This window comes from Oryx dammah, unplaced genomic scaffold (assembly GCF_014754425.2).
Source record: "Oryx dammah isolate SB20612 unplaced genomic scaffold, SCBI_Odam_1.1 HiC_scaffold_3, whole genome shotgun sequence".
NCBI classification, from domain to species: domain Eukaryota; kingdom Metazoa; phylum Chordata; class Mammalia; order Artiodactyla; family Bovidae; genus Oryx; species Oryx dammah.
Window position 1 is genome coordinate 70739954 of NW_024070187.1, and position 137699 is coordinate 70877652.

At 39.3% G+C, this 137699-nt stretch overlaps 1 protein-coding gene across 2 annotated transcripts; it reads left to right on the forward strand.

Annotated features, from left to right (window-relative positions):
* The first annotated feature begins 30044 nt into the window (after positions 1-30044).
* Positions 30045-104479, forward strand: CEP135 (centrosomal protein 135). Of its 2 annotated transcripts, XM_040238250.1 has the most exons (26): positions 30045-30284; positions 33581-33737; positions 35240-35430; positions 36663-36830; positions 39757-39898; positions 41917-42001; positions 45276-45404; positions 47504-47719; positions 50559-50624; positions 53016-53154; positions 56904-57127; positions 62446-62598; positions 63473-63625; positions 68432-68509; positions 77928-78079; positions 81392-81507; positions 81581-81735; positions 82204-82259; positions 84303-84471; positions 85313-85423; positions 85692-85877; positions 93003-93212; positions 94060-94262; positions 95519-95623; positions 98573-98683; positions 102748-104479. In XM_040238250.1, exons 2-25 carry the CDS (start codon positions 33625-33627, stop codon positions 98670-98672), a joined length of 3420 nt encoding a protein of 1139 aa, XP_040094184.1. In that variant the 5' UTR covers positions 30045-30284; positions 33581-33624; the 3' UTR covers positions 98673-98683; positions 102748-104479. The 2 variants fall into 2 exon arrangements, with proteins under 2 accessions (XP_040094184.1, XP_040094186.1); XM_040238252.1 differs by lacking the exon at positions 68432-68509 and having other exon boundaries at positions 30055-30284.
* The last annotated feature ends 33220 nt before the right edge of the window (positions 104480-137699 follow it).

Consider the following 137699-nt stretch of genomic DNA (forward strand, 5'->3'; position numbering starts at 1 on the left):
TCTCTAAGCCTGCAGTCTTTATGACTAGAATTATTTTGTTTAACAGTATCTGTCTAGAACATGTACATACTTAACAAATACTGGGTTTAAAAAGTAGAAAGTGAACAGGCAGACTTGAATTGTTAATTCATGGAAGGAGGAAACCATCACATGTATTTCTTTACAATTCTTTTCAATGTTTAGAGCACAACCGTATTCTTGAAAGTAAGTTGCATTAGGGCAGAGGCTCTTGTTCTCTGCTTGAACCTAGCGCCTAATGTAACTAGATGTGGATCTCATTCTAGGTGCTGAGTGAAGGTTGTTACAAGGAAATTGGACTTACAAGATAAAGTGTGCTCTACTCCCAGTTTTTACCTTATACATATACAGGGTCTTCACAGTGGTATACATTCTATAAAGATTGACGAATTAAATTCATGGAGGGCCTAAATGAACAATGTCTTCTGTAGATTTCAGATATGCTGTCTTAGGGAGGTGGGTTTACTTAATCTACTGTCAGTTCCTCTGGCAGACACTGTGAGCTATGGGGTCTGCCTGCTCCTCCTTGCTAACAGAGCTCTGCTTTTTACAGAGTAGGAACAGGCGAGACAAAAGTGAAAAAGCTGGCATAGACCCTTGGATCCCAACCTGCTGCATATTAGAGTTGTTGGGAAATGTTTAAAAACCCTGATATCTGCACCCTACTCTAGACAAATAAATATGAATCTCTGAAGATGGGGCCCAGGTTTTTACAAGCCTCCCAAATCATAATGGGCACCATGCTTGCCCTGGTCTCAGCTGGCCATGACAGTCCAGCTCTCCTTTGCCTATGTTTGATTGAGGAGTACATATTTGTGTCAACCCAGCTCTAGTCAGTGAGATCTAGGAGGAAGTCTGCTAAGAGATCCCCAAAGAGATTGTCCATCCTGAAAAAAACAGAAAGTTACAAGGCATACAAGGTATTTAGCCTCTATATCTTCTTTCTTCTTGGTATGTTGTGATAGGAGATAATGAAAGCCATGGCTGCTGTGATCATGAAGTAGGAGGATTACCTAAGCCATCAAAGAAAAAAGTAAAACATGGAATGATATATGTATATTAAAACATGCAAACATGTCAGAAAAGAATATGTATATAAACAGAGTAGGTACAAGTGTAGGAAAATTTAGGGTATTGAATGTAATTTCTTTAATGATTATCCATATGTTACTATTAATCTTTAGAGGTTTCTATTTAATTTTCATTACACAATCATGATCATTATAGTTTTGTAGATGATTTAAAAATATGTGCAGAAAGGTCTGCGAGTTGCTTGGCAGAAATTTTATATTGTTTTGTTAGAATATAACATTTCCTGCTTTTGCTATAGTTTAAAAGAACCCTTTATTTTGGGTGGTTTTTCTGGACCAACAGCTCTTATCCTGCCTCTCAGTCTTTGCCAAGCTGTAACTAAGCCAACATCGATCCTCTGCAACTACTTTGAGGTCAGGTTGACCAGTCAATACTGTAGCACTTAGGGAAAGAGAACTTTCTAAAAGGATTTCTAAGTAGTGGAATAATACAAAATTTAATCCAAAACACCAACCTGCTTTCCTAAGACAGTTTGTAGGCCCTAAATTTAATTTGAAAAAAAAAATCTTGAAGTGGTATGTATTCAAATTCACTCATTATAATTTTACTTAGTTTTTTTAAAGCCAAGTTTATTTAACTATAGCTATAAATGAAATGAACTACATATAACTTGTGTTCATAAAAATTCATTTCCATATTTGTTTATTCAGGAGGAGTAATCTGCTGTAAGATTGTTCAAACCATAAAATTTATCACAGGGAACAGTTCTCTAAGTAGAAGAGAACAGAGGAACAGCTAAGAGAGTGCAAGAGATGAATACTTTAACTTTTACTGATGGAGGCTGAAATTATGTGCCTCTTCCTAGGGCATCATCATTCTAAGAATTGTGATTTCTCTGCTTATTCTCTGGGTCCCTTGTCTTAATAACTTACTGCCTCATAGGCTTGTCTTTTACCATAGATTGTCTTTTCTGCCTGAAAAATTATAGTATTGCATCAGGGGATATAAAATTAATCACAACAATCTAGACATGGATTGTGTCTCTTCCTATATCACAGTAGGATCATTTGGCTCCTGTAAAATTATCCATCACAGTCCCCATGCTCTACAAAGATTAGGCAGATGATTGGACTAGCTGGGCCAATCAGACTCTCCATCTCTGCCAGGAGTATGAATCTTGGGCAGGTGACACTGCTTGAGTGAAGGTACTTAGAGTTAAATCATTGCTGTTTCACACCAAAAGAGAACACCCATAAGTGTCTTCTATAAAGATCTCCAAAGTTGCCCTTGTTTTTGATCTTCCCAAGATCAAGTGGTTCTCTTCTAATTCTGTGAATCACCCAATATTCTTCCCATATTGCAGTCGGGGAGTAGTAGGGAGCCCTTAAGTTAGTTGAAGTTAGTTTCTATAGCTTGCCACTGAAGATCCCCAATTAATGCAGACAATAAACTGTGGAAAATTCTGAAAGAGATGGGAATACCAGACCACCTGACCTGCCTCTTGAGAAACCTCTATGCAGGTCAGGAAGCAACAGTTAGAACTGGACATGAAACAACAGACTGGTTCCAAATAGGAAACGGAGTATGTCAAGGCTGTATATTGTCACTGTGCTTATTTAACTTATATGCAGAGTACATCATGAGAAACACTGGGCTGGAAGAAGCACAAGCCAGAATCAAGATTGCTGCAAGAAATATCAATAACCTCAGATATGGAGATGACACTGCCCTTATGGCAGAAAGTGAAGAAGAACTGAAAAGCTTCTTGATGAAAGTGAAAGAGGAGAGTGAGAAAGTTGGCTTAAGCTCAGCATTCAGAAAACTAAGATCATGGCATCCGGTCCCATCACTTCATGGGAAATAGATGGGGAAACAGTGGAAACAGTGTCAGACTTTATTTTTGGGGGCTCCAAAATCACTGCAGATGGTGATTGCAGCAATGAAATTAAAAGATGCTTACTCCTTGGAAGAAAAGTTATGACCAACCTAGATAGCATATTCAAAAGCAGAGACATTACTTTGCCAACAAAGGTCTGTCTAGTCAAGGCCCTGGTTTTTCCAGTGGTCATGTATGGATGTGAGAGTTGGACTATAAAGAAAGCTGAGTGCTGAAGAACTGACGCTTTTGAACTGTGGTGTTGGAGAAGACTCTTGAGAGTCCCTTGGACTGCAAGGAGATCCAACCAGTCCATCCTAAAGGGGATAGGTCCTGGGTGTTCATTGGAAGGACTGATGCTGAAGCTAAAACTCCAATACTTTGGCCACCTCATGCAAAGAGTTGACTCATTGGAAAAGACCTGGATAGTAGAAGGGATTGGGGGCAGGAGGAGAAGGGGACGACAGAGGATGAGATGGCTGGATGGCATCACTAACTCAATGGACCTGAGTTTGGGTAAACTCCAGGAGTTGGTGATGGACAGGGTGGCATCATGTGCTGTGATTCATGGGGACACAAAGAGGAAGTCTATCAAGGCCTTTGTGAAGCCATTACCCACAAAGTCCTTAGTAACTTGCTAATGGTGTTTCATTAGCCTTTCATAATCCTATGAGGCGAAGCAGAGAAGAAGGCTTCTAGCCTCAACCAGCCTTCTAAGAAATGTTAATAAGGTTAATATCTTAGACATTATTAACAAATTCTGCTAAATGACCTGGGAAAGAACCTCATTCACTGATCCTGGAAACTAGATATGAACTGGGTCCTGTTTCTTACTCATAACACCAGTAATCTATTCACTAGATTGGTGTGTCTCTTCCTTCATTTTAATCAGACTGCCAAAGTTATGTCTTTTTTAATTTAGAATTGTATTACTACTTTTTAAAACATTGACAAATCCAAATGATCAATCACCACAGTTCATTTTACTTGAGCATATTAGATAACAGAGTATGTATTGGCTATGCTTTATAACACATCAAAAATAAAATAAGCCATGAAAGCTCGGGGCATTACTCCTACAAGATCAGATAGTCACATAAAAACATAAAAGCCTTAATGAAATGCCTTGTCATCATCCAAACTTCTCATTCTATTACTTAGTATAAGGTTCCTGAAGCATCATGGAAGCATTTAAAAGAATACTGTAAACAAAGCATCATAATTAAATCACTGTTGTATTTGATTCACATGTAATCCTATGAAGAAAGTCCAAAAAGTAACTAAGTACTTGTTAAGCAGCATCTTAACAAGTTTACATAACAATACATTTTAAAGATATTTCATTTACTTATATAATTTGATAATTCATTATTCAATCATTTATTCATTCATCAAACACTAAGGACCTGTAGGGCTACAAAGACAAGATAAAAAAACTCATAGTGTAATTGTAGAGATAGGCAAGTAAAAATATTCAACCAAAATCCTTACAGTCATTGTTTTTAGAGAAAAGTGTAAAATAGCAGAACAGAACAAATGAAATTTTAAAATTTTATTGGGACTTTAGATTTGTAATTTCCTATATATTTTGAATTCCTCTACAAGCATATACTAGTTGATAATTTTGAAATATGGTAAAATGAAACTAAAAAGCCTCTTGATGAAAGTGAAAGAGGAGAGTGAAAAAGTTGGCTTAAAGTGCAACATTCAGAAAACAAAGATCGTGGCATCCGGTTCCATCACTTCATGGGAAATAGATGGGGAAACAGTGGAAACAGTGTCAGACTTTATTTTGGGGGGCTCCAAAATCACTGCAGATGGTGACTGCAGCCATGAAATTAAAAGACGCTTACTCCTTGGAAGAAAAGTTATGACCAACCTAGACAGTATATTCAAAAGCAGAGACATTACTTTGCTGACTATTTTCCAGTAGTCATGTATGGATGTGAGAGTTGGACTGTGAAGAAGGCTGAGCACCAAAGAATTGATGCTTTTGAACTGTGGTGTTGGAGAAGACTCTCGAGAATCCCTTGGATTGCAAGGAGATCCAACCAGTCCATTTTGAAGGAGATCAGCCCTGGGATTTCTTTGGAAGGAATGATGCTAAAGCTGAAGCTCCAGTACTTTGTCTACCTCATGCGAAGAGTTGACTCATTGGAAAAGACTTTGATGCTGGGAGGGGTTGGGAGCAGGAGGAGAAGGGGACGACAGAGGATGAGATGGCTGGATGGCATCACTGACTCGATGGACATGAGTCTGAGTGAACTCCAGGGGTTGATGATGGACAGGGAGACCTGGCGTGCTGCGATTCATGGGGTTGCAAAGAGTCAGACACGACTGAGCGACTGAACTGAACTGAAAATGAAATGTTAATAAGGTTAATATCTTAGACATTATCAACATGATTTTTCTCTTTTGCTTTTCCTAGCATATATTCTTCTACGTGTTAGTCAAAGACATCAACCAGTCTCAGGATACTAAGAGATCTATTACAGAATGAGAATATTGATTGCTTACCAGGCACCAGGCACTGCTCTAAGCAATTTACATGTAATGCAAAGAGAAAGACATAATTAACACTCAGTTTCTGACCTTAAGGGGAGTCCCAGGTGGCACTAGTGATAAAGAACCCACCAGTCACTGCAGGAGACATAAGAGACGCACGTTCTATGCCTGCGTCGGGAAGATCCCCTGGAGAAGGATATGGCAACCCACTCCAATATTCTTGCCTGGAGAATCCCACGGACAGAGAAGCACAGGGTTGCAAAGAGTCGGACACAACTGAAGCTACTTAGCATGCATGCACAACCTTCAAAATAAGATTGTATAGCTAAACAATAGTTTAAAAGCCAGGCTACTATATTGGGAAGGGATTTTCTAAATTCTTCTATCTGCCTTCATCCTCCATTCATTTGATAGCCTAGATGACATGGCTCAGTCATTTCTCTCCTGCAGTGGAACTGAGGTGTGTTACAGAAGAACAGAGAGGGAAGCCATTACTCTTCAGCCCCAGGACTGTGGCAAGAAAAGAGCAACAGAGGAACAGAGCTGCCAGACACAGCCCGGGCACGTGATATGAAATTAGGGAAGACATCTAAGGTGGAAGGAAGTTCTTATCCCCACCCTCCATTTGAGACTCTGAGAAGAGGCCTCATTTCAGGCTGCTTCATATCAGCCCTGGAGGGTCCAGCATGACCAGACAGAGGGAGGTCATAAGGTTTAACTTTAGAATTGGCTATACTCTCTTCACTGGGTCCTGTGACTGAGACTCGCTGAGAATCTGGTGGGGATCCCCAGTGCCAGTGAGGTAGGTAAGGGCCTGCAGGATGGGCTGGGATGAGGTGGGAGTCACAGCCGGAAGTCAGAAGAAGAGGTTGTTTTGGGAGAAGCCCTGAGGAGGCAGAGAGAGTCAGAGAGGGCCAACTAGGAACAGAAAGAGACCCAGACATCACGCCTGACACAGGCATCAGCTGCAATGCCAGAGACACCAAGAACAACCAGGCAGACCTAGCAGAGGTTCCCATGGACCACAGTCTTCCTCAGCTGCAAGGTCAGGCAGCCTTCCACCCCGACATGCACACATCCTGTTCACATCTTAGAGCCCAGAGGGTGAGAAATCTGACTGACTGTGCTCTTATCTTCCTAGACATTCTAACATCCCTCATGAAATGTATTTCAATTACTCGGTTAGATTTTGTTAATTGTTTTTACTCCTTACCAGCAGGTAGGGATGGGGGAAGAAGGCTGGACTAATTAACAAAGGACCACACTTGCCCCAAACTTCTGAGATGTGATGTAAGTTAAATTCACAGTCCTGCTAAGTAAGTCTAAAAATCAATTATGATTCAGCTCCCTATGGGAGCTCTGTGCACAGAAATAATTAATGTATCAGATCAGACCCACAGAATATCCCCCCAGGATTTGGTCCTCCCAGTGAAATCAATGCACATGTGCTGAGGGGCTGAGAGAGCATGGTTGATTTTGAAATGACTGGGCATGTCATCAACTGGAAACTTAAGGGTATTCCTTAAAATATCACTGGTTTGGCCTCCAATGATTTCTAAAACTCTCCTTGAGCATTTTTCCCTTGAACATTTTTATACATGAAAAGAAATCTGAGCACTGAAGAACTGATGCTTTCGAACTGTGGTGCTAAAGAAGACTCTTGAGAGTCCCTTGGATGGCAAGGAGATTCAGTCAATCCTAAAGGAAATCAACCCTAAATATTCATTGGAAAGACCGATGCTGAAGCTGAAACTCCAATACTTTGGCCACCTAACATGAAGAACCAACTCACTGGAAAAGACCTTGATGCTGGGAAAGAATGAGGACAGGAGGAGAAGGGGGCAAAGAGGATGAGATGGTTGGATGGCATCGTTAACTCAATGGACATGAACATGAAAGTGAAAGTCGCTCAGTTGTGTCTGACTCTTTGTGACCCCATGGACTATACAGTCCACGGGATTCTCCAGGTCAGAGTACTGGAGTGGGTAGCCATTCTCCTCTCTAGGGGATCTTCCCAACCCAGGGCTCAAACCCAGATCTCCAGCATTGCAGGTGGATTCTTTTCCATCTGAGCCCCCAGGGAAGCCCAAGGTTACTGGAGCGGGTAGCCTATCCCTCTCCAGAGGATCTTCCCGACCCAAGAATTGAACTGCAGGCTCCTGCGTTGCAAGCGGATTCTTTATCATCTGAGCTACCAGGGAACCCATGAGTTTGAGTAAACTCCAAGAGGTAGTGAAGGACAGGAAAGCCTGGCATGCTGCAGTCCATGGGGCCGCAAAGGGTTGGACAGGACTTAGCGACTGAACAACAACTATAATGCTTCTTTGAGACCCTAAATCTCTGTAGAGGCTATTCCTGAAAATTCTGTTCTCTATCACCCAATTTCGGTGAGTTAGGAAGAGTGAGGTAAGGCAGGTTTTCTGTGTATCAGAAACTTCCTCTTCACATGATTTTTCCTGACTTTGAGAAAAAAAAAAAAGCCAAAAGAAGTCACCATGCTTATTTATATCAGAGGTTTAGATAAGAAGTATATAGTTTGCTCAGAAAGGCTCAAAATATAAGTTTTATTTCCTCACATCCAGTTCTTCTTCTTGGCCCTGGATAATAACTGGGGCAGAACCCATGATTCTTTTTGGTGTCTGTGAAGTGGAATAAGTCCTTAATCAGTCATTGAAATGCCTATGGCAGTTCCCTGTCATAAGCAGAACTTGAAACATGGCTCAGTAGTCAATATTCTCACCCTTTGCCAGCTTGGGCTCAACTTGGGCAGAGAAAGAAGTGGGAGTGACGCTTGCTTTCTCTTTCCCCAGGCCCACTTCAATTCCTCCTCTATCCAAACTGCTAAAGGAGGGAGAGGAGGGAAGAGGCTGGGAAGTTCTTACTTGACCAGCATTTCTGGGCACCAGCTTCTGCTCTCAGGTGTTTAAACCTGACTCTTTTCTTCATTGTTTTGAATGCTTTAGAGACACTCCTTCCTTCCCTGAGTGTCTGTCACCTGCAGCTCACCTGCCAGGAGTCAATGCATCTCATTGGTCTCTTACTCCTTCCTCTGGCCCCAGACTGGCAGCAGCCCCAGCTTTCCTCAGCACAAGACTCCTAGTCTTCCTGCAGACCTTCCTAGACAGGACCTTTTTCTGTTAGGGCTTAGTTGTAGGCCAGGGAAATCCCTCTAGATCCCATTTCAATGGAAATGGACTTAAAACCAGGTTGTAAGACACTTACAAAATTTTATGCAAAGGTTGGAAGAACAGGCTCTAGGAAATGCTTCTAGAAACAGCTCCCACTCCCAAGATCACACCTCCTTTGTGGTCAGGCAGTCCTAAAGGAAATCAATCCTGAATATGCGTTGGAAGGACTGATGCTGAAACTGAATCTCCAATACTTTGGCCACCTGATGCAAACAGCTGACTCATTGGTAAAGGCCCTGATGCTGGGAAAGATCAAAGACAGGAGGAGAAGGGGATGACATGGTTGGATGGCATCACCAACGCAATGGACATGAATGAGTTAGAGCAAACTCCAGGAGATGCTGAAGGGCAGGGAAGCCCGGAGTGCTGCAGTGCGTGGTGTTGCACAGAGTTGAACATGACTGAGCGACTGAACAACAGGGCTGCCAGCAGTGCCTGAAGCTGCCTGCTCCACCACCCAGGCAGCCAAGTGGATGCCTCCATCTCACGCTTTCCCTCCTTCATCTGGTTCCCAAGGTGAGTCTCACATAGCTGCAGGTGACGGTGGGACCCCGGCTGAAGGCAGTCTGGGAAACACAACCCTCAGCTTTCTAGCCTCTCAGACATGTCAGAAGCCTGGAGTGGATGCCAAGTGACCCAATCCACAGGATCTGGTACAGGAACCAAGATCTCACATCTTGTGTGGAAAAGGTACCACAAAGTCTGAAAGGGCACCCTTAACTGACAGTTCTCTCCTTTGTTCAGGGGGGCACAAATTTATGTCTCGGCTCTCTTGATTTGAGATGAGGAGAGAATTTCTCCAAAAATTCATGGATCACTTCTAACACTTGTTAATAGAACCCTAGCTTGGTGTGAGACCACGTCATAACCGATTCACGTTTCAGCGGCCAGTGACCACTCTAGGGTTGGGCCTGGAACCTGGTTCTGGCCCATAAAGGAAACTCCACCAGTTGCTGCTGGGAGACATTTCTCTTTGATGAGAAAGAGGCCTACGAGGAAAAAACCTTGTCATCAAATCCCTGTTGCCTGCCCTCACTTCTTGTTTTGGGTGCTGATACATGCAGACCCGTTTCTTAGACTTGTGGCAGCTATCTTGTGACCATGGGCAAAAGGTCCGAGGATGAAATTCACCTACTGAGAAGAAAGAGTGGAAGCAGGACAGCTGCCAGGTCCTTGATGGCTCCGCTGAACTGCAAACCAAAGCAGGACTGGCTACTGTATTAAACTGTACTCGCTACTGTACAAAGTACTGTAGGTATTTTGTCGAGTGGGCTTCCCTGGTGGCTCAGACAGTAAAGCATCTGCCTGCAATGCGGGAGACCTGGGTTTGATCCCTGGGTTGGGACGATCCCCTGGAGAAGGAAATGGCAACCCACTCCAATACTCGTGCCTGGAAAATTCCATGGACAGAGGAGCCTTGTAGGCTACAGTCCATGGGGTCGCAAAGAGTCGGGCATGACTGAGCAACTTCACTTCACTTCACTTCTTCATTTTGTCAAGTGAGACCATGAAATGCTTTTATTACCTAACCACTTCTTAGTCACGCATTCTGATGCTTAGTTAAATGCATGTTGACTGGTGAAAAGTAAAAGTGTTAGTCACACAGTTGTGTTTGACTCTTTGTGACCCTACAAACTAATAGCCCGCCAGTCTCCCCTTTCCATGGAATTTCCCAGGCAAGAATCCTAGAGTGGGTTGCCATTCCATTCTCCAGGAGATTTTCCTAACCCAGGGGTCAAACCCTGGTCCCCTGCACTGAAGGCAGATTCTTTACTGTCTGAGCCACCGGGGAAGCCCACTCGACAAAATACCTACAGTACTTCCCTGGAAGCCATGAGAAGTGAGAGAATGACAAAGAGACAGAGAGAGAGACAGACAGATTTGGAGCCCAAGTCAGCAAGTGAGTATTTTCACGTTTCTACACAATTAGGACTTTCCAAGCAAGTTTTATCAGAACCTGGCTTAACAAGCATTGGAAGTTAAATTATGACTATGACAGAATAGATAGTGAGACGACTCTGGAAAGATTTACCTCCCTGGAGGTATGTGTTTACATTTCAAATGGGGAAAAAATCTGGAATCAGGACCTGTAAACCAGAGAGGCTTCACTTATCTTCCTTCCCCCAGAGACATCTATTTATATTCCAGAAGGTAAGAGTACCAGACCTTTCCCTTATCTTCCCAAGGAAAATTAGTGTTAATTAGGCAGAAGAGCTTTCCCTCCCTTTCTCTCCCTTTCCTCTCATCCCTGAGATTCTTATTGGGGGTAGGGGGTTACTCTCCTGCAGTACAGAATCAAGCACATACAAGGGAGCATCTGACTCCATTCATCTTACCCTGGGCAAAGACAGTAATTGATGTAATAAAAACTGATCTCTGCTCCAGAAACCCAATATTTGCATTCAGGATAATATAAACAAATATAGATATTAAAAACCAATCAGCTGTAGAAAGAGGCTCATGCATGGTTCTTCACTGGAGAATGTGACTCAGTGATACTAGGACATGTTGGAATAGGTTGAGAGTACTGTGCAGATATAGCAAAGGAAACAGATATACCTCTGGCCTCAGTCCTAATCTGATTCAATCATTTCTGGGTACATTTCAACGAGAAAACCGAGAAACTAGAGTATTTCTAATCTAAAGGAGATAGCTGGAGAAGTGATAGGCTTGGAAACCATATCATGTGAGCAAAGGTGGAAGAATCTGAGTACTCTGGTAGGTCATCCCACAGATAAGGGGAAAGATTCACTTTCTTTTGATTTCTCACATACAAGAAGAGGCATATTTTAGCATTATATAAATAAGACTTTTTCTAACAGAGATTTCAGCAACACAATGAGCTGCTTTGAAAAGTAGTGAGTCCTCTTGTCATTGGAAATAGTCAGGTGGCAGCTGCGATGGCCATCTGTTGGAGGATTTGCAGAAGAAATTTGCATTTGATTTAGAAAGTTGGTCTGTTTGAGATTTTAACGGAAGAAAGGGAAAGTCGCTCAGTCGTGTCCGACTCTTTGCGACCCCATGGACTGTAGCTTACCAGACTTCTCAGTCCATGGGATTCTCCAGGCAAGAGTACTGGAGTGGGTTGCCATTTCCTTCTCCAGGGGATCTTCCCAACCCAGGGATTGAACACGGGTCTCCCGCATTGTAGGCAGATGCTTAACCCACTGAGCCACCAGGGAAGCCCTGACAATTCTAAATCTCCACCAAGTTTAATTGATCATCATCTGAATATTCTCTTTCTAACCATTACCCTGTAGAGTTCTCTTCCTTGATAGTCTGCCAAATTCAGAGTTCTTTTAACTTCTGGAGTTGAAGTCAAGACTTTATCACTTACATTGTGATTTCTAGTAAATTATTTAATCTTGTCTGTAAAAGGTGGATATCAATGCTTCCTATTTTATTGGGTTATTATAGTGATTAAATGAAATAATACCTGTAAAGCATGCATGCATAGCACTTAGAACAGAACCCAGCAAGCACTCAATACCCAATGGCTATTATTAGTTTATTAGCCTCTTCACTTGTCTTACTCCATCTTTCATTTGGCTACCTACTCACCCTTCACATGTCTATTGTTTAATTTATCTCTCTTACTTTCAGTGAGTTTCTCTTGTCACATGATTAAAGAACCACTTGAGCAATTGAATTTTCATACCTTTCCCATTTAAAAATTGTTTTCCTGATATATTCTGTCATGTTAGCCATTTTACTATCAATTTATAGGAATTTTTTATATATTAGATCTATGGAAATAGTTGTAACATTTCCCCCAGTTTATCCTTTGTCTTTTGGCCATAGAACTATTGAAGATTCTTTTGAAAGTTAGAGCATGTAGAATATTTTCAAAATATATAATGTTTATCAATTTTTTTATTCATGCAGAGCCCCGACTCTTATCTTTCCTCTTACTGACTCCAAAAGGGAATTTAAAAAATATATATTTTTTTTACTGAAGTATAGTTGACTTACAATGTTTCAGGTGCACAGCAAGGTGATTCAGTTATACAAATACACATTTAATATTTTTAAAATTATTTTTCATCATAGGTTATTATAAGATATTGACTATAGTTCCCTATGCTATACAGTAAACCTTTGTTGCTTGATGCATATCTGCAAAAGGGAATTAAGAGAAGTAGCTCCTTGCATTAACATTATGAAATGAGCAGTCTGATGTCTTACAAAATAAAGTATTCCATCATCAAGATGCTTTGGCATCGTGCTTTTAAAAGAGGCTCACCCTTTTTGACAGTTATTTTCCCAGTGTCTCTGCTGCTAAAGAATAGCTTTTCTTAACATTTTGTAGCTAAGTCACTACAGAGGCTCACTGCAAGTCTCCAGACAGACTGGAACTATTGTAACCATTATCCTTCAGTTCAGTTCAGTTGCTCAGTCATGTCTGACTCTTTATGATCCATCCCATGGACCACAGAACCCAAGGCCTCCCTGTCCATCACCAACTCCTGGAGTTTACTCAAACTCATATCCATCAAGTTGGTGATGCTATCCAACCATCTCATCCTCTGTTGCCCACTTCTCCTCCTGGCTTCAGTCTTTGCCAGCATTAGGATTTTTTCTAATGAGTCAGTTCTTTGCATCAGGTGGCCAAAGTATTGGAGCTTCAGCATCAGTCCTTCCAATGAATATTCAGGACTGATTTCCTTTAGGATGGACTGGTTTAATCTCCTTGCAGTCCAAGAAACTCTCAAGAGTCTTCTCCAACACCACAGTTCAAAAACATCAATTCTTCGGCACTCAGTTTTCTTTATGGTCCATCACTTACATCCATACATGTCTACTGGAAGAACCATAGCTTTGACTATATGGACCTTTGTCAGCAAAGTAATATCTCTGCTTTTTAATATGCTGTCTAAGATTGGTCCAGGGAGGCCTGGTGTGCTGATTCATGGGGTCACAAAGAGTCGGACACGACTGAGCGACTGAACTGAAGATTGGTCAAAGCTTTTCTCCCAAGGAGCAAGTGTCTTTTAATTTTATGGCTGCAATCACCATCTGCAGTTATTTTGGAGCCCAGAAAAATAAAATCTCTCACTCTTTCCATTGTTTCCCCATCTATGTGCCATGAAGTGATGGGACCAGATGCCATGATCTTTATTTTTTGAATGTTGAGTTGTAAGCCAGCTTTTTCACTCTCCTCTTTCACCTTCATTAGTTCCTCTTTGCTTTTTGCCATAAGGGTGGTATCATCTCCATATCTGAGGTTATTGACATTTCTTGTTAAGTACCATTATCCTTAACTGCCAGTAAATAATCAGATTGCCAGCCAAACCTACACTTGTGGCAACAGGAAATTAAGTCCCTGCTGCTTAAACAAAAGGACCTGAATTAGTTGGCAGTAATGCTGATATTTTTTAGGTCCATCTTCAGGCCAGTCACTGAAAGGAGGCAGCTGTGCTGTATGCTGGACTTGTATGGAGGCCAGGTTCACCCAGTTCCATTCAGTTCCATTCAATTCAACTCATACTTCCTGATATTTCATTAAGTGCCAGACACTCTGCCTGAGTTATGGACACAAAGAAGAACCCATTAGTCTTCTGTATACTGTCAGGAGCTCACAGTCTAAAAGGGGAAACAAAATAATCCGTGAGAACATTAGAGTCAGCAACATCCGGATAAATAGAATATGTTTCAAAAATATAGAGCAGAAACCTGAAAGAGAAGCCTCAGTTTACTTCTAGATTTCTCCTTAATGTTACCTGCATACAGCCAACTCTTTCCTGGTGAGTTGTCTTTACTCACAACATTTTAAACACCAAATGAGACTTTGTTTTTTGTTTTGTGTTTTTTTCTCCTCCTAACATCCAAATACATGGTATCTTTTCCAAAACCACATCTCCAACTCTCTGAATACCAATTGGTCCAAAACTCCATGTCAATTGTGACATTAACTACTTGGAGTTAGCACAGACCCCACAGGTTAAGGGCTCAGTCCCTACTTCTGATGCCTGTCACAAGTTCTGGGGCCCACATACCTCTCACTGACCAGCTATAAATTGGGGGTTCCCATAACCCCCTCTCAGGTTAGATAGTTTATTAGAACAGAACTCAGGAAGACACGTTCCTGCTATACGAGTTTATTAGCAAGGATACACTTCAGGAACAGCCAAAATGGGAAAGATGCACAGGGCGAGGAAGCAGGGAAGGGGCAGGGAGAGCCCAAGCCCTCTCCAGGAACTCCACCCTTCCTGTTCGGATGTGTTCAGCAACCTAGAAGCTTTCTGATTCCTGAAGTGTTGGGTTGTTATAGATTTCCAGTAGACAGGCATGATTGCTTAAATCATTGGCTCTTGGTGGTTAACTCACTCTCCAGCCCCTCTCTCACTTTTAGAGATTAGGGGTGGGGCTGAAAATTCTAAGCTTCTAATCAAGGCTTGGCCTTTCTGGTGGCCAGCCCCATCCTTCAGCGATGGAGAGTCCTCCTGGAGTCATTTCATTCGAACAAAGTTGCTCCTGTTACCCTGTCACTCAAGAAGTTCTAAGAACTTCAGATGCCTTGTTCCAGGACTGAGGAAAAAGACCGAACATCTTTCTTATTGTGCCATGCCAGGACTTTTTTTGCACTACATTGAGCCTCTTAGCTCCCAGACCACACTTACCATCCACCTCCTACCTCTTTCCTGCCCCAATACATTTCTTTTTCTTTTTCTAAAAGATTGATTGATATTATTATTATTATGGCTGTGGTAGGTCTTTGCTGCATGAGAACTTTCTCTAGTTGAGGTGAGTCAGGGCTACTCTTCATTGCGGTTTCTCATTGCAGCGCCTTCTCTTGTAGCAGCTCACGGGCTCAGTAGTTCTGGCGCACAGGCCTTGTTTGTTGCCCCACGACATTTGGGATCTTCCCAGACCAGGGAATCTAAACTGTGTCCCTTGCATTGCAAGGCAGATTCTTAACCACTAGACCACCAAAGAAGCCCCCCATCACATTTCAAGGTGGCCTCCTGACTCTATACCCAGGGGGCTGCATGACAGCACATTCTTCAGTTTCTGAAACTCAAAACCTTAACATTTGCCTGGATTCCTTCCACTACTTCTCTTCGAGAAGCTGACCCCTCACTGTGTCCTGCCCACTCTTTCTTTGTAGTATTTCTCACTTTTCCCTCAGGCCTTAATCTCATCATTAAAATAACCTCTTGTCCTAGATAATATTGTTCTCTGCACCATTCACCCTTCGATTCGTCTGCTACTCAGATTCACTTTCCCCAGGCTAATTTCATCTTGCAATTTTCAGTTTAAAACACGTTGAATAATTCTCCACTGTATATTGGATAAAATTCAAGCTCTGAAATCCATCCACAACAGTGAAATGGACAGGAAGGGTAGGGGAAATTCCATATGGATGGAGAGGAAGGGAAGCCTAAGAAAAGTACTGGCAGTCTCTGCTTTTCCACTCAGAATGGATGGAACTGGGCCACTGGTGGCACTAAGACAGGAAGGGGTGTTTAAAATATGTGTAATAGTGAAAAGATGCTTATAATGGACACCTGAATATGTATGTCCTCCAGGCTCTGTAGGACATCCTCATGGTTGATCCCTAGGGGAGCAGAGGATGGCCTCACCCAGGTGGGAAGAGATGGGCTCCACCTCAGGTAAAGAGCACTGAGCCCCAGTCCTCAGTGACCTGGTCACAGGTAGCTCACTGCACAGCTCACCCCTTATTCTCTACAGCATCCCACCACTCATCTGGTTTTACATGAAAATCACCCTTGGTGTGAGCTTCCAGTTTTTTGCTTTGCTTTGTTTTAACATTAAGATAGGGAGTATTTGGGGGTGCACTGGAGCAAGAATGGATATTCTGTGCTAAATTCACTGGATTCTCTAATTTTGAAGTGTCCAGGGATTTTGGTTTTAAGCACTGGCAAGCACTCTCTTTGGGCATTTCAGTGTGGCCAAATGACTATCCAGCATTACAGCAGCTCTCTGCCAGCCTCCCACTCAGAAAGGTGGTAGGGTGAGAGCTTTCACTTTGCTTTGTTTTAATGGAAATATAATTGATTTACAATATTTTGTTAGCTTCAGGTGTACACCAAAGTTATCTGTTTTTATATATATATGTGAATCCATATTTTCCTAATTCTTTTGCATTATAGTTTATTACAAGATATTGAATATAGTTCCCTGTGCTACACAATAAACCCTGCTGTTTATTTTATATATAGTAGTTAGCGTCTACCAATCCTATGCTCCCAATTTATCCCCCCTCCCCCACCTTTCCTCTTTGGTAACCATAAGTTTCCTTTCTATGTCTGTGAGTCTGTTTCTGTTTTGTAAATAAATTCATTTTTACTATTTTTTAGATTCTACACGTAAGTGATATTAGGTAGTGTTTGTCTCTGACTTACTTCACTTAGTATGATCATCTCTAGGTCCATCTATGTTGCTGAAAATGGCATTATTTCATTCTTTTTTATGGCTGAGTCAGGATGAGAGTTTAAATACGCCAGGAAATGTGTTTCAACTTGGTAACATTTTCCACGGGGCATTCATACAGAATAGTTTGGCAGGGCTGCACCACAGACTGTCTGAATCGAGACTCAAAAGACTCCTAAATCTAAGCTGTGTCAAAAGAGATCCATCTCCAAAACCAGCCCAGAGGAAGGAATTTAAACCCCTGAGTTTGGGGAAGTGACGTGAATGATTATTTGAAAAACCAAGAATGTGTCAGTCATCCTCAGAGTCTTCAGTAAGAAGTGTCTGTGAGAGAGACTGCTTCAAGGAACTCCGATACTAGATGGAGAAGCCGGAACTAGAACCGGAAATGCCCCCCAGGGTAGAAGCACTCTGAAGAACCATGACCCAACAGCTTCAAGATCTGATTTTATCTTTTATTAAAAAGTGAGAGGTAAAGGAGGGGGCGTATAATCACGCTCCCTTCAAAATCCAGATAGAAATGACCTCTTAAGAAACAATGCTTCTTTACAAAAATATATTTATTTATTTGTCTGTGCCAGGTCTTCACCACAGCATGCAGCATGTGAACTCTTAGTTTCAGCAGGAAGCCGCATGTGGAATCTAGTTCTCTGACCAGGAACTGAGCGCTGGCCCCTGCATTGGGAGTGCAAAGTCTTAGCCAATGGACCACCAGGGAAGTCCCTTAAATTTTGTGTTTTTCAATTTTTTGGCCTCAATGTGCAGCATATGGGATCTTTAGTTTCCTGACCAGGAATCCAACCCATACCCTCTGCGTTGGAAGGACAGAGTCTTAAACCACTGGATCATGAATGCTTCTTTTTTATACTTCATTTATTATCAAAGTATAGTTGAACCACAATATATTAATTACTGCTGTACAGCAAAGTAACTCAGTTACACACACACACACATATATATTCTTTTTCATATTTTTTTCCATTATGGTTTATCACAGAATATTGAATATAGTTCCCTGTGCTATACAGTAGGACTCTGTTGTCCATTCATTCTATATTTACCAGTTCTCATCTTCTAATCCCAAACTCCTACTTTTACCCTCTCCCGCCCACTTCCTCCTTGGAAACCACCAATCTATTCTCTATGTCTTTGACTCTGCTTCTGTTTCACAGACAGATTCATTTGGATCATATTTTAGATTTCTTATATAAGTGACATCCTAGGGTATTTGTCTTTCTCTTTCTGACTTACTTCAAAACAATGCTTCTTTAAAACAAATGCTAGCCTCTGCCAGTGGGTAAGTGATTAGGTTTCACAGATGAATAAGTAGCTATGCATATGCATGCAGCCCAGAAATGTGCCAGGAAGGGGAAGTTCCAAACCAGACAGGGAAAGGCAATGGACCTTTTCTCTAAAAGGAATGCAAACAGCCAAGACTCTTGATACCCCATGAAGCATCAGAGATGGGGAGAATGGAAAAAGATTTTCTTTCTGGGGTTCGCTGCCAACACAATGAGCCCCTGACACCAGCTGCTTTGATTCAAAGCAGACATTCATTCTGCACTAGCTGAGCTATGGACTTTGAGGGGAAGCCCCCAGAGCTAGCAGCCCGCTTTCTAATGGAAATGTTTGAACTGGGACAGTAAATTCTGAGAGTCCCCAAAAGCTGGTACCCAAAACAGCAAAAATAGAAAGACTATCTATTCATTTGAAACTGCTTAAAGATGAGTTCCTGACTTGTGGAAGTTACTCTTCTTTCTTCTTTTTTTTTTTAAAAAAAATAAGCTGCTTCAGCAGCAGTGTTTCTTATTCAATTAGTTTCTAAAGCAAGCAAGGATATACATAAGGCTATTATGGTAGAACAGGCAGACCATCAGTCCAAACAGAAGCGTACATCTTTGGGATGTCTCAAATCTCTAAAAACTTGGTTGGTCATGGGAACCAGAAATATAGGAGACATATACTAAGAATGTGTTGAAATGACAGGCCTCATCTAAGTTTCTCTTGAGAGTAAAGAACATATTTTCCACAGGAAGCCCAAGGCAAGGAGGACCCACAGAGTTAACCTGAATACTAGATTTAAAGAAGTAATCAAACACAGACAGTCATTTCTAATTCCCAGATGTTCCCTACTTTTTTGAGAAGTGGTTTCCCAGATGGGAGCACTGGCTCAAGATTGTTTAAGCTAGTGTGGCTGGAGGGACTAAGCACCCAGCATTGATTCTGGCGGGGATCTGAATTCCAGATACTCTCATCTATTTCACCCAGAATCTGAACTGTGAACTCTTCTTCAGCCCAGTAACCTAATATCAATTCACATTTTCTCCCTTTGCTTAACAATACTCAGTTCAATTCAGTCGCTCAGTCATATCCGACTCTTTGCAACCCCATGAATCGCAGCACGCCAGGCCTTCCTGTCCATCACCAACTCCCGGAGTTCACTCAGACTCACGTCCATCGAGTCAGTGATGCCATCCAGCCATCTCATCCTCTGTCGTCCCCTTCTCCTCCTGCCCCCAATCCCTCCCAGCATCAGAGTCTTTTCCAGTGAGTCACCTCTTTGTATGAGGTGGCCAAAGTACTGAAGTTTCAGCTTTAGCATCATTCCTTCCAAAGAAATCCCAGGGCTGATCTCCTTCAGAAAGGACTGGTTGGATCTCCTTGCAGTCCAAGGGACTCTCAAGAGTCTTCTCCAACACCACAGTTCAAAAGCATCAATTCTTTGGCACTCAGCCTTCTTCACAGTCCAACTCTCACATCCATACATGACCACAGGAAAAACCATAGCCTTGACTAGATGGACCTTAGTCGGCAAAGTAATGTCTCTGCTTTTGAATATACTATCTAGGTTGGTCATAACTTTTCTTCCAGAGTAAGCATCTTTTAATTTCATAGCTGCAGTCACCATTTGCAGTGATTTTGGAGCCCCCCAAAATAAAACTGTTTCCACTGTTTTCCCCATCTATTTCCCATTAAGTGATAGGACCAGATGCCATGATCTTCCTTTTCTGAATGTTGAGCTTTAAGCCAACTTTTTCACTCTCCTCTTTCACTTTCATCAAGAGGCTTTTTAGCTCCTCTTCACTTTCTGCCATAAGGGTGGTGTCATCTGCATATCTGAGGCTATTGATATTTCTCCGGGCAATCTTGATTCCAGCTTGTGTTTCTTCCAGCCCAGGGTTTCTCATGATGTACTCTGCATAGAAGTTAAATAAGCAGGGTGACAATATACAGCCTTGACGTCCTCCTTTTCCTATTTGGAACCAGTCTGTTGTTTCATGTCCAGTTCTAACTGTTGCTTCCTGACCTGCATACAGATTTCTCAAGAGGCAGATCAGGTGGTCTGGTATTCCCATTTCTTTCAGAATTTTCCACAGTTTATTGTGATCCACACAGTCAAAGGCTTTGTCATAGTCAATAAAGCAGAAATAGATGTTTTTCTGGAACTCTATTGCTTTTTCCATGATCCAGCAGATGTTGGCAATTTGATCTCTGGTTCCTCTGCCTTTTCTAAAACCAGCTTGAACATCAGGAAGTTCACGGTTCACGTATTGCTGAAGCCTGGCTTGGAGAATTTTGAGCATTACTTTACTAGCGTGTGAGATGGGTGCAATTGTGCAATAGTTTGAGCATTCTTTGGCATTGCCTTTTTTTTTGGGATTGGGATGAAAACTGACCTTTTCCAGTCCTGTGGCCACTGCTGAGTTTTCCAAATTTGCTGGCATATTGAGTGCAGCACTTTCACAGCATCATCTTTCAGGATTTGAAATAGCTCAACTGGAATTCCATCACCTCCACTAGCTTTGTTTGTCATTCCTGACTCCAGTTAAATCAGCTTTAGTGGTTCAGATGTGGTGGTGCTGGTGCTCAGTCACTCAGTCATGTCCCAATCTTTATAAACCCATTGACTGTAACCCACCAGGCTCCTCTGTCCACGGGATTTCCCAGGCAAGAATGCTGGAGTGGATTGCCATGCTCTTCTCCAGGGGATCTCCCTGACCCAGGGATTAAGCCCACGCCTCCAGAGTTTCCTGTATTGACAGGTGGATTCTTCATTCTTTTCTCTGCATGTGTCTATTTCTCTTCACATAGTGTGTTCTTTTTACCAGTACATCAGGCATACTGGATTAGGGGTCCATCCTATACCAGTGTGACTTGATCTTAATCAGTGACACCTGCAATGACTCTATTTCCAAATAAGATCACACTCTGAGGGGCTAGGACTTCAACATATGAATTTCAGGGAGGACATAATTCAACCCTTAACACTACATAGAGTTCTATCACAAAGCACTCACTTAAATTCATTGAAATGCTCTCAGCCAAGAACTATAAAAATAAGAAGAAAGGAAACACACAATTTGAATAATCTGGGCAGTTTTGCCCACTATTTTACAATACTTTATGCTATCCAGGGGAGACTGAGACGGAAGATGAGACTCTGCTGTTCACTCAGTTAGATGCAATTTCCTTTTACCTCTTGAGAACTCAGCATGAAGTCACTCAGAATATGATCTAGTGTTTAAAAATACGTATTTGATAATATGTGATATTTTCCCTAGAGGCTGGCTTTATTTCACTTTTGATGAGAGGCTATTTCGTATTTTGCTGGGTTGCTCTAGTTCGCTCTACAGGGATGGTAGGAAAATGCTTTTACACTTCATTGAATTCTTTCACTTTTGCCTAGACTGCCTCCTCCATCCCTCTCTCACCTCAGTCATAACTAAACAAATAAGCCAAGGTGGAAAGCTTTCAGCTTTTCAGTGAAACAAAGAGGGAGTGAAGGAGGAAATAAAAGAAGGAAACAAAAAATGAAAAACCTCTATGCAAGTGTGAGGCTCTATAGGCTATATGATACGGTCTTTTGTCTTCCTGCTCATCCAGACTAAATAAAAATCTCAAAAACTAGGGGGATATGATGGTGTGAACGGTAGCCACCCCAAGAGATAAGTCCATGTCCTAATCCCCAGAACAAGTAATTGTTACCTTATTTGGAAATAGGATCTTAGTAGATGTAATTAAGTTAAAGACCTTGAGGTGAAGAGATTACCTGGATTATCTGAGTGGGTCCTAAATCCAATGATAGTCAGTGAGTCAGTCAGTTCAGTCGCTGAGTCATGTCCGACTCTTTGCGACCTTATGAATCACAGCACGTCAGGCCTCCCTGTCCATCACCATTTCCCAGAGTTCACTCAGACTCACGTCCATCGAGTCAGTGATGCCATCCAGCCATCTCATCCTCTGTCATCCCCTTCTCCTCCTGCCCCCAATCCCTCCCAGCATCAGAGTCTTTTCCAATGACTCAACTCTTCGCATGAGGTGTCCGAAGTATTGGAGCTTCAGCTTTAGCATTATTCCTTCCAAAGAGATTCCAGGGTTGATCTCCTTCAGAATGGACTGGTTGGATCTCCTTGCAGTCCAAGGGACTCTCAAGAGTCTTCTCTAACACCACAGTTCAAAAGCATCAATTCTTCAGCGCTCAGCCTTCTTCACAGTCCAACTCTCACATCCATACATGACCACAGGAAAAACCATAGCCTTGACTAGACGGACCTTAGTCGGCAAAGTAATGTCTCTGCTTTTGAATATACTATCTAGGTCGTAACTTTCCTTCCAAGGAGTAAGCGTCTTTTAATTTCATGGCTGCAGTCACCATCTGCAGTGATTTTGGATCCCCCCCAAAATAAAATCTGACACTGTTTCCCATCTATTTGCCATGAAGTGATGGGACCGGATGCCATGATCTTCGTTTTCTGAATGTTGAGCTTTAAGCCAACTTTTTCACTCTCCTCTTTTTTCATCAAGAGGCTTTTCAGCTCCTCTTCACTTTCTGCCATAAGGGTGGTATCATCTGCATATCTGAGGTTATTGATATTTCTCCCAGCAATCTTGATTCCAGCTTGTGTTTCTTCCAGTACAGCGTTTCTCATGATGTACTCTACATAGAAGTTAAATAAGCAGGGTGACAATATACAGCCTTGACGTCCTCCTTTTCCTATTTGGAACCAGTCTGTTGTTCCATGTCCAGTTCTAACTGTTGCTTCCTGATCTGCACACAGATTTCTCAAGAGGCAGGTTAGGTGGTCTGGTATTCCCATCTCTCTCAGAATCTTCCACAGTTGATTGTGATCCACACAGTCAAAGGCTTTGGCATAGTCAATAAAACAGAAATAGATGTTTTCCTGGAACTCTATTGCTTTTTCCATGATCCAGCAGATGTTGGCAATTTGATCTCTGGTTCCTCTGCCTTTTCTAAAACCAGCTTGAACACCAGGAAGTTCACGGTTCACATATTGCTGAAGCCTGGCTTGGAGAATTTTGAGCATTACTTTACTAGCATGTGAGATGAGTGCAATTGTGTGGTAGTTTGAGCATTCTTTGGCATTGCCTTTCTTTGGAATTGGAACGAAAACTGACCTTTTCCAGTCCTGTGGCCACTGCTGAGTTTTCCAAATTTGCTGGCATATTGAGTGCAGCACTTTCACAGCATCAACTTTCAGGATTTGAAACAGCTCAACTGGAATTCCATCACCTCCACTAGCTTTGTTCGTAGTGATGCTTTCTAAGGCCCACTTGACTTCACTTTCCAAGATTTCTGGCTCTAGATTAGTGATCACATCATCATGATTATCTGGGTCGTGACCGGGAGGAGACTCCCAGCTTCCGAGGTCAGGGCGGCGGCCGGGAGGAGACACCTCGAACCAGAGGCCAAGGGCGATGACCCTGAGGAGCCATCCCGAGCCCGAGGCCAGGGGTGGCAGCTGGGAGGAGCCACCCACGCCCGAGGCCAGAGCCAGCGGCTGGGAGGAGCATCCTGAGGAGTGGTGGCTGCGCACTAGAGGCGCTATCCCAAGTTGAAGGTCAGGAACAGCAGCGGTAAGGAGATACCCCTCGTCCAAGGTAAGGAGCAGTGGCTGTGCTTTGCTGGAGCAGCCGTGAAGAGATACCCCACGCCCAAGGTAAGAGAAACCCAAGTAAGATGGTAGGTGTTGCAAGAGGGCATCAGAGGGCAGACACACTGAAACCATACTCACAGAAAGCTAGTCAATCTAATCACACTAGACCACAGCCTTGTCTAACTCAATGAAACCAAGCCATGCCTGCGGGGCAACCCAAGATGGGCAGGTCATGGTGGAGAGGCCTGACAGAATGTGGTCCACTGGAGAAGGGAATGGCAAGCCACTTCAGTATTCTTGCCTTGAGAACCCCATGAACAGTATGAAAAGGCAAAATGATAGGATACCAAAAGAGGAACTCCCCAGGTCATTAGGGGCCCAATTTGCTACTGGAGATCAATGGATAAATAACTCCAGAAAGAATGAAGGGATGGAGCCAAAGCAAACACAATACCCAGTTGTGGATGTGACTGGTGATAGAAGCAAGATCTGATGCTGTAAAGAGCAATCCAATGATAAGTGTCTTTATAAACACCACCCTTATGGCAGAAAGCAAAGAAGAACTAAAGAGCCTCTTGATGAAAGTGAAAGGTAAAAAAAACTGATTTAAAAGTCAACATTCAAAAAATGAAGATCATGGCATCTGGTCCCATCACTTCATGGCAAATAGATGGGGAAACAATGGAAACAGTGAGAAACTTTATTTTTCTGGGCCCCAAAATCACTGCAGATGGTGATTGCAGCCATGAAATTAAAAGACACTTGCCCCTTGGAAGAAAAGCTATGATCAACCTAGACAGCATATTAAAAAGCAGAGACACTACTTTGCCAACAAAGGTCCGTCTAGTCAAAGCTATGGTTTCTCCAGTAGTCATGTATGGAAGTGAGATTTGGACTGTAGAAAATTGATGCTTTTGGACTGTGGTGTTGGAGAAGACTCTTGAGAGTCCCTTGGACTGCAAGGAGATCCAACCAGTCAATCCTAAAAGAAATCAGTCCTGAATATTCATTGGAAGGACTGATGCTGAAGCTGAAACTCCAAAGCTGAAACTCTGGTCGCCTGATGCGAAGAACTGATCCATGGGAAAAGACCCTGATGCTGGGAAAGACTGAAGGCAGGAGGAGAAGGGGATGGCAGAGGATGAGATGGTTGGATGGCATCACTGACTTGACGGACATGAGTTTGAGCAAGCTCATGGGAGTTGGTGATGGACAGGGAAGCCTGTCCTGCTGCAGTCCATGGGGTCGCAAAGAGTTAGACACGACTGAGAGACTAAACAAACAGAGGATTTCTCTGATGGTCCAGTGATTAAAACTGAGCCTTCCAATGCAGAGAGTGCAGGTTCAAGCCCTGGTTGGGGAACTAAGATCCCACATGCCTCAGGGCCAAAAAACCAAAGCAGAAAACAGAAATAATATTGTAACAAATTCAATAAAGACTTTAAAAATGGTACCCATCAAAAATATTAACAAATCTTAAAAAAAAATAAATAAAGACGTGGGAGATTCAAAGATACACAGGAGAAGAAAAGGTGGAGGCAGAAATGGGAGTGATGTTGTCACAAACTAAGGAAGCCAGAGAATGCCAACAGCCACCATGAGCTGGACAAGGGAGGGAAGGACACCCCTCCAGAACTTCTAGAGGGAGCACAGCCATGACAACACTCTGATTTCAGACATCTGGTCTCCAGAGCCCTGAGAGGATACGTTTCTGTTGTGGTAAGCCACCTAGTTTGTGATCCTGTATAAGGGCAGCCATGGGCTTCCCAGGTGGTGCTGATGGTAAAGAACCCACCTGCCCATGCAGGAGACATAGGAGAGGTGGGTTCGCTCCCTGGCTAGGGAAGATCCCCTGGAGGAGAGCATGGCAACTCACCCAGTCTTCTTGTCTGGAGAATCCCATGGGCAGAGGAGCCTGGCGGGCTACAATCCACAGAGTTGCAGAAAGTCAGACACGACTGAAGTGACTTAGCACGCTCGATGCACATAACGGCAGCTGAGGAAGCTAAAACAGGGAGTAAAAGTATGCAAGGGACAAAATGGACTTAATAGAATCAGTGTCAAAGCCCAGAGTCTAGGAAATCCCTATCTTCCACACCCCACACACCAAGCAAGCAAGAGCCATACACACCAAGCGTGTGTACTACCATGTCTAGAAGCTTTCTCAGCCATCTTTCTCCTTACTATTTGGAGAGGCTCACACATTGACAGCAGTCAGTAAATAACTTGCTGATGTCCAGTATGAATAATGCCTGTTTGTTTTACCCACAGAGTTTGCTTAGCCTGCCACTGATCCATCCTGCTGGCGGACCTGTAATGAAGTAACAAAAGTCAGGAGGCAAAGCATCTACTCCTGGAGAAAGTGAAACCACACAAAACCAGCTCCAGACTGTCTACGGAGCAAGACAGTAGGAACATTCTACCAAAACCAGCTGTGAGGCTGTTGGCTCCAGCAGGGTTACCTGGTGCCACCAGTCCCCGGGCCTTTGAGGTCTCTGCAGAATAGTTAGGTGGCTTCTCCACTTTCCCCACTGCTGGTTGAGATTCAAATTTTTCAAGCCTGAGAAGTCAGTTTCCTGCTGACAAGTGCTTGCCAGCCCCGAAATTTTATTGATCTCGTCTCCACTGCTATCTCTTTGTTCTAAAGCCTTTTAAAACGTATCTTTAAAATTCCTTTATCATCATTCTAGAAGGATGAAGGAGAGAGGGATGAAAGAAGGAAGCAATGAGGGAGGGAGGAAGGGAGAGAGGCTAAAGTTAATGTATACGTTTAATCTGCCATCTTTAACTAGAATGATGCAAATTTTTCATCTGAAGATTTGTACCTTGATTCAGTTCTGGAAAATTCTTAGCTATTATCTCTCAAATCTTGCTTCTCTGCTGAGTCGTTTTTTCTTTTCCTACAGTAACAAGTCACCATAAACATAGCAGCTTAAGACAACACAAATTTATTATCTCATAGTTCTGTAGGTCAGAAGTCCAAGTGGGCTCTGCTGTCAAAATCAAGGTGTTAGCAGTCTGAGTTTTTACCTGGAGGTAAGAAAATAGAGGAAGGAATCTGCTTCCTCGTCCATTCCAGTTGTTGGCAGGCACTCAGCTCCCTGTTCCTGGGGCTGAGTCTCACGAGTCCCTGCGGGCTGTTAGCCTCCTTCAGCTCTCCTAGGGTCCCCGCACTCATCACATGCACCCACCATCTCCAGACCCCCAACATCTGTCAAATCCTGCTCACACTTGTTTGCTTTTAAGGGTTTGTGCAAATACATTGGGCCCACCTGAAAAATTCAGGACAATCTGCCTATTTTTAGGCCTTTAACAACCTCAATTACATCTGTAAAGTCCCTCTTGCCAAGTAATATAACATATTCATAGGTTCCAGAAATTTGGGTGTGGATATCTTTGGTGGGGAGGTCTGCTTGCCATAGCTGCTATTCCTTCAAGTGCCTCTTTTGAATCTCTCAAGCTAATATTTGTATTTCTTAATTGTGTTCTAAATATATTTGTCTGCAAAGAAATGGGTTCTAGGTAAATTCTCTGATTCTTTTAACTATAATCTACATTTCATCCCACTTAATAATGTAAAGTTTTTGATGACTATAATTTTAATTTCCAGATTTTCTGACCGGTTCCCTCTCATATGCATCTGTTCTTGTTTCATTTAACAATTCTTGTTCTTTCTAATGGCAGTTACTTCTTCCATCTATCTAGACCAGTAATTCTCAACCAGGAGTGGTTTTGCCTCCCAAGGGACAGTCGGCAATATCTGGAGAGATTTTTGGTTGTCACAACTTGGTGGATGGTACTGGCATCTAGTGGATAGAAGCCAGGAATGCTACTCGACATTCTACAATACACAGGACAGGCCCTCTGAAACAAAGAATTATTCAGCCCAAAATGTCCAAAATGCCAATGTTGAAAAACTTTGATCCAGATCACCTTAAATATATGCATTTTAAAAGTTTCATCAGCCTGTTTCATCTAGAGAGAATGCATGGGTTTTAAAATTTTTATTTATTTATTTATTTATTGTTGGCTGTGCTGGGTCTTTGTTGCTGTGCAGACTTTTCTCTAGTTGTGGCGAGCGAGGGCTGCTCTCTAGTTGCTGTTTGGGCTTCTCACTGAGGTGGCTTCTCCTGCTGGGGAGCACGGGCTTGAGGACACGAGGGCTTCAACAGCTGGGGCATACGGGCTCAGTAGTTGCATCTCCCAGGCTCTTGAGGATAGGCTCAGCAGTTGTCGTCGCACATGGACTTAGTTGCTCTGAGGTACGCGGAATCTTCCTGGATCAGGGATTAAACCACGTCTCCTGCACTGGTAGGCAGATTCTTTACCACTGAGCTACGAGGGAGCCCAAGAATTCATGTTTTGCTGTTTTATTTTGTTGGCTTTGTTAGCATCAGATTTCTTGATTGTTTTTGGTTTGCAAGCTCATTTTCAGAGAAAGGTTCTTTTTCTCTGGGGCTTCCCTGGTAGCTCAGCTGGTAAAGAATCTACCTGCAATGCAGGAAACCCCCTTTGGATTCCTGGGTCAGGAAGTTCCCCCAGAGAAGGGATAGGCTACCTACTCCAGTACTCACGGGCTTCCCTGGTGGCTCAGATGGTAAAGAATCTGCCTGCAATTCGGGAGACCTGGGTCTAATCTGGCTCTACCTCCTTCTGATTATCAACTTTGAGGGTAGGCCTACCAGGATTGACCCCCAATTCAGGACTCCTGTGCCCTGGTGATTTGGGGAGAGCCCAGAGCAAGCTCAGTTTCTACTTCTTTCTGCTTCCCTAGCCCTGATGCTCCCCTAAAGCCTAGGACCTGGGTGGTGAGGAGCAACAACTTTAGATGTGCACCAGGGACCCTGACCCCAGGCCTTGCAGTCCAACAGTGAACTTGCTCTGGTCTTCCGTGTTACCTGGAGCAAAACTGGTCTATAACTTCAGTATCCCACTTACCTTTCAAAATTTCTTTGACTTTGGTTCTTACATTTTCTAACTGCTATGCATTTGGGACAAAGAGTTATCTGGACTGGATGGCCACTGCGTAGTCATGTTGCTGTGATTTTAAAAAAGATATTTGTTGTTCAGGAAAAAAATGTATTTAAATATACATCTTCAAGATTACAAAAGCCATCTACAGAGATTAACTCACTTCCTCTTAGAAATTCCACAAAACAACTTTTTTTAAAGCATGCTGGAAGGCAGACAAGACACAACAGAAAGGGTTAAAACAATGGGTACAAAGTATTCACAACCCACAAAGCAGTTAGGTAACATGGGAAGAGCTGACTCATTGGAAAAGACTGATGCTGGGAGGGATTTGGGGCAGGAGGAGAAAAGAACGATAGAGGATGAGATGGCTGGATGGTATCACCGACTCGATGCACATGAGTTTGGGTGAACTCTGGGAGTTGGTGATGGACAGGGAGGCCTGGCGTGCTGCAGTTCATGGGGTTGCAAAGAGTCGGACACAATTGAGCAACTGAACTGAATATGCAAAGACAATACATTTTCAGAATGAAAGTCCTACTTGCCACAGCAATAATCAGAAAGGAGGAAATGAGCTGCTCTCTGATCATCTAGAAGTTTTCATGTGAGAAACAGAATTCTACAATTTGACCACATGTTTTCTGTTTATGAACAAGCTCTGTAAAACTAGTTGATTTGAATTTAATTCCATTCACAAATGTTTATTGCGGTTAGTGCTAGAGAAACATAGCTGAATAAAATAATCTCTTACTCCAGGAATTCACAATTGGGGACGGCAGGAAGAGACATACAAATAATTACGTTTTGAAGGGATGAGTTATAACTCACGGGATCAAAACATTATGATGTTATATCATCATAGTGGGTTACATCTGGGCATGGGTGTGGGAGCAACAGTTAATTGTGTTGGGTGGCTGACAGGGAAAGCTGCAATTGTGCCTGTCGTTGGAGTTTAGGTGAAGGCGTCCCCCTAACGGGTGAAGGCTGATCCGCGGTAGGGACCAGGGCCGGGCAGGATTTTAACCCCGCGCCAAGAAGGTCAAGCGAGGCACGCGATCGACTTGGAGGAGTCCTATCGCCGGCACCCGCCGAGGTTAGGGGTTCGCCGGCCGCCAGGGGGCGCCGCGGCCTCGCGCCGTGCGGGCCGTTGCGTTTCCGGGCACCGGGGCCTAGCGCCGCCATCCCGATCAGGCGCGTCCCCGCTGCGCGCGGCGAAACGTCGGCCGCTCCCGTTACCGAGGCAACCGCGGCACCTCCTCCGCGCCGTCCCTGATCGTCTCTCCGCGCCATTTTCAAACTGTCCTAACGCTGAAGCCGGTGTCTGGGCGGAAGGAGCCAGCGAGGGACGCGAGGCGCGAGGAAAGATGCGACCGCAGGCAGAGGGAGCGGCGGCCGGGGCTGCGGGTGAGCGCGGCGCGGGGCGGGAGGGCTGGGCTGGGCCCGGCGGCGCCTCCGCCTCCCGGGCGGTCCCCGCGGGCCGGGCTCGGGCGCTGCCGGGAGGGAGGCCGCGCGGCCTCGGGAGGAACTGGGCCCCGGGCGGGCGGGTGGGGCGCGGAGCCCGTGTCGCCTCGCTGCGGACACCTCCTTCCCTTCAACACCCGACAGCGGAACTGCGGCCCGGAGGTCGGCCTGGGGTTGCCCGGACTCCTGGTTCCTCCGGCCCCGATCGCCGCGGGTCTGTGCGGTTCTAGCAGATCCGCCTCCTACAGACTGATGGGTTGATTTAAAAGTTAAAATACCCTTTCGTATAAGAATCATACAGGCTCTTTGTAAAACAAAAGTGCCCCAAAGCCTAGGACGAGTCATCTATTAACCTTTGTCCAGCACCTTAGTAAACATCCCCTCTTCCACTCTCTACTGTTTTTAGTTTAGTGAGGGAGGACTCGCGAGATAACCTAGTTAATGTTGGTTTGGGGTGTTTTGTTTTTCTAGCCCTTGTGCATATATATTATATACATAGGAGATTACACACACACACACACACACACACACACACAGAGGATACTTTTGTAAAAATAAGGTGCACTGGCTTTCAGACGTAAACTCCCCAGAGTTAAGCAAGCGGGTAGTTCCAAGCACGTTTACTTGGAGGACCTCCAAACCTTACCTTTTACGTGGTTCTGCTGGAAACCTTTCAGTATGGCCGCAGTGTTTGGATGATGTAGACGGGCGTGTTGTGTTGGTGGTGAAGGACAGCAGCCCATGCATGGATGGGGAAAGCCTAATACATGTTTTTTTGTCCTTCCTGGGAGGATTTTAATCTTTTTCATCTGTCGTATGTGTTGATTTTTTTTTTTTTAAATACTTACTCATATTGTCTCTCAGAAGGATGTGAGGGTGTATTTTGGGTAACCAAAGTTGGTACCAGACAAAAAAAGAGACATGTTTGAATTGTGAGGCCCTGCTGGTTCTTCGGAGAAGGCAATGGCACCCCACTCCAGTACTCTTGCCTGGAAAATCCCATGGATGGAGGAGCCTGGAAGGCTGCAGTCCATGGGGTCTCGAAGAGTCAGACACGACTGAGCGGCTTCACTTTCACTTTTCACTTTCATGCATTGGAGAAGGAAATGGCAAGCCACTCCAGTGTTCTTTCCTGGAGAATCCCAGGGACAGGGGAGCCTGGCGGGCTGCCGTCTCTGGGGTCTCACAGAGTCGGACACGACTGAAGCGACTTAGCAGCAGCAGCAGCAGCAGCTAGTTCTTGGTCTGACAGGTGCACTTCTGACTTCTTCAGGACTTTTTCTAGAAAACCCTGCATCAGTCAGGTCCCTCTTGTGGAAGGAACCTAGAAAGAACCTAGTATAGAATGGGAACGTCATTCAGAGAAAAGGCTAACAAGAATGTGGAGGAGAGATTTGTAGGAAGGAGTTATCAAGGAGTGGTACTAAGTTGAGGCGGCATAATACAGAAACCTGAGTAGTGGGTCAGGACTCAGGAGACCTGACTGCCCAGCTACTTGGTGGCCTTGTGATTTGGAAAAAGTTACTCTCTCTAGGCAGCCTTTCCTCATCTCTGAATGTGGAGGGTGTCCTTGACCCTTTTCCCCTCATAAGTAGTTGTGAGGGTCAAATTTTGCATATATTCATATCCATGCATGTTTTATATAAATTGTGAAGAGCAATACCGATGTAAAACAAAGTTCTTGTTTGATTTAGAAATATGAGTACTAGGACCACACACATTTACCTGGCAAAGTTTAGAAAAGAGCATTTTTTTTTTAAAGAAGTGATCTTTGGATAACTCCATTTTAGGGTGGATTGATAGATGATATATTCATAGATATTTAAAAAGATGAGGATAAAAAGATGTCCAGAGACACTTACATGTTGGGGTCTTTCTTTTTTAATGTAAGTAAAATTTACATATGCTATTTGAAAAGCTTTGATAAATGTATATATTGATGTGGTGTCTGTCCCCATTACCACAATATTTTTATTACCCACGAAAGCTCCCTCATGCCCTTCCAGTCAGGCTCCAATTATCCCCATGGCCCTAGGTGACAGCTGTTCTAATTTCTATGTACATAGTTTAATTTTGCCTGTTCTTGAACTTCATATAATCATGGCTTCTATTGCTCAGATAGTGTTTTTAAATTCATCCATGCTGTTGACATGGGCCAGTTCTGTTTTATTCTTGAGTGATATTACATTGTTTAAGTATAGTGTACTTATCCTTCTTCTGTATAGTTTGTTTCCAGTTTGGAGCTATTATGAATAAAGATGCTTCACATATTCTTGTAGAGTCTCTTTGTAGATGTTTATTTTCATTTTCTTGAGTAAATACCTTGGAGTAGAATTACACAGTCATAGGCTAGAGGTATGTTTAACTCTATAAGAAAGTGCCACACTTTAAAATTTATTTTTAATTGGAGGATAATTGCTTTACAATGTTGTGTTGGCTTTTGCTGTACAACAACGTGAATCAGTTATGAGTACTTATATATCCTGTCACTCTTGAGCCTCCCTCCCACAGACTTTTTCCACAATGATTTCACACTCCTGTAGCAATGTGAAAATTCCTGTTACTCCAAGTCCTTGAAGACATTTAGTATTGTACCTTTAATTTTAGCCATTCTAGTATGGACAAAATTATATTTCATTGTGGTTTAATTTGTATTTCTCTGATGTCTAGTGGTATTAAGCACCTTTTCGTATGATTATTCTCATTCAGATATCTTTTGCAAATCTTAGCCTTGCATTTCTTATTGGGTTGTCTTTATTGTTGAATTTTAAGGGTTCTTTCTGTATTTTATATATAAATTCTTTGTTAGATATTATGAATATGTTTCTCCTACTCTTTTAAGTTTTTATTTTGTCAAATAAAAGGATATATTTTGATGAGCAGACATTTTTAATTTGAAGAAATCCAATTTATCAAGTTTCTCTTTTATATTTAAAAGAAAAACTTAAAAGAGGCTCCTCTAAGTATTCTCTGCCTGTCTCAGGCTTGGAAAAATATTCTTCTTTCTTTTTTCTAGAGGTTTTATTGTTTTAACTTCTGCATATTAAGTTTATGAGGGGATATTTATTTTAATGCAGCAACATGGATATCATTAGCATTGGATTTAAATCAATCTAAATATTCTAGAGGGCTGTCTGCCTGAAAAGAAACAAAAAATAATTGCTTCATATTAAAATAATCTTTTTAAAAAACATTAAATAATATGTATAATAGAATGATATTTCACTCTTTTCTTATAGGATTTTAATTTTTGGAAGTGAATAAACCTAGTTTGGAACACAAGATGACTACAGCTGCAGAAAGAAAGTATCTTAATATTAGGAAAAGATTGGATCAGTTGGGATACCGCCAGACTCTGACAGTAGACTGTATACCTTTGGTAGAAAAACTGTTCAGGTAAAGATGAAAAGACTGTTGCAAACCTGTGTGACCCTGAATCCCACTTATCTAGTTTCTGATTGAGCTTCATGCTTTAGTTACAGAAATGGGTAGACTTTTTAAAAGTCCTTAAATCATCTGAAGCTTCTCTCTTCTCCATGTTGCAAAACTCTAGGGTCACCATTCACACTATACTATTTAGAGTAAATGTTTCTGAGAGTTTTGTCTGTGAGTAAAAGTACAATTTTTAATGTGATTTTCTGATCTAGTTAGGAGTTCTGTAGCTGCTTTATTCACTGGTTTTTATTTTATTGAAATGCAGTTGACATGATACTATGTTAGTCACTGGTCTTTAATTGCTACTCATTTATAGTGCTTCTCTAAGGTGGTTGATGATGACTTTAGCTGTTAACATGTTAATTTAACTGAAAGATTCTTTGTTATTTTTATTCTTTTCCACATAAATGCTATTACTGTGATTTGAGACTAACTAGAGCAGAGAAATGGTCTAGGAAGTTTTTGCAGTAGGACTATAAGTGATAATGATGAAAAGAAGCAAATGGATGAGAGATACTTTGTGGTCTCTAGTATGGCCTCCAGAATCCTTCATGATCTAGTTCTTGGTCAGCAATTCAGAATTATAGGGTGGAAGTATGTTTAACTTTCCAAGAAACTGACAGGCATTTTCCCCAGTGATTTTACACTCCCTTCACCTTCCCTGTATGAACCACCTGAAGCTCCTGAACACGTGTTCACTCTCACCCTTGGTCTCTCCATATGCTGTTCTATCTGCCTATAAAGTCTCTTTCTCCTCTCCTTCCTGCTTTGTCTTTATGCTCAGTTAGCTGTATGGCCTGCAGCTCTCTGTCACATATGCTGCACGTTACCTTAGCTGTTATTATTGTTAGAAATTTGTTTTACCTTCCCCTTAGAATGCAAACTCCAAGAAACTAGAGACTGACTTTCACTGCCATACCTAGGACAGGCTGAACACATGGTCAGCACTAAAACATTTATTGAGTTTATCACATAGTACTGTAACTTTTGACAGATTGTTAGTAGGATATAAGCTCCATGTCAGTGGGTTCTTTACCATGTTCCCTGCCCAGTAAATGTTGCTGTAGTGAATAGTGTGTTCATCTGTGTTCTTAGAGGTAGGGAACTGATCCGTGTTTGTTGCATCCCTGACACTTAGCATGTAGCAGGCATTCAGTAAATGTTAAATGACCAAATAGGGGTCACAGATTCCACAGGTGACTGACTAAACATGGGAGATGAGTGAGACCAGGTTGAAAGATGATTCTGCCTATGTGTGTATGCTTTATAACTTAATTATGCCGGGAAAGTTTTGAGACCTTCCTAGTACCTTGAAAGACATCTCATGTTTGTTTTCGTATGTCTGATTTTTGATTTGATCTCACTTAGTATTAACATTTAACCCCTTTTAAAAATCTGTTTTTAGTTATTAAAAGTTAATAGAATGTTTTCTTGTATTTGCATTTTCCATTCTTTAATATTAGTGATCTAGTTCATACAACAGAAAGTCTTCGGAAATCAAAATTATCTGCTGTGAAAGCTGAAAAAGAGAGTGCCAATTTTGACTTTGTATTGGAACCTTATAAACTTGAAAATGCAAGGTTGAGTAAGGAAAATAATGAATTATACCTGGAATTAATGAAACTGAGAGAACAATCAGGTCAACATATTAAAGGTAAATTTTTGTGACTTGAAATTTTTGCCCTTTTCATTTTATATGTGGGAAATCCTAGTCTACCTTTGAAACTATTGGTTAGAAAATGTGATAGTCTTCCTACTGACAGTTTCTGAGATATTATAGGGTATGTTGTGGAGAAGGCAATGGCACCCCACTCCAGTACTCTTGCCTGGAAAATCCCATGGACGGAGAAGCCTGGAAGCCTGCAGTCCATGGTGTCGCTGAGGGTTGGACACAACTGAGCGACTTCACTTTCACTTTTCACTTTCACGCATTGGAGAAGGAAATGGCAACCTACTCCAGTGTTTTTGCCTGGAGAATCCCAGGGATGGGGGAGGCTGGTGGGCTGCCGTCTATGGGATTGCACAGAGTCAGACACGACTGAAGTGACTTAGCAGTAGCAGTAGCATAGGGTATGTTGAAGAGTTTCCAAAAGAAAAATAAATTTGCATTCCACAATTTATATTCATCTTCACTGAATGTGGATTAAATTTTTAGAATTAAAATTGCTGTAATGGTGGTGGCGTGTGCTCAGTTGTGTTCGACTCTTTGTGACCCTGTGGACTGCAGCCCACCAGTTTCCTCTGTCCATGGAATTTTCCAGGCAAGAATACTGGAGTGCGTTGCCTTTTACTTCACCAGGGGATCTTCCCAACCCAGGGATTGAACCCGTGTCTCTTGTGTCTTCTGCGTTGGCAGGCAGATTCTTTACCAACTGTGGCACCTGGGAAGCCCAAAAGTTGCTATAGAAAATATTAAATGCTGGTACTGAAGAAAAATGTTCTTGTAACAACTTCTGTGTTTCTGAGAAAAAGTCGTATATCTATTGTTCTGATTCTTTTATACCCTGTTTTTGATCTGGAAGATAGAATGATTTCAGAGGTAGTAGGCAAAGGCTAAATTATATGGCTAACTTATTATAAAATCTTCTTGTATTTAGTAGAAAGCCCTGGCTAATACTTGGCACGAATTGATAATCCCTTAGCTTCGTATCCAATTTACTGGATCAAAAGCTCATATTAGGCTCACCACAGAAGAAAAATATAATTCCTTTTTGTGCTTAGTGACTTATTTGCAATTTTGTTAATGGTGGTAGAAAAGTTGTAACCTTCTAACAAAGCATATAAGAATCAGGTGGAGCCTTTCAAATTATTGTGACTTTTTTTGTTTTATGGAATGGAAGAACTTCTTGCTGTATAAAATACTCTTTAAATCTTTTTCATTTTAAGAGTTGAAAACCACATTGAAAAAGTGTGCACGTGAAACAGCTGATCTGAAATTTCTAAATAATCAATATGTTCATAAACTCAAACTTATGGAGAAAGAAAGCAAAGCTAAGAATGAGAAAATTCAGCAGCTTCAAGAAAAGAATTTGCAAGCTGTAGTTCAAACTCCAGGTGAATCTGTTCCCTCTAAAAACAAATTATATACATCTAATGTTTTAAAGATGTTAAAACTGTTGACTGAAATGGGACTTTGGGTACTCATGCTTTAGACTTTAGTATTTGAAAAGATATATTTGGATAGTCACAAAACCTTTAAAATTTATTTCTTAAAACCCAGCTTATATTCTATACATGTGCTTAGAAACTTACATAACAGTAAACTTCTTAGGTATAAATTGTCTAACCTCAGTGCCTAGGGTTTTATTTCCTTTATTATTAGTTTGAATTCTTTTTTCTATTATTATCTTAATAATTTTCTATTATTATCTATTATTATCTTATTTCTATCATCATTATTAATTATAAAAATACTTCATACTCTAAAGACTTTGAAAATGATACACCTGTTATTTCTTAGTTTTACTCTTCTTAGCCTTATGCTCCTTAGCTCTCAAGGAAGAAAACAGAAATGATGGGTTATATGCAGAGTTAGTGGTTCTCCAGGCTCAGAGTTGATGGAAGAATCTCCCGATCATGGAGGTGTCTAAACCATGAGACTGAGGTTATGGAAGCAAAGGAGGTGAAGGCAGGTGCTGAATTATGAGACTTGGTAGAGACTGAGGGATTAAAGAACATGGTGAGGACCAGTAGTAATTTGGTCAGAAAGAAGATTGCCATCAGAAGAGAGTTGAAGATCTGGAAGCTGGCTCAGTTGTATCTGGTGACACAGTCCAGGCTTAATCATGTTACTGTGTGCCTGTAGCTGAGTGAAGAGGAGACTCTGAGAATTGAAGAATTGCAAGCTGGGAGGCCAGGATCAGGGAGGAATCCGTGGGACTTGAAATGGCAGAAAATAAGGTGGGAGAGGGAGGAGCGTGAGCCAACGGCAGAAAAGCTGGGGAAATGTGGGAGAAGATCTGAGAAGTAACTAGAAGATTAAGAAAACCAAAACAGGAGGATAATTAGATTTTCTGAGAAAAGAATGAGCCTAAATCAAGAGTGATTTAGGAGGTGTAATCTCTAAAATTTAGTGATGGATAAATTTAGTAAACTTGGGATGTAGAGGAATTTCCAAGTTTGTTTGAAGTGAATGAGTGGATGAATGAGGATATTAATACTATTTCTTTCTTTCTTTTTTTTGGCTGCACCATGGGGCATGTGGGATGTTAATTCCTTAACCAGGGATCAAACCTGAGCCCCTAGTCTTTTTATTTTTTTTTTTATTTTTGTTGTTGTTGTTTTTAAATTTATTTTTCTTACTTTACAATTCTGTATTGGTTTTGGCATACATTGACATGAATCCACCACGGGTGTACATGCGTTCCCAAACATGAACCCCCCTCCCACCCCCCTCCCCACAACATCTCTCTGGGTCATCCCCGTGTACCAGCCCCAAGCGTGCCATATCCTGCATCGGACATAGACTGGCAATTCGATTCTTACATGATATTATACATGTTTCAATGCCATTCTCCCAAATCATCTCACCCTCTCCCTCTCCCACTGAGTCCAAAAGTCCGCTATATACATCTGTGTCTTTTTTGCTGTCCTGCATACAGGGTCATCATTGCCATCTTTCTAAATTCCATATATATGTGTTAGTATACTGTATTGGTGTTTTTCTTTCTGGCTTACTTCACTCTGTATAATCAGCTCCAGCTTCATCCATCTCATCAGCACTGATTCAAATGTATTCTTTTTAGCGGCTGAGTAATACTCCATTGTGTATATGTACCACAGCCTGAGCCCCTAGTCTTAACCACGAGACCACCAAGGATGCCCTGCTACTATTTCTTAAGATAGGGAATATGGAAAACAGAACAAAAGTCCACCATTAACAAAGGGTTTGTTGAGGATGTTATATCCACAGGACATTCACATTGAAACTCCTAGTATGCAATGGAATATGTAATCTTTCCTCAGAAATATGGTCCTAGATGGATACTCACATTTGGAAATCATTGGAATATCCTGAGAACGGAAGCTCTGAATGTGGTAGGAGTTACTAGTGAGATTATGTAGATTGGAAAGAGAGGAGAACCAAAGACAGACCCTAGGAAATTGTCTTTTAAGGCACAGATGGAAGAAGAGGGTCTTTGAAAGAAACTGAGGAGGAGCAACCAAGGAGGAAAACCAGGAGATAAGGGAAGAAGAAAATGGTTTACCTTGTTCAGGTGTGTAACTACAAGCAGGTCATTTAAATACTTCTGACCTAGTTTCTGCATCCTCAAACAAGAGGTGAGGAGTATGAAAAAGCTTGTTAGGATTCTAAGGAAGACAGAGTGTGGGTTGTTTGTTCTTTGTGAGGGTCAGTTGGTTTTTCAAGTACATGTCTAATCTGGGCCAGGTACTGGAAAAGGCAAATTATCCTTGTGGTTTGGGCCAAGATGGGATATATCTAGCCATCAAAAGAAATTACACCTGCTAGTTTAAGGATAATTGAGAAAATTCAGGATACATATTCTGCTACATACTAATTTTGATTCTTAAAGTTTCAGTTATCTGCTCCTTTGGCCTTGCTTAATAAACATGTTTATTTTAGTTATCATTGCCTTCAGCTTCTCATTTGACAGTTTTCTGCTGGTGATGACTTCTTGAGCTCTGTTATGTACCACAAGGCGCACTCAGCTTTTAATCTTGCCAGAGTTTGGTCCCCATCTCATGAATGAACAGATTAAATCTGGGCATATATACCAAGCATGCAGAAAATGAAGCTTGCTTTCTAACCATGTCTTGTTGAGGTTTTCAGAAGTGAGTCATTTAGTTAAAGATCAAGTGGGTGTTTATATATAAGGGAGAAAACATTTGACCTGGCTCTTATGTAATAAGAGCTAGAGACATACTTTATAACAAAAGGGCTAGCCTTCTAAAGTATTCAATTCTAAGACAGTGTTTTGTTTTCAGTTTTTTGAAATACACATTTGCTTTTTTTTTTTAGGTGGCAAGAAAAGAAATATTGCTTTCAGGCGCCAGCGGATGCAGATTGATGAACCAGTCCCTCCCTCTGAAATCAGTTCATATCCAGTTCCTCAGCCAGATGACCCTTACATTGCAGATCTCCTGCATGTGGCTGATAACAGGTACATTAAAGAATTCTCTGTTGGCTTTAGTTAACCAATCACTTGGTTAGCCCTAAGTTTCTTGATGGTAGGGTTTTGTCTTCTTAACTAGCCTATCTCTGGTGTGTAGCACAGAACTTTGCACAAGCATTCAGTAAACACTTTCTGAATATATTCTGAATATAGAAAGTTTTCACTTGTTTTGAAATTTCATTTCAAGTAAATCATATCTGAGGTTTCTGTCTATATTTGCTTTAAAACAATTTAGTGCCACCTAGAGCCTATTTCAGTAGAGTTGCTTTGACAATCAGTTTTATCACTCAAGTAAATCTTCTACAGACTCTCTATTACTTCAGATTTTTCTCAAATGCCAGTAGCATGAGTAGACTTGTAACTGGCTTTGAAATTTTTGCTTCATGATTCTCTAGCTTTGTATGTTGGTGTTTCCTCAACTTGGAATCAGATGTAAATTCTATTTTAATTATAACTTCAATAAATTCTTTGGAAAAGGCTAGGTAAGTGTTCTCGGGATGTAAAGATGCAACTTTTGAGAAGCTTACAACCTGGTAAGAAGATGAGACAAGGGGAAATACACAGAATGCCACTGAGAACATCTTAAACGGTACAGAGGAGTGAAAGGGCACTAATGACAGCCTCTCTGGTCACGGCTGCAGAAACAGTGAAAAGTACAGAATACACTCGTGGAAATGGTTAGTGCAGCTAGCTTTTTACTTTGTAGATTATGTAGACAATATGAGAGAGTTTTCTACTTTATTTTTAATCTCTATAGCAATTAAAAAGAAAGACATTGGTTGGGGGACTAATTAAGGTCTTTAGCTCAGTTATTCTCACACAATATTTTGTATCTGTATTTATACACTTACTTGACTTTACCCATGAAATATTCTGTGTTTTGTTTTTCTGGTACTTATAAACTAGGACTTAGACAATATGTTAGTAGTATTTACCAAGTTTTAGAGGGCTCTGTATGTATTCGATTCAATGGACATGAACTTGGGGAAATTCTGGGAGATGGTGAGAAACAGTGAGGCCTGGGATGCTGCAATCCGTGGGGTCGCAAAGAGCTGCACACGACAGTGACTGAACAGCAACGTGTATCATTTTCTGCCTTTTTCTTTGCCTTAATATTCTTCTTTTCTATCAAGCCATCATAGGTGGCATTAGTCTCTTGATTATCTTATTTGTTGAATTTGCACATGCACATTTAACTGTGTTTAGAGTCATTCACGCATATATGAGTGTGGTTGCACACATACTGCTCTCCTACTCCTACATTAGTGGGTAATGTTGGTTCTAGTGATACTAATAGCAGGTACAAGCAGTGTTCAGCCATACTCTATCTACCCTATGGAAAAGCTCTCTTGAAATTAAACCTGGCTTCAGGCTTTATTTTTCTAGTACGAAAGTGATTGTGACTTGTTTTGTTAATGCTTGGCAAAGTGTGATGTAGTACAGTACATTTAGGATTCATATAATTCAGATGATTTAGACAAATCTTAATTCTCTTGGAATTAACAAGTTCCAGGGAAGAGTAGTTTTTTGTTTTTTGTTTTTTGCTGTAGTTACCTGGAAAATTGGTATTTCTCAGTATTTTTCTTCTCTCTAAGATTGTAAGATAGTTCATTAGAAAATACAGGGCCATGTGGGGTCAGAAAACATGTAGTCCCTTATTTCACTTAATAGTATTGTGAGTTTGGGACGCAATGCTTAGTTCCCTGAACCTAAGAATTGGCCACAGTACCCAGAAGAATTTGTCCTAAGGATCAGAATGCAGTAGGAGACATAATGTATCTGAGTTTCAGATTATTTACCACTCAGTTTTGTATCTGTTCTTATAGAATTAAATCTCTAAGATGATGCGCTCTGTGCTGTGGCCTGGGAACCCTTTGGCACAGCACCTCCTGCCTCACTGAGAAACAAAAAGTTGAGGGTTTTTAAAAGAAGGCATCTAATTTCACTTTTGTTATTTTGTATTTCTTATCAAAAATATATTGACATTACTTATAAATATGTTTCAGAATTCAAGAACTTCAACAAGAAGTCTGCCAGTTACAAGAGAAGTTAGCAATGATGGAAAGTGAACTGAGAGATTATAACAAGCAGGTAGGATTTTTTTATTTGCCTAGTTGGGATTGAGGTGAGTGTGCTGTGACTGTAAATAGAATTGGGTTATATTTAATATTTCTGATAACTGAGTTTTTAATACAGCTTTTCTTTTTAGTAAATTTGTTAATAGAATTTATAGATGGAATGGCTTAGATGGCTTCAGAACCTTAAGTCCTTTCCCTGCATTATGCATTGAGGTGAATAGTAGTGTGTTTTTTTTTTTTTTAAGGTGAATCATACATCTCCCCAAATATTATAACCATATTAACTGTTTCCATCTCAAGAGGTATTTTATTTGAAGTGTATTATGCTTTATAATAGTATTTTAAAAAACTTTTTTTACCCTTTCTGTAGATTTTATCGTTTTGAATATTTCTATGAAAGTTACTTTTCCGAGTTACCATGCTTGTTGAATGTTTTCTCTGTAAGCACTAGTACCCCATACGACAGTTTTCTAAAGAAGCAAGGGAATGAATAGATTCAGGGTTACATGAAAACTTTGAACAAGCTTTGTTCTTTTATACTTTTGGTGTCTTGGCTAAATTCTGATTTGGGTAATTACAGGCTTGCTTTCTTAATATGCTTACTGAAGTTTAAATCAGGTAACACGTTTTCCATATTCTGCACATAACTACGTTTTTTTTGGAGTAAAGAAATCTGCACAGGCCAATTTAGATGTAACCTATGTATTGGTATAAGTGCTAAGTTTATGAAGTACTTTGACGATCACTTGGATAAAATGGAGTTAAAAGGAATTGTAGTAGTGTCATCCAAAAAACTTACTTTATGGAGAGATGTTGAACATATCAAATATGCATATGAGATGAATATTAATTGATATTTTTCAATTTAGCTTCAGTCATCCTTTGATCACATTTTTTTCTAAGTACGTTATGATCATAAACTGACCAGTCTCTATTGTCTTCATGAGGTGGCTGAGGTGTTTGAAGAAAATAGCCTGACCATTCTGATTGAAATCACCAATTTAAGTGGTTATCAATCTTGATTGAGTCTACTCTGTTCTCTATCAGGTTTTTTTGTGTGGGGGAGTTTGTTCTGTTCTTCTCAGCATATATTCCAGATTTTACTGTTCTCTTCAAGCTCTTTGCATGGCCTGTAACACCCTCCTTCTCAGGATATCATCTTTTTCAGTTTCCTATCTCTGCTTTTCAAATGAGCAGTATTCACAGGTTCTCCTTAAGACTTAATGGGTAGGATGGTATTCTTCCTGTTTAAGGTTTTGTGCACTTGGCCCCGTTCCCTCTCTTCTCCTTAGGATATTGCTTTAATCAGTTATTCTTTAACAAACTTATTTGGCCATTTTAATGGCTATAAATTTTTTTCAGTCTTCATAACAGTACTGTGAGGAGATGCTTTTATCATCATCGCTAATACCCCTTAAAAAATCTTTGAATTACCTTTCCCCTCTTGCTGACTAAGGCCTTCTTCTCCCTCATGCATACTTCTCTTAAGGGTGTCTTACTCTTCTTTCTCTACTTCTTCACGTCCTGTTCACTTCTTAACCTTCTGTTGGCTTCTGTCCCCCACTATATAAGTTGGTCTAGTTACTGTTACCGTTGACATTAATTGCTGCATCCAGAAGGATACTTTTAAGTCTTCATTTTCCTGACTCACTCTGCAGTATTTGACATTATTGATCATTTCTCTTTGAAACTCTTCTGTGGCTTCATTTTCTTTCGGTTTTCCTTTTCTTGCCTTTTTTTTTTTAGCTCTTATAATATTGTCTTTGCTCTTTTGTCTGCCTGCTCCCTAAAATATCACCGATCCCCAAGGTTCTTTGACTTCTCTCCATGTTTTCTCAGATAGTCTCGTCTGCTCTCTTAGTTTATTACCTGAATGTTGATGACTCCCCAGTCTCTCAGGCTAACACTTCTCTGCTGAGTTCCATTCTGATATGCCCAGCTTGATACTGGCATTTCCACTTGGATGAATGGTGTCTGTACACATATGCCTAGTGCTGAACTTTCCAGCTTCTGTCTCACATTTGTTTCTCCTCCTGTATCCTCAGCTTTGATTGGAACCTTCAGTATCCACCCAAGCCAGCATTCTGTAGTCTTTATATATCTCAATCTCTACTCACCATGTTCTGTCAGTCCTTAAATGTACGTATTCTGTTCTGTCCCATCCCACTGTTTCTTAGGCTCTAATCATCTCTTGTACGTTCCTACAGTAGGTCTCCTTGCTTCTGGTCCTATCACACTCACCCTTTAGTCCTGAATAATATTTCTCCCTAGTGAAGTATACAGTGCCTACCATAGTTAGTTCCTGCCTAATTCTTTGGACTCATCTCCAACTATTAATTTCCCTTGCATGTTATAATTCAGTCATACCGAGTCATTTCTGCTCCCTTAAACATATCATGTTGCCTTGTGCTTCCCTGTCACTGCCTGGAATATCCCTCCTTTCTTCTCTGCCTACCATATTTTATAACATTTTTGGACTTATTTATTCCCTTGACTACTTTGGTACTGTATACATGTTTCTATTATTGTACCATTGAACAACATATTAAAGCAGTTATTGGCTTACTTTCCTGCTTTTCCTGTAAAGCTGTGTGTTCCTGAAAGTAAGGGATCATGTTTTGTTCATCTTTGTATATTTAGAACTTTGCTCAATAATTGTTTGTTAAATTGAATACTTGGTTTTTGTTTTTGATTTTCTTTTTTTTTGAAAAGAAAACCAGAGTTTGAAAATGTGTGTGTTTTTCTAGATTCTTGTGTGGGAATTCATGGTTGGTAGTGATGTTTTTGATTGTATATCTGTTTTTTTCTAAATAATAGATAGTAACGCAAATTCAGTCCGGCCTCATATCCTTTTTAATACTGAGTTTCAGTAGCAAATCATTTTCTTTTTGTTTTATATTCATTTGTTTATCTCCCATTTATTTTACCAGGCACTGAAGTAGTTCAGACTCAGTTCTAGGACTTAGTTTCTTTTTGTATAAACATTGCCTAATCTTAGAGGAGAGAAGAAACAAAACATAAAATTGGGAAGAATCGCTTCAGTAAAAATACTTATGAAACCTGTGTTGACAGTTCTTAGGTTGAGATTTTGTGTATATTTTTGCTCTGCGTAAATGGATCTCATAATACCATTTATGTGTCAGTAACATATATGAGTGTTAATCTTTTGTATACATCGTGGGCCAAAAGAAAAATGGAAGTATATTCAAATAAACATTTGTCCAGTGTTAATCATTTCAGTTCAAAACCATATCTTTGAAAATGATAGCACAACTTTATGTTTTCAGATTGAACTTAGAGAACGAGAGATAGAACGACTGTCGATTGCATTGGATGGGGGTCGCTCCTCTGATATCCTTTCTCTGGAGACTAGAAATAAAGCCAACGAAAAGCTTATTGCTCATTTAAATATTCAGGTAATGACTTTTATAATTATTTCACTGAGCATATAAAGTTGTAAGTGTTTTTAATGGTCTTTGGGTTTATAAAGGTGAAAGGGTTGTTTAGTTGGGTGTTATCTACAGCAGAAAAAATTTCATAGAGTCAGAGTATCCAAAATTGGGTACAGCTGTTGAAAAATCCTGTTTTTATATTTAATGAGGTGTAGGAATTGATATACCACAGTGTTACGTGTTTAAAAGAAGAGAATAAACTATAGGTAAAAAGTAATCCTCAATTTGCTTTAAAAATTGTGTATATACATTCAGAGAGAGAAAACACTAGAAGAAACTATGCCAAAATACACTAATAAAGGTTTATCTTTGTGTGGTGACATAGTCTTCTCTATGATTTTCTCAAAAATTTTCAAAATTTTTTCAAAATTTGTATTTCCTTTATAATATAAAAAATATTATTTTAAAAATAAATATAAAAATTAAACCTAGAGTTTCTGTTTAACTCTGTAGTAGTTTGCCTTGCCATGCATTTGACCTAAGAATGAAAGAGCAAGGGACTTCTATGAAACATGACAAATGACCTTTAGAAAATTTTTTTTTTAACCGAAGTATAGTTGAGTTACAGTGTGTGTTAGTTTCTGGTATGCAGCAAAGTGATTCAGTTATCCATATTATATGTGTAATATTTTTCATATTCTTTTCCATTGTGTTTTTTTTGTTTGTTTTTAACTGCACCAGGTCTTCTGTGCTGCACATGGGCTTTGGTTTCAATGGTTGGGGCTACTCTCTAGTTGCAGCGCACAGGCTTCTTGTTGAGGTGGCTTCTCTTCTTACCAAGCTTGAGCTCTAGGGCACACAGTCTTTAGTAGCTGCAGCGGGTGGGCTCACTAGTTGCATTTTTCAGGCTTAGTTGCCCCATGGCATGTGGGATCCTAGTTTCTAGAGGAGGGGTTGAACTGGTGTCCCCTGCTTTGGCAAGTGGATTCTTAACTACTGGACCACTAGTAAAGTCCTTCCATTGTGTTTTATTACATGTTATTGAATATAGTTCCCTGTGCTATATGGTAGAACTTTGTTTTATATACAATAGTTTGTATCTGCTAATCCCAAACTCCTAATTTATCCCTCCCCAATCCTCTCTCCCCTTTGGTACCCATAAGTTTGTTTTCTGTGTCTTTGAGTCTGTTTCGGTTTTGTAAATAAGTTCATTTGTATTTTTTTTATTCCACATATAAGTGATATCATATGGTGTTTGTCTTTTTTCTGACTTCATTTAGTATGATAATCACTAGGTCCACCCATGTGTCTATAAATGGCATTATTCCATTCTTTTTTATGGCTGAATAATATTCTATTGTACATACACACACACACTACATCATCTTTATCCATGCATCTGTCAAGGACATTAGGTTGTTTCTATATGATCTTTAGAAATTTAGATATCACTGCTGCCTGGACTGCAGCCAGAGTAGATTAAGTCCCAAATATTAGCATAGCTCTTGAGCAGTGCTATTCAGTAGAAATAGGATATGAGCCACATATGTCATTTAAAATTTCCTAGTAGTCTGATTAAAAAAAGTAAAAACAAAACAAGTGAAATTAACTTAATAATGTATCTACTTAAATATATCCAAAATATTATCGTTTCAACATGTAGTCGATGTTGTCAAAAATCATTGGCATATTGTACTATTTTTTTATACTAAGTCTTTGGACTCCTCTTTGTATTTATAGCACACCTCTGGACTAGCCACGTTTTAAGTGTTTAGTAGACATATGCAGATGCTAGTGGCCACTGTATGGTACAGCACTCCAGACTAATATTATCATCATAATGGTAATCTTGTCATATATTTAGAACTCTATGTTGGGAAAAGGTTCACACAAATTTCTTACTTATCCTTTCCTTCCATGCTTGAAAACTGAAGACATATATATTTTTATTAAACCACACATCAGCAGTTTTACAAATCAAGACAATATAAATTTGAAAATGTAAAATAGCTGGAGTTTTAACTTTCAGTATTTTAAAAAACATAGTATTTTGAAATATTTTGAAAGTTCAGTATTTGATAATTTTTCAGTTTATTAACTTGTGAATTACAAATTCAATTTAGGTTGACTTTCTTCAGCAAGCTAATAAAGACCTGGAAAAGCATATACAAGAGCTTATGGAAACCAAGGAAACAGTAACATCTGAAGTTGTTAATTTAAGTAACAAAAATGAAAAACTCTGCCAGGAATTAACTGAAATAGACCAGTTAGCACAGCAGTTGGAAAGACATAAAGAAGAAGTGCTCAAGACTGCTGACAAAGAACTTGAGGAAGCAAAGGTACATCTAGGCTCTGAGGGTGCGCGTTAATTCTCCTAGAGAGGAGTGAGCTAGAGTTCTTTTGCTATCCTATCCAGGTCCTTTGGTTTGTTTTGTAATTCACGTTTTTTTAAGTGTTATTTACATGCTCTAAATGTTTGCACTTTCTCCAGTTGTTTGCTTATCTTTCTGAGCCACATCTATTCTTATGGCAATTCTCCAGATTCCTTCCTCTTTTCATTCAGGATTTTCATCTGTCCTTTCTCTGCATTATGAGCAGGCTTCTGAAGTTTGTCCTCTAGGTCATTATATGCTCACGAACCCGTTAAAGGTATTTTTTGAAACTATGTATGTCCTTGCACATTTTTAAGTTGGTAGCTAACATTTTTCATCTTTAAATAGATGCAAAGGATGTACTTTCTAATCAGTTGTAAAGATTGATCTCTTAAAATAAAATTGTCGTATTGTTCCTATAAATATAGCCAGTAGAATCCAAATGACCTTTCTTGAAATCCCTACAAAACTGTATCTAATAAGATACATACATATTTTTTATCTTATTGTAACATATTTTATGCTTGAATATCTTTTTATGATAACTGTCAAATGTCTCTGCAATTAAAAACATACATGAATTGAATTTTTTTAATTTAAAAGTATCCTGTGACTATAAGGTTCAGAATGTTAGCATTTTCCTGTAAAACGTGTTATAATTATTAGTAGTCTGTGGATCAAAGTGACAGATGTATCACAAATGTTGGTAAATACTTACCAAATAAAAAAGTAAAATGGTACTGAAAATATATCTTTTAGTAAGATATAATGTGAGAAAATAGCATCTTAATTAAAGGCTTTGACCAGCCCCAACATTAAGGTGTTGTCTGGTACTTCAGAAGTTATTTATATGTACAAATATAGTATGAAATTAGAAGCTTGCCTTTCTTTTGAAAAATGGGCAAAAGGCAATTGTGGAAGGGTAGGTGGGAAAGAAGAATTCACATGATACCTAGACCACAGGTTTTCAGGTAGATAATTTTTAAGAAGGATATTTGCAAATTAACAATCGAGATATTGATTTCATAGAACTGTATGTATATGATAGTTTTGCATAATACTTGGATAATCTTTATATTATCCCAAGCATGAGTATAACCTATTAATAATTTTAAGATCACTACTTTACATCAACTAAATAAAATGAATTAATCTTATACAGTGTCTCCATTAATTAGTAGAATAGAAAGAAACTACCTTAACATAATAAAGGCCATATGTGAAAAGCCGAGAGCTAACATCATGCCCAGTGGTGAAAGACTGAAACCTTTTCCTCTAAGATTAGAAACAAGACTAGGATGTCCATTCTCCCTGCTTCTGTTCAACATAGTACTGGAAGTCTTGGTCAGAGGAATTAGGCAAGAAAAAGAAGTAAAAGGCATTCAAATGGGAAATAAAGAAGTAAAGTTTTGTTTCCAGATGAGATGATATGTGTAGAAAACCCTAAAGACGCCAAAAAAAAAAAAAAAAAAAAACAGAACTAATAAATTCAGCAAACTTGCAGGATACAAAATCATTGCGTAAGAATCTGGGTGCATTTCTATATTAAAATCCAAAAAAAATTAAGAAAATAATCCTATTTACAGTAGCGTCAAAAAGAATAAAGATCTCAGGGATAAACTTAACCAAGGAGGCAGAAGACTTGTATACTGAAAACTGTAAAACACTGCTGAAAGAATTTAGAGACAGAAATAAATGGAAAGACATCCTGTGTTCATGGATTGGAAGACTTTATTGTTTGAATGCCCCTACTACCCAAAACAATCTGCAGATTCAGTGTGATCCCTCTCCAAATCCCAGTGATATGTTTTTTTACAAAAAGAGGAAAAAAAAATCCTAAAATTCATATGGATCTCAAGGGACCCAGAATAGCCAAAGCAACCTTGAAAATGAAGAAAACATAATTAGTGCAATTTTTAAAAATTGTTTATTTTACCAGGTCTTGGTTGTGGCATGTGGGATCAAGTTCCCTGACCAGGGATCAAACCTGGGCCCCCTGCATTGGGAGCATGGAGTCTTAGCCATTGGGCCACCAGGGAAGTCTCAATTAGTGCAGGTTTAATTTTGCTTTTGGGACTTTAGTTTCTTTGCAGTATTTCTGTCTTGTTGCTTTCCTTTTCTACTGTGTTTTGCATATTCTGCCATGTGTGCACAACATACTGAACACAGTTTCACATGTCACATTGGCAGTAGTCGAGAATGACAACTTGGCTCCGTAAAAGATTCCTGTTAGGTCATAATATTTTAATCCTGGCATTCAGCACTCTTAGTTGCCATTCAGAGGATCCAGGTTGATCGTCTCCTGGATGAGGGCATGGCAACCCTCTCCAGTATTCTTGCCTGGAGAATTCCATGGACAGAGGAGCGTGGTGGGCTACAGTCCATGGGGCAGCCAAGAGTTGGACACAACTGAGCGACTAAGCACAGCACAGGTTGATAGTAGTGGGTGGTGAAAGAGCTAATAGGATAGGCAAGTCAGGAAATGACAGGGCCGTAAGAGGAATCCCAAAAATCAAGGCTCAGGAAAAGTCCTGCAGGTATACAGACAGAAGATTTCCAAGGGGCTCTCTTGTTACACATGTCACAAATAGGTCCCTGTAAGCATTCAGGATACCAGAAATTAAAGAGAAACCTAAACGTTGCCTCCTCTTCATTGAAACTGAGACATAGAGCTGGCTAAAGCTTTAGCTCACTGATGACAGGGAACATAAATTACTCAAAAATGACTTGGCCTCATTTTCACTGTCACTTATTGTTAAGTATTCTTGACTTTTAGGTATGTACCTAATAAGCTTTTTATTCCTAGAAAGAGATTAAAAAAAAACTTTCTGAAATGCGGAATCTTGAAGAAACGATGGGAAAACTTCAACTGGTGAGTAGGTTTTGTATTAAATTGCCAGAATTTTCATTAAGAAAAATTTTATGTTTTATTTTACTTTTTTTTTACTAATTATAATTTACCTATCATAATATTTACTGTTTTAAGTGTACAGTCCAGCGGTTTTGGTATAGATACACAAAGTAGTGCAGCCATCACTACTAATTCCAGAACATTTTAATCACTCCTAAAAGAAACCTCATACCCATTAGCAGTCACTCCTCATTTTCCTCTGCTCAACCTCAGACAACCACTAATCTGCTTTCTGTCTCTGTCATCTATAATTTGCCTATTCTAGATATTCTATGTAAATGAAATTATACAATATGTAACCTTTTATGTGTGACTTCCACTTAACCCATTGTTTTCAAGGTTCATGGGTATCATAGCATGTGTCATTACTTCTTTTTTATGGCTAGTAATATCCCATTGTATTATATATATGGTTACATTTATATTTTATAAATCTTTTTTATATTTCTAGAAATTAAAAAAAATTTATTGTAATAGAGTTGATTTACAATGTTCTGTTAGTTCTAGATGTACACAGAGTGAGTCAGTTATAATATACATATATCCACTCTTCTTTATAGATTCTTTTATATATATAGGCCATTACAGAGTATTCAGTAGAGTTCCTTGTGCTATACAGTAGGTCCTTATTAATTTTCATGTCACTCCCAATCTCCCAATTTATCCCTCTTCCTGCTTACCCCCGGCTAACTGTTAGTTTGTTTGCTACATCTATAACTGTATATCTGTTTTGTAGATAAATTCATTTGTACCCATTTTTTAGATTCCATATATAAGCAATACCATATGATATTTGTCTTTCTCTCACTTATTTCAGTCAGTATGTATATTTGTATCCTTCTTTAATCTCATATATAATAGGTAGCAAGTTACACTCAAATTTGGAAAGCCTGTTAGGAATTTTATATTATTTAAATGACTTCATGACTCATCAGTTTACTAATATTAAAACTGATAATTACTTGATAAAATGGTTGACCTTTATTTTTAAAAAACTCAGTTTTCTTTTAATTATTTTGCTTGGCATTATAAACCATCTTACTAGTCATATTGTTCATTCTGGTGGTCTTCAAATGAGAAAACTAGTAAGCATCCCAGCATAAACCTGGATGTAGCCTAACCTAGATATAATCTTATAGTCTAGAACCGGCAGAAAGAATGTCTTGCGTACAAGTAGAAATTCCTAGGCGGTCACCTGATAGATTATTGAGAATTTTTTAATAGCTTGTTAAATTGGATGAGTCTCCATTAATATTGGAAACAAAGACTAGTACTAACTTCAAAGTTTTCTCATTAATTATACTCTTTTTACAGTCTAGTGGTAATATTCTGGTGGCAATCATGAGGCAAATTAAAAAGCGAAGCCTTTTGTGATACACTGGCTCACAGTAGGTGTTCAGATACTTAACTGGTTTTTGTATGTTCACTATGAACAGTGTATCACAGTGACTTTCAATTTTATCCAACTACTTTATCAGGTAGTCAGTTCAGCTGAACACTGAATAATTAGCTAAACCTGCTAGATATTGTCCACTCTTGAGTTTCATAGATACGTAAAATTGTCCCATGAAGTCAGGAAATGTAAAGTAGATGTTTTGATGTTGTTTTCACTATAGTGAAAGCTCTGTGAGGACAGGAATTTTTGCTGTTTGTTCACTGCGGTTTGTAATGCACACTGTTTGCAGTTGTATGTGATTTATAATATTGTCTCTGAACTGTGACCAAGTTTCAGTATTGTTGCCTGACAGCAAGATGTAGTTACTTTCTGACCTTTCTTATTTTTTCCATTGGTATTACATTTTATGTATTTTTAAGATAAATGCTAACAATATTATTAGCTAACATTTAAGTACTTGCCATGTGCTAGACACTGTACAGAGTGTTTCACAGTCATAGCATCAGCCAGAGATGACTCTATAGATGAATCATTCATAGATGAACCCTCGATGTCCAGGTGCTGGTTTTATCCCCATTGTGCAGGTGAGACTGAGAATAACCCTGTACTTATGTATACCTGTGGTAGTCTTAGAGCACTGTCTTTACTTTTGCTTTTCTTTAAACATAAAAACACTTTAAAATTTTTTATTGAACAAGTCGTATTCACTTTTCTGAAAGACAATGTGCTAAACAAATTAAAAGAAAATAAAATCCAATAATTCTACTACTTTAGAAAGGAGCACTGTTGAGTTTGGGTTTTATGATGCTTTTAGCCTCAATTGAGAATTAACTTTAATTGAAATGGTATATATTTGGCTGACTAAAAGTATGTGTATGTGAATTACTGTTAAATAAATGTGTTTTCATGTTTTGTAAAGTTGCTAGAAATCTTAATTTTAGTATTAAAATTTTCAGGAGTTAAGCTTATGTCATAAAGAAAAGGAGAGGCTGAGTGATGAACTCCTTATAAAATCAGACCTGGAAACTGTTGTTCATCAGCTTGAACAAGAAAAGCAAAGACTTAACAAAAAAATTGAAAGTTTTGCAGTTACAGGTAAAATATAAAATGTTAATAACTTAAAAAGTATGATTTCTTCTTAATGTTTTATTTTTAGTAGTAGATGATGTTTCTTTTTTATTTATTCATTCAATAAATATTTGTTGAGTGTTTGCTGTGTATCAGAAACCAGACTAGGCACTGAGATAGAGTAGAAAATCCCTCTCCCTCAAGGACCTTATAGGAACCTTTTATATTGTGACTAGTTGGTACAGGGAACCCCGAGAGAATATTTTCCAATGTAAATTTATCTTTCTTTGAGACACATGATAATAGAATTAAGACTGTGAGGAACACCATTATGAAATAGTGGGAAATTGAAGTACAGAATCTTTTTAAGTAAATACAGTTTTATCACCTTCAGGTACACACACACACACACACTCTTACACACTTGAAATAGGCAAACTTTCTGCCAGGTACCTTATCCTAAATGAATTGGTTTAAGGAACATGTAAGAATTCATTCATTCATTTGACAAATGTTTATGAGCCGGTAGTGCTGGGATGTATAAGGTAAACAAGATACACAGGCCCACTGCTCTTGTGGAGGCTTTAATCTAGTCAGAGAGACAAACTGGTAGCACATAAGTGAAGAAATTAATTTCAGATGGTAAGGGCATTAAATAAAATGGGAGGGTATGCTACAGATCAGCTGATCAAAGGGCTTAGTGATGGAAAGCAAGCCATATGACAATCTGGGGCAATTTTCCAGGCAGAGGGGATGGCAAGTGCAGAATCCTGGTGCCATCAAACTCCATGTGTCTGAGGAAGTGAAGGAAAGCCAGTGTGCTATTTTAAGAAGATGCTGTATCCTAGGCTCTTCAGCATCTATGGGATTAATCTATCTGACCCCTTCTCTGCTTAACCAGCTGTATGACTTGAGCATGTTACTCAGCGTTGCTTCAGTTTCCCTATCTGTGTGGTTAAGATGGCACCTAACCCAGAAAAGGTTGTTATGAGGATTAAATGAGTTCATATATTATTAAAGTGCTTAGGGGATGCTGGGAGGGATTGGGGGCAGGAGGAGAGGGGACGACAGAGGATGAGATGGCTGGATGGCATCACCAACTTGATGGACGTGAGTTTGAGTGAACTCCAGGAGTTGGCGATGGACAGGGAGGCCTGGCGTGCTGCAATTCATGGGGTCGCAAAGAGTCGGACACGACTGAGCGACTGAAATGAACTGAACTGAACTGAGGTCTACATTTGAAAGTTTGCAATATTGCTTCCTTTCATGCTATCTCTATCCTGCCATTTCAGCATAATCTTTCAGATACCTGAAACTCCCTTGTTTCTTTGTTTTGAATGCATCCTCCTACCCCAAATCCAGCCATGGATCAACTAAAACATTTACTCGTGAGCAGCTAAGCACTGCTTGCATGTGCCCCAGTTGAGTTCAGTTCAGTCACTCAGTCGTGTCCGACTCTTTCAGACCCCATGGACTGCAGCACGCCAGGCCTCCCTGTCCATCACCAACTCCTGGAGTTTATTCAAACTCAGGTCCATTGAGTCGGTAATGCCATCCAACCATTTCATCCTCTGTCATCCCCTTCTTCTCCTGCCTTCAGTCTTTCCCAGCATCAGGGGCTTTTCCAATTATTCAGCTCTGCGCATCAGGTGGCCAAAGTAGGAGTTTCACCTTCAGCATCAGTCCTTCCAATGAATATTCAGGACTGATTTCCTTTAGGATGGACTGGTTGGATCTCCTTGCAGTCCAAGGGACTCTCAAGAGTCTTCTCCAACGCCACAGTTCAAAAGCATCAATTCTTCGGCGCTCAGCCTTCTTCACAGTCCAACTCTCATACCTATACATGACCACTGAAAAACCATAGCTTTGACTAGACGAACCTTTGTTGTCAAAGTAATGTCTCTGCTTTTTAATATGCTATCTGCTAAGTTACTTCAGTCATGTCCGACTCTGTGCGACCCCATAGACGGCAGCCCACCAGGCTCCCCCGTCCCTGGGATTCTCCAGGCAAGAACACTGGAGTGGGTTGCCATTTCCTTTTCCAACGCGTGAAAGTGAAAAGTGAAAGTGAAGTTGCTCAGTCATGTCCGACTCTTAGTGACCCCATGGACTGCAGCCTACCAGGCTCCTCTGTCCATGGGATTTTCCAGGCAAGAGTACTGGAGTGGGTTGCCATTGCTTTCTCCGAATATGCTATCTAGGTTGGTCATAACTTTTCTTCCAAGGAGCAAGTGTGTGCCCCAGACAGTAGCAATAGCATTGGAAGTTACATGGTCCCGAACCACAGTGCCCCCTTCAGTGAGATATGGAGATCTTACTCTATATTCCTGTTTGATCTCCCACTCTGCAGGGAACATATAACCCCATTCTGAGTAGATGATCTTACCTCAGTTTTCCTAAAAGAACAAGCTGTCAGGGAGGCATTCCATGTTTCCTGGCCCCAGATCTTGAACTGGTCCACCCTTATCTTCCCTGTTAGAGCAGAGCCATTTGGCTTTTATGATAGGCCACTGGCTCCATCTGTTCTCTAGGCAAGAGAGTCTCCAGGCAAGAGTGCTGGAGTAGGTTGCCATTTCCTTCTCCATGTAGCACCTCAGTCCTCTCCGGTTTGCTTCTCTCCTCTACTTCACGGATAAAACTGCTCTTGTTACGGTCTCCTGTCACCTCCATTATGCTAAATACAGTGAACACTCCTCAGTTTACCTGACTTACTGTTTAAGGCGTTTGCCCATTCCTTCAGCTCTCTTGCTTTCTTAATCTCTCTGGTCACTCCTTAGAATGAATTCTGCTGTTCATCCTCTGGATTGAATTGCATGCTGTTCTTTTGTGGTTCTTGTCCTGCTACAATTAGAATAATTATTTGACCTTGGGCATGTTTTTCATACTTGTATTCTTAGCTCATGCTGAGCATACAGTAAATGCTCAGTAATTATCTGTCAAATGAATGAAAGAAGATTGTAAGTGAATCGGAATATGTCTTGAAAATCACTTCATGCTTTCGAATTGTAAGGAACATCAATTAAATTAGAGTGAGCTGTACAAAATTCCCAATATTAGGCAACTTTTGGCTTCCCAGGTGGTCCTAGAGGTAAAGTACCTGCCTGCCAGTGCAGGAGACATGAAAGATGGGGGTTCCATCCCTGGGTTGGTAAGGTCCCCTGGAGGAGGGCATGGCTACCCACTCCAGTATTCTTGCCTGGAGCATCCCGTGGACAGAGGAGCCTGTTGGGCTACAGTCCACGGGGTCGCCAAGAGCCAGACACGGCTGAAGCGACTCAGCGCGCATGCACGTGCACAGGCGACTGTTGACCCCTGAAAAGGTAGTTTCTATGGTGAAAGTGAGTGAGTGTGCTTGTTTGGGGAAAGACTAGTTGTTTTGTGTATACTGTGTTAAATTTAAGCTTAATGTCAAAGTCACATATTATAACCAGTTTTAACAGGTAAATTTTCTTTTAGTGCATTTTCAGGTCACCAGAGAGTAAGTACCAGGTGATAATTTATTGTTCACTATGTAGTACTAAATAGTACCCAGACTGTATATGACAAAAGCAGGACTTGACTTATTGGATTTTATTTAAACTTTTAATATAATTTTTGGTTCTTTTTTTTTCTCTTTCAGCATTTACCTCTTTGATATTTGGCAGTTGTAGGTGATATGCAAAACAGCTAATGATTTTTAGTAGCTTTCATTGTAAAAATTATTGATATAATTTATTTGGCTGATTATACATTTTATATGCAACATTGTTTTAAGATTTTATTACTTTAATTTGCAGAAAGAGAACTCACTGTGGAAGTTGAGAGGATGAGACTAGAACACGGAATAAAACGACGAGACAAGTCACCTTCTCGTTTAGATACATTTCTGAAAGGTATAGAAGATGAACGAGATTTTTATAAGAAAGAACTAGAAAAACTCCAACATATAATACAGCGAAGATCTTGCTCTAGAAGTCATTCTACATGTGAAAAAATGCCAGTATTTAAAACACTAGAAAAGGTAATATCTCTTTGTGAGTGTTTGATAAGGCAAGAAAGATCTTTATGAGCAAACTTTTGATTTATTATTGTAATAATGTAATGTTACTCATACTTATTTTTAAGAAGTCTTTCTTAATTTTCATTTTTGTAGTCTTCTGTGACCTTCTGTGACTTTAGGAACACTGCATTAATTAGGAAAACTACTTAAGAACAAAGTATAACGTACTGATTCCTGGAAATTAAGGGAGATTAAGTAGCTAATTATATATATGGGAAGAGTGCACGGGCATCTGAGCTTCCAGAAACTGGATCCAGGAACTCCTGCTACTGGACACTTCCTCTCTTTCTAATCTTTACATTTGGTATCAGCTGCATTTTCTCTCTCTGAGTAGAGTGGCTTTGTCTATATGGCAGGCTACATGGCTTCATGCCATTCCCAGCCTTGAACCCGTCAGAAAGGCAGGCCACATTGTCCAGACCAGGCATCTTCCATGATGACTGTGCAGCAGGAAAGGGTAAATGATGGCAGTGAGCACCGGACAGATCATCCCCTTTGTCCACCACAAGCACGTTTGCAACCTGATGGTCTAAAGATGTATACAGTTAACGATGATGCATAAGAGAGTAAAGGAGAAGGCAAAGGCACCCCACTCCAGAGTTCTTGCCTGGAGAATCCCAGGGACAGGGGAGCCTGGTGGGCTGCCATCTCTGGGGTTGCACAGAGTCGGACATGACTGAAGCGACTTAGCAGCATAAGAGAGTAAAAACATGTCCTCATTTTATGTCTTAATTATTTTCAACATTTTATGACTATCATTTGGCTTCTTTAGATTTTTCTTTCTTTTAAACGTTGGAATTAGAGTATTCCTGGAGGCTTCTATGACCCTAACATTATCTATATACTGGATAAAATTAGAGAAGTTGGAAGTACAGTCATTAAAACTCAGGACATTTGATTTTAGACTTGGCTGCATTTCCCAACTCTGTCATCTTTTTCCTGAAGACCTTCTGCCTACTGCCAAGTGGTTTTGAGACATTTTCTGATTAGACTGCTTTTTAACCTCATTGGCTTGTGACTGAATTTGATTTAGAGTGTTAAACACTGCTTTGTTATCTGTTAAGAGCACAATGAATTGGTGGGAACATACAGTGTAAGTTAACTTGTATATACTGAGTTGTTTTTTAAGCTCCATATATACTTAGGAATCAAGAAAAATAAATCACTGAATTGATCACCTTCATTGTGTGGAACAGTCTTCTTCAAAAATGCTGATTAGTTTAATCAACTTATTAAGTAGAACTAAGTGGATAAGTGTCTGAATACTTTTAAATATTGGATTTGTTTGCTTGGTTGAAAGATAAGTTGAGATACGGGTTAGGTACTGGTAAAATCAGGAGAAGCCTTCCCCCCTTCATCTTATTTAGTTTCTTGAAAGTTCTAATGATACCTGACATAATTCATTTTGTAAAGTTTAGAAAGTTGGGACCTTGGTAGCATTTTAGAGTCCCAGTAGTAAATTTCAGGCGTGGTAGGGAATAATGGGTGATGTACATGAGTGAAATGGGTGGAGTGAATGAGTGTGAGTGCTGTGAACTAAGGAGTAAATTCCAGCCTAAAACTGGGTGTTTTAAACATGTTTAGAAACAGTTGTTGGCAGACAACATAAACCTCTCTCAAGCTAGATTTGGTACAGGCTGAGTTTTCTTTTTTTTTTTTATTTTTTTTACTTTACAATTCTGTATTGGTTTTGGCATACATCGACATGAATCCACCACGGGTATACATGCGTTCCCAAACATGAACCCCCCTCCCACCCAGGCTGAGTTTTCAACCCCTGCTTTTTATAGCAAATTGTTGGGCAGAGTTTCCTGGGATTGCTGCAACTCAGAAAAAATATTGACATTTTTCATATCAGTGATTTTTGTCAACAAGATACCCAATGGTTCTATGTTATCTGTGTAGGGACAGCACTGGTCTCTTTGACCTTGTACTCACCAGACTTCCAGATGTGAGTTTTGAGTATAGTGTAATGGGAAATGCTTTGGAGTTGGAAACCTTATAGAAGCTTCAACTCCACACACTGGCTTTATGACCTTAGACAAGTCACCTAACTCATGGAGCCCTGGCTTCCTCATTTGCAAAGTGAGGAATGTGTCTACAACCTCTAATGAAGATTACATGACATAATTATGTATAAGGGTCCAACATAACACCTAGTTCCTAGTAAATGTTTTATTTCTTTATTATTTGCTGGTTCAAAGCACATCTGCTGCTGCCAAGTCGCTTCAGTCGTGTCCGACTCTGCAACCCCATAGACAGCAGCCCACCAGGCTCCTCTGTCCCTGGGATTCTCCAGGCAAGAACACTGGAGTGGGTTGCCATTTTCTTCTCCAAAGCACATCAGGGGTAGGTAGAAATATAGGTTTAATTCAGTAGATGTATACTGAGAGCATGCTGTGAATGTGGCATCCAGGATACAAGATGAAGAAGACCTATTTCCTATTCTCTGTCTAGCATTGTGGGTATGTGTGCATGAGTTTGGCTGCATGTACGTCTGTGTTTAGGAAAAATGGAGTGATAAAAGGGAATTACTAACACAAATACATACATACAAGACATATTTAGAGAAGTGGGGAATTCATTCATTTTACTGAGTTACATGCTAAGCACCGAAGATGTGGTGAGAAGGACCTACTGTGTCTCTGAGGGCATTTGCATTTTAGTGGTGGTGGTGGTGGTTTAGTCCGTAAGTCACGTCTGACTCTTTGTGACCGCATGGACTGTAGCACACCAGGCTTCCCTGTCCTTCACCATCTTCTTGAGCTTTCTCAAACTCATGTCCATTGAGTCAGTGATGCCATCCCACCATCTCATCTTCTGTCATCTCCTTCTTCTGCCTTCTGTCTTTCCTGGCATCAGGGTCTTTTCCAATGAGTTTGCTCTTCACACCAGGTGGCCAAAGTATTGGAGCTTCAGCTTTAGCATAAGTCCTTCCAGTGAATATTCAGGGTTGATTTCCGTTAGAATTGAGTGGTTGGATCTCCTTGCTGTCCAAGGGATTCTCAAGAGTCTTCTCTAGCATCACAATTCGAAAACATCAATTCCTGAGCTCTCAGCCTTCTTCATGGTTCAACTCTCACATCTGTACATGACTACTGGAAAACTAGCCTTGACTATACAGACCTTTGTCAGTGAAGTGATATCTCTCTTTTTAATACCCTGTCTAGGTTTGTCATAGCTTTTCTTCCAAGGAGCAAGCATCTTTTGATTTCATGGCTGTAGTCACCATCCACAGTGATTTTGGAGCCCAAGAAAATAAAATCTGTCACTCTTTCCACTTTCACTGCATCTATTTGCCATGAAGGATGGGACCAGATGCCATGATCTTAGTTTATTGAATGTTGAGTTTTAAGCCAGCTTTTTCACTTTCTTCTTTCACCATCATAAAGAGACTCTTTAGTTCCTCTTCACTCTCTGTCATTAGGTCGGTAACATCTGCATGTTTGAGATTGTTGATATTTCTCCTGGCAGTCTTGATTCCAGTTTGTGAGTCATCCATCCTGGCATTTTGCATGATGTACTCTGCATATAAGTTAAATAAGCAGGGTGACAATATACAAACTTGATGTACTCCTTTTCCAATTTTGAACCAATCTGTTGTTCCATGTCCGGTTCTATTACTTCTTTACCTGCATACAGGTTTCTCAGGAGACAGGTAAGGTGCTCTGGAACTCCCATCTCTTTAAGAATTTTCCACAGTTTGTTGTGCTTCATATGATCCATACAGTCAATGGCTTTAGCATAGTCAGTGAAGCAGGTTTTTTTTTTTTTTTTTAATTCTCTTGCTTTTCCTATGACCCAGTGGATGTTGGCAGTTTGATCTCTGGTTTTAGTGATAAAGACACATTAACACCCAGTTGTGTAAGTAACTTTATAATCTCATTTATAGTAAGTATTAATAAGGAAAGAATACAGGAAATATTCGGAATGCTATGAGAGTATATAGAGGGAGATCTAATTAGATTGGAGAATCTGGAAGGACTCCTTACAGAGAGTGGCATTTAAGCTGAGACCGAGACAATAATGAAAACAGACTGTCAAATCCTTATTCATTGAGCTCTTCTTTTCTAAAATCTAGGCATACCACCTCCTTTCTGTAAAAATATTTTTATTTAAATATGGTTAAGTTATAGGTTTTCTTTTATCGTTGTTAATTAAGTCCTCACCCTAATTGCTTTTATCCTGTAATACAGTTACATTTTGTCCTTCAGGGTGTCCAGATAGCTATTCTCATTCATTTTCCCTTGACTTTCTTCCTTAACCAAGAGGATAACTTATTTCCAAGTGGCAGGTGAAGGATACTTCACGGATATTTACCATTTACCAAGTGTCTTTGGACGTGGCATGTGCATAGTAGACATTAACATAGATCAGGATGCTTTCCAATGTAGCAGAATACCAGATTGTCACTATCTGGGGCTTCTGCATATAGTACTTGAACATTAATATACCATAGACCCCAAGTATACATTTACCATATTTATTTTCTACAGTAGCTATGAAGTTAATGGGTTTTTTTTTTTAAGTTGCAATGGAATAATAGGCATAATCTTGTTTTAGGAATGTTGGAAGTACTTGCTTATTTAGTGAATATCCTAATGTACACCGTCTGGTAGAAATATTTATATTTATCTGATTGCAGAAAAATAGACCTCACATAGGTTTGGTGCTGGGACAGTTGGGGGATGGTATGCCTGAGAAATTGATCTTGGATTTAGTCTCAGAAAACACTGAGGAATGCACTAGGCTGTTAGCGTTACTTGTACTGGGTGAGTAGAGAGGGTTATAAACTAGTGATTCCCAACTCCAAATAAATCAGAATCACCTGGAGGGCTTGGAAAACCAGTTACTGGGCCCTGTCCCCAAAGTTTCTGATTGAGTAGGTCTGGGATATACCTCAAAATTTGCATGCCTTGCACGTCCCCAGATACTGCATGCTTCCGGTCTGGGGATTATACTTTAGTTACAACACCAGTATAAACAACTGGGGGAGAATGACAGTTGAAGCATCTGCTGGGATCTAATCAAGTAGGATCAGTGGCAGCTGGGTCTCTTGCCGGGAACTTGAAGGCCTGGAAATTTGCCCCAGTATTGCCAGCATTCTCTCTCCTGCTCTCCTTATAGATTAATAATTGTGTTCCTTAATTACATTAAAGGAAGTTGTGTTCTTTTTATCTGTTCGCATCTTTCAGTCAGTCTCGTCATCAGCATCCTTGTGGCAACCATGTGGTGATAATTACAACAAATGATAACTTCTGTCTTGAATTATGTTTCAGGGTGATTACGACTCGGATATCCATCTCATCACAAGAGAAAGAGACGAACTTCAGCGTATGCTAGAAAGATTTGAAAAGCACATGGTGGATATACAGTCCAATGTTAAATTATTGACAGCAGAAAGAGATAAACTAAGTGTCTTATATAATGAAGTAAGATATTGATTGTGTAACACCAGTTAATTATAATGGAACCAGTATATATCCTTTATATTACTGTGGTGTATGGATCTTAGGGATATTCCTTCATAGTTAGTAGTTTCTACTATCATCCTGTTCCCAAAGCAGAGATTTCTATTGTTTTTTTATTTTTCCTCTTTTCTAGCCTATCTATGGATCAGGTCACTTTGGGATAATTCTCTATTTCTCAAACTACTGAATGGGTCTCAGCCTGACTCTGAGTCAAGTTTTCCTTGGGATTCAATCATGTTGGGTTATGTGTATCTTACAGTGGGTAGCACTAATTAATTGGATACATCGGATATTAAGGACTTAGCTTTGAGGAATAGGGAGGGGAAATTCACTATAGGTTAGACCAGTTACAAGCCTCAGTTGTCAGAAGGCAAGGTGAATCTGAGCAAAGCATGGTGTTTGTCACCAAAATTTGTTCTCATACCAATCTCCCATGAAATCCTATTGCTGTTTTGAGAGGAAGAGAAAGATATATGAGTTAAAAGGCCAACTTGAAGAAGCTTTTTTTACTTTTGGAGTTTTTTTGGGATTCTGCAGTACAAATTGATCTACTTTCTGGGCTTTTCCTGCAGTTGGCTTAGATTTCGGCTTTCTTGGGTCTGCTTACTTAATTAGTAGTTGTCCATCTGCTATTTGGCTTTCAAAATTTTATGGTTGGCACTTCTCTCCATCTTCTTGTCTTTTTGTTTTAATTATTACTATTATTACTTGAATCCTTTTACTCTCATTTTGGTGGCATTTGGGAAGAGAGCAAAAATAGCATATGTTTAGTTTTCCTTTTTTTAACTGGGAACATATCCAGTGTTTTTTAATTTATATCTTTTACTACTTTAAGGCTCAGGAAGAATTATCTGCAATAAGACAAGACTCTACCCAAACTACAGTCTCACATAATACTGTTAGTCTTATAGAAAAGGAAAAAGAACTTGCATTATCTGACTTAAGAAGGATTATGGCAGAAAATGAAGCTTTAAAAGACAAGTTAAAAGTAAGTAATTAGATTGACTTATTTTTAAAAGGTAATTTATTGAGAAAAAGGGAGGTCTTTTTTTATGTTTTCCTGTAATATGACTATTTTGAATCTAGATCAGGAGTTGGCAAACCATGGCCCATCAGCCAAATCCAGAACACTGTTTTTATATAGCCAATGTACTAAGAATGGTTTTTACATTTTAAAGTAATTGAAAAAAATCGAAAGAAGAACATTTCATGACACATGAAAATTGTGAAATTCAGATTTCATTGTTGATAATACTTACTAGTGGGAATACTCATTCATTTACTTGCTGCAGTGGCAGAGTTGAGTAATTGCAGTAAAAATTGTATGGTCCACAAAGCCTAAAACATTTATTATCTCTTTCTTTATAGAAAATAACCAACTCTGATCTCAGTAGGAATCCCCTCATATGGAGGGAGGTTCTTTTTTTTTTTTTTCTTTAAAAATGCTTCATTGAGATATTCACATACCATAGAATTTACCCATTTAAAGTGTATAATTCATTAGTTTTTAGTATATCCACAGACTTGCTCAGCCATCGCTACAGTCACTTTTAGAGCATGTTCAAAAAGAAACTCTTGTACTGGTTAGCAGTCACTCTTAACATCTCCCAGCCTCCTCAGGCCTAGACAACCACTACATTCTATCTCTAGATTACCCACTCTGGACGTTTCATATAAATTGAACCATTCAGTATGTGTTTTTTTTGTTTTTGTCTGGCTTCTCTAACTTAGCATAATGTTTTCAAGGTCCATGTGTTAGGTCATATGTATCAGTACTTTATTACTTCATATTATGGGGTAATATTCCATTGTATGGATAGACAACATTTTCTTTATCATTGGGGTGGTTTCTGCTCTTTGGCTGTTATGAATAATGGTGCTGTGAACATTTGTATACAACATTTTGTGTGGGTATGTTTTCTTTTGTCTTAGATGTATACCTAGAGTCATACCGATAACTTTAATCATTTGAGCAACTGCCAAGCTGTTTTTCCAAAGCGTTTGTGCTATTTTTAGTCCCACTGGCAGGGGTTAGAGTTCTAATTTCTCTGCATCCTTACCCGTATTTGTTACTATCTATCGTTTTTGTTATCATCATGCTGATGAGTGTGAAGCAGTATCCTTTTTAATTTTGATTTGCATTTCCCCGATGACTAAAGTGCTTATTTTTATACGTTTATTTGGCCACTTGTATATCTTCTTTAGGGAAATGTCTATTCAGATCCATTGCTCATTTTTTTTGAATTGGATTATCTTACTGAGTTGTAAGAATACTTTGTATATTCTCAATATAATCCCCTGGTCAGATATATGATTTGCAGATATTTTCCCTCCCTCATTCTGTGGGTTGTCTTCTCATTTTTTTAGTGTTGTTATCTGAAGCACAGATATTTTAAAATTTTGATGAAGTCCAATTTAATTTTTTTCTTTTGTTTGTGCTTTGGTGTCATATCTCGGGGCAGTATTTTATTTCATAATCTCTCCAAAATGTTAACATACATAAAGCACTTAACAGTGCTCAGTACATTAAAAGAACTCAGTGTTAACTATTAGTGTTACTATTATGGAGTCCATAGTTTACTTCCAATAAATATTATTGATGTTTAGAAATTAGTACCTAAAGTTAAGAATAAGAACTTTTAAGTATTATAAAGGTGGTCTTTATGTCATAGACTTTCAGTTAAAGTTTTGCCCCAACAGAGTACTTTTAATTTGAATCTTCTGGAAAATTGCCTTCCAGAAAGTGCTTTTTTTATAAAAATAAGTGTCGCAGTTACCAAATGGAAAACTTCTGTGCAGTATGGCAACTTTTAGTACAAGCTACTGATTTATCCTTCATATCTGTTGAAATGACTAAGGAATGTAAAAGTAGGTTAAAAAAGTACAGTAGTACCAAAAACTCAGAAAAGGTGACACTCATATTACCAGACTCTTTCTGGAGTACAGGAGGCAGGATTTATGAGTTTACAACAGATTTTTTATGTAAAACTTCAACTAATCCTCTCAGTCATTAAGTCTCCTCTACTAGTTTCCTGTTATGTCACTGCCCACCCAGAGTTTGAACCCAGGCATCATCACTGAGTCCTCTCTCCCTGAAAACTCCTATCTCTCATTTAATCACAGAATCCTACTGAGCTACCTCTAATAATACGTAACATGTGTTATGCCCTTTCCATGTGGGAAACTCTGTTCTAAGTGCGTTTTACAAGGGCTTTGTCAGTAAATCTTCACAGTTGCCTTTTCAGTTGGCAGTGCTTACAGATGCAGTATCTGAGTTACAGTGAGTTTAAATAATTTGCTGAACCAACAGACATGTGAAAAGATGCTCAACATCCCTAATCATCAGAGAAATGAAACGCAAAACCACAATGAGGTATCACCTTATACCTGTCAGAGTGGCTGTTGTCAAAAAGACCACAAAGAGCAGATGTTGACAGGGATGTAGAGAAAAGGGAATGCTTGTACACCGTTGATATTGTAAATTCATGTAGCTACTGTGGAAAACAGTTTGAAGATTCCTCAAAAACCTAAAAATAGATCTATAATAATATATGATCCAGCAATTCTACTCCTGGGTATATGCCTGAAGAAAATAAAAACAGTAATTTGAAAGATATATGTTCATAGCAGCGTTATTTATAGTTCCCAAGATAGGAAAGCAACTGAAGTGTCCAGTGAATGAATAAGGACGCTGTAGTATGTATATTCAATGGAGTACCACTTGGCCATAAAAAAGAACTAAATTTTGCCATTTGCAACAACGTGGGTGGACTTGGAAGGCATTATGCTTAGTGAGATAAGTCAGAGGAAAACAAATACTTTATGTTATCACTTACATGTGGAATCTAAAAAAATGAAACAAGCTAGTCTGAAAGACTCAGACTCACAGATACAGAAAACAAACTAGTGGTTACTGGTGGGGAAAGGGGTAGGGGGAGGGGCAAGATGGGGTAGGGAATTAGATTTCCCTGGTTGTCCAGTTAAAGTGGATGTGGATTTGATCCCTGGTCTGGGAAGTAGGATTCTATATGCTGTGATGTGGGCAAATACAAAATTAAAAAAAAAAAAGTTAAAAGAGGTACTAATGAGTATGTATAAAATAAACAAGCTACAAGAATATATTGTACGGCACAGCAAATATAGCTGGTATTTTATAATCATAAATGGAGTAAATCTTTAAAAACTGTGAACTACTATGTTGTACACCTAAGACCTATGTAATATTGTGAATTAACTATACCTTAATAAAAAAAATAGTAATAATGATTTGCCCATTACCCAGCTAATGAAGTCACGAAGACTCTGGCTCCTGAGCTCATAATGGTTTCTCTTGCATCACTTTGCTTGTTTCTATTCCCCTGCTACCATCCTGTTCTGGCCAGTATTCTCTCAGCTGCACTAGTGTATCAGTGGCCTCTTAAATCTGTATTTTACACTGAAGTCAGAGTCATTGCCCAAAGATATAAATCTGCTTACTTCACTTCCTGTTTTAAAATCCATTAACTGTTCTCAGGGACTTCCCGTGATTGGCCCTTGCTACATCATGGTCAAGCTCACCATGACCACCCACCCCTCATTTTCTCAACTCCAGGCCTAATGGACTTTCTCGTGCCCTGTCTCTACCATAGGCTATTGAGAACTCCTTTATCCCTTTCAGTCTCCTCACCCGGCTGATTTCTGTTCATCCTTCAGCCAGGTTAGCCATTTCCGTACACAGAAAGTGAACTCTGGATCCCTGATTCCCTTCCAATATGTTGCCTTCAAGTTCCTTTTCCTAGCAAAATATTCATGAATTTTATTTTAATATCTTGTTTAAGGTTTATCTTTACTAGACTATAATGTCTGTGACATCAGAGACTTTATCTGTTTTACTGTATCCCTCATACCTTACTTGGTGCTTGGTATATAATATGTACTCATACTGGCTGAATGATTTAGTAAATAAAAAAAGGCCTACAGCAGAGTGACTTTTTCAATGAAATATATAATCCAAACATCAGATGTCTTAACTTATTTTTAATAAATAGTAGTAAAAGTGTCAGTTGTGTTCAACTCCTTGTGACCCCATGGACTGGAGCCCGCCAGGCTCTGTCCATGTAATTCTCCTGGCAAAGATACTGGAGTGGATTGTCATTTCCTTCCCCAGGGGTCTTCCCAATCCAGGGATCTGGTTCTCTTGCATTGTAGGCAGATAGATTCTTTACCATTTGAGCCATGAGGGAAGCCCATTTTTAATGAATAACGTGGGTGGAAGTAAGAATTGGCGTGAAAAATTTTCGCAGAGCACCAGCATATTATTTGTCCTGGACTTAGCATCAACAAGAGTCAGATAAGTTAATATAACCAAAAATAACAACACTGGTGTTTATCTTATTGACCATCTCACTCTTGAAACTTTGAACTCTTGCGTCACCCTGTAGTATTCTGTTTTTTGTGTCTTCCTGATCCCATCTGTTGTTCCTTTATAGTCAGTTCCTCTTACGTCTCCTCTCATGAGGGCATACTTCTGGGCTTACTTAATCTGCTGGGTTTTTCCCTTTATGGTTGTGCTAATGGATTGATCCGTATAAATCTTTATAAATGAACCCATATCAGTCTGTGTCTTCTGTCACGGTCACACATGGAGGTAGAGTGTAAATGATGAAGAACTCTTGTTTTTGTTTTCAACCGAAAGCATCATTTTTGTAAAATTTCTAATGATTTTCTTTCTAAAGCATTTCTGTGTTATAAAAAGACAAAATAGTGCTGTAGAATTGCATTGCTTATGAACATCTTCTATAAAATTCTCTTACAGCATCTCCAGGAAATGAGTATTTTTGGAAAATCAGAATTAGAGAAAACTATTGAGCATTTGACATGTGTTAATCACCAGGTAATTTATCAAACTGGATTTGGGGTATATTTTGTTGTATGAATGACTATTTCGATTTTAATATACTGTATGTTTTTAAAATTACAAGGTAATATTTTAGAGAAGCTGTGTATCGGTGACTGACTAGGAGTATGTACTCTGAAGATTGACTACATGGGTTCATATCGATACATCTCTGTAATCTGTTTTCTGTAGGCAAATTTCTTAAACTTTTTATCTGTTAATTTCTTTGTTTGTAAGATAGAAATAGTACTCAAACTTATTTCTTAGAGTTTTTGTGAAAATTAAATGAATATTAATACACATCAAAAACCTAGAATACTCACTGCTATATCATAAGCATTCATGAAGTGTTAGCTATGATAGTTGTTTGCTCTTTTGTTTTTTTAAACAAAATATCATGTAATATAGGCTTAGAGTAAAAGTGAAATTCCTTTTCATTCCTTATTGCTCTCACTAGAGATAGGGTTTTTAACAAATTGTTAAGTGTTTTGATAGTTTTTTTTTCCCGTCTGTGTTTTCTTTTGGCTAGTTTCCTTTTCCATGTCTTCACTGTTTTTATTTATCTACTAATTCTATCATCTGTTTCAATCAACCTGGGCCAGTTGATTTTTTACCTCTTTCACTTAGGTTGTATTTTCCTGCTTCTTTGCATTCCCAGTAATTTTAGATTGGATGTCAGACATTGTCTATTTTATTTTTTTGGTTGCTGGAGAGCTTATATTCCTAGAAACACTCTTGAAGTTTGTTCTATGATATGGTTAGGTCAGATGGAAGTAGGTTGATTCTTTTTGGTTTTGCTTTTAAGCTTAATTAGGTGGGACTAGAGGAGCATTTAGTTTTGGACTCATTTTGTTTTACTACTGAGACCAGATCTTTTTGGGTGCACTTGCTACCTGTTGCCCCGTGAATTATGAGGTTTTCAAATGACTGATGGGAAAGAAGCTATTCCTGACTTGGCACAAGCCCTCAGTACCGGTCCCTCCAGCTCTCTGATGGCTCTTTCCCTGGCCTGGGTAGCTTTTTGTGGGCTGAGCTTCTGCTCAGCTGAAGATTCAGGGGCACACTTTGTAGATCTCTGGAGCTCTAGCCCTGTGCTCTTACTCCTCTAGTATCTGCCCTACAAATTCTGACTGCTCTGGCCTCCCTTGACTCTCAGTCCTGTAGTCTGAATTTAGGGGAACCACCAAGTCCAGCTGGGTTCCTTTTCCTGTGCCACAGCCTAGAAACTCTTCCAGCAATAAGCTGGAACAGTGATAGGGCTTGTCTCATATATTTCATGTCTCTTCAGTTCAGTTCATTTCAGTTCAGTCACTCAGTCGTGTCCGACTCTTTGCGACCCCATGAATCACAGCATGCCAAGCCTCCCTGTCCATTACCAACCCCTGGAGTTCACCCAAACTCATGTGCATTGAGTTGGTGATGCCATCCAGCCATCTTCCTCTGTCATCCCCTTCTCCTCCTGCCCCCAGTCTCTCCCAGCATCAGGGTCTTTTCCAATGAGTCAGCTCTTCCCATGAGGTGGCCAAAGTATTGGAGTTTCAGCCTCAGCATCAGTCCTTCCCATGAACACCCAGGACTGATCTCCTTTAGGATGGACTGGTTGGATCTCCTTGCAGTCCAAGGGACTCTCAAGAGTCTTCTCTAACACCACAGTTCAAAAGCGTCAATTCTTTGGCGCTCAGGTTTCTTTATAGTCCAACTCTCACATCCATACATGACCACTGGAAAACCATAGCCTTGACTAGACGGACCTTTGTTGGCAAAGTAATGTTTCTGCTTTTGAATATGCTATCTAGGTTGGTCATAACTTTCCTTCCAAGCGTCTTTTAATTTCATGGCTGCAATCACCATCTGCAATGATTTTGGGGCCCCCAAAAATAAAGTCTGCCACTGTTTCTCCATCTATTTCTCATGAAGTGATGGGACTAAATGCAGTGATCTTAGTTTTCTGAATGTTGAGCTTTAAGCCAACTTTTTCACTCTCCTCTTTCACTTTCATCAAGAGGCTTTTTAGTTCCTCTTCACTTTCTGCCATAAACCTCTGCATATCTGAGGTTATTGATATTTCTTCCAGCGATCTTGATACCAGCTTGTACTTCCTCCAGCCCAGCGTTTCTCATGATGTACTCTGCATATAAGTTAAATAAGCAGGGTGACAATATACAGTCTTGACGTACTCCTTTTCCTATTTGGAACCAGTCTGTTGTTCCATGTCCAGTTCTAACTGTTGCTTCCTGACCTGCATATAGGTTTACCAAGAGGCAGGTCAGGCGGTCTGGTATTCTCATCTCTTTCAGAATTTTCCACAGTTGATTTTGATCCACACAGTCAAAGGCTTTGGCATAGTCAATAAAGCAGAAATAGATGTTTTTCTGCAACTCTCCTGCTTTTTTTGATGATCCAGCGGATGTTGGCAGTTTGATCTCTGGTTCCTCTGCTTTTTCTAAAACCATCTTGAACATCTGGAAGTTCACGGTTCACGTATTCATGTCTCTTAAGGGTCACTATACATCATTGCCTGATGCCCAGTGTCTTTAAAACCATTGTTCCATGTATTTTGCCTAAATTTTTAGTTATTAAGGGTGCCTATCACTCTAGCCTGCCCAGAATCTGAAAGCATGACTTAATAAACTGGAAAATATATCTGAAGTACTAGAAGTCATTGAAAAGAGAGTTCAGTTCAGTTCAGTCGCTCAGTCGTGTCCGACTCTTTGTGACCCCATGAATCGCAGCACGCCAGGCCTCCCTGTCCATCACCAACTCCCGGGGTTCACTCAGACTCACGTCTGTCGAGTCAGTGATGCCATCCAGCCATCTCATCCTCTGTCATCCCCTTCTCTTCCTGCCCCCAATCCTTCCCAGCATCAGTCTTTTCCAGTGAGTCAACTCTTTTCATGAGGTGGCCAAAGTGAAAAGAGAATAGGAGATAGAAAATATAAAATAAGTTTAAAGCTTTAGAGAATAAAGTGAAAGTGTCCAACATTTATTTAGTCAGAATTCTGGGATATTATAATAGAATATAATCTATTCTATGGGAGAGGCTGTATTTCATGACATAATAACTGATACTTTTCTAGGTATTATGGGAAATACAGAAATCCTCTGATTCAGAATGCACAGTGAATTACAGTAGCATGACAAATCAATATAGATGAAAAGAAAATCCATACCATTTTTATAGCAAAAAATAATACAAGATGCCTGTGTATAATTTTGAAGGATCTTAATAGAAAACATTTTATAACCTTATTAAGACATTAAGGAAGATCTAAATAAATGGAGTGCTGTATCAGGTGTATTAAAAAGGTGACAGTTTATTAAAAAGGTAACAGATACCATGTTTGTAAAAAATGTAAATCCTCCCCAAATTCATCTGTAGAGTTGATGTAGTTTTATCTGAAATCCCAAGAACGTGATGTGTGTGTGTGTGTGTGAAAATTGACAATAGATTTAAAAATTTACATGGAAGCAGAGAGTCAGGAATCACAAAGAAATTTTGAAGAAAAATACAGTGTGGAACTTGTCCTACTAGATATGAAGGCTTTAGAGTCAGTATTTAAGATAGAGTGGTAGTGCTCAGGGATTAAGAGTGGTAAGACTAGTAGAAAGCAAACCCACAAATTATGGAAATTTGATATATAGAGGACTCAGATCAACAGGATAAGAGAGAATTATTCAGTAACACTGTTTTCTGGGATGGGCTTCCTTGGTGGCTCAGCCGGTAAAGAATCCACCTGCAATGTGGGAGACCTCGGTTCGATCCCTGGGTTCATCCCTTGGAGAAGGGAATGGCTACCCAGTCCAGTATTCTGGCCTGGAAGATTCCATAGACTTGCAAAGAGTCAGACACACTTGAGCCACTTTCACTTCACTTCACTTGGTTTTTGGGACAATTGACTTCATATATATGTATGTAAAAAAGGAATTGGATCCTATCTAAAATATATACCAAACTCAAAAATCAGTTCAGGGTTACTTGCATCCTTGTGTTCAAGAAATAACTCCAAATTTTAAAGGAAAATACAAGAGGAAATCTTTTTTAACTTAGCAGAATAATAATAGCAGTCATTTATATAGCATTTACGGTGTGTCAGGTAGTCTTCTCAACATTTTATATATATTCATATACATATAATTTTAATTCTCACAACAACTATAAGCAGTAAGTGCAAATATTATCCTTATTTCACAGATAAGGAAAGTGAGGCAGAGGGGAAGCTTGCCCAAGATCATACAGCTAGCAGGTATCTGATTCCAGAGTGTTTGCTCCTAAACAAGAGACAAACAAGTTTACTCCTTTAAAGAAAACAGATGAATAGGACCACATTGACAGGAATATCTTTATCAGTTCAGTTCCTTTCAGTCGCTCAGTTGTGTCCTACTCTTTGCAACCCCATGAATCGCAGCATGCCAGTCCTCCCTGTCCATCACCATCTCCCGGAGTTTACCCAAATTCATGTCCATCAAGTCAGTGATGCCATCCAGCCATCTCGTCCTCTGTCATCCCCTTCTCCTCCTGCCCCCAATCCCTCCCAGCATCAGGGTCTTTTCCAGTGAGTCAACTCTTCTCATGAGGTGGCCAAAGTATTGGAGTTTCAGCTTCAGCATCCTTCCTTCCAAAGCACACCCAGGACTGATCTCCTTTAGGATGGACTGGTTGGATCTCCTTGCAGTCCAAGGGATTCTCAACAGTCTTCTCCAACACCACAGTTCAAAAGCCATCAATTCTTTGGCTCTCAGCAATATCTTTATCAAATAGCTATAAATTGAAAAGACAGCCACTAATTGAGAGAACAACTTGCTGTATATTTAATCTAAAAAAATGCAACAGAAGTTGTGAATTGACACTTCACGGTAGAAAAAATTATAAATGGTTAATATAAAAAGATGTTCTACCTCAGAAATAGAGAAAATGCCAGTTAAAAATAAAATCATTTCACATCTTTCAGGTCGTCATAAATTAACAAGGTATAGCTAGTTTTATTAGTGAGTATGTGAAGCTTCTGGGAGTGCCAACTGGTACCTTTTTGAAGAATAATTTGGCATTGTTCTAGGTTGGCCAATAGATTACTCTTATTAGTCAACAAATCCATTGAACCCTGAATCAAAGTCAATAATCTATAGCCTCCAGACTAATCTGGCCTCCAGTCTGTTTTTGCAATAAAGTTTTTATTGGATTACAGCCGTGCTCATTTGTTAATACATTGTCTACAGCTGTTTTTGTGTTATAGTAGAGTGGTGGCAATGGACCATAAGGCTCACAAAACCTAAAATTTTTGCCCACTGACAGAAAATAGAAAACAATCTAGATGTCAGTTGTGAGGAAAACAGATAGAGTATTAAGTCATACAGTGGAGTGTTACAGAGCAGCAAAAATGAAAAACAGTAGGCACAACCATCAGCATGCATGAATCTTACAAATACGTTGAAGAGAGCATGCAGGGGCCTCCTTGGTGGCTCAGTGGTGAAGAATCCACTGCCATTGCAGGAGATACGGGCTTGATTTCTGATCTGGAAGGTCACAGATGCTGCAGAGCAGCTAAACCTGGGTGCCACAAGTATTTGAGCCTGTGCTCTAGAGCGCAGGAACCACAACTGCTGAGCCTATGTGCTGCAGCTGCTAAACCCCATGGTGCCCTAGAGCCTGTGCTCTGCAGCAAGAGAAGCCACTGCAATGAGAAGCCCGAGCAGCGCAGCTAGAGAGCAGCCCCTGCTCTCCACAACTAGAGGAAAGCCCACACAGCAACAAAGACCTGATACAGCCCCAAACAAACTATTTTTCAAAAGAAGAAGAAGAAAGAAAACATGCAGTATGATTCTTTTTATGTAGAGTTCCAAAACATGCTCACATAAACTGTATGTTGTTTGGAGATGCATACAGATGTGGTGTGCTAAGACAGGCAAGAAATGAGAAACACAAGACTCAAGATAGTTGTTACTGTGGGCAGGGATTAGGGGATGTGATTGGAGACTGCTCACAGTAGTTTCAAAGGTTCACGTAGTGTTTTTTAAGCCAGGTGATTCATGTTTTTAATCTTTATACCGTGCGTGTACTTTTGTTTGTAGTATAAGAATTCTGGAATTTTTAGTGCAATTTTTTTTTTCGTTCTCACTTCCCTATCCCACAGATTACCATCCACAGCTGTTTAACTTCTTTTCCTGGTGTTTACCTCCCTGTTTCTAAGTAACTGATTGTGCTATTTACGGATTTAAGATTATTGAGTGAGTCTCCAGGATGGTAGTTGATCGCTTAGCACTCCCCTTTTCTTCCCCCATTACGTTAACATAGTTTAATTAGATGTTTTCCTCTCGTTAATAGTTATTATTTATATTGCTAAGACTTCTCATGGTTTATGACTCAGCCAAGTGGGACAATATTACTCTTGCCCTTTTTCTTGTAGACCACTTTCCTAGAGTTATTCATTGCTTTGTTTTGTTTCATTTTGTGTTTTTATCAAGGACTTTATTTCTGCCACATACCTTTCAATATTTTTTGTTTTCAAACCTATCAGTTCTGGTCCTTTCCCCACTAAAGACCTTCCTTCTTGAGCTTTCTATCTTCTTGCTTCATTATGGACTGTGTCTCTCCATAGCTGTCCTCATAAGACTTTTCCTGTCTGCCCGCCTATGTTGAACCTCATGTTTTCTTCTTTCTTGGTTTATTCCTTCTTCTGGCATAGTACCTTCTCCAGCAGTTTCCTGAAAAAGAATACATGGGAGGAAATTTTGTTGCTAGTCTATTTGTTTGAAAATGTCTTTATTCAACTTTCAAATTTATGATTTGGCTTTGGCATATGGCAGTCTGAATTGGAAAATTATTTTCACTAAAAATTTTGAATATTGTCCTTCATTTGTCTTTCAGCTTTCTTTGAGATGTCTGATGCTGTTCTGTTACCGAGTCCTTTGTACATGACATGTCTTTATTTCTGAAAAGTTTTACAGTTTTCTCTCTTTATCTCCCGTTTTCATTTCTTTGGTAATTTACTATATTCTATTTTCTCTCTCTGAAACATTATTAGTTGGTTTTAGACTTCCTAAAAAGATCTGATGTTCTTATCCCTTCTTCTTTATTTTCTCTTTGACTTTCTCACTTTCTGGGAGATTGACTCAGCTTTATCTTTTAGCCCTTCTATTGATTTTTTATGTATTTTTGATTTCCAAGAGAACTTTCTAGAAGATACAACTGATAGAGGAATAAAGAAGATGTGGTACATATGTACAATGGAGTGTTACTCAGCCGTTAAAAAGAATGAACTAATGCCATTTGCAGCAACATGGATGGACCTAGAGAGTGTCATACTAAGTACCTGGAATGCTCCTATGAACATCCCAGTTACAGACTTGCAGCCAGTCTCCTTGTTCAGTTGTCCTTGTGACCCTCCCCACCACTTCATGGCTTCATGTGTTCAGCTTCAGTGTAAGTCAGCTGACCTCTCATTGGTATTCCTGACCGTAGTCATTGCAGGTCAGTGATTATCAACTGGGGTCAGTTCTGCCTCCTAAGAGATATGTGGCAATATCTGGAGAATTTTGTCTGTCACAATTAAGGGGGAAAAGTGCTTCTTGAATCTAGTAAGCAGAGGGCAGAGATAACTGTTAAACAACCTACAATACACAGGACAGCCCCCCCCAACAGAGAATTGTTTAGTGTCAACATCATTAGTTGACACCAAATAATCTAACTGCTTTAGATTGTATTTTTTTTCCACTCTGAACCACTATTCTATCTACTCTTTGTCTTTCACAAGTTTTTTTTTTTTTTTTTCTTCAGACTTTGAACTTTTCATTTTGTATTTGGTTATACCTGATTAACAGTGTTGTAGTTTCCGGTGAACAGCGAAAGGACTCAGTCATATATATACACGTGTCCATTCTCTGCCAAATCCCCCTCCTATCCAGGCTGGCACATAACATTGAGGAGAGTTCCATGTCTATACAACAGGTCCTTGTTGGTTATCCATTTTGAATATAGCGATATGTACATGACCTTCCCAAACTCCCTAACTATCCCTTCACCCTGGCAACCATAAGTTTGCTTTCTAAGTCTAGGAGTCTCTTTCTGTTTTGTAAGTAAATTCACTTGTATCATTTCTTTTTAGATTCCACCTATAAGGGATGACATACAATATTTCTCCTTCTCTGTCTGACTGACTTAGTATGACACTCTCTAGGTCCATCTACATTGTTGCAAACGGCATTAGTTCATTCTTTTTAATGGCTGAGTAATATTCCATTGTGTATGTGTACCAAATCTTCTTTATTCCTCTATCAGTGGGAATGTAGGTTGCTTCCCTATCTTCGCTATTGAAAACAGTGCTGCAGTGAGTATTCCTACAAGTTATTGCAGTCACCGGTTTACCCTTGTTTTCTTTCTTGTTCTCTTTGTCCTTAAGAGTATAATATTATTAACCTGTTTACTGTCATTTTAGCACTGTTTCTAGAGGAAGAGGAGATAAAAATGTGTGTGGTCAGTTTGCCATCTTAACTGGAAGACAGATTTATCACTAGTATTTCTTGGTTTTGAGTTTTATAGATAGATCATTATTACATCTAGAATTTATTTTTGTATATGAAATGAAATAGAAATTTATCTTATTTTTTGTCTCCAATGAGTGGCTGTCCCAACTCTAGTTTTTAAAGACTTTATTCTTTTCCACTTTCTTAAAATGCTACCTTCTTAAAATTTACATCAGGGATATGTTTGCTTGTCCACATGTGAAATTCATACTGTTTTAATTACAGCAGCTTTTAAATTTATTTTGATAGCTCATAAAAGAAGTCTAGCTGCATTCTTTTTCCCTCCAGTTTTTACTGTTTTTTTCTTAACTTTCTTTTCCCCTAAATAAATTTTGGAATGAAATCTAAGTCACTTATCTAGTTTAAAAAGATTTTGTTAGGATTCTTACTGAAATTTCATGGAATTTATGATTATTTTAGGAAATTTTAATCCATTTCCAACACTGTGTTCCCCTTCTGAAAGATGGTGTGTCTACATTGTCAGGTTGTGTTTTGTGCTCTTGAGGAAAATGTTCACTTTCTTTATGTAAGTCTTGTCCATTTTGTGTTGAGTTACAGTATTTTCGATTTTTCTTCAATTCAGTCCTATCTACTTTTTTTAGAAATTTTTTTCTGCTGGTGTTTTCCCTTCCTGTTTCATTGCTATTATGGACATATTCTTTTCTTCTTTTCTTGCCTTTCCTTTTTTCTTTGATTTCAATGATATTGAAGAGGAGAGATAAATTTGTTTACCTGCTCTTACATCTAGAACCTAAAGTGTAAATACATTAAAATATGACTTTTAATGTATTTTTAAATAAATCTAATTTATTTCCTTAGTTTTCATCCAGAAATATTATTAAAGAGTACTAAAGGAAAAGAAACTGAGACATATCCCTATTAATTTTTAAAATTATAGCTTGAAAACGAAAAATGTGAATTAAAGTCTAAAATATTTATAATGAAAGAAACAATGGAGTCTTTAGAGAAAAAAGCAAAATTCCAAGCCCAAAAACTTAGCCATGTGGCTGGTGACTCATCTCATCAGAAAACAGAGATGAACTCCCTTAGGTAAGTTTACTGAAGTTTCATTTTACTTCTGAGAATTAGCTTGTGACTATTTATGGTTCGTAACAGTGGTGTTTTGGGCTAAGTCTTTGAAAAGCAGCAGTTCTCAAAGCTGCCCTTACAAGAGAATCCCTGGGGGAGCCTTTGTAAAGTATGAATTGAGGGACTGATCTCGGGAGGTTTTTATTTACTGTGTGAATCTGGGTAGGTTTTGAGTACCTGTACTTTCAAAGACTCATAGATTGATATGGTTGCAGGCAAATTTTTGTATCTGCCTCCTTCAAACATCTCCCTAATAGATACAGGCATACTTTGTCTTATTGTGCTTCAACTTATTGCTCTTTACCAATGTTGTGTTTTTTACAAATTGAAGGTTTTTGGTAGTCCTGCGTCAAGCCAGTTTATTGGTGACATATTTCCAACAGCATTTAGTCACTTTGTGTTTCTGTGTCACATTTTGGTAATTCTTTCAATATTTCAAACTCATTATTATTATATTTGTTACGATGATCTGTCTTCAGTGAGCTTTGACTATTATAGCAATTCACTAAAGGCCCAGACCATGGTTAGTATTTTTTAGAAATAAAGTTTTTTTTAATTAAGGTATGTGCATTGATTTTTCAGATGTAATGCACACTTAATAGACTACAGAATAATCTAAACACAGCTTTTTTAAAATTTACTTACTTTTTAATGGCTTTGAATTTTAATTTTATTTCCTACTGAAGTATAGTTGATTTACAATGTTGTGTTAGTTTTTTCTGGTATACAGCAAAGTTATTCAGTGTACAGTAAAGTGATTTAGTATATATATATTTATATATACACACATATATATTTCATATTCCTTTCTGTTATGGTTTATTATAAGATATTGAATATAGTTGTCAGTGCTATAGGACCTTGTTGTTTATCTATTTTTTACATATTAGTTTGTAGGGCCTTGTTTATCTATTTTAAATATACTAGTTTTTATCTGCTAATCCCAAACTTCTAATTTACCCCTCCCCCTTTTCCTTTGGTAGCTATAGTTTTGTTTTCTATGTTTGTGAGTCTTAAACATAACTTTTATATGCCCTGAGAAACCAAAAATCCACGTGACTCACTTTATTGCCGTATTCCCTTTACTGGGGTGGTCTGGAGCCAAATCTACAATATCTCCAAGATATGCCTGTACTTCATATTATTGGGTTGGCCAAAAAGTTCCTTGGGGTTTTTCTGTGATATCTTATGAAAAACCCTAACCGTTTTGGTCAGCCCAGTATTTGTTCTCCATAGTGTAGAACTGCTAAAATTTTTGCTACCTGTATCATTGTTATTCTCATTCTTCTTTCAAAGAAATCTAAAATCAGAATATTTATTACACAGTCTAAAAGGTGATGTGTCTAAAAAGTGGTAAGGAGGTCAGTATGGCCCAGGTAGACTATATCTACAGGTTGGACTCAGGTTATAAAGAAAATAGTATGATAACTAAGAGTGAATGGATTTTACTGTATAAACATGGAGAATAAACAGAAATTTTTAACCAAGGGAATGACATGAGTAACATGCCTGTTAGGAAATGAACTATGGCAAAAATAGGGAAGGTGGATTTGGAGACTTAAGAGACTGATGGAGAACAGTGGAGACAGTGTACCAGGAGTCAAACAGTGGCAATGAGCTTGGAGAACAGTGGCCAGATTTAGGAAACAGTTGTTACACAAAATCAGAACAAACAATGTAATAAGACCAAGAACTTGCTGTGTTTGTTTAATTAAGAAATACTGTTTAGGAAGAACTAAGGTGGAAACTTCTTTCTCCCCCTCTTGTTTCCTTGCAAGGCACCATGTACATCCTAAGATGGAAAGCAGCCTCAATGGAATGGCCTCTCTTATTCTGGTTCATGTCTGTATTCAGAAGTTGTTGTTGCTCAGTTGTGTCCAACTCTTTGCAGCCCCATGGACTGCATCACGCCAGTCTTCCCTGTCCTTCACTATCTCACAGAGTTTACTCAAACTCATGTCCGTTGATTCGGTGATGCCATCCAACCATCTCATTCTCTGTCACCCCCTTCTCCTCCTGCCCTCAATCTTTCCCAGCATCAGGGTCTTTTCCAGTAAGTCAGCTCTTCGCATCAGGTGGCCAAAATATTGGAGCTTCAGCTTCAGCATCAGTCATTCTAATGAATATTCAGGGTTGTTTTCCTTCAGAATTTACTGGTTGGATCTCCTTGCTATCCAAAGGACTCTCAAGAGTCTTCTCTAACAGTTCAAAAGCATCAATTCCTGGGCGCTCAGCCCTCTTTATGGTCCGGCTCTCACATCTGTACATGACTACTGGAAAAACCATAGCTTTGACTCTGCAGGCCTTTGTCAGCAAAGTGAAGTCTTTTTTAATACATAATCTAGGTTTGTCATAGCTTTTCTTCCAGGGATCAAGTGTCTTTTAATTTCATGGCTGCAGTCACCATCTGCAGTGATTTTTGGAGCCCAAGAAAAGAGTCTCTCACTGTTTCCATTGTTGCGTCATCTATTTGCCATGAAGTGATGGGACTGAATGCCATGATCTTCTTTTTTGAATGTCGAGTTTTAAGCCAACTTTTTTACTCTGCTCTTTCACCTTTGTCAAGAGTCTCTTTAGTTCCTCTTCACTTTCTGCCATTAGGATGGTATCATCTGTATATCTGAGGTTGTTGATATTTCTCCTGGCAATCTTGATTCCAGCTTGTGAGTCATCTAGCCCAGCATTTCACATGATGTACTCTTTATTTAAGTTAGATAAGTAGGGTGACAATATACAGCCTTGACGCACTCCTTTCCCAATTTTGAACCAGCCTCTTGTTCCATGTCCGGTTCTAACTGTTGCTTCTTGACCTGCCTACAGATTTCTCAGAAGACAAGTAAGATGGTCTGGTATTTGGAATATTCAGAGTAGGAAGCACAATTAAAAGCTCACTGGTCAGGATGGTCAGAATCTTGAAGTATGAGGCCATTCTATAAAAACAGGACTTTGCCTTGACTATTGGAAATAAGTTTTAAGAGAAAGAGAGTTGATGATAGAAAACTGAGAAAAGCTTTAAAACTACAAGGAAACCTCTAGAAAAATTACAATTAATTTTATTTTTACACTATATTATGTTTTAGGAAGATGGAATATTTTGAAGAAAAGACTAATATATATAATATAATGCCGTTGATTATACTGAAAGAGCTTTAAAATGAGAAATTAAAGACGCTTTTAAAATAAGCAAACTATTTTTTAAGATCTTTCATTTTTTAAAAGTTATTCCCACCAGAAATAAAGAATCCCATTTGTTTTTGTCCACTGACTCTTTAGGCTAGTAAATGAGCAACTACAGCGGTCAGTTGAGGATTATCAGCACCGACTTAACATGAAAAGAAGTGAACTTGAATCAGCCCAAGCACAAGTTAAAATACTGGAGGAAAAAATAGGTAAGTGTTCTTAAATTTTGTTTTTGCTGATCCTAATTTACTTTGTCTAAGAAACATTTCTTTTCATTTATAGGTAAACTACACCTCAGGATGACTTCACAGGATGAAGAGGCTCATGTAATGAAAAAGACCATTGGTGTTATTGATAAAGAAAAAGACATCCTTCAGGAAACTGTGGATGAGAAGACAGAAAAGATTGCAAACTTGCATGAAAACCTAGCTAGTAAAGTATGGGACTATTAAGTAATATTATCTGCTATCTGAACAGAAAATCTTATTCTGTTTCATATATGCAGTTTGTTTTTAATTGAAGGATAATTGCTTTACAAGATATACAGTTCTTATTTCATAAGAACCATGCATGAGTTCCCAAGACCCAGAGCCATCTCTTCTAATATGTTTAAATTTCATTTTATCCCGATAATTTGAATTTTTAAAAGTTCTATTTCTAGAATACAGTTTTATCATATATGATTACAGCAAACTTAAGGAACAATTCAGATTCTTAGAATGGGTAGAAATATGCCGATATGTGAAATATAATTGGTACATGGAAATATCTTTACTTAGAGCCTTCTTTTATAACATGTTATATGATTGAATTTAAACTATATAAATGTGATAAATTTTAGAATTCAACTGGAGATACTTCTACATGAATGGTTTGAATCTGATATATTTTTATAATTTCTGTAGGAAAAAACTATTACGCAGATGAAGATAACAGTCTCAGAGTATGAGTCTTCTCTGAAGTAAGTAATTGGTGGAATGGCCTCCAGCTTTTTAAGAAATTTTCAGTGAATGCAGCATTATCTATTTGGGTAGCAGTCTGGCAATAGGAAAATTTCTTTTTTCACTTTTCCTATTTTTGCCAGTGGCAGTTATCATTTTCTCAATCTCCTACATAGAAATTGTTATCCTCTAACTTTCTCCCTTCCTCTGTCATCGACATCTAAACAGTTATGTCTTACTAATTTTTCCTTTACATACCTACTTGCTCCTTATTTCTATGGCAGTTATCCTGTGCAGGCCCTAATCATCAAAACTTAGATTACCTCAGCAGCTAGAACTGAATTTATTCCACATCTAAACCTTTTTAAGTATGGTTACAGGATTTGACATTTTGTATCTAGTCTCTCTACTTCAAGAAAAAAAGCACTAATTGTATTTTTTTTTATATACCCTTACATATTATATGGGCCTCCCTGGTGGCTCAGCAGTAAAGAATCTGCCTGCAATGCAGGAGATACAGGTTCAATCCATGGGTAGGGAAGATGCCTTAGAGAAGTAAATGGCATCCCACTTCAGTATTCTTGTCTGGAGAATCCCATGGACAGAGGAGCCTGGCAGCCTATAGTCCATAGGGTCACAAAGAGTCAGACATGACTCAGCAACATATTATATAATAGTAGGGACTTAAAACGTTTAAATAAATATTTACCAGTTGAATCATTTATGTTCTACTAACACTTGAAAACCTTCTCTTTTTACTTTAATTTTATAATAATTGTATTTTAAGACTTTTTTCACATAATGATTGGTGGAGATCTAAAATGTCTTCTTTACCTAATTAATCAGTGTCTTAATTCAGTAGTTGTCATCTCTTTTTCTGTTTTATTGAAGTATAGTTGATTTACAGTGTTGTGTTAATTTCTGCTGTATAGGAAAGTGATTCAGTTATATGTAATTCTTTATCATATTCTGTTCCATTATGGTTTACTATAGGATATTGAATATAGTTCCCTGTGTTACACAGTGGGATCTTGTTGTTTATCCATTTTCTATACATTGATTTGCAACACTTAATCCCAAACTCCCAGTCCTTCCCTTCCCAACCTCCTCCCACTTAGCAGCTACAAGTCTGTTCTCCATGTCTGTGAGTCTGTTTCTGTTTCACAAATATGTTCATTTGTGTCATACTTTAGATTCCACATGGAGGTGATATCATATGGTATTTGTCTTTTTCTTTCTGACTTATTTCACTTAACATCTCATAATCTCCAGGTCCATCCATGTTGCTGCAAATGGCATTATTTCATTTTTTAAATTGCTGAGTAATATTCTATTGTGTGTGTGTGTGTGTGTGTGTATATATATATATATACACACCACATGTTTTTTATCTGTTCATCTGTCTGTGGACAGTTAGGTTGCTTCCATGTCTTGGCTATTGTAAATAGTACTGCTTTGAACATAGAGATGCATGTAGCTTTTCAAATAGTTTTGTCTGGGTATATGCCCAGGAGTAAGATTGCTGAATCATATGATAACTCTTTAGTTTTTTTGAGGAACCTCCATACTATTTTCAGTAGTGGTTGCACCAGTTTACATTCCCAACAACAGTGTAAGAAAATTCCCTTTTCTCCACACACTGTCCACTTTTATTATTTGTAGACTTTTTAATGATGGCCAATTCTGACTGGTATGAGGTAGTACTTCATTTTTGTTTTGATTTGCATTTCTCTAATAATTAGTGATATTGAGCCTCTTTTCGTGTGCCTATTGGTCAGCTGTACTTCTTTGGAGAAATGTCTATTTAGGTTTTCTGCCCCTTTTTCGATTGGATTGCTCGATTTTTTTTGTTGTTATTGAGTTGTATGAGCTGTTTGTAGATTTTGGAAATTATGCGCTTGTCAGTTGTATTATTTGCAAATATTTTATCCCAATCCATAGGTTGCATGGTTGTAATTTCTTGCATTCTTAGTATATTTAATTCAGAGTAAAATAGTTTCCTTTTAAATGAACTAAATTTTCAAAAAGCTTTCTTTATTATTGCTACCCCACTCATGTAACAGCCACCTAAAGGAAACATTGATTAATCGGGACCATGAGATAAGCAGCCTCCGGCGCCAGCTTGATGCGGCTCACAAAGAACTTGATGAAGTAGGAAGATCTAAAGAAATGTCTTTTAAGGAAAACAGAAGATTACAGGATGATCTGGCTACAATGGCAAGAGAAAACCAGGTATGAGCACAGTACATAAACTTTGATAGTTTCATAATACACAGTTTTACAATATATTCAATGTTTGCTAAATTTTAAAGCTCTAAATATTATATCTTCTAAATTTTAATTATATAAATATGAGCAACAAAAGAAATAACTCTTTAAGGAAAATATTGTTTATAAAGGTATTTTAAAATGTGGCTTAGAATACTGCTGTATATTATACCAGTAATAAACCATCAGACACCATTGTAGGCTTTGTTGCAAGGAATCCTGAATCTGGGAGCGTGGTGTTCTCTATGGCAGAAATCGTTGTCAGTCTACTGCATGAGGACCTCACTATCACTCCCAAGGCAAAGTTGCTGTGTTTTAAAGACCCATGATAGATTTTAATTATTTGTACTTACTTCCAGTGGCTTAGAGATTACCTACCTATAAGCTAATTAATGAATATTTTAGAATGGCAATACTGAAAGGTATTGGCTTTGTTTGTACTAGTTTTTTTTAAAGGATCATACCAAGAAAACCAGTGATTTTCTTATTTTAAATATTTTACATTTTAAAAATTACTCATTATTTAGAGCACATTGCTGATATATAAATGTTTAAAAATATTAATCCATGAGCCCTTAGTTTAAGTACCAGATATGTGGTCAGTTATATTGTGGGAGATACATGGTAATAATTGGTTAAAAAGTCAAGATCAGTCAAAAAAACATGTGAAAATAATACTTAGAAACAGTTTTCCTTTTTTCCTACTCTCTCTTAGTCCCCAAATTCAGAAAGAGCTGTTTGAACATAGTAGAACTCATTAGGTGCTACATTCATTTTATATTGTCTTCAATTTTCTGATTTATAGCAAATTTCATTGGAATTAGAAGCAGCAGTGCAAGAAAAAGAAGAAATGAAGAGTAGAGTTCATAATTACATAACTGAAGTGTCACGATGGGAGAGCTTAATGGCTGCTAAGGTGAAAAAAACATTGTTTAGGTTGACTTTAAGACTGATTTTGTTTTAACTTTTTCATGTTTATTCTGTCTCCTCTGTTAGATATTAACATATGAAAGTGGAGATCTTGCCTGTTGTCCTTGTATATTTCCTTACATGTCTTATTTAGTATAGTATCTGCACAGATGGCTTATGCTTCCTAAATCAAAGCAAAATCCAGTGTTTATGACATGGGTTTTCAGTGAGTGACCATTACTAATTTAGAAACAATTTAACTGTGATTAAACCAGGAAAAAGAAAATCAAGATTTGTTAGATAGATTTCAGATGCTTCATAACCGCGCTGAAGACTGGGAAGTCAAAGCCCATCAAGCTGAGGGAGAAAGCAGCTCAGTTCGACTGGAACTTCTTTCTATAGACACAGAGAGGAGACACCTTCGAGAGAGAGTGGAGCTGCTAGAAAAAGAAATTCAGGAGGTAATATATATATAAAATATTTTTCTTGTACAGACATAATTTAGTAAAACAAAACATTCAGAGGCACTTTATCAAAATGAGGTTTAAACATTGGTAAAATCAAATTGAATGGTAATCTTTTGTCATTAATTCTGATAATTTGCTTAAGAGAGCTCCATTACTTTTCCATTGTAGTAAAATACACATAACATCAAATTTACCATTTTAAGTGTACCACCATCCTTCTTCAGAATGTTTTCAAAACAAACAAACAAACAAAGAATGTTTTCATCTTCTCCACCTAAAACTCTGTACCCATTGAATACTAACTTCCCACTCACTTCCCCCAGCCTCTTGACAACCACCATTCTACTTTCCTGTGAATTTGGCTATTTCCTTTAGCCCTAAGGTTCACTTAAATCTTAAGGTTCACCCATGTTGTGGCATGTGTCAGAATTTCATTTCTTTTTAAGGCTGAATAATATCCCATTTTTTGTATATACCACATTTTGTTTATCCATTTATTTGTCAGTGAACATTTGGTTTATTTCCATCTTTGGCTATTGAGGATAATGCTGCTAAACACGGGCATACAATGTCTATTCAGGTCTTTGGTTCCTGTTCTTTAAGATATACCTAGACGTTGAATTACTAGATCATATTATGATTTTGTGTTTGATTTTTTGTGTGTAACTGCCATACAGCTTTTCACAGGGTCTGTACCATTTTACATTTCTACCTGCAATGTTAGGGTTCTGGTTTCTCCACATCTTTACCAATGCTTGTTTTTTCTGTTGGTGTGTGTGTGGTTTGTTTGTTTTTAATAATAGCCTTCCCACTGGGAGTGAAGTAGTATTTCAGTTTGGTTTTGACTTGTATTTTCTTAATGATTAGTGATGTTGAGCATATTTTTTGTGTTAATTGGCCATTTGTATATTTTTTTGAAGAAATGTCTATTTAAATCCTTTGCCTGTTTTTTAAAATCAAGTTGTTGTTTGTTGTTGTTGAGTTTTAGGAGTTGTTTTTATATTCTAAATATTTCTCCTTTATTAGCTATGTGACTTGTTAATATTTTCTCCCATCTAGTGGCTTACCTTGTCACTCAATCTTATCCTTAATGCAGAGAAGTTTTAAATTTTGATGAAGTCCAATTTATTTGTTTCTTTTTGCCTGTATTTTTGGTGTCATATCTAAGAAATCATAGCTAAATCCAACATCACAAAGCTTTTCCCTTTTTTTTTCCTATGAGTTTTATAGTTTCAGCTCTTATGTTAAGATCTTTGGTCCATTTTGAGTTAATTTTTATATATGAAATAAGATAAGGTTCCAATTTCATTCTTTTGCATGTGGATTTAAACAAACTTTTCCCATAAAGAGAGTCTAATAAAAATCTCTTAATAAAATTTTGAGTTGAGTTAAAATATAGGAATCGTTAGTAAGTTAGATTGATGTAGAACTGTTGGTTATTGGTTCTCCTTTCATTTTGTTGGTGGAGTAGTGTAGTTGGTCTTCATTTTTTAGAAGAAACTATTGATTACTCGTAGTGTGTAGAAATATGCACCGCCCCCACCCCCTCAATGCCAAATATATTTAGGTCCTAGCTCTAAGAACCTGTGACTTCTGTTTGGAAATAGTGTCTGTGCAGATATAATCAAATTAAAATGAGATCCTGCTGGGTAGGGTGGACCCTAAACTGGTAACTGGTCTCCTTACAAAATAAGGGCGATTCAGACACAGAAGACCCAGGGGAGAATGCCACATGAAGACAGAGGCAGAGATTGAAATGAAGTGTCTACCAACACAAGGAACCCCGCAGATTGCCAGCAATCACCATAGCTGGAGAGAGGCATGGAACAGGGTCTCCCACAGAACCTCTAGAAGGAACCAATCCTGCTGACACCTGGATTTCAGACATGAGGCCCCAGAACTGGGAGGGAATGCGTTTCTGTGTTTTCAGCTAGCCAGTTTGTGGTAATTTGTTATGGCAGCATTAGGAAACAAATACAGACGTTGGTACCAGGAAGTGGGGTGCTGCTGTAACAGACTAAAAAGGGTCTTGGGAATTGGGTAACGGTTACATTCTGGAAGGGTTTTGAGTGACTGATAGAAAAGATTTGATTACCTTAAAAAGACTGTTGGTAGAAAGGTAGACATTAAAGGTGAGGACTCAGAAAAAACAAGAAAGCTATAGAGATAACTTCTGTTATTTACAAAATACGTAAATCATTATGAATGGAAGTTGTCCAGACCTAAGAATGTTTCTTCCACTGCGGTCTCAGATGCAGTTGAGGAACATATTTTTGGATGCTGGAGGAAAGGTGATTCTTAGAAAATGGCAGAAGACTTGGCTGAAGTATGGTCTGCTCTTAGGAAAGTAGAACTTAAAAGTGATGAACTTGGATATTTAGTTGAGGAAATTTCCAAGCAAAGTATGAAAGGTGCAGGCTGAGTTTTCCTGCTGTTTTTAGTAATATGTAAAGGAAAGAGACAGGTTGAGGAAGGAATTGCTAAGCAAGAGAGAAGCCAGAACTCAATGATTTAGAAAAGTTCTAACCTGTACAGATAGGGTGTTTTGGAGGCACGGCTGAGACTGTGGCTGGACAACCTCTTGATGAAGCAATTAGGTGAGTGACCCATAGATCCAGCCAGTCACCTCAGCAGAAACACTGTCAGCTTGGGCTGAAAGGGACAGAAATAGGATGATTGAAAGGAAGGCTGAACTCCTTGGATCTTACAAGCAGAAAACAGGTCAGTAGACTTCCAAAGAATAGCAAGGAGAGATTAAAAAGCCTTCCTCAGTGATCAGTGCAAAGAAATGGAGGAAAACAATAGAATGGGAAAGACTAGAGATCTCTTCAAGAAAATTAGAGATACCAAGGGAACATTACATGCAAAGATGGGCTCAATAAAGAACAGAAATGATATGGACCTAATAGAAGCAAAAGATATTAAGAAGAGGTGGCAAGAACACACAGAAGAACTGTACAAAAAAGATCTTCACGACCCAGATAGTCACATGGTGTGATCACTCACCTAGAGCCAGACATCCTGGAATGTGAAGTCAAGTGAACCTTAGGAAGCATCACTACGAACAAAGCTAGGGGAGGTGATGCAGTTCCAGTGGAGCTCTTTCAAATCCTCAAAGATGATGCTGTGAACATGCTGCATTCAATATGGCAGCAAATTTGGAAAACTCAGCATTGGCCACAGGACTTGGAAAAGGTCAGTTTTCATTCCAATCCCAAAGAAAGGCAATGCCAAAGAATGCTCAAACTACGGCACAATTGCATTCATCTCACGTGCTCCAAGCCAGGCTTCAGCAGTACGTGAACCATGAACTTCAGATGTTCAAGTTGGTTTTAGAAAAGGCAGCGGAACCAGAGATCAAATTGCCAACATCCACTGGATCATCGAAAAAGCAAGAGAGTTCCAGAAAAACATCTATTTCTGCTTTCTTGACTATGCCAAAGCCTTTGACTGTGTGGATCACAGTAAACTGTGGAAATTCTGAAAGAGATGGGAATACCAGACCATCTGACATGCCTCTGAGAAATCTGTATGCTGGTCAAGAAACAACAATTAGAACTAGACATGGAACAACAGACTGGTTCCAAGTAGGAACAGGAGTATGTCAAGGCTGTATATGGTCACCGTGCTTATTTAACTGATATACAGAGTACATCATGAGAAATGTTGTGCTGGATGAAGCACAAGCTGGAATCAAGATTGCTGGGAAGAATATCAATAACCTCATACAGATGACACCACCCTTATTGCAGAAGTGTAGAAGAACTAAGAGGCTCTTGATGAAAGTGAAAGAGGAGAGTGAAAAAGTTGGCTTAAAACTCAACATTCAGAAAACTAAGATCATGGCATCTGGTCCCATCACTTCATGGCAAATAGATGCGGAAACAGTGGCAGACTATTTTGGGGGGCTCCAAAATCACTGCAGATGGTGACTGCAGCCACGAAATTAAAAGACGCTTACTCCTTGGAAGGAAAGTTATGACCAACCTAGACAGCATATTAAAAAGCAGAGACATTACTTTGCCAACAAAGGTCCGTCTAGTCAAGGCTATGGTTTTCCAGTGGTCATGTATGGATGTGAGAGTTTGACTTTAAAGAAAGCTGAGTGCCGAAGAATTGATGCTTTTGAACTGTGGTGTTGGAGAAGACTCTTGAGAGTCCCTTGGACTGCAAGGAGATCAGTCCTGGGCGTTCATTGGAAGGACTGATGTTGAAGCTGAAACTCCAGTACTTTGGCCACCTGATGCAAAGAGCTAACTCATTTGAAAAGACCCTGATGCTGAGAAAGATTGAAGGCATGAGGAGAAGGGGTCAACAGAGGATGAGATGGTTGGATGGCATCACCAACTCAATGGACATGAGTTTGGGTAAACTCTGGGAGTTGATGATGGACCTGGAGGCCTGGCATGCTGCAGTCCATGGGATCCCAAAGAGTCGGACACGACTGAGCAACTGAACTGAACTGAGAGTTACAAACCTCTGTTCTTCAGGAAAAGGGAAGAATAACTCTGAATGAGTGGGAGACCAGCAGGGCTGCTCAAAAGCTTGTGGGGCTGTTGCATTACCACAGGCCCAGACGGCATAGGCCCAGGGGACTGGACTGTTTCCTCCTTGACTCCATAAGGCAGCACCACTGCCACTGTGGCCAAGAGGTGTGGCTGCCCTCGCAGGCCCAAAGGACAGAGCATCAAGATAGAGATCATTAATTTTAGACCCTTGAAATCTACTGAAATTTGCCCTGCTTGAGTGCAAACTTACTCTAGACCTACTTACTCCTTCGATTCCTTCTGTTTTCTCCCTTTCAGAATAAGACTATTTTATTTCTTCTCCACCATTGTATTTTAAAGGGAGGTAGTTTGTTTTCTAGTGTCACAGATCATGGAGGGAGAGGAATTTTGCCCCATGATGGACCACTCCCCGAATCTTACCGTTCTGATTTATGTCAGATTTTGGACTTAAGAGTTGATGCTAGAAATTTTGGGATAGAATGAATGTATTTTGCACATGGGAAGGACTTGTGAATTTAGGGGAGCCAGAGAGTTGCTAGAGTTATGTCCCCCCGAAATATATTAAAATCCTAACCACCAGTACCTGTGAATGTGACCTTTCTGGAAATAGGGCCTTTGCAGGTGTAGTCAATTTGAGATGAGGCCATACTGGACTAGGTCAGGCCATAACCCAATGACTGGTATCCTTATGAGACGAGAGAAGTCTGGACACAGAATACACGAGGGAAAGTGCCAATTGAAGATGAAGGCAGAGATTGGAGTGGTATGTCTGCAAGGCAAGGAACACCGAGGATTGCCAGCAGTCACAGGAGTTTGGAGAGAGGCTTGGAACAGATTGTTCTTCAGAAGCTCCAGGAGAAGCCAATTCTGCCGACATCTGAATTTTAGGCATGTACCCTCCAAAACTGTGTGGGAATAAGTTTGTGTTGTTTTAAGCTGTTAGTAATTTGCAGCAGTTTGTTACGGCAGTCCTAGGAATCTAATACACTATTTCTATGTTTTTCTGTTATGAGTATGTAACTAAAGGAATGTTTCTCAACCTCCTAATTCTCAGAAGTTATTCTTTAGCTCTTCTGTTCTTTGTCATTGTTCATGTCTTATGTGGTATATGAAATTGTCGTATGTATATTTGGGGAAATTTTGACTACTTCATTAATATTTGGAAAATCCAAATATTTTTCTGCAACTGTTGAAATGTATTAAATCTTCACATCACTGCATTAGACTTTTAATGTTGATGATTTCAGTAAATCCTGTGTAATAATTTAATTTTCAAATGTGGAATTCTTCCTAAACTCTAGAAGTAGAGCTTTATATTTATTTTTATTTATTACTCATTTATTGTAATAATTACTAATTTATTTATTTATTATTCCATTTTAAATATGGATCATTCTAGGAAAAAGGGTCTTATAAGTATTTCAAATTTTGCTCATTATTTCAGTTATTAAACTCATAAAATTGTATACTATTATTAGTTTAAATTTAATTATGACTTTAGGTATATAATTTTAAAGCAAACTCCATTTTTGAAATTCAAAATTTAACTCAAGGCAATTGACAAGTGATAAGTATATATGTTATTGATCTGTTCAGTTCAGTCACCCAGTCGTGTCCGACTTTGCGACCCCATGGACTGCAGCATGCCAGGCCTCCCTGTCCATCACCAACTCCCAGAGCCTACTCAAACTCAGGTCCATTGAGTCAGTGATGCATTCCAACCATCTCATCCTCTGTCGTCCCCTTTTCCTCCCTCCTTCAATCTTTCCCAGCATCAGGGGCTTTTCAAATGAGTCATTTTTTTTGCATCACGTAGCCAAAGTATTGAACTTTCAGCTTCAGCATCAGTCTTTCCAATGAATATTCAGGATTGATCTCCAAGGGACTCACAGGAGTCTCCTCCAACACCACAGTTCAAAAGTATGAATTCTTCGGGGCTCAGCTTTCTTCACAGTCCAACTCTCACATCCATACATGACTACTGGAAAAACCATAGCTTTGACTAGACAGACCTTTGTTGGCAAAGTAATGTCTCTGCTTTTGAATATGCTGTCTAGATTGGTCATAACTTTTCTTCCAAGGAGCAAGCATCTTTTAATTTCATGGCTGCAGTCACCATCTGCAGTGAATTTGGAGCCCCAAAAAATAAAGTCTGTCACAGTTTCCATTGTTTCCGCATGTATTTGCCATGAAGTGATGGGACCAGATGCCATGATTTTAGTTTTCTGAATGTTAAGTTTTAAGACAACGTTTTCACTCCCCTCTTTCACTTTCATCATTGTTTTAACAAAGAGAATTTATAAAGGAAAAATTTCACTTAAGAGATCCCCGTGTTCACAATCCTAAAACAATAATTTTCATCTTTGCATCTTCTTCATATATATGAGATAGTTACCATGATTAATAATTATGCATGATTTATTTTTTAAGCTTTATATAGGCTATCTTTAAATAGCAGAGAACTTCTTGAGTGTATCTCAAAATTGCAAAATTGTTTTAAATTGCAAAAATTGGCTCTTATAGTTTTATAAAGTGACGTTGTAGCTATACAGATTCAAACCTTTAAAATTATTGGGTTACTCTAATTTTGCACTTCTTTTTCTATTTTCAGCACATGAATGCGCATCATGCTTATGAGTCTCAGATCTCATCAATGGCAAAAGCTATCTCTAGATTAGAAGAAGAGCTGAGACACCAAGAAGATGAGAAAGCAGCGGTGCTAAATGATTTGTCATCTCTTAGGGAACTTTGCATTAAGCTTGATTCAGGCAAAGATATTATGACCCAACAATTGAATTCCAAAAATCTTGAATTTGAGAGGGTGAGAACTTCAAAAGATTGTCTTGTAGCATACTATTTTATTTAGCCCTACTCTAATTGTTTTACTTTACCATTCACTACCCAATATATTTGTTCCCCTTTAGAGCAGTGACTTCTGACTACAGGATTTTGACAACTAGATTTGACTATTAGATTCATTGCCAAGATTTCTGTGGCAAATATAATAATGAAGTTAGGTGCTATTTTGAAGCAGATGGGTACTTAGAACATGAGTTTTCTAATTATAGAATAGGAACATATCCCAATGTATTTTCTCTGTTTAAGACTTATGTGAAGAATTGAGCAGGTTATTCCTCCCTAAGTGGAATATTTTTCCTGGTAAAAATTTTACTCTAATTTGAAAGTTGAGTAAGCTGGAACTTTGCATTCCTAAACTGAAGCATATTACTTTAAACAACCCAATGAATATTCTTAAACATGAGTGTTTCCAGTTTTCACTCATTTAGTAGTAACTTTATTTTCAGAGACAGAGAAGCTTCAAAACTGGTTTGGCTGTGTAATGAGAATATATATATATTTAATAAACCAGAAGGGCCTCCTGGCTGATAAAGCGGTCACATTTTAGAGTTTTAATTACTCTTTCTTGACAAACTAATGCAAAAGAAAATTATATGAGGGTTGGAATAAGTCTTATGGTCAAAATAAATCCTAACTAAAAATAACAAAGATTATTGTGAAAATAAAATGTTTTTATTATACTTAAAAAAGTATTTTAGAATCTTTAGTCAGTACACAGAATAAAGCAACTGGTGTGTGTATAGCTTTCCAGATAATATTTCAGAATAAGTCTAAAATTGTACTGAAGTAATCTTACTTTGTTCTTGTAGGTTACAATGGAATTAGAAAATATAAAATCAGAGTCAGAGCTGTTAAAAAAACAACTGTTGAGTGAGAGACATACAATTAAAAACCTTGAATCATTGTTGGCTACAAATAGAGATAAAGAATTTCATTCCCATTTAACTTCCCATGAGAAGGATACAGAAATTCAGCTACTTAAAGAGAAGTTGACCCTTTCAGAAAGCAAATTGTAAGTGTCATAATTCAACTTATGTGAGGGAAATAGTCTGTCACAAATAATTTTTCAATATGAGTAGTTTTTTGCAGACTTGTAACATAAAGAAAATGATAGAAAAACACTGGAGGAACAAAAAAAAATTTTTTTTTTTTTTCCAGTTTTTGGGGAGAGGAGGATGGGAGTTGGAACAGTGGTAACAAACCAAAATATTTTGCTTATGTAGCAGCTCCTGTTGGAAATCCAGAAGAGACATCATGTTTGGAGATATAATTTGTGTATGTTCACTACAGAAATGGTACCCATGAAAGTGAATGAGTGACCTTTCAAAAAATGTCTACAGTTGAGGAACAAAGAGGAAAATCAGAGAAAGGGAGAACATTTCACACTGGGGAGAGTTGGCTGTTTCATGCTATGGATTGGGGAAATAACTTTGAAAAGCATGAAATTTGACCCTCATAAATATATGGATTACTTTTTAGGAGATTGATGATGGTGCCTTTTTAGGATGGAGAAGTTTAGACATATTTTTGGAAGAGGGAGTGAAACCCAGAATAGACAGTATAAGTAGAGTAATTAATTTTGTTTGTTTATTTATTTTTGGCTGTGCTGAGTCTTCAGCACTTCTGTGCAGGCTTTCTCTTTTGTGGCCAGCAGGGGCTGCAGCTGATTGCAGTGGCTGGGCTTACTGCAGTGCTTCTCTTGCAGAGCGCAGGCTCTAGGCGCGCGGGCTTCAATAGCTGTAGCATGTGGGCTCTGGAGCGTCGGCTCACTAGTTGTGGCACACAGGCTTAGTTGCTCTGTGACATGTGGGATCTTCTGGGCCAGGGACTGAACCCATGTCTCCTGCATTAGCAGGCAGATTCGTAGCCACTGCACCACCAAAGAAGTCCCAATAATTAACTTTTAAAAGGAGTGAGAAATATTACTCTTCCTGAGGTAGGAGTCAAGAAAGAGCCAATAAAAATACTTTACATTTCAGTGTTACAATTCATGTCTTCTCAAATTTGCATCTCCAGCATTGCTGGAGTGCGTAGCATATACTGGAAGCTCAGTAAATGTTTGTTAAATAAATGAGATGAATGAAAAAGAAAACTCTGTGATGGAAATCCAGACGATTATGAAATTATTGTTGAAAAGTCTTCTTTTATCCTTATATGTCACCTCCATTTGTTTTATTAATAACAAAAACAAAATTCCATAGTACTTGACTCTATAAAACAGAGTATATGTTACTTACTTACTTGATTTTTTTTTAATTTGTTTTTAAGAAATAGTCAAAGCCGGGAAAACACCATGCTCCGGGCCAAAATGGCACAATTACAAACAGATCTTGATGTTCTGAAAAGGCAGATTTCAACTGAAAGATATGAACGGTAAGAAAATATTTTTAACATTGGACAGTGTTTTTATTTATTCCCTATATTCTACTCTAAAAAGGCTTTTATATGGCTTATAAATAGCAAACTTTTCTTGGCAGTAATATGGAAGATAAATTCCTTTGGTAATTTTTTCTAAAATGGCAATACATGTTGCAAAGATATTATCCCCATAATAAAATAGCAGAGTAGCAAGTATTATATAAATAAATATTTGCTATAGCATTCCTCAGGGCAAAGTGAGGACATTATTTCAAAGGATTTAGTTAGGGAATCAACAAAGTAGTAAGGATTCTACAAGAGGCAAAACTTTATGATCCAACAGGAAATTCCAAATACCAATTATTATATAAGTGATGATCATAGGGCAGTTAAAAAATACATATCATATACTATGTATGTATCCTATTAACTATCTAGTATTGTGCCTATATTATCATTAGAAGCTAATGTCACACAAATAGTAAATAGCAGAGCCAAGACTAAAATCTGTCTAACTATAAACCCTGTGTTCTTAATCTTTACAATATATTCCTTCAGTTCAGTTCAGTTCAGTTGCTCAGTCGTGTCCAACTCTTTGCGACCCCATGAATCACAGCACGGCAGGCCTCCCTGTCCATCACCAACTTCCGGAGTTCACTCAGACTCATGTCCATCAAGTCAGTGATGCCATCCAGCCATCTCATCCTCTGTTGTCCCCTTCTCCTCCTGCCCCCAATCCCTCCCAGCATCAGAGTCTTTTCTAATGAGTCAGCTCTTCGCATGAGGTGGCCAGAGTACTGGAGTTTCAGCTTTAGCATCATTCCTTCCAAAGAACATCCAGGGCTGATCTCCTTCAGAATGGACTGGTTGCAGGCTAGTAATTTTCACATTCACTTATATGTCAGTTCATTAGCTTTATTATGTTGAAAAATTTAATCTCCAAGTGTTACAAATAGAAATGAGACCTGGTTTAACAGTTAAAATCCAAATCTAATTTGCGAATCAATTTGTCAAGTTAACTTTTCTTCCATTATTCTTTCCTGCCATATTAATACCATAGACATCAACATATCTAAGATTTCATTCTTAAGTAGTGGTCAGATTGTTTATTTAGATCAACTTTTTGGGTTCTTTAATCTTACTCTTACCCATTTACATAAAAAACTTTTAAATAATATGTAATTTAGATGATAGATGAAATTTGCTAGGAAATGAATATTTATGATTTCAAAGAGAGATGAAGCCTGACCCTGCATCTTTGTCATGAAAGCAGTGTTAATTTCTTGTACTTTAAAAGATCCAGTTTCTGAGCATGCTAAACTGAATGTGTATGATGATTTTCATTTATTAATGACAGTTGAAATTCTCTTCAGTTCAAGGGTCCTAAACCAAGCTCTTTATTTCCTTGGGTTAGAGACTCCCCCTTAATTCCTCTCCTTTTTCTTGCCCATGGTCCCCAAAGAAACATCTACACATGTAGCTGTGTCTTTCCTTCTCTTTACCATCCAGCTAAACGGGTTCTTAAGAGACAATATCATTGCCACAGGGGACAATTTGGGTTCTAGGGGGAAGTGGGAATGGCAAAAAAACCTTAGGTGTTAACAGTGATTTGTGGCCCTCTGAAGGGCCACAGTACATTAACAGTGTATCTGTGTATTAAAATTTGATGGATGCTAGGAGATCTAAGGAGACATCTAAAAATAAATTTTAGGGGATTATAAGGGAAAAAGTTTCAGTTCAGTTCAGTTCAGTTGCTCAGTCGTGTCTGACTCTTTGCAACTCCATGAATTGTAGCACGCCAGGCCTCCCTGTCCATCACCAACTCCCGGAGTTCACTCAGACTCACGTCCATCGAGTCAGCGATGCCATCCAGCCATCTCATCCTCTGTCGTCCCCTTCTCTGCCTGCCCCCAATCCCTCCCAGCATCACAGTCTTTTCCAATGAGTCAGCTCTTCGCATGAGGTGGCCCAAGTACTGGAGTTTCAGCTTTAGCATCATTCCTTCCAAAGAAATCCCAGGGCTGATCTCCTTCAGAATGGATTGGTTGGATCTCCTTGCAGTCCAAGGGACTCTCAAGAGTCTCCTCCAATACCACAGTTCAAAAGCATCAATTCTTTGGCACTCAGCTTTCTTCGCAGTCCAACTCTCACATCCATACATGACCACTGGAAAAACCATATACCCTTGATTAGCCAGGCCTTTGTTGGCAAAGTAATGTCTCTGCTTTTCAATATGCTATCTAGGTTGGTCATAACTTTTCTTCTAAGGAGTAAGTGTCTTTTAATTTCATGGCTGCAGTCACCATCTGCAGTGATTTTGGAGCCCTCCAAAATAAAGTCTGACACTGTTTCCACTGTTTCCCCATCTATTTCCCATGAAGTGATGGGACCAGATGCCATGATCTTCGTTTTCTGAATATTGAGCTTTAAGCCAGCCTTTTCACTCTCCACTTTCACTTTCATCAAGAGACTTTTTAGTTCCTCTTCACGTAGAAATCCTAGATATTGAAAAGTTCAAGTCAGAAAGTCTAGTCTAGGCACTCTGAACAGCCCATAGCAGAGTTGGCAACATAGTCACTATGCTTTGTGGGACAGACCCAGACATGGGGAAGGAAAGCATAAAAGAAAACAGATGATTTTACTTCTAACACTTGGGCATTTTGACACAGGAAGAAGGAAGAGAGCTAGATTTATGTGCAAGAAGTGGGAGAACTAGGAGCAGAGAGGGGAGCCATTCAGCTTTGAAAAATCTATATTTAAAGGAGCTTTGAACAATCTCTTAAAGTACATCTTCCTTTAATTGAAATCTTTTATCCACAACTTAAAAATTATATAAAGACATGATTTAAATTTAGTAGAAATACTAATTAATTGAATAGAAATTATGTAATCAATAACAATAACAGAGCCTTTTATTTGTATACCACTTTTTGGTATAATCTCTTATTTTGTTTTTCCTGACAGAGAACGAGCAATTCAAGAGATGCGTCGGCATGGTCTTCGCACACCACCCCTTAGTTCTACTATGAGGTCTCCTTTACATTCTCCTGAACATATAAACTGATTATCAGAAAGGTATCTATATAGCACCAAGTACAAGCAAAACTACTAATAATCTCTGGTTATAAAAATTGCAAGAGTTGTTTTCTGAGTCGGTGGGGAAGAGATTGCCTAGAAAGGTAGTCGAGAACTTTTGGAAGTAATGGAATGTGCTGTATTGTGGTGGTGATGGTAACATGAGTGTATACCATTGTAAAATCTCATTGAACTGAACATTTATAATCCATGCATCTTATTGTATGTAAATTATACTTTAATTTAAAAATTAAAGGACAATATGAAATCTCACAGTGTAATATTTGATAGAGTCCCAGACTCAAGTTACAAATAACAGATAGTGAAAGTATAGACAAAGACAGAAAATATTATTTAATATTGAAAGCTAGGGAAGATTTTTTTAAAGTAAATTATACATACAGAAATACATACAGAAATACATACAGAAAAGTGCTGTATCATAGTATACACAGCTGAGTGAATTTTTACAGATTGAACACACCTATGCAACCTGCACTCAGAACAAGAAACAAAGCATAACCTCTCTTTCGGGCTTCCTTCTGGTCATACTTGGCTCAGACAGTAAACAGTCTGTGCCTGCAGTGCAGGAGACCTGGGTTTGATCCCTGGGTTGGGAAGATCCCCTGGAGAAGGAAATGGCTGCCCACTCCACTCCAGTATTTGGGCCTGGAGAATTTCTTGGACTCTCCATGGGGTCACAAAGAGTCAGACGTGACTGAGCAACTTGCACTTCACTTCTGGTTGTAATCCCTGCTCTGAAAGTAACTGTTTTCGTTATTCAGAGCATAAATGCCTTTTCTGTGTTCCTGGACATTTTATAAATGAAATATATTTCTGACTTTTTTTCCTCAACAGTACCTTTGTGAGATTCATTTATACTGCTGTTTACTTGTAGATGGTTCAGTCTTGTTGTATTATATTCCATTGTGTGAACTTAACCACAGTCCATTTACACGTTCTGTTTTTGATGAGCATTTGATCATTTCCAGTTTGGGCTATTACAGACAGAAACATGATAAGCATTCTAGCACCTTATAGATACTGTACATTTCTTTGGGGTATACTCTTAGGCATGAAATTGTTAGGTCACACTGGGCACACATATGTTCAGGCTTGAGTAGTTTTGGCAAGTCAGTTTTCCTAAGTGATTGCAAAGAGCTGGAGTATATTTGAAGAAGAGTAAAAGTGATGTGCTCATACATTGGACATGGGAATGAATGGGTCAGGCCTAGAGTTTGAAAGGTAGGTAAAAGGTAGGTAGTCAAGTCTTATCTTGAAGAAGTAGTAAAGTCAATCCTCAGTCCTTTTAAAAATTACATTTTTTGGCCTCTTTCAGTAGAAATAGATAGAAAATAATTGTTTCCTTAGTGACTCAGGATCCTCATAAGAACATTAGTTATGTTCTGTTCTTTAATATACTGATGTCCCAGGTCTATTAGTATTTGTAAGGCCTTCGTTTAAATGATTTCAGATTGCTGTGCTTTTGCGTTTATTTATTTGATTGAAGCATGTGTTTTCTTCTTTCATTTTGAGGACCACTTCCCAGTGCTGGCTGCAATCACTGTGTCCTTACAACTTCTAAGCTGCTGCATTAATTTGAATGTGATTAGATGGAGCTTCAGCTTTTCATTATAAAGCTTCTTGGCAGTTGTGTCACAAACATTTTTTTGTGCTTGAATCACAGCTGCATTTTAGATCAAGGGTTGGTAAACTAGGGCCTAGGGGCCAAATCCACCCCACTGCCTGTTCTTGTAAATTAAGCTTTATTGGACCATAGCCACACCCAATTGTTTGCATATTGTCTAAGATTGCTATTCTGCAGTGGCAGAATTGAGTAGTTGTGACAGAGACCCTGTGGCCCAGAGATCTGAAATATTTACTAACCCGCCTTTCATATCATGTAGCCTCTGGAAAACTTACCTGTACATTCATGAGATTATAAGAGTGAAAAAGCAAGTAATTCCCTAGTTTTAAGAAAAGAGGCTTGACTCCAGGGATCTCCACACTATACTTAGAACCACTGATCTAGAATGTAGTGGATACCAGCAATCTCTAAATCTGGGATGAATTAGAAAACTTTTTTTTTAACTTATGATAAAATATAAATAACATGAACTTTGCCTTCTTAACTATTTTGTAAAGTGTGCAACTCAGTGGCATTAAATTCACAATGTTGTACAATCATCAGCACTATTTACAAAAATTTTTTATCACCCCAAATAGAAACTCTTTATTGATTAAGCAGTAACTCTGCAGTCTCATCTTCACTTCCCCTGCCCCTGATAACTTCTAATCTACTTTCTATCTCTAAAAATTAGCCTATTCCAGATTTTCATCTAAGTGAATTTATACAGTATTTATCTTTTGCATCGGTCTTATTTCATTTAGGGTAATGTCTTCAGGGTTCATCTGTGTTGTAGCGTGTATCAGAACTTCATTCATCATCCCTAAATAATGCTCATTTGTGTTTATTCTGCATTTTGTTTTCCATTCATCAGTTGATGGACACATAGGTTGTTTTTACCTCTTAGCTATTCTGAATAATGCTACTGTGAGTATTTGTGTACAAGAGTCTGTTTTAGTCTGTTTTCATATCTTTGGGAGTACCTGGATTTGCTGGGTCATAAGGTAGTTCTATGTTTAACTTTTTGAATACCTGCCAAACTTTTTCCATTTTCCGTTCTAGTAGATGTAGTTCAGAAAACATCTGCAACCATTAACAGATTTCTGAAGCATCCTAGTGATGTAGTTAATTGCTAACACATTTCCATTCATATTTTCTAATGTTGTCACCAAAGCTAATTTTAAGAGGTTTCCCCATGAATACACATAAATGAATAGAAATATTCATATTAAGCCATATTTATAATTTCTTTAATAAATTATATAATCCAGTTTTGCTTTTACTGTTTTGATTATTATGTCTAAAAAAAAGCTCACTGAGAATACATAAAATATAAAAGTATAAAGAAGAAAACCAAAATCACTTTCTTTTTACATTTTTTTATTGAAGTAAATGTACATAAGATCAAATTTATCATTTTGACCATTTTTAAGTATATATTTCTCTGGCAGTTAGTACATTGACACTCTTGTACAAAAATCAACTCCACCATCAATCTCCAGAACTTTTTTTTATCTTTCCCAAGTGAAACTGTACTCATTAAATGACTCCTTAGTCTTCCCTTCCCCCAGCCTCTGGCAACCACTGATACAGTTTCTGTCTCTGAATTTGACTACTGTTTGTACCTTATGTCAGTAGAATCATGCTGTATGTTTCTTTTTGTGACTGACTTATTTCACTTACTATATAATGTTTTCAAATTTAATCCAAGTTGGGAGTATGTTTTAGAATTCCCTTCCTTTTTGAGGCTGAATAGTATTCCATTCTCTATATATAACACACTTTGTTTACCTGCTCATCACTTGGGTTGCTCCTGCCTTCTGGCTGTTGTGAAAATGCTGCTGTGAACCCAGATGTACATGTTTAATACTATAACTCAGAGAAAATAAGCAATTAGTGTTTTGGTATATACTTCTTTCTTATGTTTGATTTGTAATAAATATGCACACATGCATAGTCATACGTATATAATTCTTATAGAAATTATCATCAAAATAAGTTTTTATCAGTTTTTTTGTTTTGTTCTGGGAGGAAATTCTAAGATACTTGTAAAAATATTTGATTCTCCCTAAAACATGCTTTTTAAGACTCAGACAACATAATTTACAATACTTGTTTGTAATTTTAAACCTAGACATCATATTAGCTCTTGTTTTGAGTGAGTTTTCTCAGTTAACATTCTCTGTTACCCCATTCTTTTCACTGCGTATCATTCTTTGAGTACTCATACTTTGACATGCTTTTGTAATTTAAGAAGAATATCTTTTAAAATAGAGAACAGTACTTCTTAACTATTAAAATAACTTGATTGTGGGCAAGTTTTTATTAGAGACTGTAATTTCAGTTAAAACATTACTGAATTTGTTTTTCATGAATGTACTAATTTTGTTTATCAATTTTTTCTTTAACCCATCTTTCCTCTCCCCCACTTTTTCAGAATGTTGGCTTTCCGTGAGTTGGAAAGGACAAACAGCCAAATATAATGAAATATTTGAATTACTTGTTCCTGAAAATCATGAACATTGACACAGATTCTACCTCTGTCAACTTTTATTTAAATCAGTGAATATTATTGTAAAAAATTTGGTTTAAAAGAGCTGTACTATGTGTAAATTTTTATACATATGACAGAACAGAATATATATTCATAGTGCTAACTGATGTTATATCTGTATTTTTATTATTCCTGACTTAAATTACTCCTCAGAGTGTGTTTATACTGTGAATTAATTTATTGTTCACATTATGTTTTAATAATCTTTTTCTTAGTGAGCCATAATATGTGTATGTAAATATTCTTACAGTGCTTGTTTTTAAAGTGTATTTGGTTTCTGTGTCTGTGTTTATAACCCATATTTTTAATGCATTCACAAAGGATGATCAACTTTGATGCTAGGCTGTCATGTTTAACTTTTTTCTTCTAAATGTGAAATTAATTATTTGCCAATTTGCTGTCTGCCTTTGAGGGAATTATATTCAGGTCTATTCTTATAACAGCAGAGGTCTTGATAAAATAATGGTTATCATATATAATTTGTTATTACCAACTAGAACTATGATGGCAAAAATACATTCATATATTACATACAATATTACACTATTTTGGCTATCACATGAACTCTTCATATAACACAGATGCTATCAAAATTAAACTAAAAGCTATATTTAGAATTTTATATAACAATAGAACAGAAATTTGGGATATTTTTCAGTAAATAAAATCCCTCATTGTACTAATCTAAAACTTTGAGTGCAAAAGGATATGGGGTAAATACAGTAAAACATTTTGTTAAGATTCGAATATACATTCAATAGTACTCAGTTTTCTGCTTCTAAATCTGTGTGTTGTAATGTATCAGTCTTCCAGAATAGTATGTAAACACTGACCTATTGTGGCATATTAAATAGAAAGCAGCTTTTTACAATCAATTTCAAAGTTGTAACTTTATATATATATATATACAGATATTAATATAAGAACATAAGTGAAAAAGAGATTGTCATACAAAACGAATCGTGTTTGAACCATACACATTTGAAGAAAATCCTATTCTTAATAGATTTCATTATGATTAAAAAAGAACTTAAAAACTAACATAAAATGGAAGACCAATTATTTATGATACATTTTATTTCTTCCTCTGGTTTAATAAAGTGAAGTTTGTAAATGTTTGTGTATACCTAGGGGTGAGCAGTGCTCTTTTTCTGAAATTAATATTCTTTATATGTTTGGATTATGCCCTTTGCAATAATTCAGTATGTATTTGAGAGTGATGTGGCTTTTCCGCCATCTGTGTAATTTTATGTATTCTATCTCCTGTGTGTGAATTCATGTATTACACCAAACTACCATAGAAATGGGACTACTTACAGTGTCATAAGAAAAATCTTTTAATAAATATATGTAAATAATATTTAAATATTTGTCCCCTGGTTCCCCCAAAACAACAGCAAGACATATTTTGTTTTATATTTTATTTTTAATGTTTTCTATAATTAAAAATGTATAGCTTGCCATAATTGTTATTTTCATAACCATGATATTACAGTTTTTAAGTAGTTTTATCTTAAAATACTGAATGTATTTTATAGATTTTTTAATTTGTTTAAAAAAATTTTTAATTATGGAGCTTGACATAGATTTTCCAATAAACTTTCTAGTCAATTTATTTTCTCTTTCTTACAAATCATTTTTTATAATGATAGCAATATTCCTAATTCTAAAGTTAAGTATAATTTATTTATTCAAATCAAATTTTATCATGTTGGGATTTGGAGAAATTTCTGAACTCAGATTGCAGGCCCTTTTTTTAGCTGACTTACATTTATTTCCACTTAGTTCAAAATATAAGAAATGAAGTCAAAGTTTCTGTTTGAAATCCATCTACAAAATGGTTGAACAGGCTTTGTGTGTGTGTATACAGTGTTCTCTCTTGTAAATACTGTTTGTTGACTACATTAATTATTATTGAATATGCCACCTGCTACCTCACCTTATTACAACTTATCAGACATCTGATCTCATACCCCTCTCTTTTTTCATCTTAGAAAATTTTAGTTCCTGGCTTACGGTCTTAACTCCGTTACTTCTACCCTTGGTCTTTATGTCAATATCTTCTTGGAACAGTGGTTATTAACCAGGCTTGCATATTGGAGTTACCTGAAATTTTCTAATAAAAAACTGATTTCTGAATCCTGTATCAGCCCAAGTAAATCAGAATTTCTGTAACTGAGGTGTTGAGCTCTTTTTTTAAGATTTAGTTTCTCTAGATGACTCTTATATGTGGCCCGGATTTTAAAATGCCAATTGAGAAACTGACCCACCGTATTGACTTCATGACTCATTAATGGGACTCAACCTATAGTTTGAAAACCCAGCTCTAGATCTTGTCATTTCGTTACCTCCAAAACTCTTGTTAACTATTAGCATCCTACTTCCTCCTCTTTCTAGGTAACTCTATTATGTCTATCCTGACAATTCTTTGACTCTTAACAGGATCTTGTGACAGTTGATTCTGTCACCTATCCCCCATCTACAAGTCCATCACTCACTTTCCTCTTTGTATAGCATAGACATTATTTTCCTTGCCTATACTCTCAATTCCCTTGTCCCTGTGAACTGAAAACTCAAATCTTGTGTATATGAAATTACTTTAACTACTCTGCACCTGTACCTAAGTTGCTGAAAATGCCTGGAGAAAAAAACAATGATGCTGACTCTTTTTACTTGAATTATGGCCCTGAAAATCAAGGCCCACAATACCCTGTAAGAATAGTTAAAACATTTTCCTGATCAATTCACACTTTTTTTCCCCCAACAAGTATTTCAGACCTTCTGTCCTCCTTCCGTCTCACTCTCAGCTTGTTTCTTTTTTCACTGTGTCCATCTAACTCCCTTCTCTCATGTTATATCCGTGAGCCATCTCAATCCTCTAGCTACTCCGTCTAGTTGTGACCAGTGTTCATTACTTCTACTACTCGAAAGCCTCCTGCAGTTAAGCCCTCATTCCTAGTCATTTTTGCTCTATTGCCTTGTTCCCACTTGTACACATACTTCTCATTTTTAATCTCTCATTTTAAATCCCTTGCAAACCCTACCATTCCATTTTTTTGTACTCTGCAGCAAAAATTCCTTGAAGAGAGTCTTCTGTTATAATTTATCCCACTTAAAACTGTTCTTGTCAAGGTACCAACAATCCCTATGTTTTCTTTATTTCACTATGACTTTTTTCATACCTAATATTTCCATTAGTGCTTTAATACTACTACTATTTTTCTTTGAGGAAGGATTGGGCATAAATAAAGCTTTAAAATAGTGCACTTGAAGATAAGATTGAAGATTTTTCCAGAAGGTATCAGAAAAAGAGATCAACAAGGTAGAAAGACCATTATGGAGGGTATGTACAGGAGTGCCAACATACAGGTAATAATGAGCCTTAGAAATGAAAAATAGTAGAAAGAAATGTAGAAAACAGTTAAATTATTTTACATTATTTTGAACCCCTAAGAAATGAGATAAATGTCCCCAAATTAGAAAAACAGTTTGAGGTCTTCAAAGAGCTCAGAGAAGGCCAAGTAGAGAAGGAAAATGCACATTTAGATACAATACTGAAGAGAAAATAATTTTGAAAGTTTCAGAGAAAAACGCAAGTCACATAAAAAGGGTTAAGATCAGGTTTACATCTGTTATGGACCAAACATATCCCCCGGAATTCCTATGTGGAAACCCTATTCCTTAATGGGATGATAGTAGGAGAGGGGGGCCTTTGGGAGGTAATTAGGTCATGAGGATAGGGCGTTCATGAATGGGATTAGTGCCCTTGTAAAAGGAATTCCTAAAAGCTCTCTTGCCTCTATGCCACATGAGGATACAACATGTCAGTCAGTAGTCTATAACCAGAAAAGAGCTCTCACCAGAACCTAACCATGATGGCACCCTTATCTTGGACTTCTGCCTCCAGAACTGTGAGAAGTTTATATTGTTTACCAATGATAACCTAACCTACCTCTTGAGAAATCTGTATGCAGGTCAGGAAGCAACAGTTAGAACTGGACATGGAACAACAGACTGGTTCCAAATAGGAAAAGGAGTACGTCAAGGCTGTATATTGTCACCATGCTTATTTAACTTCTATGCAGAGTACATCATGAGAAACGCTGGACTGGAAGAAACACAAGCTGGAGTCAAGATTGCCAGGAGAAATATCAATAACCTCAGATATGCAGATGACACCACCCTTATGGCAGAAAGTGAAGAGGAGCTAAAAAGCCTCTTGATGAAAGAGCAGAGCGAAAAAGTTGGCTTAAAGCTCAACATTCAGAAAACGAAGATCATGGCATCCGGTCCCATCACTTCATGGGAAATTGATGGGGAAACAGTGGAAATAGTGTCAGACTTTATTTTTGGGGGCTCCAAAATCACTGCAGATGGTGACTGCAGCCATGAAATTAAAAGACGCTTACTCTTTAGAAGAAAAGTTATGACCAACCTAGGCAGTATATTCAAAAGCAGAGACATTACTTTGCTGACTAAGGTCTGTCTAGTCAAGGCTATGGTTTTTCCAGTGGTCATGTATGGATGTGAAAGTTGGACTGTGAAGAAGGCTGAGTGCTGAAGAATTGATGCTTTTGAACTGTGGTGTTGGAGAAGACTCCTGTGAGTCCCTTGGACTGCAAGGAGATCCAACCAGTCCTTTCTGAAGGAGATCAGCCCTGGGATTTCTTTGGAAGGAATGATGCTAAAGCTGAAGCTCCAGTACTTTGGCCACCTCATGCAAAGAGTTGACTCATTGGCAAAGACTCTGATGCTGGGAGGGATTGGGGGCAGGAGGAGAAGGGGACGACAGAGGATGAGATGGCTGGATGGCATCACTGACTCGATGGACGTGAGTCTGAGTCCATCACCATCTCGTGGGAGATGGTGGTGGACAGGGAGGCCTGGCGTGCTGCGATTCATGGGGTTGCAAAGAGTCGGACACGACTAAGCGACTGAACTGAACTGAACCAATGATAAATTATTGGTACATTATTTTAGCAATTCAAACTGAGATAACTTCAAACCTCTCAATAACTACCCTGGAAACAACATAATATTCTTAGAATATATAAAGAAATGAATTGTGAACCTATAATTTTACAGCTAACTGTGCTACCATTCCATGGGGATGGTCTTGATCCCTGACTCCTATACTATGTCATGAACCTCTGTCCATAGTTCATCAGGCACTCTATCTATCAGATCTAGGCCCTTAAATCTATTTCTCACTTCCACTGTATAATCATAAGGGATTTGATTTAGGTCATACCTGAATGGTCTAGCGGTTTTCCCTACTTTCTTCAATTTGAGTCTGAATTTGGTAATGAGTTCATGATCTGAGCCATAGTCAGCTCCCAGTCTTGTTTTTGTTGACTGTATAGAGCTTCTCCATCTTGGGCTGCAAAGAATATAATCAATCTGATTTCCGTGTTGACCATCTGGTGATGTCCATGTGTAGAGTCTTCTCTTGTGTTGTTGGAAGAGGGTGTTTGCTATGACCAGTGCATTTTCTTGGCAAAACTCTATTAGTCTTTGCCCTGCTTCATTCCGCATTCCAAGGCCAAATTTGTCTGTTACTCCAGGCGTTTCTTGACTTCCTACTTTTGCATTCCAGTCCCCTATAATGAAAAGGACATCTTTTGGGGGTGTTAGTTCTAAAAGATCTTGTAGGTCGTCATAGAACCGTTCAACTTCATCTTCTTCAGCATTACTGGTTGGGGCATAGACTTGGATTACTGTGATATTGAATGGTTTGCCTTGGAAACGAACAGAGATCATTCTGTCATTTTTGAGATTGCATCCAAGTACTGCATTTTGGACTCTTTTGTTGACCATGACGGCTACTCCATTTCTTCTGAGGGATTCCTGCCCACAGTAGTAGATATAATGGTCATCTGAGTTAAATTCACCTATTCCAGTCCATTTTAGTTCTCTGATTGCTAGAATCTCGACGTTCACTCTTGCCATCTCCTGTTTGACCACTTCCAACTTGCCTTGATTCATGGACCTGACATTCCAGGTTCCTATGCAATATTCCTCTTTACAGCATGGGACCTTGCTTCTATCACCAGTCACATCCACAGCTGGGTATTGTTTTTGCTTTGGCTCCATCCCTTCATTCTTTCTGGATTTATTTCTCCACTGATATCCAGTAGCATATTGGGCACCTATTGACCTGGGGAGTTCCTCTTTCAGTATCCTACCATTTTGCCTTTTCATACTGTTCATGGGGTTCTTAAGGCAAGAATACTGAAGTGGCTTGCCATTCCCTTCTCCAGTGGACCACATTCTGTCAGACCTCTCCACCATGACCCACCCATCTTGGGTTGCCCCACGGGCATGGCTTGGTTTCATTGAGTTAGACGAGGCTGTGGTCCTAGTGTGATTAGACTGACTAGTTTTCTGTGAGTATGGTTTCAGTGTGTCTGACCTATGATGCCCTCTTGCAACACCTACCATCTTACTTGGGTTTCTCTTAGGCGTGGGGTATCTCTTCACGGCTGCTCCAGCAAAGCACAGCTGCTGCTCCTTACCTTACAAATAGCTGTGAAAAGAAGAGAGGAGAAAAGCAAAGGAGAAAAGGAAAGATATAAGCATCTGAATGCAGAGTTCCAGAGAATAGCAAGAAGAGATAAGAAAGCCTTCTTCAGCGATCAATGCAAAGAAATAGAGGAAAAGAACAGAATAGGAAAGACTAGAGATCTCTTCAAGAAAATTAGAGATACCAAGGGAACATTTCATGCAAAGATGGGCTCGATTAAGGACAGAAATGGTATGGACCTAACAGAAGCAGAAGATATTAAGAAGAGGTGGCAAGAATACACAGAAGAACTATACAAAAAAGATCTTCATGACCCAGATAATCATGATGGTGTGATCACTCATCTAGAGCCAGACATCCTGGAATGTGAAGTCAAGTGGGCCTTATAAAGCATCACTATGAACAAAGCTAGTGGAGGTGATGGAATTCCAGTTGAGCTATTTCAAATCCTGAAAGATGATGCTGTGAAAGTGCTGCACTCAATATGCCAGCAAATTTGGAAAACTCAGCAGTGGCCACAGGACTGGAAAAGGTCAGTTTTCATTCCAATTCCAAAGAAAGGCAATGCCAAAGAATGCTCAAACTACCGCACAATTGCACTCATCTCACATGCTAGTAAAGTAATGCTCAAAATTCTCCAAGCCAGGCTTCAGCAATACGTGAGCCATGAACTTTCAGATGTTCAAGCTGGTTTTAGAAAAGGCAGAGGAACCAGAGATCAAATTGCCAACATCCACTGGATCATCGAAAAAGCAAGAGAGTTCCAGCAAAACATCTATTTCTGCTTTATTGACTATGCCAAAGCCTTTGACTGTGTGGATCACAATAAACTGTGGAAAATTCTGAAAAAGATGGGCATACCAGAACACCTGACCTACTTCTGAGAAATCTTTATGCTGGTCATGAAGCAACAGTTAGAACTGGACATGGAACAACAGACTGGTTCCAAATAGGAAAAGGAGTACATCAAGGCTGTATATTGTCACCCTGCTTATTTAACTTCTATGCAGAGTACATCACGAGAAATGCTGGGGTGGAAGAAGCACAAGCTGGAATCAAGATTGCTGGGAGAAATATCAATAACCTCAGATATGCAGATGACACCACCCTATGGCAGAAAGTGAGGAAGAACTAAAGAGCCTCTTAATAAAAGTGAAAGAGAAGAGTGAAAAAGTTGGCTTAAAACTCAACATTCAGAAAACTAAGATCATGGCATCTGGTCCCATCACTTCATAGCAAATAGATGGGGAAACAATGGAAACAGTGACAGACTTTATTTGGGGGGGCTCCAAAATCACTGCAGATGGTGATTGCAGCCATGAAATTAAAAGACACTTACTCCTTGGAAGGAAAGTTATGACCAAACTAGACAGCATATTAAAAATCAGAGACAGGTGTGGAGAAAAGGGGACCCTCTTACATTGTTGGTGGGAATGCAAACTAGTACAGCCACTATGGAGAACAGTGTGGAGATTCCTTAAAAAACTGGAAATAGAACTGCCTTATGACCCAGCAATCCCACTGCTGGGCATACACACCGAGGAAACCAGAATTGAAAGAGACACGTGTACCCCAATGTTCATCACAGCACTGTTTATAATAGCCAGGACATGGAAGCAACCTAGATGTCCATCAGCAGATGAATGGATAAGAAAGCTGTGGTACATATACACAACGGAGTATTACTCAGCCATTAAGAAGAATACATTTGAATCAGTTCTAATGAGGTGGGTGAAACTGGAGCCTATTATACAGAGTGAAGTAAGTCAGAAAGAAAAACACCAATACAGTATACTAACGCATATATATGGAATTTAGAAAGATGGTAATGATAACCCTGTATGTGAGACAGCAAAAGAGACACAGATGTATAGAACAGTCTTTTGGACTCTGTGGGAGAGGGAGAGGGTGGGATGATTTGGGAGAATGGCACTGAAACATGCATAATATCGTATACGAAACTAATTGCCAGTCCAGGTTCGATGCAGGATACAGGATGCTTGGGGCTGGTGCACTGGGACGATCCAGAGGGATGGTACGGGAAGGGAGGAGGGAGGGGGGTTCAGGATGGGGAACACGTGTATACCTGTGGTGGATTCACGTTGATGTATGGCAAAACCAATACAATATTGTAAAGTAATTAACCTCCAATTAAAATAAATAAATTTATATTAAAAAAATAAAAAGCAGAGACATTACTTTGTCAACAAAGGTCCATCTAGTCAAGGCTATGGTGTTTCGAATAGTCATGTATGGATATAAGAGTTGGGCTGTAAAGAAAGCTGAGCACTGAAGAATTGATGCTTTTGAACTGTGGTGTTGGAGAAGCTGACTGCAAGGACACCCAACCAGTCCATCCTAAAGGAGATCAGTCCTGGGTGTCCATTGGAAGGAATGATGTTGAAGCTGAAACTCCAATACTTTGGCCACCTCATGCGAAGAGCTGACTCATTTGAAAAGATCCTGATGCTGGGAAAGATTGAAAGTGAGAGGAGAAGGGAATGACAGAGGATGAGATGGTTGGATGGCATCACTGACTCAATGAACATGAGTTTGAGTAAACTCTGGGAGTTGGTGATGGACAGGGAGGCCTGGTGTGCTGCAGTCCATGGAGTTGCAAAGAGTCAGACACGACTACGTGACTGAACTGAACTGAACTGAACTGAGACACAGAAATAAAATAGGAGACTCTTGGATCAGAAACAAAGGCCCTTATTACTCATTGCAGCAAGCAGCATAAGCATCATGTTTTCAGTTTCTCCTTACCTCCCCAAGTCTCATGAGGTAAACATGGAGGGGCTCAGATGAGTGCTAAGCATGCAGTTTGGGAACTCTGAACTTAACCTATCTCTTTTATAGGAGTGGGATACCAAGGAACACTTAGGAACATGCTGAACTTAGTTAACCAGTCTCTTTTATAGCAAGCAAGTGGTAAGCCTGTTCTTTGTTCCAGAAAGATACATCACTTCATCCCCCAGGGTTGCTGTAAACACAGTGCTGAGAAATGGCCTGGGTGAAGATCAATCAAGGCCACCCTCAATAAGAATGCAAAGGGACACACAGGGGTCTATGGCAAGTTTCCTCTCCCAGCTTATTCTATCCCTTCACCCTATATATTCTTGGCCAAACTTGAGTATGCCACTCCGTTGACCACCTGCTTAAACTGCCCAACAGACCCTGGGACCAAACCTGCTCAATGTGCCTCAGATAGCATTAATTAAGGCTAATATCAATAAGATTCCAAAAGCGGAAGAAAGAGGCTAACCAGCAGTACTGACCTCAATCATACCTCCCAGGATCCCAGACACAACTAACTGTTAACTGTTACAGGGAGCAGAGGGTGTTATTTAAGACACGGAGGATGTGATCTAAAGTCAGTCTATTATCCATTATGAATCATGCAATTTTGACTGGCTAATCTCTAGTGTCATTGCCAATGGGCAATTGAGGAGCAAAAAATCAACCTTCATCCACAATGGAGAGTCCATGGCTATCTCTCCCCTATATACAAGCAGCCCAAAGATCACAAGTCACTCCCATTTGGGGATTGTTATTAACCTTGATTTGGATGAGAACCATGGGCTGTTGGTTGAGAACCATGGGCTCTGTCACTGGGTTGTGGCAGTCTTGAGAGTTGTACATGGCGTAACCCAAGGCCTCTCAGCTGTCAGGAGAAGCATATGAATTTGTATCAATCTCATTTTTAAAAGCTTGTGCTCATCTGTGTGTTCATACAGGTAAAAGGCAGAGTCCATGCCTGGGAGCTGCCATCAATGCATCAATGCCATTAGGCATAGCAAAATAAATGGTTCAGGAGTGGCTGAGTTTTTCTGTTTTCATAGCACGTGGACAGGGATGACAGGCACAGCAACAGGTCAGATTGCCAGCCTCTGCAGTTTCTTGATGAGGCAGACCATATGATTTTTGTTGCCAGGCTGCAATGTAGGCTCTTTGTAGGGGACAAAGAGAGCATTCATTGCTATTGGTTTGGGCCTCACTCAAAAAATGCTGATTTGTGGGTTAGCTGATATAAAGGACCAAATAGAATGCCCAAGTGAAGCACATACTATCTCTAGCTCCCCCGAAGTCCAAGAAGCAAAATCTCCTTTTTGGCTGCAGGGAGTGGGGAAGTGGAGCAGACACACAGCACTTTTGCCTGGGGTGCCAGAAAAATAGAGGGTTGTGAATCTGTGCATCTAAGTCCAAGAAACTTCACTTAGAAAGCAAGCCTCTGAATTTATCAGCCACCTCCTGGTGTGCATGATAGTCAGTTCAGTTCAGTTCAGTCGCTCAGTCGTGTCCGACTCTTCACGACCCCACGAATTGCAGCATGCCAGGCCTCCCTGTCCATCACCAACTCCCAGAGTTCACCCAAACTCATGTCCATTGAGTCAGTGATGCCTTCCAGCCATCTCCTCTGTCGTCCCCTTCTCCTCCTGCCCCCAATCCCTCCCAGCATCAGGGTCTTTTCCAATGAGTCAACTCTTCACATGAGGTGGCCAAAGTACTGGAGTTTCAGCTTTAACATCAGTCCCTCCAATGAACACCCAGGACTGATCTCCTTTAGAATGGACTGGCTGGATCTCCTTGCAGTCCAAGGAACTCTCAAGAGTCTTCTCCAACACCACAGTTCAAAAGCATCAATTCTTCGGCGCTCAGCTTTCTTCACAGTCCAACTCTCACATCCATACATGACCACTGGAAAAACCATAGCCTTGACTAGATGGACCTTTGTTGGCAAAGTAATGTCTCTGCTTTTGAATATGCTGTCTAGGTTGGTCATAACTTTCCTTCCAAGTAGTAAGTGTCTTTTAATTTCATGGTTGCAATCACCATCTGCAGTGATTTTGGAGCCCCCCAAAATAAAGTCTGACACTGTTTCCACTGTTTCCCCATCTATTTCCCATGAAGTGATGGGACCAGATGCCATGATCTTAGTCAGGGACCTTAAAACAAAGCCTTCTGACTTGCCAACCAACAGGGCTTCACCTGTTGGGTGAAAACTTTGAAATCAGAGGGTAAAGGCACCTATGCTAAATCCTGGCTCACCTATGTGTGACAAATGATAGGAAACTCATATCATAAGTATGTCTTTATTTTCTGCACTTTTGTGATTGGGATGATCTCCAAGGACCCTTACAAGTGAAAGTGTTAGTCACTCAATCATGTCCAACTCTTTGCAACCCTGTGGGCTATAGCCCGCCAAGCTCCTCTCTCCATGGAATTCTCCAGGCCAGAATACTGGAGTGGGTAGCCATTCCCTTCTCCAGGAGATCTTCCCAACCCAGGGATAGAACCCAAGTCTCCCACATTGCAGGCGGATTCTTTACCGTCTGAGCCACCAGGGAAGCCCTTGACACTTATAGGTTGGCAGTATAAGCATATAGCATCTCAATTCTTACTATTCATTCAGATGTACAAGCAACAGCAGCACACTGAATTAGTTCCACTCATAAGGTCAAATTAGCTTCTCTTCCCCATTGAGATCCTGGCTCAAATCCCATCAGTTAAATCTGAGCATCACTGGACCAGATAGGATGGTGACTTGGGTGCCTACATTCAAGGAAGCTAGAGGAATGTGAGTCCTTTCACTCCTTGAAGTTTCTGGGTATATTTGTGCAGAGTGTGTATGGCCTTCAGTCCTTGGGGACCATGAGACCGTGACCCAATAATTTGGTTTCTTAGAGTATCAGGACTTTCCTGAGGTCAGGAAAAAGGGCAGGGTCGGGGCACGGTGGGATCAGAGGGCGCAGAGGGAGAGAGCAGCTCAATCCCTGTGGACGAGGAATGTCACGTGCCACATGACAGTAAGCAAAGGACGTTATGGCCATCAAGCCATCTGCCACTGTGGTCGCCCTGGACTGTGCACCCTGAGGGGATTCAGGATGGACAAAAGCAGGATGCCAGCCCTAGAGAGCTAAGATGTGTATCAAAGGAATAATTTCAGTGAGCCCAGTCTCCTGCATCTTCCCATGCACAGAAAAGGACTAAATCCATTCACTTATGTCAGGTTTTCTTAAATTAATAGGAATCTATTGATGTTCCAACTACCTGCTTTTTGTTGCAAAAACATATATTGCGGCACTTCTCTTACCTCTGTGGAGCAATCCCTATGAGTTAAGAGGCTGTCTTCTAGGTGTAAGCCCTCAGTTTTGTCCATCAAATAGAACATAATTCCCAGCTTTTAGGTTGTACTTTTTTTTTTCAGTCGATATCCCCCATAGGTGAAGCTTTGCACTGACTTCTGACTTCAAGTGGCTGAACCAAAGCTCTGTGTTCTCACCACTAACAGCATTTACTCCAGCAGCTACAATGTACTGCCTTTTGAGTGGGCCACAGGGCTTGCCCACCCGTTGTCACAAAGACATCTCTTTCTTGTCCCAACTGAGGATGAGAATACTGTCCCACATCTTGTTTCAATCCCACCAATCATTGTGCAGCTTCTAAGTATTAATAGGTAAGGGCAAGCCAGGACTCCCATTTCCTCCCCTTCACCCAGCACTTGGAGCTTCCCTTGTGGCTCAGCTGGTAAAGAAAATTCACCTGCAATGTGGCAGACCTGGGTTCGATCCCTGGGTTGGAAAGATCCCCTGGAGAAGGGAATGGCTACCCACTCCAGTATTGTGGCCTAGAGAAATCCAAGGACTGTATAGTCCATGGGGTCGCAAGGAGTCGGACACGACTGAGCGACTTTCGCTCACTCACTCACTCACCCAACACTTGGGTGAGAGCATTCCCTTTGATCAGTTCCTGTGCCATCTCGCCTGTCCCCTAACTTCACCCTTTCTCTTCAGAGAGCCAAGTCTGCCAGCTATCCTTTTTAAAATTTTTTCTCTTTTGGCTGCACTGCCAGCATGTGGGATCTTTGTTCCCCAGCAAACCTGCATCCCCTGCATTGGATAGCGGATTCTTCCAATGGGTCACCAGGGAAATCCCAGCTCCCATCCATCTGTTGCCCAAACTGGAGCACTGTGAGCGGTCTGAGACTCTGTCCTGCTCACAGCCTGGTACGTGGCCTACCACAAGTTCTCTGAGTGTCAGCAGAGGGCACGAGACTCCTGGGTCAGGGACAAAGGTCTTTATTACTGCACAGCAGGCAGCGTGAGTTTTATACCAAACCCTCATGTTCCCCAAACCCCCAGGAAGCATGCAGGCAGACCCAGATGGATATTGCACACGCAGTGGACAATATATCCCAGCTGAGAAATGGGGATTTAGGAAGCCTCTTCTATTAAAGGGCTTCAAGCAAACCTGTAAACCTTTGTCCTGGAAGAAGATGTCACCTTCCTTATGTAGTTGTTTAGTTGCTCAGTCTTTTGCAAACCCATGGACTATTTCCACCAGGCTCCTCTGTCCATAGGATTTCCCAGACAAGAATACTGGAGTGGATTGCCATTCCCTTCTCCAGGGGATCTTCCTGACCTGAGGATCAAACATATGTCTCCAGCATGGGCAGACAGATTCTTTACCATTGAGTCACCAGGGAAGCCCTATCTTCCTCATATTGGATGGAAAACAAAGCTGCCCCGTGCTCTGGGGTGACACTGTTTCTACCATTCAGCCTATACAAGCATCCTTGAAAAGACTGTTCAGAGCAAAAACTGTGCCTCAGTGAAAAAAGACACACAGAAATGACAGCTCTATATAGAATTGCCTCCAACACTTGTAATCCTATTTTTTTTTTATTCTGGTAAGATATACAGGAAGTGTACCGTAGTAACAATTTTAAAGTGTATAGTTCAGAGGCATTAAGTACAGTCACAAGTGTTGTAGACCTATCACCACTATCCATTTCCAGAACTGTAACATTACTTTTAATGCACTGCTGGTCTTAATTTTCTAGTATTAAATTTGGATTTTTTATCTGGCTTATAGTCATCTTTTGTGTGAAAGCAGCAATGTCTGGCTCTGATGTTATGATTATTCTAGCTTCCTAGAAGGGGTAGTGAAATTGCCTTTTTCCCATGCCCTGGAAACTTTTGGACTACACTGCAACTCTTGGCTCCCTGAAAATTTGTTAGAACTGACTCATGAAATCACCTGGGTAGGTGTCTTTTTTAGAAGAAAACATTCAGTTCAGTTCAGTTGCTCAGTTGTGTCCAACTCTTTGTGACCCTTGGACTGCGGTACACCAGGTCTCCCTGTCTATCACCAACTCCTGGAGTTTACTCAAACTCATGTCCGTTGAGTCAGTAATGTCATCCACCCATCTTATCCTCTGTCGTCCCCTGCTCCTCCTACCTTCAATCTTTCCCAGCATCAGGATCTTTTCAAATGAGTCAATTCTTTGCATCAGGTGGCCAAAGTATTGGCGTTTCAGCTTCAGCTTCAGTCCTTCCAATGAACATTCAGGACTGATTTCCTTTATTTATTTATTAATTTAAAATTTTACTTTATTTTGCTTTACAATACTGTATTGTTTTTTTTTTGTTTAATTTTTATTTTTACTTTATTTTACTTTACAATACTGTATTGGTTTTGCCATACATTGACATGAATCTGCCACGGGTGTACATGAGTTCCCAATCCTGAACCCCCCTCCCACCTCCCACCTCATATCATCTCTCTGGATCTTCCCCGTGCACCAGCCCCAAGCATCCTGTATCCTGCATCGAACATAGACTGGCGATTCATTTCTTACATGATAGTATACATGTTTCAATGCCATTCTCCCAAATCATCCCACCCTCTCCCTCTCCCACAGAGTCCAAAAGTCCATTCTATACATCTGTGTCTCTTTTGCTGTCTCGCATACAGGGTTATCATTACCATCTTTCTAAATTCCATATATATGTGTTAGTATACTGTATTGGTGTTTTTCTTTCTGGCCTACTTCACTCTGTATAATAGGCTCCAGTGATTTCCTTTAGGATGGACTGGTTGGATCTCCTTGCTGTCCAAGGGACTCACAGGAGTCTTCTTCAACACCACAGTTCAAAAGCATCAATTCTTTGGGGCTCAGCTTTCTTTAGAGTCCAACTCTCACATCCATACATGACTAAGGGAAAAACCATAGCTTTGACTAGACGGACCTTTGTTGGCAAAGTAATGTCTCTGCTTTTTAATATGTTATCTAGGTTGGTCATAACTTTTCTTTCAAGGAGTATGCATCTTTTAATTTCATGGCTGCAGTCACCATCTGCAGTGATTTTGGAGCCCCCAAAATAAAGTCTGTCACTGTTTCCATTGTTTCCCCATCTATTTGCCATGAAGTGATGGGACCAGATGCCATGATCTTAGTTTTCTGAATGTAGAGCTTTAAACCAATTTTTTCACTCTCCTCTTTCACTTTCATCAAGAGGCTCTTTAGTTCTCTTTCACTGTCTACCATAAGGGTGATGTCATCTGAATATCTGAGGTTATTGATATTTCTCCTGGCAATCTTGATTTCAGACTGTGCTTCATCCAGCCCAGAAAACATTGGACCACCTTTTAAATTTCTCCTATAAATACTCATCTATTAAAAAAAAAATTCAGCTATTCTGATTTTCTCCCCTTCTCAAATCAGCTTTGGAAATTCAGATTTTTTATGGAAAATCTCATCTATGTTTTTAAAAATCCATACTGTAATTATTTCCCTTTTTTTGTGAAATGTCTATTTTTTGTGTATCTCTTCACTGACTGACCTTTTCCTAAGAATCAATTTTTTTTTCTGATCAAATCTACTGTTCAATTTGTTTCTCATTCATTAACTCTTGCTTTCACATCTTCCATCTTTCTGCTTTCTTTGCTTTTATTTGTTTTTCAGCCTGGAGTTATATATTTCAGTTCAGTTCAGTTCAGCTCAGTCGCTCAGTAGTGTCCGACTCTTTGGACCCCTTGAATTGCAGCACACCAGGCCTCCCTGTCCATCACCATCTCCCAGAGTTCACTCAGACTTGCGTCCATCGAGTCCGTGATGCCATCCAGCCATCTCATCCTCTGTCGTCCCCTTCTCCTCCTGCCCCCAATTCCTCCCAGCATCAGAGTCTTTTCCAATGAGTTAACTCTTCTCACGAGATGGCCAAAGTACTGGAGTTTCAGCTTTAGCATCATTCCCTCCAAAGAAATCCCAGGGTTGATCTCCTTCAGAATGGACTGGTTGGATCTCCTTGCAGTCCAGGGGACTCTCAAGAGTCTTCTCCAATACCACAGTTCAAAAGCATCAATTCTTTGGTGCTCAGCTTTCTTCTTTGCAACTTCACATCCATACATGACCACTGGAAAAACTATAGCCTCGACTAGACGGACCTTTGTTGGCAATGTCTCTGCTTTTCAATATGCTGTCTAGGTTGGTCATAGTGTACTTTTAATCTTTCTTAAATTTCTTCTAAGAACCCTGGGCTATACCCCCCAAGGTATTTTGTCATTTCTTTTTGTTATTGCTTTCTAAATAGATTCCAAATTCAGTTAAGGATTATTCATTAACTGTGATTATTATATAATTCACCATCCAAATTGGGATACTTTTAGAGTGAAATATACATACTATGTCCAGACAGTAAGTGTAAGCTAGGACTGTTTTGGGTAAACCAGAAAGCATGATCACTCTATTTTTAACATGAATTAGATAAAAGGAAGTTTAAAAATTTTCACGTTGGATTTTGTTACAGGTTGCTAATTTATTGAATTTTAATCACAGAATGTGGCCTACATGGATTTCGTTTTTTGAAATTTATTGAGATTTTGTGAGGCAGTGCTAAAACTTGGTACATTTTTGTGACTGTGCCAAATGGTTTTGCACAGAAAGCATATTTTCTGTTTGTTGGATACACCTTTCTTGATATATTTTATATCAAGCTTGCTAGGTGGCACTAGTGGTAAAGGAGCCACCTGCCAGTGCAGGAGACAGAAGAGGTGTGGGTTCGATCCCTGGGTCAGGAAGATCCCGTGGCGAAGGGCATGGCAACCCATTCCAGTACACTTGCCTGGAGAATCCTATGGACAGGGGAGTCTGGCAGGCTACAGTCCATAGGGTCGCACAGAGTTGGACACGACTGAAGTGACTTACCACACACACATCTTTGTCTATATGATATGTCAATTTCTAAGAAAGGTTTAAAGCTCTCCCACTATCGCTGTAGATTATTAACTTTTCCTTTTCCAGTTTTTAGATTAAATAATTCAAAATTTCTATTGTTAGATACAAAAATTTTCAAGAGTGTTATTTTCTGTTGTTTGCTTCTACCTTATAACATTTGATACTTGTACCTTATAATCTCTTTTGTCATATATCAATGTTAGTTACTCTAGCTTCTCTTTTTGAATAGCTTTATTGAGATATAATTTATATATCTCCATAAAGTACACCTATTTAAATTGCATGATTTGATGATTTTTAGTATACTCACAGCATTGTACAATCATTACCACCATTAACTTTAGAAACATTACATCTATTGAGTGACTCTCCATTCTCCCCTCTCATTCCCCACCAACCATGATCTACTACTATCTCTATAGATTTGCCTGTCTAGATGGACATTTGATATAAATGGAATCATAGTATGTGGTCTTTTACACCTAGCTTCTTTCATTTAGCATGATTTCAAGGTTTTTCTGTGTAGTAGTGTGTATTCATACTTCATTCATTTTTATTGCCAAATATTCCTTTGACAGACATTTCGATCATTTCCATTTTTGGCTATTGTAAGTAATATTACTACAAACATTCATGTTTTGTGTGGCTATATACTTTCATTTCCTTCGGTGTATACCTGGGAGTGGAATTTCTGGGTCACAGGCAACCTCCACATTTAACATATTTCAGAACTGCCAACTATTTCCCAAAGTGGCTAAACCATTTTATATTACACCAGTGATGTCTGATGGTTCCAGTGTTTCTACATCCTCACCAACAATTGTTATTATCTCTCTTTTTTATTATTGCTATCCTGGTGGTATAAAGTGGTATTTTTTCGTGGTTTTGATTTGCATTTCCCTGATGGTTAACAGCACTGAGCATCTTTTCATGTGCTTATTGGCTGTTTGCTTATATTTTTGTCAGAGAATTGTCTGAGGTCCCTTACCCACTTAAAAGTTGAGATGTTTATCTTTTAAACTATTGAATTGTACAAGTTCTTTATATATTCTGCATACGGGCCCCTTATCTGATACATATATAATTTGCAAATACATGTATCCCCTGATTTTTCAAGTTTGACTTATGCCACTTCACTGTATCAGTACTTGCTTTTGGTGACTGAAAGAAATCCAAAGAGGATATTCACCTTTACAAAAAAAAAAGGCAAAGATAAAAATAACATTCAGTGTTTTTTTATAGCTAGCTGTTACGGAAAAGATATGCATCCCAAGCAGTGCGAGTGGCACTGCCAAGATCCTTCCCCAGCAACTACACGCCGTATCTTGGCATCAAGCTGTATTAGTTTGAACTGTGTCTGTGATTATCTGTGCTTTATCTTTTTCATTGAAGTATAGTTGACTTACAATGTGTTAATTACTGCTGTACAGAAAAGTGTTGTTATACATGTTAATATATATACATTCTTTTTTAATATACTCTCCCATTATGGCTTATCATAGGATATTGAATAAAGTTTTCTGTGCTATACAGTAGGACTTTGTTGTTTAACTCCTTTATCTTGATTTATTTTGTGCATCCGTTAGCAAGATATGTGCTAAGGTATGTGCTGCTTTGCTTTACACCACTGTGGCATATGAAAGCTTTATAGGAATGTTCTGCTTTCAGACGCAGAGAAAGTCTTCTTATTTTGCTACCTTAAGGGTCATATTTTCACTCTCTTGATATTATTTGCTTCAAAAAATTTTTAAAAAGCTTTAAATTTTGATGCAGTCTAGTTTTATTTTTCCTTTCTGCCTGTGCTATTGGTGTTTTATCTAAGAAACCATTCTCTAACCCAGGGAGGTGAAGATTACTCCCTATGCTTTGTTTGAGCAGCTTTATCCTTTCGGCTCTTACTTTTAGATCTATATTTTGAATTAATTTTTTGTATATGGTGAGAGATAGTGGTCTAGCTTCATTGTTTTGCTGGAACATTGTTTTGCTAGAAGTATTAATATTCAGTTGTCTTCATGTGCTTTCTTTTTATTAGTATTTGCCTATTATACTTTGTCGTTAGTTTTTGAGATCATTATAACTTTGTAATTTACTTTTTATTTTATTGAGATATACTTAGTTCCCCAACCAGGGATCAAACCCCTGGACCCTATACTTGCAGTGCAGTCTTAACTGCTGGACCACCAGAGAAGTCTCTGAAATATACTTGATTTACAATGTTGTGTTGATTTTTGTTCTATAGCAAAGCGATTCAGTCATACATATATATATATACACATTCTTTTTCATAGTCTTTTAAAAATATTTATTTATTTGGCTGCTCTGGATCTTAGTTGTGGTATCCAAGATCTTTAGGTGTGGCATGTGAACTCTTAGTTGGGACATGTGAGATTGAGTTCCCTGAACAGGGATTGAACCGGGGCTCCCTTCGTTGGAATTGAAGAGCCTTAGCCCTTGGCACTAGGGAAGGCCTCTTTTTCATATGCTTTTCCTTTAAGGTTTATCACAGGAATAACTTTGTAACTGATGGAAGATATGTAACATGCAACAATTATCCTCAGTTTTACAGACTTGTGGAACAGTCTGAAATTAAGTGAATTACTCACAAACTCATGCACAGAACAGAAAGTCAGTACTATAACAAACAGTTGGACACGACTTAGCGACTGAACAACTATTGATAGGATAGGCATGTTTTAAGTCTCATCCCATCCCAAGAGTCACTGCCTGCCCTTTGAATCATTTAAATACGTCCCCCTCATTCACCTTGAACTCTGAATATTCACAACAGCCCTTGACTTGGGGTGGTCAGGAGGGAATTACTAACCTTATGGTTGACTAATGGAAACTTTCAGAACAATGGGCTCTTGGGAAGATGACAAAGTTCTGAAGAAGTTGCCAGGGACAATCAAGACACTGTCTACACCACAATACTTCTACTAGTTTAGCTTCTTCCTATCTTTATTTGTTACCTGTATAAATTTTATTTACACAATTATTCTCTCATTTATTTCACTGGTCTCCTCTTAGTGAAAGATTTGACTATTGTACTCATTTCTTGAGCATTAAGAAAATTCCATGTAAATACACAGGAATAAGGAGGCTAAAACAGAAATGATGGGATATGAAATCTTGAGGCTCCAAAAGTCCATGGTCTACCGCAGGGTTTTCAGCCTTGGCACTACTGACATTTTACCGGAGAACTCTTGGTTGTGGAAGGTTGTTCCGGGCATTGTAGGATGTTTAGAAGCATCTCTGGCATCTAACCACTAGGTGCCAGTAGTAGCACCTGTGTGCCGGTTGTGACAACCAAAAGTGTCTCCAGAAACTGCCTGATGTTTCCCAGAGGAAAAATTACCCACAACTTAAAACTATGGTGGTGTGGTGTTGGAGAAAACTCTTGAGAGTCCCTTGGACTGCAAGGAGATCCAACCAATCCATCCTAAAGGAAACCAGTCCTGAATATCCATTGGAAGGACTGATGCTGAAGCTGAAACTCCAATACTTTGGCCACCTGATGCAAAGAACTGACTCCTTGGAAAACAAGCATCTTTCCTGATGCTGAGAAAGATGGAAGGCAGGAGGTGAAGAGGACAGCAGAGGATGAAATGGTTGGATGGCATCACCGACTCGATGGACATGAGTTTGAGGAAGCTCTGGGAGTTGGTGATGGACAGGGAGGCCTGGTGTGCTGTAGTCCATGGGGTTGCAAAGAGTTGGACACGGCTAAGCAGCTTAACTGAACTGAGAACTATGGGTTTTACTATGTAATTTCATTCTCTTATTCTTTAATCTATAATCTCTACTATAGCTGTTAAATATATGGTTAAGTATTTTTAAAATTCTTAGTGTTCTGCATCTTTAGTTTGTATTGCAGTATGGTCTCTGAAAATCCACGTGTTATATGTCAAAAGTGGAACAGCAGACTGATAACCCTGTTTGATGTACCACTCTGTTACTATAGCCCTGAATGTAGTAATTAGGAAGCAGTGTGTTTGAAAAGTGAGGGGAAAAAACAGCACCCATCAAAAGTGGTGCCTGATAGCTTCTGATTTCTGAGGCCCATGAGATACAAAATCCACTAGAGCTAGGAATGCTCTAATATTAGTATAAATTCTCTAGAACGCTTTCAATAATTTATGAATGTATAATCTGGTGTTCCTTGCTCTGCAAAATTAAAATACATTAGACCTACACTTGATTTATGTAAATTTGAATTTTTATAACATGTGTATTCATGGCCTTGGCAAGATTATAATATGTCAAGAAAAAGACCTCAGTTACATGTTCTACACAGACTTGGTTTTTGGCTTCTAGTGCTACTAGATCAAATCAAGGAGAACCTGTTCAAGCCTTCACAAAACTCTTCCTTGTGCTTATTTGGAATAAAGCAGACATCATTTGGGAGAAGGAAGTGGCAACCCACTCCAGTATTCTTGCCTGGAAAATCGACATAGGACGATGGTGGGCTGCCGTCTGTGGGGTCGCACAGAGTCGGACACGACTGAAGTGACTAAGTCATCTCTGCATGCATTGTGAAGGAAAGGATCACCAGAAACGGATTTCCAAGTTCCATCAAAATAGTCATAGCAAAACATACGGGAAAAAAAAAAGCCTTATTAGTGTTTCCAGTTAAGCCACAAAAGGAAAACATAGTTTTCTTAAAATATCAAAGTCAATGTTTCATTTCATTCTGGCTGGGATACAATAACGCCCAATGTCAGCGTCACTCTGTTCAGGTGTACAGCCACTCAGCAAAGCAATTTCGAGCCTTTCTACTTTTGTGTGGCATCTTTCAACTTGTTTGACTTTCAGGAGTCCCGATGCCATTCTCACGGTCGGGGCTCTGCAGGGGAAAACTCCCTCGGGAATCCAGGTCGCTCCCCTAGTCTCTCGCTCATCCCGGTACCGGGGGCCGGCTTTGCACCCCGTGGAGGGTGATAACTGAGGGTTCCGAGGTCCTATCCCGCGTAAGGCTCCCTGTGAGCCCACCACAGTAACCTCAGACCCCACAGGTTAGCCGGGCCATCCCCGGCAGTGGTGGAGAGGACACTGACCAATCCCACGCCCTTGCCTGTGATCAGCTCCGATTTCTGGGCACCACCACCCCCAGGGGAAGGGAGCCGTCCCGCGGCTTCTTTCCTGGAGGGCTCGAAAGGAAACCGGGCTCTCCAGTTCCCGTGGCAGGGCCCGGCATTCCAGGGGCGAAGCCGGGCGGGGCCGCGGCGGGCGCGGGTCCGAGCGCCCGAGGCGCGGGCGGAGCATGTGACCACGCCGCGCGGGGCCGGGCTCGCAGTGCCGCGCGGCGGCGGCGGCGGGGAGAGCAATGGAGGCCGTGGCCGCCTGAGAGGCGGGTGCGCTGCCGGTGCTGCTGCGGAGGCTGCTGGTGCCGCGGGAGCGCCGCGGGCATTGCACTGGCGCCCGCCGCGCGCGCGGGATCGCCACCGCCATCTAGCCGCTTTCCCAGCCCCGGCTCCCGGCCGGGACGTCAGGTGAGCGCTCTCCCGGCCCGCGGCCGGAGCCAGACAATGGGTGCAGCGGGCGGGCTTCTCCCTTTCCCTGGCGACCCCCGGCCCAGGCCCCCGCGGCCGCCCGGGATTCCCGACCTTGCCCCTGCCCTGGGTTAGTGGGCTCGGCTGGGCGGGTCGTGGACTCCGGGGCGGTGTCCTCGCGCGTGCGGCGCGGACCTTCCCCGAGGCACCAGGCGCGTGGTGTGCGCGGCTCTGGATCCCACGCGAGGAACCTGCGGACGGGCTGCGCCCCCGGTAACTTGCCGAAAGCGTGGGACCTTTAAATTCCCTCTGTCCTTCCCGCGCCGCGGCATCCGGTCCTGGGGTCTCCGGCTCGGGTCCCGGCTGTGGCGGGGGTCAAAGCGAGACCTCGCCGTCTGGGATCTCGGGCGCTGACCGGGGCTCAGCCCTGCCTCCCATCACCCCCACCCCCACCCCCCAACTGCATTGCTTTGTTTAACCTCTGCCGAGCCATTTCGCAGAAACTCTTGTTGCTCCAATTCTGATGAGCCACCAGTTTGATGGCTGAGGCAAGACAAAGGTTTTCCCTGTTTACAAGGGCTGCAGCCGGGACACTGCACGCTGCCAGTGATGTAAAAATGTGTTTTCCTTATCTTCTCCCCCGGGTTCTGGCGATGGTTTTCCTGGTTCTATAACCGTTCTTTCTTGCAGAGCTCTGTAGTGGCGAGATTGGACCTCCTAACCCTACCGAGACGGTGGGTGGGGAATGGCTTTTATTCCTGCTTATCAGTAAACAGAAGGGCAGAGTGTTACATTTGAGGTGTTCTCAGAATAGAGGCATCGTAATTCTACATTTTAAGAGACAATACAAAAAAAAATGTTTAAAAGACACATGGATTCAGTGGATGGGCGGGGTGGCAGGGGGCAGAAAACCTAATAACTGTGAACATGTGTTGTGAAATTTTAATATGGTTTTAAGAATAATGGCCCGGAAACTGATCTGGTGTAGGTGAGGGAGTGCGTGTGTGAGGAGGGGTGGTGTTGATGGAGAGGGAGTGGTTAGAATACAAAGAATAAGGCAATTTCAGTAAAAGGTTCTTAGTCAATATCCTGTAGCAAATTTTCAGTTCATCAAGTTGTCATTAAATCATCATTCTTCTGTAAAAATCACCTGTAGTAGTTGTTGAATTATATATAAAATGGCTAACAATTATTTGGCATTGTAACGTGACTCAGGAATCTGAAAACAACAGTCAATTTTGAGTAATTTTTAAAAATCAACAAAGGAAAGATGCTTCCACCACTCCCTCCTTTATTCTCTGAGAAAACTGAATCCTGGTTGAATATATTCAACAAAAAATTAACCTGTAAGAAAAAAAATTTCAAAAGCAGGTTTTTTTAAAGAAACATTTTTGAAAAATGCATCTTACATAAGTGATATGGATGGTTTCATTACTTCAGCTCAGATATGTGAAGGGAAGAAAATCAAGGCTACTAGATTGCCCTTTTCCAGTATTAAAACGTCGTTTCTTCCAAACCCCTATATTTACAGTCACCTCTGAAATGGAGAAACTTTCACTCTAAAGACTTAGCAGTCACTTAGCACTGAATTTGGAGTTGGGAAGATAATACTGACTTGACATACTTAGGCAGTTGGCTTGAGAAACAAAAGCTTCACTGAGGGAGGGGATGTAAGTATACTTACAGCAGATTCACCATTGTTGTACAGCAGAAAACAACACAACTTGTAAAGCAATTATCCTCCAATTAAAAATAGAATTTTAAAAAGTAAAAAAGAAAGCTTTCACATAGTTCTTTGCAAGCTATAAAGCACAGTAATAAATGTAAGTTATTATTATTGCTAAGTGAGGAAGTTGTATTTTACAATTTTCCCTTACACAGTTTCAGGAAAATTAATTGAAATTAATATGAAATTCTCCAGGGTAGGGGACTTCCCTGGTGGTCCAGTGGTTAAGACTTGGTGCTTCCATAGCAGGGGCACAAGTTCAGTCCCTTGCCAGGGAACTCGAGATTCTGGAAGCAGTGCGACATGGCCAAAAAAAAAAAAATTCTCCATGGTAAGGGATGGTCTGGTACATACTAGGTGTTCAATAAATAGTTGAAGAAAGAATGAATTAATGAAAAATAAAATGTAAATGGATAAAATATGCATACAGATTGAGTTGGTTTACTTCTTTTAGTTTAATGAGCATTTACTGAAGGCCTGTTGTGTGCCAAGAACTGTATGGACTGTTTGCACGTCCTGTTTATAAAAGCCTGGTGACTTTCCTGTTTTGATCATGTGTGCTGTATGTTTCTATGAAGACCAGGGCCCCTTGGGTCATGTTAATGATCATCTCATATAACTGAATAGCACAGTAGAACATTTCACTCGTTATATGTACAAATACTTTCTCACAATGGCCTGTGGGGAGGCAGGACAGATACTATCATTCCTGTTTTGTAGGTGAGGAAATCCAGACACAGCGAGATTAAATGACTTGCCAGCTCCTCACCACTGAAGCAATAGTACCAGGGGACAGAAGGGGACCTCATGCCTGGTGCTTTCATCTCTGAATCACATTGTCTTCTCCCCAATATGCTGCACCTCCACAAAATCTCCCTTGAATTAGACCTCATGAAAAAGTCTACCTTTTGAATAACTTTTACATAAGGAAAAGTTATATCTTACCACCCGCTAAGTGGAATGGTTGAATGGGAAAGTTCTGGAGACAGGTGACTGAATTTGAACTCTGGGTTTACCACTTGTTAGCTCTGCATCTTTGGCAAGTGACTTAATATGTCTAAGTCTCAGTTTTCTCATCTATAAAATGGTGTAAGTAACTACCTACTTGCCTTACAGGATTTGGGGCAGGATCAAATTAAATAAGGTGCTTAGCATAATGCTTAGTACAATGTCTAGTAGAAACTAAGCATTCAGTGTCAGCTGATTATTTTTATTCTCATTATTGTAATGAAGCAGTGGCTTTTAAACTTTTTTTTTGCACAATAAAATGTTTTACTTTGCCGTCTGGTATACAGATACATTACAAATGTGTTTAGGTAAAAAAGTCATTAATGCTTAGACTTCCTATGTGTGCAATGCGTTTTTATATTTTTCATTCTGTTTTATTTAGAAATGCTGGTTGAAATACACTAAATAATTTCACATCCCATTAATGTACCATGACCTGCAGTTTGAAAAGCACTAGTGTTAAGGATAATCAGGTTAATGAGTGCATTAAAGACAAGTCTTTTTTTGAACCTTTATATTTTCCTTCTAATTATTTACAACATCTTCTGAAATTTGGATGTTAAATTACACTGAAAACAGATTCTTAAACATTTCTTAGTAATTATAACCGTATATTGAGTATTTATTACTGTCTAGATACTATGCTAAGCAGTCTATTTTTGTATGTTATCTAATTTAGTGCTTGTAACAGCCTTGTAAGAAGGTCTTCTGTTTCCATTTGATAATTGAAATTAAGACTCAAAGAGGTTTTATGAACTTGCCCAAGGTCATAAAGTTAGTGAGAGATGAAGCAAGAATTCAGGGTTCTTTTTGACCCCAAACCTCTCTGCTCTTCCAGCCCCAACCCTGTGTTCTCAGGTTCTCCTAGTGATTTCTGAAGAGGTATTATTCCTTCTTTTAGATAAATTTGAATGGCAATATTGAGAACTTGCCTGTTGTGGTACATCTTTTGCAGTTTCCTTTGAAATGACTCATTTGAAGAAAATTTTCAAGTTAGTAAGTAAGAAAGTATACTGCATAGACCAGTATTTCATTTTGACTTTGGCTGGTCTTTGATGTAAACATTTTGAAACAGCTTCTCAGGTTTTTATGACAGAGTCAATTAATTGGTCAGTTTTATTGAGCACCCAAAGGTTTAATATATCTTTGGAAGAGACATGAAATAGCCGTGTAACTATAAAAAGACTTCATTACAAATGAATGTCGGCTTTTGTTAAGGCACAAAATGAAGACTTAAGAGCTACAAAGAGTATTTTATAGTATATTGATTTGTTTCAAACTCACCAGGCAGTTGAAGTACTTATTTTGTAAAGTGCTTGTAAGAAACCACCCCTAACTGTACTATTAATTTTTTTTTTTATTTCAGTTCCTTGCAAATGTTCCTTAAAATTTTAGTAATATTTTAATTTTTTTGGTGGTCCTGGGACTTTTCTCTTTTAAAAATATTGTGAGAAAGAATTAAGGAAATATATTTTATAAATAGTACTTAGAAACACGTGACAATGGAAAGGCAGATATCACTGTTTCATTCCCATTTATGTCTGACAGATTCAGGCTCTTTGGTTGTCTGGTTGGATGCATAGGGTTATATCTTATAAATAAGATAATTACAAGGTGCTTAAAGATATATAAATACACTCCTGCTTTTGCAATATGGCTTCCACATGCAGGGAGCTTTAAACTTTCACTGGTATGTTTAACTAGTTTACTTGTTGAGTTAAGGTTGGTGTTTTCAAAACTGACAGGTTTTTAAAATCAGAGTTTGTGTAGATCATGTGATATTTTGGACAAAGAACAGCAGTTTCGTGGTTTTGTGGAACCGCATATTTTCCTCAACCGTCATTTTCTGTTAAGATTAAAGTGAGTATATTGTTTCAGTTATTGTTGGACATCAGATTTTATCCCTAGACGAACCCTCAAAAATTCCTTTTGCTTCTAATGAAATTGTGTATAATTGTCATAAGCTTATATTTTATGCTTATTTTATTAATTTATTCCATTTGTGTAACTCTTGATTCTTAGTGGATTGGCATCGTTTTTGTGAGGATCAAGAAACATTCTAGCTATTGAATGGTCACCAATTTTTTTATGTTCAGGCAGGCAGATTGGGTTCTCATTACATTTTGTACTACTTTTATTCTTGATGTGAACATTCTTAGAGATAAAAAGGAACATCAATTTAGATGTGAACATGCACTAGTGCCTTTGAGGCAGATACATATACAAATTTGTATCTACATATATGTATGATTTCCAGTTACATGAGAAGTGCATGGTTACAAACTCTTAATCCATAAGACCCCATGGGATGTAGTCCGCCAGGCTTCTCTTTCCATGGGATTCTCCAGGGAAGAATACTGTAGTGGGTTGCCATTTCCTTCTCCAGGGGATCGTCCTGATTCAGGGATTGAACCTGCATCTCCTGCGTCTCCAGCATTCGCAGGTGGATTCTTTACCGCTGAACCACCTGGGAAGCGCGTTGAATGCTTTGGTCACATGTTATCAGAAATATTTAAGAAAGCAAATAGAACAACCATATATAACAGCTTTTATATTGAGTCTGCATGTGGAAAGGTGATTCTGTATAAAATGTCAAAAATGAAATGCAGAAATAATTTCAATCTGATTTTTAAAATCTTCACCAACTCTTCCAGATGTTTGTAGAGTTTTTGAAACAGTATACTTTGAAGTTTGCATGGAAATTTTAATAAAGTTACTTCCGAAGCTGGTACTATTTTAAAAATGTGTCTTTGAGGAAAAGATACAGAACCCACATTCCCGAAACACTTTGGGAAATATTTAAATTGGAAGTAAGCACTCAGCTCACTAGGGACAGGTTGTTAGAATTTAGAGTAGATACCAGCTGCTAAGAAGTATTCTCAGTAACAAGAAAGGAGGGAACACTTGCAAAAAAAAAAAAAAAGGCTTTTTACTAGGGAGGGTAGGAATACCCGACCCAGAGGTCCACTGGCCTCCCCACTCCCTTGGAGAGGGGTTGGCTGGCACTAACGGTGGAGAAGGGGAGCATGTGGGGTCGAGGGGGCAACAGAGAAACTTAGTTATTGTTTAAATCTGAGATAAGCCGGATTCAATAAATAATCTGGGAAAATTCTTATATGTAATTGTTAACCCACAGCTTCCCCCCCTGGGGAGAAATAAAAAGAAAGCCCACGGCCCCAAGACCACTGTTGCTGGAAGAGGAAGCATGAGGACCCTGTTGTCAAAGCCATTTGTGGTCTCAGGCCAGGGCCACAGCTGATACTCTTAGGGAAGCTTGTGATGAATTTAGCCGAGCTGGTCAGACACTGCTGATGAATTCCAGCTGCCCTCAATGACTGCATTTTGTCTTTTCTTCATTTTGAAAAGTTCTTAATAAATGTAGAGTGACTTTTTCTCTACCACAGTATCATTGTGACAGACGCCGTGGGCTTGCTTGGCACTCTTTAAGATGCAGCTGCCCGGGCATGTTTGTGATGGGTTAACTGTTTTCTAGAGTTAATGAGGTCAGGGTCACAGGTTCAATTCCTGGGAAGGCCAGTTAGCTTTGCTTTGTTCTCTGATCTCATATTGTGCTCTTAACCCGGACTAGCCATCTGGCGAAGGCAGATCGTTGATCACAAAGGGACTAATAAGCAGGACGGTGTGGGAGGAGCAGCGTGGATCTTCCTTAGTGGATATTGAGTAATTAAGAGAATCAACTACAAAAGCATGCATACTTTTGTGTTTCCTAGCATTGTCTTAATATGTGGAAGATAACGAGGTGGTCACATCATTTTCTCTGTCACTTCTGTTGGACTCCCATTTTTAACAGTTGTTTTTTCTAGTTCTGGGGTTTTGGAAGTCTCATTGGCTTGAATGTTGTCTTGAATGTTCTTAACAGGTGTACGTTGTCTTAAATGTTCTTCGCTTCCTTGTACGTTTGTAGGCCAGTGACTCAGTGAGAAAAGGATAAGGCTGACAGTGGAACAGACCCCCTACTCAGTCGTTTGCAGATCTGACCCCATTTGAGTTAAAAAATAAAAGTTAAAAAAGCAAAACATCCTTTTGAATGGGAATGAATAGACTGAGAATATCCAGGAAAATACTTTATAGTTTTTCTAAACATACTTTATCTATAAATCTCTTATGCCCTTTCTTAAAATTACATCTATGTCAAGTGAAATATCTGAGATCATCTAGACGAGTGCTGTCTCGTACAGTCACTGGTCCCATGGGCATTTGAAATGTGGCCTGTCCAAATTGGGAGGAGCCCTAAGTATAAAATACACACCAGATTTCAAACACTTGGTATGAAAAAAAAGGGCAATATGTCATTGATATTTTAAAAATACTTGAACATGTTGAAATAATGTTTTAACTGTATCAGATTAACTTAAGCATTATTAAAGGTAATTTTACCTTTTTTCTTTTCTTACTTTTTTGAAAATGTGTTTACTAGAAAATTTTGTGTTTTGTGTTTACTATAAAAGCTACAGATGTGGCTTGCATTATATTTCTGTTGGGTGGTGGCGTTCTAGACCAGCCCTTCATTTTACAAATGAGAAGCCCAAGTTCAGAGGTTAAGTAACTGAGCTGAGTTCTTTCCATTGCCTGTAACCTCTCCCTGCTAGTAGGTTAGGTGTTCAGGAAGATGGGAACTCTTTGAACCATTAGAAGACCGTTTAGTGCCTGACAGTTATCAAATGTTGCAAGGTCTATGCCTGAGTCATTGCATATTTAGGTATTATGCCAGGTGTGTGTGTGTGTAGGAGGGGGCTTTGTCTTGTTTATAATGCTGATATTTAGGCTTTATTTTACCTTCCTATATAGGTCAGAGGCCATATAGCTTTATTTAGTTCTGAGAAAAACACATTAAATTAGACATGAACAGTTATAACTCTGGGGTAAATGAGATATGGTGATCAGTCAAATGGGTACTTTATTGTGAAGATTTAGATAGTTTGAATGACCCTTGAGGACAAAGCAGCAAGCTTTTAGGGCTGTATGCCTTTTGTGTTCCAAAGGAAGAACTTACAGGCTGTTAGTTTCCCTCTCTTAATTATGGATGTGCCTGATAACTCCAATCGAAAAAGAAATAGCCAGGATTGGGTGGTGTTAAGGCTGTGGCCTCCTAATGGGGCTTTCTGTCAGTTTTATGACAGAATAGTCTTTAATTGGCAAAGATAGAAAGGAAGAAAACGGGGGGAAAATTGGAAGATTGAGATTGACATATACACACTATTATATATAAAATATATCACTAATAAGAACCTACTTAACACAGGGAACTCTACTCAATACTCTGTAATGGCCTATTGGGGAAAAGAATCTTAAAAAAGAGTGGGTATCTGTGTTTGTATAACAGATTCACTTTGCTATACACCTGAAACTCATGCAGCATTGTAAACCAATATACCCCAATAAAAAAAAACAACCCTCAGGACCCAATTTGTTATTTCTAGTTGAGATTTTTATTTTCCTAATCAACATAGGCAGCTCAGATTACCATCTTAAAGAAGTTTTACGTTATGTAGCTTCAGATCTATTCTCCCCCACCCCACCCCAGCCCTCTCAGAGTTGTAAGTCACTATCAGTTTGTTATCAGTGACAACTTGCGAACAACAACTTTGTCAGGCCACCTCTGACACTTCGATTACTCTGATCATCCATGCTAGGTAGTAATGTGCGTGAGCTTACCCTTTTAATAGGGACATTCTGGAGTTTGAGAGAAGATACGCAATTACTTCCAGAAGGGTGGTTTATAAAAGTAATGCCAGATTATCATTTTTCTGTGCTTTTTGTCTGTTACAAACAACCCAGGTAGATGATAAGTACTAGAATCAAAACAGGATAGCGATCTTTGAATGGTTGCCTTGGAGTAGGCCAAAAATAAATAACAACGTCCTGCAGTATGAAGTTTAATGAAAAGCCCCATAACCACCAATGTTCTGTGCAGCCTGAGTCACTGTATAAACTCAGTTGATCTCACGTCAGCAGATGTGTGTTGAGTGTTGCGCCCCGTGGGCTGGGCACTGTGGACTAGGCACCATGGACGTAACAGGAAAAGAACAAAGGTTGAGGGAATACAGGTTACGTGAATGAGAACTTCTGTTGTAGTTTCTAGCTTGAGAAAAGAACGTAGCATTTTAACGTCGCTGCAGAATGAATGAACACATGATGATGCTCTACAAGTCACTGGTTGATTTCAGGTGTCATGTTTGATGTCATGTCCCATTTCTAGCAGTAACGGATTTTCTTCTAAAATTTGGGCCATTGGGACAGTCGTTTAGTATGCCGAAGGCTTGTTGTCTGTTGACAGTCATACTGAACATGGAAAGGTAGTACATGTCCCCTGTGTTCCTCTTCCTTTCCCTGAGCCAGCTGTTCATACCAGGTGCTGTGGAGATGCTAGTGAACATAAATGTGAAGAATTCAGTCTAGCAGAGAAGAAAGACAAGAATGTAAAATGTGCTGTGAGAGAACGTCCCAGTGCTGTGGGGACTCAGGTGAAGGGGTGACTGTTCTGGTGAAGGAGGACAGAATGAAGAAAGATAAGGAGGCAGCTTACAGAGGAGGTGGTATTGGAGCTGGGTCTTGAAGGAGGGGTAGAATTTTGACAGATGGAGAGGGGGTGGAAGGGTATTCCAGACGTAGGGAACAGAATGAGCAAAGACACAGCAAGCATGAAGCCATGACATGGAGGTGGCAGGAGCATTCAGGCATGGAAGGGAGTGGCAGGAGGCCAGACCAGACATGTGGATCAGGCAACATTTGGAGAGATATGAAAGGCCAGAGAGTACTGACACTTTTTAAGCATTGGGGAGCTATCAAAAGCAGGGAGTGGCATAATTGCATCTACTTTGGAAGAATGACTGGGAGTTAAGCTTGGTTCTAAAGCCAACTTTCCCTCTAGCCTAGTGACCACAGGCGAGTCACTTTACTCCTCTGAGCCTCAAATAATCTCGTGTAATACTTCGGCCACCTGATGCAAAGAGCCGACTCTGGAAAAGACCCTGATGCTGGGAAACATTAAAGGCAGGAGGAGAAGGGGGCGACAGAAGATGAGATGGTTGGATGACATCACTACCTCAGTGCACATGAGTTTGAACAAACTCTGGGAGATGGTGAAGGACAGGGAAGCCTGGCGTGCTGCAGTCCTTGGGGTTTCAAAGAGTCAGACTTAGCAGCAGACTTCAATGTAGCAGCTGAACTTTCTCCGGGGGATCTTCCCGACCCAGGGATCGAACCCAGGTCTCCCGCATTGTCGGCAGACGCTTTACTGTCTGAGCTACCAGGGAAGCCCGAACAACAACAACAACAACAACAAATAAAAGCGTAGAGCAAGAGTTATCCAGTCAAACAGTAAACAAAGACAATGCTTCCAAGGGTTTGGTCTGTGCCAGGTCCTGTTGTTGGTGCTGGAATATGAGAGCAAACCTACAGCCAGGGCCCCTGAACTGCAGAGACATTCTGGTAGGAGAGGGGGACAAGAAGCAGTATGCAAATATGTATATAACAGAGTGTCAGGTTGTGATAAGTGCTAAAAGGAAGTCATGCTGAGTGAATGGAGTGAGAAGTTTCTAGACAGAGAAACCTAGAGAACTTTGAATGAAGTGGAAGAAGCCTTGGAATAACATGGCATTTCTTCCAGATCTCAAATCATCAGTATAATTAAGTGAAAAGTTATAGCTCTTTAACATTGATTAAAGTCAGTTTCCAAATAGATGTTGTTCTTACAGTTTCATTTAGGTCCACCAGTATGGCTCTTGATGGGAAGACTCTTTAGCTTTGCATCTTTGAAAAAGCTTGACTAAGCACAGCATAATCTCATTTTAGGAAACAGTTTTCTTCATATTCTGGAAAAAAGTCCGTTGTGTGGGTAGGTAATCCCGAATGTTATCCCTCAGCCCTTTATCCATCTCCAAGCTTGTGGTAAGGGAAGATGCTTGGCATTTAAGCCACTAGATTTAGGATGGCTGTTCAATATATCAAATGACTCTTCTATTTTAATATAAATTAAAATTAAGTGAGAGCCCTGGGAAAGCTCTGTTTTAATTAGAGTTGGAATGCATCTTAGGAGACCATTTCTGCCAGTTATAATCATAACAGTGGCGTTATGATTTTTTTTTTTTAAAGAATCCTTACTTAATAAGCTGGGTCTTTCCTGAGGTCTTCAAGTTTATTTTATAGATGATTTTTGTTGAATCAAGTGAAAGGCAGAAGAATGCAAACATTCTTCTTGGACCCTAAACCTTTTTCTTGGAGATGTGAAATAGCTGAGCAATAATCTGCAGACGAGGGTGCTTACGACTGGCTTGTTCTTGAACATGAACCATGAGGTTGGGAAATCTGGATTTACCATTTATTGAGGACCATTCACATAGAGGTTTTTTTTTTTTTTTTTAAATTTTACTCGAGTATAGTTGCTTTACAATATTGTGTTAGTTTCTACTGTACAGCAAAGTGAATCAGCTATGCATATATATGTATCCCCTCTTTTTTTGGATTTCCCTCCCATTTAGGACACCACAGAGTATTGAGTAGAGTTCCCTGTGCTATAATGTAGGTATTCATTAGTTATCTATATTACACATGTCATCAGTAGTGTATATATGTCAATCCCAATCTCTCAGTTCATCCCATCCCCCTCCCTTTCCCTTGTGGTCACATAGAGTTTTGAACTGATTTCCCACAAATTGTGTCTACAGAGTTGGGAAGCTGGAGTGATAAACTGTACCTTCAGAGATGGTGTAAGATGTGATCCCTGGCCTTCTGCTGGCATGGAATCCAGGGTGTTGCTTGTCTCCTTGCCTCATGGTTCACAGCCAGTGAGACTGGCCCCACCTGAATTATTTAACTCATCTTATCCTTAAGATAATTGTAAAGAGTTGTTCTAGAACTAAACGACTTACAAATTTGGGGCTTGCACATTTTTGTCTTTTCCTCATTTTCTTTTACTGAAGATAGAAATACCTCCTGGTCTTTGGTTCTGCCTGCTGATTGTTTATAATCCCTGCTCTGGATTACCTCATTCTGCCAGTCCCTTACAATATGATTTATCTTTGTAAAATTAAATTCTCATTTATACTT

Coding starts and splice junctions, on each gene's coding strand:
- CEP135 (XM_040238250.1), top strand. CDS start 33,625: ATGACTACAGCTGCAGAAAGAAAGTATCTTAATATTAGGAAAAGATTG. Junction 33,738..35,239: donor TTGGTAGAAAAACTGTTCAG/GTAAAGATGAAA, acceptor CTTTAATATTAG/TGATCTAGTTCATACAACAG. Junction 47,720..50,558: donor AAGAACTTGAGGAAGCAAAG/GTACATCTAGGC, acceptor TTTTATTCCTAG/AAAGAGATTAAAAAAAAACT.